Source organism: Carettochelys insculpta, chromosome 2, assembly GCF_033958435.1.
Source record: "Carettochelys insculpta isolate YL-2023 chromosome 2, ASM3395843v1, whole genome shotgun sequence".
Taxonomy (NCBI): Eukaryota; Metazoa; Chordata; order Testudines; family Carettochelyidae; genus Carettochelys; species Carettochelys insculpta.
In genome coordinates this window covers 129610748-129723858 of record NC_134138.1, presented here as the reverse complement: position 1 = coordinate 129723858, position 113111 = coordinate 129610748, and the positions used below count along the sequence as shown (strand labels likewise).

Below are 113111 nucleotides of genomic sequence, written 5' to 3'. Positions count from 1 at the left end.
TCTCAAAAGCCCACCTGCGGCGCAGCAGCTAGGAGCCCTGTATGTCTCCCGCCCCCGGCCCGGCCAGTCTGGACCCCTGCATTGCCCCGAGCAGCGGCGAGGCGATGCCCCGCGCGGGGAAGCGGCTCTCCTTGGGCTTCCAGGGGGCAATAACCCGCCTACCTGCCCCTGCCCCCGCCCCCGCTGTGAGCCAGTGGGTCTGTATCGGCGGCTCCCAGCTCCCGGGCTCCGGCTGCACGACACAGAGGGTGACACGCGAGTCCCAGGGGAGCTGGTAGCCGCCGGCCCAGGGACGCTCCCTCGCAGCGGGCCACAGCCACGGCCACTCCAGCCCAGACAAAGGCGAGACGCCCGGACACAGCCCCGGACCCGCTCCGAGAGCGGGGCTGGCCTGGCAGGAGCCGTCCGGCGGGACACTGGACACCGCGTGTGCGCTTTGACGCAACCGGGCGCGGCGCGCAGCTGGCCAAGCTGCGGGCGAGCGCACCCAGCGCCGCTGCCCCGCTTCGGGGAACCGCACTTCCACGCCGCCGGTGGCGCTGTGGGTGGCTCTGGCCGAGCCCGGGGCAGGGGGCGGGAAAGGTCAGCCCGCTCTCACAGCGCGGGCCGGGCAGGGCAGAGCCCGGCTCCACCTCCACTTCCCCGCTGGGGGACCGAGCGCCAAGCGCCGTGCAGTAACAGTTAGGGGGAGAGGCGATCTGGGGGTCCTCCCCCCCGGCTCCCACTGAGCTGCACCGCGGCCCGGCCTGGGGACCCCCTCCCAGGCGTGCTGCGGAGCCGATCTGGCATCGCTCGGGCAGTCGCTGTGTTCTACACACGCGGCGTCCGAAGCACCGCACAAAGCCGGCAGCCAACGGGGAAAACGTCACAATGGGGCCTGCCCCCGCCCCCCTTCATTGTCCCTCCCTGGCCCCGGCGCTCTGCGCCTCGCTAAGCAGCCAGGCAGGGAGAGCAGGAGCTGGAGCCGGGGACGGGCCGGGGTCACAGCGCCGCGGGGGCTGAGCCGTGCGTGTGGGACGGAGCGCGCGACGGACGCGACAGCGCCACGCGCCTATGCAAATGAGCTTGCTCCCCAGTGCAGCCGGCCCCCTGGCGCTCCTGGAGCCACAGGCATTGCCGCTGGGCAGGAGGGCGCCAAGGAGCACCGGCCAGACCCAGCGCGCCAGCCCAGCGAGGGTGCCCTGTCCCGCCTTGGTTCCCACCCAGGCTGTAACGCCCTTAACCAGCCTTGCCGCTCAATGCCCCGGATCAACGCCACCGCGCAGGTGATCAGCGCCCGGGTGACTGCAGCACAGCCCCCGCCGTCCCGTCCCCCCCCCCCACTACCCCGGGGCGCGGGGGGTGGCGGGGGACGCGCCACCTCTCGGGAGCCAGCTGCAGGGGGCGAGCTCGGCTGCCGGCCGGGAATCACACTCCCGGGAGAGCGGGATCACATGGCTGGGCTCCCTGCCCCCACCTCGAGGTAGCTCCGCGCGCCGCTCTGGCCCTTTACCTCTGTCCCTCAGCCGCTCGGCGCAGGAGGCAGCCTGGCTTCTCCACGGGTTAAAAAAGAGACGAAACAACCCAGCCAGCGAAAGCAGGAACTTATATGACTGAAGAGCCGGCGGGGGGGTGGGAGGGGGCGGAGCTTGGCAGCAGGACTGAGACCGCGCGGGGGCCACACCGGAGCCGCGCAGGCCTGGGGGTTTACCTACCCCAGTGACACGTGGGGAAAAGTCCGGGCCCAATGGCTGTAGTGTACACACACAGCGAGGTATAAATAGCCCGGGAAACCCCTGCCTGATCACCTGTTTTACGGGCCGCTTTTATTACTGTAAACGAGCCCTATCGGGCTCACACCTACAAGCAGGCGGAGGGCTGGTGGCGCAGGGCGCTCTAGTTGGGGGCCCAAAAAAAAGCCCTCGCAGGAGACGATTGCTTCCATCCGGCAGCCAAGCAGCAGCTGCAAGCCAGGGCTGGGAAGAGAAACGCACGGGGGCTGACAAGCCACGGTAATACGCTGACACCCGTGGGCATGCCCAGGACGAGCGCCCCTTCCCCAGCGCTGTCTCGCCCGCGCTGCTCCCCCTCGCCCTCTCCCCCCTCCACTTGGGATGGTTTAGAAGGGCATCCAAAGCCAAACGGGGTGGCAGGGGGACAGGCTGCCCCGCACAGAAGGCACCTGCCACTTGTGAAACCGACTGGGGTGGGGATGGAGCCTCAGCTGTTGTGCCCATAGAGGGCTCAGGCACGGCATTGCTAAGCCAAGCCCTCGGGGAAAGCCACGTGGATCTCAGAACAGCCCGGAGCTGCCTGCTGGTGGGTTCCTCTCACGTCTCCTCTCTCCCACCAGCGGCAGCGACCCGGGTTGGGAGCCGGATACGTTTTCAATGCCAACAGAACGGAGGGTCCGGGGCAGCTTCCCTACCCAGCTCGTGCAGATACCCTGCAGAGCGTCAGAGCTACAAACTGGGACTAAGTACTAACCTAGCGGACATTTGCAACGGTGCGCGAGCACATCTCTCCCGGCCAGGTTCCTTTTACACCGAGCGGGGACGGGACGCCTGGTATGCAAACCCAGCGCCGCTGTAAATGACTTGTGAATAGTTTGGGTTTTTAAAGTCCGACTCTCCTAACACGGGGAGTGGGAGGAGGAAGGAATGAGGAGGTCTGGAAGAGCAGAAGTCGTTTAGTGGGTTTCATACACCTTTCATGTAGCTGCCCCCCTCCTCCTGCAACCTGTTTATAGTATTTGTAATACATATCTACATCCTCTGTTCTTAAACATCACTTTCAAAATAGTCAGAGAGGTAGCCGTGTCAGTCTGTATCTTCACAAAACAACCCGGCAGTCCTGCAGCCCTTTAAAGACTAATAAAATAATTGATTAGGTGAGGGCTGCGCACTGACTTTTTTGGTCTTTAACTGTATAGGATACATACAGTGTTTAAACATATTAATTGCTAACCTTCAACGCCATCTTCTGAAATTTAAACGTAATTAATGTCAGTTTTTTAAAATCAGTGGTAGGTTTTGGTTTCTAATACAACTCAAAGCCATGCCTAAAATAAAATGGTAGAGTGAATCAAAGGCACTTACATTCCAAGAACTTAGGAACAATCAACAATTAAATACACTGTTCACATCTGCAGCTGTAAGAGTTGCAGACTACTAAAACATCAAAGCACGATAAGAAGTTCACTGCTTTAGCCATGGTTAATCATAGCCATCTAGATATCCTTAATATTTCCCAGAAAAAAAGGACTGATCTGGACATTGTTCTTTAGAAGCAAGGAGGATAATGATGGTATAGACAAGTAAGGCAGAAGTTTCAGTGGATATAAAAAGTGTTACATATAAGAAGTAAAGTGTCAATGGCAATTTGGAATCCTTTCTAGTTCCTCCAGTTTGAAAGAAAGAATTCTGTCTCAATGTGAAAAGAAGAAAATAGAACAAACCCTTCAGGGCAGGACTAGGTCCTTTTCCCTTTGTAGTATTTTTTTAATCTTGCTTTTCAGCTGAAGTTAAAATACATTTGCAGAAAAATCCTTACCTCTTAAGAGAAAAAAAAAACAAGCAGAACTTGGGAAAAAACTATGAAGATAATACAGCTGACAAACCATGTTTGATGGTCTTTTTATTAACTTTGCCAAAAGCATTATATGGGAGAATGGCCAGAATTTTTAGACCTAGATGCTTAAAACTAGACTCCTAAATCCATATTTAGGCAGTTAAATAGTAGTGCACTAATTTTCAGATGCCCTGAGCATCTGCAGATCACATGTGAATGTAAATACCAAGGGTTTCAGAAAATCAGGCTATTTCCATTTAGGTGCATAACCAAAAATTTAAGGGGACTCCTTTTAGGTGTCCAGGTTGCTAAATTGTGTCAAGTAATTAAATTTTAACTAATTACTGAAATATCAAATTGATGACCTATATAATGTGCTTATCGTATTAGTAATCCTAATCACCCACAACCCTTGATCATGTTTTTAAGCATACAGGAACCTTGCAGCCTATATTATCTTTTTAGCAATCTAAACATTAATAAAAGGTCCAAAACTATATTTGGTTTCAGTGGAAACTTCCTGTATGATTACTAAGGGTGATTCTATACTTACCAGAAGATCAACTGCAGGAAGATCGATTTTTTGGAGTTTGATTTTGCAGCGTGGAGTAAGGGACATTGGCATGAGCCTAAAGGGGCTTGGACTACACTCAGTAAGAAAGTTGATTATGATACGTCGAATCTAGCTATGCATATCTAACATGGACTTTCTACCCTAGTGTTGATCTAGCCCAAGTTTCCAGGCCCACTGTCAGAAAACTTGTATTGCTTTATAACCCGCACGTTAAACACACTTCTAAGGTCACTGACTAAAATCTCTATGGGCAGGTCTATACTAGACCTGAAAGTCGATCCTAGATACACAATTCCAGGTATGACAATTGTGTTGCTGTTATCGATGGATCTAAGATCCACTTCTCAGGCCATCCTCACAGGGTCTCCCATTTACCTCCATTACTCCTTGCAAGAATGAGGAGTACGACGCTCGAATGTCAAGCCCTGATGCTTCAATTTAGCACATCCCCACTAGGTGTAATAAATTGAACCCTGAAAGATCAACCTTGACTGGGTTGATTTTCCAGTAAATATATATGTACCCTGAATGTTTGCCAGGAAAAGAGGTTGTTTCTTCTAAACAGGCATTCACAAATATTTCATGCCCCCGAAGCTAATTCAGCTTTCATACATATACAGAAAGTTCATGATAAGTTCAGATGGAATTGTACCCATGTATGCATGGAAAATATTGGGCCCATAATGTATACATATAGATATGTGAAACGGGTGTATTAATAAGGGTCTAACAAGGTTGGGATGACGTTCAAAAGTCCTGGTTTCAGAGATTCTAATTTAGCCCAAAACTCCTCGGTCCTCCTATTTCCTTAGTATGTCCATGTAAGAGAGCATAAAGTCATATTTCAATTGGCTGACTTTCCCTGCAATTCTTCTGTCATACGGGTGAGGTTTGTTGCCTGGAGAAGCTGAGAGTCCTACTTCCTAAATCAAAAAGTTATAGGCAAACGGTTATCTTACTGAGGTCCTATAGCTCCACAGCTGCCAAAGGCCCCTGTATAGTGCCGTTCATTCAGGTGTTCCCCCAGCTGTCACTACCCTGAAATCCCCTTGGCAGCTAGTTGGAGAAGGGGAGTTCCACTGTGCAGAAGGGGAACCTGCCTAAATTACTGCAGACTACAGGCCATGTCCACTAACACAGTACCCCAGTTTTCACCAGTGCAAAGTCATTGGTTTCAATGGAGATGCATCAACATAAAATTGGAGTCATCACTGTGAACCATGTTTATTGTGATAGTTCCTAAGGATCAGACAAGATAAGGGCTCCATTGTGCGAGGTGCGATAACAGAGGACAGGAGCTAGCCCCTCTCCGAGGATCTTAGAATCTCTGAAGAAGTAGATATGGATTAATGGACTGGTGATTAAAGCTCTTCTACACAGGCCACCTCCCATCGGAGGTGGCATGGTAATGAGGCAATCTGAAGCAGGCTAAAGAGGCGCTAATGTGCATATTTTGTGCCTTATTAGCATAATGGCAGCCATGTGAATTTTGAAGTGCAGACTTCGCATTGCAGGTTGACAGAGTAGATGGGGGCAGCTTTGAAATAAGCACCCCACTTCGACATTCCAATCTAGTTCTGTGAGAGTAATGGAATGTTGAAGTCAGGCACTTATTTCGAAGCTGCCCCCATCTACACTGTCAATCTGAAATTTGAAGTCTGCACTTCGAAATCTGTGTGGCCCTCATTATGCTAATGAGGTGCTGAATATGCACATTAGCACCTCATTAGCCTGCTTCAAATTGCCTCCTTACCATTCCACCTCCCATAGCCTTAGGTTTTGTTTAGGCAGTAAAGGCTCAGTTCTGTACCATTTGAGTTAATACAGGTCCAGCTCTTGATTTCAGCTTGAATAGGATCAGACCCCAGCCTACTCCTCTTCCTGTGAGTAAGCGTGAATCCCTGAAGAGGTGACGTTGACCTGTTCCCTCCCTCCACCAAATCCCATAGTGCAAAACAGTGTTCCCTGTACACTAGGCGCTTGGCCAGCCGCTCAGGAGAAATTCAAATGCTGCCCAGCTGGTTAGCCAAGTATGCGCACCCAGGTTTTGTGTTTTTATTGGGAGGGGGACTTTGCATATGCCTTGGAGTGCATAAAAATTTATTCTGCACATAGATGGAAAAAATCCGCCATGGATGGCAAAGATTAGAAGGAACATTGGCGCAAGGGGATGGGAGCGGGAAGTTCAGATCTGATTTATATGAGCTTTGCCTAGTACTGAACAGTAATGCGCAATGTGAAAGAAAATTAAACTGGTAGCACCATTTTGGGCTGATAGCAATACAAATGCTACCATTTATGTCACCATTTTTGGAGTTTCAGTTTCAGCGCTCTTCAAGAATTTAGTTAGCTACGTTTCAAAACACCAACTGTTTAGTAAGAGATTTAGAGTAAATTTTCAAAAGTGCAACAGTGACTTACACACATACGGCCCACTTTCAGAAGGGACGTAAGCACATAAAGGGATAAAATCCCCTTGATTTTCAATGCTTTCAAAAATTTTATCCTTAGGGCTTATCTATATACAATTTGAGAGGAGCTGGAAGGTGAATCTGCTCTCACTAGGCTGCCTCATTCTACAGGTTTTTGTAGACCCTGCTGAAGTGCATTAAATTTGTTACTAGACTTTCATCTACCGTGCTTTGATAACAGCATGCTAGCAGTTGCTGTGAGTCAGCAGAAACAGTTAGCAAGCAGCAAGCTAATGGAGGGTAATTTCACACCTCAGCTTGCCACAAATTAAATGTTCATATAGACAAGGTCTTAGTCCTTAGTGCACACCAAGGTCTATGACAAATCACAGACTGTCACTACTTTAAAATAAATGTTATGTAATGTGTCCTTGGGTAATAATCCTTTCTCACCATTTTTGAAAGGACACATTGGAAGAAACCATATAAAGTTGTTATAGATGGCTACTTTTATCTGTAAATATAAAGCACTTCCAAAATTCATTTAAGATCTTTCCCCATTTCTAGGAGTTTCTAGCTTGACTAATTACAAATTAAAAAGAATACAATAGGTCACCACAGCATACTAATTATATTTCTAACCAAAAGTACAATCCTTAGGTCCAGTCCTGCAAACACATGAGCAATGAATAACTTGGTGTGTCATAGTCCCAGAGCTGTTGTACCTGTATTTACAGTCTGTGGCTCTTCACAGGCATCCACTCTAGACTCAGCTCTTTGGCCATCACTTATCTTGGGCAGAGACCCTCATGTCTCTCCCTGCTAATGGGTTTTTCCAGACTGCACAGTTCCCTGTTTATACAGTGATATCCCTTGCAAGTCACACTACCTAAACAGGTTAGTATTTGATCTTTGCTTTCTCTTCAAAGCCCATGAACAGCTGCAATTGCCAGCACTTACAACACAGCCCTTTCTAAGCAAGCACATTTATTCTTTATTCAAAAGCACTACACAGAAAACAAATACAAAACATGTGTACCCAAGCTAAAAGCTTACCAGACTTATGGAGTCTTAAAAGGTCAACTTCTTGCACAAGAACTGAGATCTGCCTTGGACAGAAGGTTTTGTCTGTTTGCTGAATTAAAGAGAATACTCTGGATCAGTTTAAACTCAGGCTCTTTATACAAAAGTCTTCTCCTTGACTGTTGATCTCTGGAGATTCTGCTTTCAACTATATCAGGGCCTTCCTTGGAGGTAGTATCTCTATGACAGGGGTCTGCAACCAAAATAGCGAGAAGAGCCGAGCCTTTTTTTCAAAATGAGTTACAAAATCTATATTTCAAAAGCCGCAATGCACGTGAATATGAGACAGTCCTTAGTAAATAATATCAAACCGTACTTTTTGTCACCTCTGTTTTACGAACAGTGCATGCACAATGATTTGTACCAGTTAGAGATTTTAAGTTACTTTCACCCCTGGACTGGAGAGCAAATGAGAACAAGGAAAACACGGTGCCTGGGGATAGGTTCTTAAGCAAGAAGGAGAAATGTGTGCATCAACCTTCCACACTGAGGAGGAGGAACTGGGCATCAAGGTCCTTGCAGGTGGAATTTACTGTCACGCCCGCTCTCCCGGCCAGAGACGAAGCACCAGCCCCGCTCGGCACCCCAGAAACTGAAGCTGCTGATGGTTCAAGGCAGCCCAAGTTCCCATGCTCCCAGGAGCAGAGGCACATAGATGCAGCAGCAGTTCTGCATGAGACCCAGCGACAGCAGTGTGCTCTGCCCCCTCCCTTCCCTGTGCACTGCTGATGGAGCAGGGAGCCTGCCTGAGATGAACTGTGTGTCCAGGCCTTGCTGAGGGATGCCTATTGACCACAGCAGAGGCAGGCAGGCAGGCAGAGTGGCCAATTCCCTCTCCATCCCCCTAGCGCCCATTCTGCCTTCCCCCCTCCTTTCAGCCCCCGGATCCACTGACCTGCACTGGGCGGAGGGAGGGAGGGAGCTGGCCGACATGGGAGATGTAGGTACATGGGGAGTGAGGATGTAGAACCAGGACACCCTCTAGTTCCCCCCTCCAGGGCCAGACTGCTTTCTCCCAGAGCCCAAATGGACTCACTGCTGCTACAGATGCTACCACCACCAACTCCTCTGCAGCTCCCTGCCCTGCCACCACTGAAATAAGGGAACTAAATTCAGTCATTTGAATGGCCAGATCCCTCCAGCCACTCTGCCGGCAGCTAAACCAACCAATTTTAGTTCTATCATTTCAGCGGTGGCGGGGCAGGGAGCCACAGAGGAGACAGCAGCGTCCGCATGCAAAGCTGCAAATGACTCCTTAAAGAGTTGCATGTGGCTCCAGAGCCGCAGGTTGTCAGCCCCTGCTCTATGAGAAGATTACAACGCGAATGACTTGCCTAAATCATCACCTATTGCTTTTAGGACCTCCAAAAATCTGTAGCAGCCCTCCCTTCTGGAGTAAAACATAGTCATCCATACACCATTCTTTAAAAGGAATGGTCCCCAACAACACTCCAAGGGGTTGCAATTTTGTTCCACCTCCCCCCATGAAGAAGTTACATACAATCAGAGCCCACAATATCATAGGGTCTTTCAAAGATATCACAGAAGTTGCCAGATCTGTCACTGTTGACATTGAATATCTAACTCATACTTTTGAAAATCCCACTAGATACCTAAATACAATTTCCAATGAAAGTCAATGCCAATGAAACCCCCCCTAAAGCATTTCTAAAAATCCCACTAGGCAACTATTTACATCTTTATACACCTAAACACATTTCTAAATCTGGCTCCTGATGTCTAAGGCTAATATTTTCCAAAGGCTTAAGGGTAGTTTCATTAGCTTTGACTTTCACGGAGAGGCCAATTCTCTGCGGCCTCTTTAGAAATCCCAGCCTATGAATTTGCAGGATGAAGTCCTGGAGGCTAGAGCAAGAGTCAGCCCTAAAACACATATTTACATAGTAAGATGGAATCCCACTATAACTAGGCTGGGGACTCTGGTGTTGAAAACAGTCACAAGACCTAATTGTTTTTACAATGTAGGAAGACCCCAAAAGTTGTCATCACAATTCATGAGTTTAGAGCAAGAATCTTACCAACTCAGATGCACACCAGGCCAGCATCTGGCTGTGTTTTGATGAACTAACCTTCTCAGTAAAGCACATCTGGCTCTTTAACACTCTCCATTGTGATAATTGTTTTGGATTTTTTTTTGTTTGTTTTGGCATGAGCACTGATGGTGTCTTGTTTAGGTGTAGCTTCTACAGCTGCTCTTCCTGATTTTGTGACCTGCAGTATTCACCCTTCATAAAATCCCTGTATTATATTACTAATTATGTTATCACATGAACTGTTTAGAAGCAAAATACCACAGAAGTTAATCCAGCTAAATCCCTGCATGCTTAAGTAGAAAAACCATATGCAATTTTATATTTTCTTACTGCTACTTTTGTCCAAATTGTTTAAAACATTCTATTTCCTTTTATTTTCCTTTTGCTTTGTAAACTACAAGGATCTAGACTGTTTCTCAGGTCTTCATACCCCACCTCCCAAGTTAATGTATGTTGTAAAATAGTTGTCTCATTTGTGGTAATACCTGAAAGAGTAGTTGCAACTTTTCTTTAAAAAAATTCAAGTGGATTTTCTTCTCATGGTGGTTACTCTTTGCTATTAAGGCAAAGTCATACTTTTGAAAATCCACTAGATACCTAAATACACACTAGACACCTAAACATCAGGACTGTGGAAGTGTCACTGTACTTTTCAACTAGAATGCCTCTCTCTCAGAAGCATCTCTGGAACTATGACACCAAGTTATTCGTTGGTGGAACTATGGAGCATAGTTCCATAGCTCAGAAGCAGCTCTGGAACTATGACACCAAGTTATTCGTCGCTCATGTGTTTGCAGGACTGGACCCAGGGATTGTACTAGAGAAATTGTTCAGGGATTGAAAGCTGAAAGTCACAGAGTTCAGCTGGACATTAGTTTCAGTTGGAAAGGTGCTCTTTTATAACATGGATCCCTATCCACCAGGACCTGGTCTGAGACCATAACCTTTTTCACATACAGTAGGATACCAAATGGGCATCCTCAGCTGAATGAACTATTTACAAGTATCAGAGAGGGAGCCGTGTTAGTCTGTATCTTCGAGAACAACAAGAAGTCCCGTGGCACCTTGTAGACTAACAGATATTTTGGAGCATAAGCTTTCGTGGGCAAAGACCCGCTTCGTCAGATGCATAATGAAGCAGGTCTTTGCCCACGGAAGTTTATGCTCCAAAATATCTGTTAGTCTATAAGGTGCCACAGGACTTCTTGTTGTTCTCAAACTATTTACAATACATTTTGTATTTCAATCATCAAATAGAGTGCTTTCTGCTGCTTGTGAATTGTCTCGAGAGAGATCCTATTTTCCATACGTGTAATCGTTGTTCAAAATGATTCAAAGTTTGTACTATGCAAATATTTCAGTCTATGCAGGGCTCGCAAATTGTTCACTTTGTAGGTTGCTTTGAATATTTGATATCTGAAATAGGGAATCTGGGTTGTTTTAACCAGACGTAGTTTAGGTGGTTGCTTTTGCTCCCCTAATTAAGGAGTTTACGTCTTATAATCAGATCTCTGGCATGAATACTGAGCAGTGTAAGTAAAGAGTTCACTTGCCATATTTTACAATGTTGGCTTTCATTTTGATGGTTAGTAAATAGTCATGTTGATAAATTTGTTCTTAGAACATTTGTAAAAAGAGAACACAAAAGTGGTAGCAAATTCGTTGAAAAATAGAAATGTTTACAAATGATCATAAATTGTGTGTCCAGCTCTGATAATTACATTTGGCCATCACCAGACTATATCTGATTACTGGAACCAGTCATGTAGAGATAAAAAGCTGCATATTCATAATCCTTTTCCACTAATGGTCTATAGGCAATTTCAGTGTGAGTAAATTTTCACAACTTTTCAGGTCCCATTTAGGCATCTCAGACCTTGTCTATGCAACGTATAATTTGTGTGCTCAGGAGTATGAATAATCCACGCCCCTGAGCAACACACCAGCCTAAGCACTGGTGTACACAGCATTATGACAGCAAGAGATCTCCTCTTACCCACACAGCTACCACCTGTCATGGAGGTGGAGTAATTGAGCCTGTCAGAGAGCTCTCTTCTGTCATCTTAGAGCAGTGCTTCTTAAATGTTTTGAGACCCTGGAACACCAAACAATAATATTTTTATTGAAAACACCTATGAAAATTTTCTTCAAAAAATTATCAGACAAAAAATAGATAGCAACATACACAGCAAAACCAAAATGAAGTCATTTATTCAGATATCATCACAGTGAAGAAGTGACATTGTACCTAGTTTTAACAACAGAAGATATATACCAGCACAGGTGCCAAGAGTGGCAAGCGAGTCAATTTTCATTGGGACACGAGATGAGAGTTCAGCCATGGCCCTCCTCACCCATGCAGATGGGAGCTTGCTCAAAGCCATCTCGCCTGCGGGTTAACAAAAGAGCAGCTAATGCTACCAACCACCACCTCACTGGTAAAGCTCTGCATCTTTATTTATTAATGAAGCCGCTGTAAAGTAGGACTATTATTGACTTTAAGTAGTATTACTGGCACTTGTATTGTACGCAGAGGTCAAAAGGTCAAATTTCGGCACTCCACCTCAGAAAGGCTGCTGACCCCAGATGTATGGTATCAAAAAAGTGCCAGATGCTCACAGTGCCACGCTTGTGAGGTGTTCACAGAACACCAGTGTTTTGCAAAACATAGTTTAAAGAAACACTGTCATAGAGCATCTTCACCAGAAGCATTACAACGGTGCTGCTGCATCACTGTAGCATTTCTAGTGTAGATGTAGCCTTAAAGGAACCGGTCACATTTTGAAAAGTGGCCAGCACTTACCCTGGAGCTGAGAACAATGGAAGTTGCTTGGGGCTGAGCATATTGAAAATCTTGCACTACAATTTTGCTACTAATAAAGCCAAATAAACTAAATTACTCAATTTTAGCTGTTTCTCAACTTTGACAAACTTTTTATGACAGTAAAAATTGACTACAAAAGTATTCGCGATGCACCTCTATTTTCTAGTTACTTAGTTTACACTTTCCTCAACATTTGAATGTTGCTGGTCATTCTTACATCAGTTTCCCATCTGTAAAAATTGGGATAAGTACTTTCCTGCATCATAAGCAAGTTGCACTTTAAAGACTATGGATTGCTTTGAGATCCACTGATGAAAAGCACAATATAAAAGCTAGACATTATTATAGGACTATAAAATCCTCTCCCATTTCCACATTGCCAAGACATTCCTGTTCTTAAACTGCTGTATTAAATTCCCAAACTGGACTCCAACTGGTAATCATTACCAATTCAAAAACATATAGAAAACAATGTAATTAACTTAAATTTTTGAATCCAGATTATGATATTTAGTATCCTGTAGTTTTTTGCCTGTATCTTGCTTTTATTCTTAGAGACAATAAAATTTTACCTTTGGATTGAATTTACATTAATACAATATGATTATATTGTTTTATTTATTGTTAATAAGTATTGGACCCAATTTTCTAGACCAGGGATCAGCAACCTTTCTGAGATGGAGTGCTGAAATTTGACTTTTTGATCTCCATGTACCATCCGAATGCTGAAGATACTTTTTAAAATCACTAATGATGGGTCTATACTTGCCCTCAGCTTTGCAGGGGGCATGTTAATGAGGGTGATGGGAGATTACTAATGAAGTGCTTCGGTGAATACCTTACATTTTCCTTTCACAATCAGTTTAGTTCTCTAACATTAGGCTGTGACTTCTGGCCATGTATAATTGACCTTACATGAGTAGCTCTCCAAAGTCAGTGGAACTATTTAGGTAGATGGGGTGAAAGGTGTCCATAAGGCTGTGTTCATGTCTACACATGCTCTTCAACCCACAGAGGAGCAGTAGCTATGCCACTGGGAGAGCTGTCCACACAGGTACTTATGGGGTTCAAGGGAGTGTTTTTAAGATATAATATAGACAGAGCCCAGAGTTTTCAGGATCTAGGCCTGTGTAATCTTCCAACTACTAGACTTCTGATATGAAATAACTCCACTTCCTTCTTCCTAAATACCAACACTCCTCTTCCCATGTCAAGGTACTTGACACACAGTACTTGTATGTGTCACTTATACACCCAAGCTCATCTTAAACAAATTCATTTTGTTTTTCTTAATTTAATTCTTGTGACAAAAGAAAAGCAGCATTTTTGCATATGAGGCAATTTTATATTTTCCATATACATACAAGTCACTGACATGTCCTGTGAGTGCTATTACTTTTTTCCACCCTGAGAAATATTTTACCGGTGTTTGGTCTGCTCTTCACATTTAATGCCATTATCATCATGGCATGATTTTCTTTTTCCTTTAAACATGAGAAAATTCAATACTATACTTTTTTTTATTAAACCCTTTAGATTTTACTCATATTGTACAACTATATTTCCCAATATTTCCTCCATAAAAGCATTAATGCCCTTCTGCCATCATCGAGCCTAACATCAATGTAGTAAACACAACTGGTGGCACCTAGTGTTATGAACAACATTTTTTTGTTTTGATTTTTTGACTGTCTTAAACTGGAATGAATTTGGAATGAAACATTCAGCTAAAAATTCTTGTTTTGGATCACAAGTTGTTCACCAATCAATCCTGAATTCCATGAATATATTAATTAGAATAAATATTTGCCAAATCATTTTCAGGTTACAGGTTGTTTGTGAATTCTCCGCTTTCAGAGGTATAGCAGCCATACGCCTGCAATGACCACATTCTTGCTGTCTGCACACCACGTGCTATGGAATTTCTTCTGACTATTGTAGCAGAAAGAATCCTTGTCAACTACATCTGTGATACTGAGCCAGCTGTTGTGGCTGAACTCGAGCCTACCATCAGAAAACCATGGCATCTTCATAGAAGGATGCCAAGGGATGAAGAACTTACCACTTCCCATGATAGTCTGCTCCAAAGGTCAATTGCTCTCATCTTACTCAGAGGTGAAAGTAAGCTGCTGTGTCTCAGTACAGCAGACAGGTAGGAGAGTGGCCAGCTGGAGGACGGGGCTCTGGGTGCTACCAGCCACTGTACCTGGAATGGTTCCATGCATGGCCCACCCCTCCCCTTCTACCCTATTCTCACATAGAAGCCCAAACCACCACCCTCCCCCATGGTCTCTGGCCCCAGCGCTGGACAGCTGAGGGTGACAGACAAGACTTCACCACAGTGGGCCCAAGCCAGCATCCACAGCCCCTAGATGGCATAGCCACAGTGCACCCAGGCTCCACTCCTGCTACTTCCGCAGCTCAGTCACCAGCCCCGCCAGCCCTGGCGGGTGGGCAAAATGCAGTCACCACACTTTGACCAGCCCCAGGGATTAAGTGGCAGGGCAGCTGTACACTCGGCCCTGAGCTCCCCTTGCACTCTGCAACCCCCTAACCTAAGCCCCCCGACCCCCATCCTCTGCTCCAAAGCTCCCACAGTCACAAACTCCCTTCCCTGACTCCTGCACCCTACTGCCCACCCTGAGCTCTGTTACACTCCCACTCACTGCCCTGGCTCCTGCTCCCCAACTTCCAGCCCTGGGCTGAGTCCCCCACCCTTCCCATCCCTCTACCCTGAGTTCTGCACCCTGACAGCTGAACCCCCTGCCCAGAGCCCCCAGCGCTCTACGCCTGAGCCCCCTCACAACTCCCACCCTGCCTTTACTCCTGCACCCCCTGCTCCCTGACCTGACCTGAGCCTCCTAGACCTCCCAACCTCCTGCCCTGACATCTGCACCCCCATATAGCTGAATTCCCTGTTTTGACTCCCGCACAACCCCAGCCCCACCCCTGCCTGCCCTGAGGTCTCAACACCCTTCCCCACACTTACTTTTCTTACAGGTACTGCCTTATTGCAACTTCCCCACCAACTTTCTGCCCTGGGCTACCTCACAATAGGCGGGGAGGGTGCAAAATGGTGGTACCCCTAAGAAATTTAGTCATTTTCACCCCTTCTCTTCCAGTTTAAAAGTTGCATATTACTCCCCAATATGAATTTTTCTAACTTCAGTTTCTAGCCACTGATCTCTTTATACTTTATTTGCATGTTTTGGAAATTTGCTGTCACCCAAGTCATGTGACATTGTTACCGCTTCCTGATTGGATGGCTGAAGAGAACAACAAATATTAGAAACTTTTATCAATTATTTTCAAGAAAAAAGATAATGATTTATGATCAAAGATCATGGACACTTCATGATTAACATTCTTGAACACTCAGAGGTCATGTGAATACTCAGTGGTAACTAATATGGCCCAAGAAATCAGTAAAGTAAAAGATTTTATTCACAAACATGTGTGCAAATCAGGTTTGTCTGATGAAAATATTGAGCAAGAGAAGAAAAAGGATCACCATGAACAGTTTCTTCTTTCAGCAATGGCTCTCATGACTGCAGTCATGTTCATAACAAGCATAAGCCTCCTGTTTTGTCGTCTGGGTTTCATGACATTATAAGTTTGCTCATTTCAAGATCTCATTAATTAAAAACATCCTGGGTAGGGAGAAATGTCTCCACACTGAACTTCTACCATGTGACCCAGCAGACAGATTGTAAGAGCTCTGAGAGGTGGGATCTGCCTTCTTTCATCTCAACAGGTCATTAACCCTGGACCCTAATTATACCAGTTGTATCAACACTGACAGCCACTTCTCAGCTAGTCATGTTATCTGAACAGCCAGCTTATACACTGGTCAATACTACCCACATTACCTACTCTTGTTGGATGGAATGGCAGATAACGTCGCGGGAAAATACTAGGCAACAAGTAATCCTGCAGGACTTCTTACTTCTCCCAAATGCCATCTCCTATTCTAAGTAAGTGATGAGCAACCTAGGCTACTGAGTGGGCCTCCCTCATCTCAGTGGGCCGCAAGACCATCGTCACCAAGATGGTCTCCTGGGAAAGGGTAGTTTTGCTAACTATACTTGAGTACCTAGAATTTACTGGGGCCACAGCAGGGTGAGATTTTTCGGGAGGCCTCAAATCTGCCCCTGCCCCAGCAGCACCAGGGTTCTGTGACCTCTGTTTCACACTACCTATGGGCACAACTGTAGTGATGCAGCTGAGCCACTGCCGGATCTCTTGTACAGCCGTTCTCTGCCAACAGAAGGGAGCTCTTCCATTAACAGAATGAAATCACTCCCCATGGGTGGCAGCAGAGAATATGTCAGAGAATCTCTCCCACTGACAGCACTGTGCACACAGCCACTTATGCCAGTGTAACGTATATTGCTCCTGGGGCGTGTTTTTTTCACACCCCCGAGTGACATAAGTTTTGCCAACATAAGTAGTAGTATAGACATGGCCTGAGTTTCTCCAGCACTATTTACCTATTCCCACCGTAATACCTCAGCTATATTACACACATTGCCTACGGTAAATAACTGTTGGGCCCTGATTTATTTTTTTGTTTGGTTGGTTGGTTGGTTTTGTTTTCTAATCAGCCAACTAAAATAAAGACAGTGCTACTAAAACAACAGCCACCGTGGTTGGCAAGCCATATGTGATCTTACCATCTCATTGCTCTGCCTGCCTGTCGTAATTGCATGATCCAAAACTAATGACTCCCACTTGTCAATCAGGAGACGTGTGTGCCTGTCAACAGACGAAAGCCAAGTTAAAGAATGTTTCCTTAACAGATAATCTTTGGTTCTATTTTAAGTCATCTGCTTCCCTCCTAGATATTATCATCATTTGTTGTTCATCGTGATGGTCCATATCACTGGAAATAGTTACGTTAAAGGTGCAGAAGGCTGGCTAAACCTTGGTATGTATCCATAGTTTATCTCTGTTTTACTAGGAAACAAGTAATTGCATTGGCCATGCAAGATGATTACTTTTTACACCTTTCTTCTTATATATTTTTCCATGTGTGTAAAATCATAAATGTTTCAAAAGAGTAAATATACAAATACCATCACTTATAAAATTATAGCTTAACTGTGGAATATGAAAAGACATGAGAACTGTATGCTCTCATTTCAAGACAACCCTTTTGCCCTGTCAGGGAGCTAAGCAATGATTAAGGGTGGAGATGGCTGTTGCCAATTTCTCAGAACATGGCTCCATGGTCTAGAAAAAACAGTGCACTCGTGCATTTTGCTTTTTCTTTCTGGGTTGATATGATCTGTTTCACCTTCAATTGAGGAACACACCTGAAAGCAGGCAGTTGCAAGTTTATTTACTACAACTTGCCTGAAGTGGGTTGCAGTAAAAGTGAAGTTGGTATCTTTGAGCTATGAGAGGAGAGATCAAGGCTGAAGTGTGTTTGTAGATAATGCTGAAATAAATACATAATATTGCATGACAGTGGAAGAAGCAATCGCCTTAATTTTTTTTTTTTTTTTTTTTAAGATTGCACACCATTTTTCAGTGAACAGAGGCTTTGCAGCCTGATGAATGGTAAAACTCTGACCTGGTTTATTTTATCTTTCAGAGGCTGAACGTGAAAGGTTCCAAAATCACCAGCGGCTAGTGACATCCTCCTACCTCAGCCCCAACACATGTAACAGTTGAAGATGCCCAGGCCCGTCAAGATCGTTCGTCTTACTTCCATGGAGAACATGAAGAAAATCCTCAAATGCTGCCAGCTTTTACCATTCTATTGGCATCAATTTAGCTATGACAGTTTACACCAACTGAAGATCTGGCTCCATGTCTGAGCACTGTAAACATTGCATGGATAGCTCTTAAAATGGCTTCTGCATACTGCTACTGAGTCACAGAATGCAGGTGTGATTGCTGAATTATTGAGTAGATGTAGGCCTTTTTTTGTTTTTTTGGCAAATAGTAAACTTGCCAAGAGTGAATTTGACTCAAATGCAGTGAATAATTTTGGCTTTTTTTTTCCTCTATCAAGCCTTTTCAACATTTTCAAAATCAACACTTCATTTAGGAAAAAAGTCGCTTCAAATCAACGTTGGAATATTTTCATTGAACCACCTGATTTTTCCAGTTTGTTTTGGTGAGGAGGAATGTTTTTTTGAGGGAGAGTGGCGAGGGTGGATTTTACTGTTCCACCACTGAACTAAAAACATCAATTGTTTGTTGAGCTGTAGTAGTGAGTCTCCACCACTCCTTGAAGTGATTCTAATGGGAACTGGGGATACTCAGTACCCCTGCAAGTCAGGTGACACCTCTTCCACCAGGACATTTGTGCATTTCCCCTCTAATCCTTACTGAGTGTATACTAAATGTCAAGCATTTTATCTTGGAGGGATGGGGGTGAAAAGAAGGGTAGTAGTCTGGACGAACTATTTCATGGATCAGGCTATTACAGTCTTTTTCTGAGAGTTTCACTGTCATATACTTTTGCTTAGTATCAGAGGGGTAGCCTTGTTAGCCTGTTTTTGTTCAGGGTTTTTCAGAGGCCATGCATATATTTTTAAAGAAATATGGTATATCTTGACAGTGGACTTCTGTGTTTATCTAGACCACTGGTCACAAGTACAGGTAAGCCTGGTGTTATGATGCCTTTATCCTCAAGAGTGGTTTGCTAGGCTATACCAGTTCACCCCATTCTGACCATTATACTTATTTGTTAATAGCACAGGATGTTCTTGTGTACAAAGATTTCAGAGATTATTATACACAGACTTACTGTTGGTTTCTCACAACCAGAAAATAACATCAACCATTAGATCTGTTGCCTTAGCCCAGACAGGAATGTACAATATTTTTTCAAAACCTCTAAAATCAATGTATGGGGTATTATTGTTCATTCAGCATAATATTTAACAGCTCTAAAACAGCTGAAGATCCCAAAGTACTTTGGGAACAGTAAAATACAACTTCACAACCTTTCTATATCATAATTCATTTGTAGAGTTGGGCAAATAATTGACAAATAATTCATAAAACGAATTTAGTATTTCTTTTATCTTGTAATTTGTGCATGAAAGTTCTGTAGTTTGCTTGCATTAATTATTAAAAAATTGCCAATTAAGGATATGTCTACATGGGGAAATTGACCAGAAAAGCTAATGCAAAATAAAATATTCTGGAATACTATGGTGTTTGGCTACTCTTATTCTGGAATAGTTTTAATTCATACCTTAACTTCCATATGCAGATGAGTTCTAATTCTTGGTGTAGGTCATTCACAAGCAGTTCATTGTATTTTCATTCATGAAGTGAAATATTTTGATTAGGGACACAAATAATATTCTGTATTTCTGTTCACTTATTTTTGAGTATAATCTCCTTAGATTCAGGTTTTGGGGGCAAATACAATTTCAGCTTTGAGACTTGTTTCCTGAAAACATTTTTGTAATATTCAAAATATTACAAAACTAAAAGAAGATTAACAGATTATTTTTGCAATAGTCACTATCCTAATCAGAGAAGTAGAGAAGGCTAATGACTTACCCTGCAGGTACAGGGCGAGTCTTCCAAAAGGTCTTCTCACCATGAGAATAACGCTCACAACACTGCTGTCTTCTACACACAGATGCAAAACCAGCCGCTCCATCTCCCCCCCCCCCCCAAAATAATAAATTCTTTAAAAATCACAAACAAAGCTTCCACATCACAGCGATTTTCCCACCAAAAGGGAGCAGAGCCAGAGATCCCATGAAATCCACAAGGGACTTCACTACTGCTATTGATTTTATGTGGAATGTACTAGATAATACAGTGATAGACATGAGCATAAACCCTGAAAATAGTATGAGCTTGGATTAGATCCCTGGAATTCCAGCTCTGATTCCTTTTCTCCATATTAGTAGGAAACACAATCTCCTGTTGAATATTCTGTTATTTTATGCTCAAACATTTTACGTTTGCTAACTTGTGTTATGAACATTTGCTGTTCTTCATTTAATTGGTCATCCTTCCATTGAAAACCTTCAGTCGTCCCTGGAAGGAGCAGAAACAATGCCATGTGGTTTACGTGACCAATCATGTAAGACAGATAACATGCACTGAGAAAGCTCACGTAGGTGGAAAACTGGTTAACAGAGGCAAATAATGAAAACAGCCACATACATCAAGACTGGTTCAGGAGCAATTTACTAACTGAGCAAGGGCCTACATTTTACTGCACATTTTCATAGTAAATATAGTTGTTTAATCAATTTGCCTTTTTTTTTTTTACATGGATTTTAGCTCCAATCCAGCCTTTCCATCTTGAAATCAGATAAACTGGAGAGTGTCCCCCTTCAAGGAAAAGAGCTCGCTCTCTGACAGGACATTCAAAGCTCCTAGCTTTATTAGTAAACTGCAAGCATTTTGGGTATAACTCAGTCACCGTTCCCATTTTTAAGAAAAATAGCTAAGGAAGAAAAGCTGGATTCATGTTGAACAGCCTCTTACTCCACAGCTAGTCCTAGTCATTTATCCTATCTATTTGAAGCACAAGGAACTAATCAGCATGAAAGGTGAGAAGGTTCTGATCCATAGTCAATAAAGATAAAATGAGTTTTGCAATTGTATTATTATAATTTAAAATCTTACTCCGTATGAAAAAAACTGCTGACAGCAGAGTTGGTTGAAAAAAATGGCAAATTATTTTTCAGGCAAAAATTTAAAAAAAAAAAAATCTTTGAACTATATTTATTTTATACACTGCCCCCTGTGGTCCTGCATAACTGTCCCTGCTACTGTGCCCTCCTATTTGATATGAAACATACAATCAGATTCCAGGCACATACTGTTATCCAGGCACAACCAAACACTCACTTTGCTGTAAGTTATGAGACGAGGAAGCTACACATCAAATTCAGTGATCCTTGCACTTATTGTTTAGGAGGAGTTCTTGAACAATTGGACTTACAGACCAATGCACACATGTAAAATGTACAGTAAGACTAGAAGATTTACAAGGTGTTGCTCTGGTCCTTCAGGGCAGGGAACCGTGGGAGAGGGGGTGCAGGAGTCAGGCTTGCAGGTGTGGGAAGGTTGAAGGTGGGGTGGGGCCACAGGACCAACACTGAACACATTTTAACTGCCCACGCAGACAAAGACAATCTACGCCAACTGTTAAGACACCAATCTGAGCCATGGCTTCTGAGCTTTTACACTACAAGAATCTTGTCTATGCTTGCAGCTCAACCTGATTTGGCAGTAGACGCAACAGAACCAACTCTGGTGGCATTCATTGTGGAGTGATTTCTGGAGGACATAACTGGGCCTCAAGAAGGAAAGTTGCATGTGCTTGAACAAACGGACTCATAGATGCACAAACTCTTTGAAATATATGTTAACACATGTTTGCAATGCAGGACCTGACACTTATTAAAGGAAAACAAATAAGAAACACCTTTAAAACCAAATAACTAGGGTTGACTGACTTTTTTTTTCCATTTAAACCATTTTTCCAGTGGAATCTTGGGTTTTTGCCTAAATGAATTTTTTCATGAAAATTATTGTGTTCCATAGGATTTTGATTTATCAAAAACAAACAAAACACCTGAAAATCAAAGAGGACATGCATTACTGTTGACCCAGTTACAGAAAACATTGGAAACACAAAATATTTTAAAAGTCTGATATTTAACTAACCACAAATTAAAATGCATATCAATTTGAAAACAAGGAAGACACTTGTTCTAAAGCATCATATGACAATATATTTATGAGTCCAATTAACACAGTCCCATCCTGATTGAAAAAAGTTTTTTTAGAAACACAGTAACATCAAAGCAATCTCTCTGACATCTCAGATATAAATAAACTAAAAGAAGTCATGCATGAAATGTGACTAGCGTGAGGAACACAGGGGCAGGGGGGAAAAAGCCCCAAGAAGACAGCAATCTTTCAATCCACATATTTCTAATTAATAAGATGCAGGATAAAAATAAACATTTTTCTTTTTTTAATGGTAACAGTAAACGTTTCTGCCTCAAACCATTTACCAATTTTTTACACTTGAGAGGTAGTATTGTCATTGGCACTAGGAGGGATCTTATATAGTGATTTGGGATCCTCCGGCATCTGAAGGATATTTCCCAGGAGCAAACCCAGATTAACCAATTTCTGTCCTTTTGCACAGGAATCCTGACCTCTTGTGGGGTAGGATGGTGAGCGCTGGGATGCGGGAGAGAACACAACCAGGTTTAGGTCTGGGCTTGCCACCTGGCTGGTTACCTGGCCTGGCCAGCCTTTTTCCAGCAGTGTCAGTTTCAATATGCCAGTGGGGTTTTCTTCACTTATACCACAAACCTTGTAATTTACAGGTGAAACCACCCCACACACGCACCTCATATTGCAGCCTAACAGCCCTTACCAGAAACTGCTTCCACTGTGGTGCAGGGGTTCACATAGCCACTAGGAGCATCACTGCCTGGCACTCAGGTCCTATGCCGCCTCCCAGGCCCTGAGCACGCTGCCACTCAGGGGCGGAGGCTCCCTTCTCTGCTGGGTGCGAGAAAGCAAGAGGGACCCAAGGTCCAACAGCAGGGAGGGGTAAATGGAAGGAACTAGGGAGGGGAAGAAGGAGCCCCTGAGAGTAGAGGGCTTCTTGGGCTGAGGCTCCTGACAGAGGGTGGGTGTAGATGCTCACGGGACAGGAGAACTGGGAGGTGATGATAGTGGTGCCTGGGGAGGGCAGAGCAGGATTACGCTGGTGAGTGGGGGAAGAAGGTCAAAAGTGGAGGGATGGGAGAGGCTAATTTTTCTACCCTACTTGTTTCTGAATAGGCTTGGCCCAGCAGTCTCCTCCTGGGTGATGGGGCAGGGGACAAAGGCCAAACTTCAGAGAGCGCTGATGTAATCTGGCCCAACAGATTGCAGCAACACTCAGGTTTGGCGCTATTGGCAGCTGGGCATCTTCTCTGTCTACTTTACGGAAGCAGGCGGCACAAAGGAAGCAAGCGGGGATGTTCAGAGTTCACAGGGCCCCAAATTTCTTTAATCTGGCCTTCCCCTGGGGCAGTGCAGCACTATAGCTGCCTAATTCCTCATCAGTAAGGGAAAAAACAAATCCCCAACGGTTCCCCAGTGGCATTTCCTCCCTCCACCCCACACACAAAGGGAGGAGGTGTTTAAAAGAAGAAGAAATCCATCTCCCAGCCCCCTTCAGCATGGGTGAGTTGAGGGGAAGTCAGGCTGTGCCACAGCAAGCAGTCACTGGAAAGAAACCTAGGTCAGAAGAGTGTCGGAGGGCGGGGGGGCGGAGGTTGAAATATTGGACTTATTCTCCTCCTTTCTTAGTGCTAGGAGAAAGGTGGATCAAGCCACCTCCTTCCATTGAGGCAGCCAAGGTTCCAGCCAAAATGCCGGCAAATGGACCCTGACAGTGTTATGCTCAGTAGGGATTTATTTTAGCAAACACCACTGCTGAGCTTCTGAAGACTGAGGTAGGAGTTTTAGATGGGGCGCTGGTATGGCACATGGCACACACTCGCTAGTTCTGAGCCCCATCAGTGTAATGAGAACCCGCTGTGTCTCAGGCCTCTGTTTTGCTGTCACCACTGGGCACCGTGGCTGAGTCCCATCATAGAAGTTGACAGAGAAAGGAGGTTGTGGGGAGCAAAGTGAGGCACGGCCACCACGGATAGCCTAGAACAGCCTGACCAGGGTGGGCTGGTATTTAGGCGCGTGGGCAGGTGGCACAAATTTAGGTACTTCTCCATCCCTCTCCTTCCCAGCAGGTGGTTCCTGGTCATTTCCCTGGCCTGCATGGATGGCAACAGTCCCCTCCCCCACCTCACTCCTCCCAATTGGCACCATTGGCGGGGAGGGGTAGTTGAGGAAGTGGGGTTAGGAGTTTCCTTTAAGACACCATCTTCTGCCCCTGTCCTTTTCTATATCTAGAGCTGCCAACACTGCTTTTTAAAACTAAGGGGCTGTGTTCTTAGCACCCTCACCATCATCACCTCTTGACAGCATCATTACCAATAATAATTAATAAGCAATATTCACCTGCATTCACCAGGGGTGTTTCTTGCTGCTTTTTTCAGCATAAAGCAACTCCTGATCACCCTATACCGAGAAGAAAAAAAATAAGGGAACGTCTCTCGCAAGAAGGGATACTTGGCAACCCAAAAATATATCCCTTTTTCAGCCCAAGTCCTATTCTGCTCAGATACTGTCCAGCTCCTTTAAATCCCTGTCATCCATCCCATGCACCACTCTTCATCTGCCTTTCTGGCCTCTATCTTCCTTACTGGTCTGGGCGGGTGGTGGGGAGGGAAGGGATGGAGCAGAGGAAAGCTTTGTTCTCTCTCTGCTCCCTGGCTTTGGGGAACAGCACTCCCACACAGCTCCAGGCTGCCTCCCTTGGCTGGCATGGTCAGAATTTCCCTTTCTGTTTCAAATTTCCCCGGGACAGCCAGGCACAGGTCCTCCTCCCACTTGCTTCGCTTTCACTTGGATCCAGCAGAGGGAGCAGTAAGAGATGAAGCCTGGCTGCCTCTCCAAGAGCTCAAAGAGAAGCTTTGGAGGAAGTCCTGCACCTTTGGTGAACCCCTAAGAATCCAGAGGGCAGTGGAGACGAAGAAGGGTAACAGCTCTATGAGCATCATACCAGATGCCTGAAACTTGGCAGGCCTCTAGCTGCCTCTGTGTTCCCAAGACTGAGCTCTGAGAAATTCCAGAAGGCTCTAATGGTAACCACCTGCATGCTACAACTGAGGGGAAAGAAGCCAATTACCAGCACCGATAATATGTTGCCTTGGTCCCCACTGGGTAGCACCGTGCTGATCCCAATTCCTCCTCCTTTTCCAGCAGCGGGCAAGAAAAAGGAAGGCAAAAGTCAAACTGCGGTAACTTTCCAAGAGTATGAGCTGACAAACATGGTTGTAGACTTCCTGTGCAACCATGAGCTAAGAGCTCTAAGAGCTCTCCCTGTTTCTTTGAAGAAGCCAAATCTAGTGAACTGGGCTGCCAGAGAACAGAGGATGAAGGATACTCTGTTTGATCAGATCTGTGGACTTTAATGGGAATAATTAGTGCTCAGTATCTCAGAAAGGCAGGCCTGTTACCTGGGTGCTTAACTTTAACAAGTCAGGTTTGAGGTTCTTGCCTTCACCAGTTTGTGCCTCTATTCACCCAGGTGTAAAACAGTCTTCATTCTTGGAGGATTAAACCAACTGTGCCTCATTTCAAGCCCTCACAGACATTATGGGTTCCAAAGAACAGTTACCTTTTGAAAGCTTCTTGGTTGGCCTACAGTTTAAAGAGATGAGAAGAGGAAAGGAAAAGGTTCAAGTAAAACAAAAATTATCTGAGAGCAAAAGAGACAAATCAGAAAAGAGAAAAAATAAACAAACAGTCTAAATAGGATGGCATAAAAAGAAAAAAACAACACACATTATGGGTGAGTCTACATTAGGAACTAACTTCGAAGTTAGGCACTACATCGAAGTAGCCAGCAGAGAGTCTACACACATTTTCCCTTACTTCTAAGTTAACTTCAAAAGCAGGGAGCCCAACTTCCAAGTCTTTACTCCATTCCCGGGAATGGAGTAGTGCCCTACTTCAAAGTTTAACCTTGAAGCAGGGTGTGTACATGACGCTCTACTTTGAAGTTGCTTACTTCAAAGTTGTACTTCGAAGTAAGCAACTTTGACGTTATTTTTGTAGTGTAGACACAGCCTATGGCCATGTCTACACTAGCCCCAAACTTCGAAATGGCCACGTAAATGGCCATTTCGAAGTTTACTAATGAAGCGCTGAAATACATATTCAGCGCCTCATTAGCATGCGGGTGGCCGCGGCACTTCGAAATTGACGCGGCTCGCTGCCACGTGGCTCGTCCCGCCTACTTCGAAGTCCCCTTATTCCCATGAGCAGATGGGAATAAGGGGACTTCGAAGTAGGCGGGGTCCTTTCGAAAAGGAGCCCCGTCGGGACGAGCCACGTGGCAGCGAGCCGCGTCAATTTCGAAGTGCCGCGGCCACCTACATGCTAATGAGGCGCTGAATATGTATTTCAGCGCTTCATTAGTAAACTTCGAAATGGCCATTTATGTGGCCATTTCCAAGTTTGGGGCTAGTGTAGACACAGCCTTTATGTAGTATATATACTGTCTTAGGGTATTTGTGGTCTCTTAGGGTTTGTCTGCACAGCCGCCTTATTTTGAAATAAACTTCTGGAATAGCTTATTTCAAAATAAAGCGGCTACACACAAAATGCATTTCAAAATAGCATGTAGCTATTTCAAAATACAGCATCTACACACATACAGCCCATCTTGAAATGGAGCCATTGGACGTGCTATGGCTTATTTCAAGATAGGCTCTATTCCCTGTCTAACAGCACCTATTTTGAAATAGGTGCTATTCTTCATAGAATGAGGTTTAGTAATTTTAAAAAAAGCTGCAGTGGCCTGGACCTGCTGCAGCTTGGGCACCCCTCCCCTGGCCACAGTTATGCAGTGAGCTGGCCCTACCACAGCTAGTGCATGTCTATGCTGGTCCAAACTCAGCCACAGCCAGGGTGCCCTTTCCCTCACCTGAATCCAGCCACAGCCAGAGCGGCTCTCCTCCAGCTCCAACCCAGCCTTGGCTGGAACCTGTTGAGGCCAAGGAAGGGTGCCTAACCTGCAGCTCCTCCCCAGAGAGCTGCCATGGTGGAGAGAGGAGCCTTTCACTCCCAGACCAGATGCTGCTGTAAGGAGAGAGCTGGGGTCAGTCTTCTCCCCTTGCAGTTCTCCCAGAGCACGGTCACTCCAAGCCCCTCAGCCCAGCCTCACCCTATAGCCTGCAGCCCCGACACCACCGCACACCAAGCCTCTGTCTCAGGCCTCCGCTCCTCATCCTCGACCCCATCCCAGAGCCCACGCTCCCAGCCAGAGCCCTCACACCCTTGCACTACAACCCCTGCCCCAGGCTTGAGTCCCCTCTCACACACAGACCCTTGGGCCCCTCCCCCACCACATAAATTTTGTTATTTGCACCAATATGAAGGTGATGTGTCACCAAGGGAAACACGCGGGGGCACAAAGGGGAGCCACGTCAACCTCCCCCAGGCAGGAGGAACTGGCCAGCAGCAGGACTCCACCCCCCCACAGACACACTCACTCACCAGCAGCAGCAGCAGGGAAGGTGCAGCAATGCTGTGGCCATACCGCTCCAGAGAAGTAGCGGGGGGGGGGGGGGGCAGGATCATCCCCATGCCTTCCAGTAGGCTGGGGCATGGCTGGAGCCACCTTGCTGCGCTTCTGCCCTCCCCACTGACAGTGAGTATGGGGGGGTGCACTCACAGGGGGACTAGGGGGCCTGCAGGGCCACAAGGGCAGCAAGAAGCTGCCCCCTGCCCCCCCTCCCCAACACACACACGCAAGCAGTGGGCACACAACAAAATACATCCCATAGAGAGGCAGGAAAGATTAGAGAGAACACTTGCGAGGGGTCTGCCCCAGGCTACATATTTTGGAAAAATATCAGCTCAGCCATTTCGGAAACCTCTGTGGTACACAGCCTTAATTGTGCTCCTTTGTGCCTATTAATCGCGTGCTCACATACAGTTTCTTCCACAGCACCCCTGCTTCCTTCAGGACATAGGATAAACGGTGCTCACTTCCTCACTAAGCTATTCAGTATTTTGTTTTCTCTTTGTTGTTCAGCGTGTGACCCCAGGCCTTACGTACTACATGCTATTCCAACCCAAATTTGAAGACAGGATTATTAATTTTCTCAGGAGCCTTCTATGATGCTTTTGTGCTTGAGTGCTTCACAAACATGAACAAATATATTTTCAGTCTGGCTGTGAGATAATTGTCTGTCATTATCCTCATTTTATAGATCAAGAACTGAAGTTGAGAGAGGTCAAAAATATCCACTAATTTTGGGTGCCCAGCTTGAGATGACTAAGACCAAGGGGCACACACAGGGTGCACATGAAGGGGGCCACATTACCCTCCCCTCAGAGGTGACTTTTTAAGAGTAGCTCACTTCAGATAGCACTCTATATGTCAAAAAATACAGCCCCCATTGACTTTATTTGCAGCTTTGGGTGCACAGCACTTGTGCGTTGCAAACACACACCAAGGTCTCAAGAAAAGCACCCAGAAAATGAGCAATACACAACTGGTGATGATCAATTAAATGTTGGATATAAGTGACTTGCCCAGCATCACATTGTAGGAACAGAACCTAGTTTCCCTAGGGCAACAATTAGTTATTTTCAACTTGAGGTGGCCCTGTCGCTCCCTGCTATTTCCTGCCTCATTCACAACAACCCTTCCAGTTTATGAACCAAAAAGGAGACAAAACAGTCTTCTCCACTACACAACCTTGATTCATTCCAACAGTTGGTCCTTTCTACGCACTCTGAACGATGTAGGGGACCAGTGGAAAAAATACCACTTGATCATGTAACAGGGCTGTATTAAAGTTGCACCTGGCACTGGCCAATGTCAGAAGACAGGATACTGTACTGGATGGACCATTGATCTGACCCCATATGGCCGTTCTTCTGTTCTTAACTGTTGCACAGACTACCTTAATTCTGGCACTTCCTAACTTGTGAATGTTTCACTCTGCTACCTTGTTAATCTTCTTTTAACACAGATTACACATACATGCACATACACAAAACTTCTCAAAGCAGCTGGTGCCTTGTTGTGCAATTTTAAAAAACTGTTGAACAGGCAGAATGAGGGAGGACTCTCTGTACTAATGTATAGGCAGAGAAGATTTCATCTATATAATATTTGTTATCAGGACTATTTACCCCACAGTAGCAAGTAGAAGCACGGTGCTTTGAACAGGGAAAATGTAGATTTTCCAAGGCAAAAAGAGAAGTTCAACTTTCAGTGGCAATTGGATGCCCAACTTTTGTGTGTGCCTTTGAAAAGCTTTGCAAGTCTCCCACTTAGCTATTGAAAAAGAAGTGAATTATCCACTTTGATTTATCTATAAAACTTAAGTCAACGTTTAATATTCTGTGAATTTCATCTGACAGTTGATGTTGGCCCATAACATTTTTGACAAACAACCAGCTGCAGTGACTGTTGATAGCTGATATCATCAGGATGGTCTATTTCATGAGCATATGTTCTTTTATTCTGGTGAAAAAAGAAGGGCTCTGCATGCATGGTTACTCTTGGTTAACATGAACAGGAAGGACATTTCTGAAGGGTGAGTTCTTAGCATGAGCAAATGCTTCTCTTTTGAAGCAAAATATATCTTTTTTACATTACAGATGATGCAAATTTAGCCATGCAAGAGATGCTTAAGTAAAGCACGGTAGAAAACACCAAGAATTTCCCTCGCCCACTCGGTGGTACTCATTTTATTGCATAACATTTTGGGAATCTGGAGGAGACTAAAAAATATAGCCTCTGTTCAAATAAATTCTGGCCTCCATTTTTCAGTTATGGTAAGTGTGATTATACATGTCACACAAAGGGAGGTAGGAGTATCCAATGGTTGGAACTATCCATGGGCACAGGAAACCCACCACTGGCTTCCTGTGACACAATGGGTAAGTCACATGACATCATACCTCAGTTTGCACACCTGTAACTTGAGGATGTTTATACCTACCAGTCTTTGCGAAGCACTTTGAGATCCTCAGCAGGTGTTATGTAAGTGACAGGTGTTATTACTGTATTTGGAAAATAGAAACATCTGCTGCTAAAGTTGCTATAAAGTGTGCTTCTTTTATAATAGGCACCTATTAAGTTTTAAGAGAGGTATAACCTCAATTTGCTGTTAAAGCCACGTATTCCTTTAGCACACAAGAACTATGTTTGCTGCAACAGTGTTTTGGCACGAAGATGAAGAAACTTGCTTGATATATAAAACTCTTGTACTATAATGATTGCAAATTGTTTTAATGATCCATTAGTGATAGATCTTTCACTCTGTTCTCCTTTCTGTAACACTGCTACTGAGTTTTTTGAAAGAAAGAACTAAACAGCCACGCGCAGTGGCCTGAACAAGCTTTGGTCAGTGAAACTTGAAGATAGGTCATGTTCTCATTGTGGTTGATAGGAGTTCAGCCATTCACTTCAATGAGAACAGGATCTTGATTCTTCATCTCTCTCTGAATATGTCTTCCATCAGTGTGGAACCTGGAGCTGAATACACAGTAGAGAGTTCCATGCTAAATGCAGGCAACTAGTGGTTTAAAGTATCTAGCAAAAACTGAAAAGTGATACTTAAAAGGACACAAGATATAAAGCCTCTGGTAATAATTGCTCTCTGGTAAAAACATGTCCTGTGAAGAATTGGTGGGTGAGGTAATCTCTCTAATATCCTGAGACACACACAGCTACAATGCTTAACTAAACAGCTTTCTGAGTCTGCATAATTTCCCTCACTTGGCCAATTAAAAGATCAGTCTGTCTGTCCAGTGCTTGTCCTTGAAGAAATGCTTTCTTCATTTTGTCTGCCTCTTTCCACATAGTTTCCTCTCAAGGAGTACACATTGGTCCTAAAAGCTGCCCTGGATCTCAGATCTCCAGTTGCCTTTATCTCCTATTTCTATGATTGCAAAGATACTATAGTTTGATAAAGCCACAGGAGCCTAAACAGGCCAAAAATCGGAGCCCAGTCTAGCTCACATTCAACAGTATTCTTATGCTTTCTTACCTTTAATGATCAATTGAGCTGGCCCACTGCGACCCTAGCTTAGTTCTCATGATCCTTCATGATTTTCAGCCACCACACAATCGAAGAAGCTGTTCACTGCCAAGCAACACCACAACTAAGACAAAGGCTGAGAGGTGCCTTGTCGCAGTCATCCCTTGGGAGGGAGAATGAGTGTGTGGAATTTCATTATAGGACCGAAACAGATGATGACTATGTGATCTTTCTTTTTCCATCATGTTTGGTAAATTACTTTGAAAGATGACAGCCATCATCATCTGCATATCTCAAATGAAAGACTGTCCCGACACCCATTCGAGTCATCAGAACACAGCACCTTACTGGAAATCCCTTCAAAATCTCAAACGCGCCTATATTGCATTGCAGTGTTGTATAAATGACACAGCTGAGATAAAATGTCTATATGAAATATTACCTCATGGTGTTTACTAGGGAGGTGCCTTGCTGCCAAATGAAGGGTAAGGCTCTTGTGATTTCATACCCTCTCTGGATGCTGCTAAAACAGCCTGTCAGAGAAGGCTTTTATTCTTAGGGCTCACAAATGTACACCTATAGAAGGCAGCTCACATTGTCCAAATGCGACCAATGATTTCAAGAGCCTCGACTTTTGGGTGCCGAACTTGAGACACCAAGACTGGCCTGATTTTCAGAAAGCATTCAGCACCCATCCTCTTCAAAGAGTGCTGATTTTCACTTTCTCAGACTGAGCACCCCAAAAGTGGAGGCACTCAGGATCACTGGTCACTTTGGAAAAGTCTCTTTTGGGAACGCAGAAAATGCCTGCTACTCCCACTAAAGATTTATATCCCATTCTCCTCCTCAATCTGCTGCTTCAGTTCACAAAAGGAAAACATCTAATATCAATAAACTCAGCGTGGCGCTCAGGGAACAGCATGCACCTCATATAAACTTATTCGCCAAGTGGTGAAGCCTCTTTAATGTACATATCTGAGTTTCTATTTCAATGGGAAAACAAATTATTAGATTTCTCTGGTCCCTTACCCCATAGCTCTCAAAACTCACACCCCACTGGCTTTGATATTTATTAGTGCTAGAAGTTTTTTTTTTTTTATTGTAGTCCCTTACTAAAAGATCGGAAGTACATCACCATACCTGAGTGACTGAGTGTTTTCCTTATCTACTGTTCTACTTATCTACTGGCTCATCTATTGTTCCTGGCTTTGACAAAAGCCATACAAAAAAAAAAAAGACACTTTTAAATGAATCAAGTGGATTGCTTCATTGAGTGCCGCTTTCTCCCTAAAACCTTCCCAGAGCGATTTGGAAAATTAATTAGAAAAACTAAAACCAAAAATATCTTGTCTCTCATTCCACAGTTGTTGAAGCATTTTCAAAACCCAAGTCCCCTTATTTGATAGATGATTTATGTACATATTGTACCTCTCAGTGTTCAAACACACTATCATACACAATTAAAAGAATCAATTAAAAAATCATCATAAGGGATAATTTGTGACCAGATAGAGAGTATGATTCATACTCTTGTTTCCTGATCTGCTTCTGGGACAGTAAAACTATGCTCTGTCCCTTGAAAACTGCTTGTAGCAAAGCCACAATTTTGCCCTAAGGGCCTACACAACATAAGGATTTATTAATCAGTACTAATGTATAGAATTGCATCCAAACAAATACAAGTACTGGAGCACTGATGTTATAGTCTCTGTGTAAGATTAAAAAACTGCTCACAAGAGGCATAGCCACATTCTGCAGTGGCTGATGTTTCCAAATATCCTTTGGGGAAAAAAACCAGATGTTGATCCTTAAAATTAAATACAAGCCTTCAATATAGCAGCCCAGAAGCACCACCACTAGGACAACGGTCTGGCCCAACAGGTGCTATTTTTGTCTACCTGCTCAGTTGCTTTGCCATACATTTTAACAGTTTTTATTAAATGTACTAGCTAGCCACACATTTTCCTATAACGAGCTCATCTCTAATCCTGGAGAATGTGGGCATCACTTGTTTTTAGTATTATAGTCATCTGCCGAAAATACTGGAGGGATGAAAGTTCTCTTTCATTTCCATACTGAGAGACTTCTCTTTCTATAGTCTGGAGTAGCCTTTGAAATGCTTTACAGTGCTCACACTACTATGCCCAGTGATAATTTCTGATGCTTTTATAGTCTCAGTATGCTATTTTACCTCTATTGGTTCATTGCTCTGAACAATAGTAGGGAGGCTTCTTCTTGTATGAGAATTACGGCTCATCAGATCCTGTCCATGGAAAGCATATTCAGAGGTTTCCTTTACTCAAGTCAAAATGCAGCAATGTGTAGCGCAGGTTGGCTGCCTTAATTTTGCCTCCAGGTAGGGCTAAATCTCAGCAAGCAAGCATGCTTAATGCATGGCTGCCAGAATGTGTTCCACCTTCCAATGTGCATTGATTTGCACATTCTTGGGTACCGAGGACTAATGAAATGCAAAAAAGAATACAGGAAATGTAATGACAAGTTAGCTACTACAGATGCTCAGAATATAATAAAAATTTAACTCTTCCTCAGTGAATTTCAGTAATTTCACCAAACATTTCTCAAAGGGCTTTCCAAGGAGGTTAGTGTCATTTACTTGCATTTTACAGATTAGAAACTGAATCAAAGAAGTCAAGTGACTTGCACAAAGTTTCACAACAGATCAGCAGTAGAGCCGGGCACTAAATCCAAACCTCCTGACTCTCTTTCTACTGCCTTAGATATTGCACTATGCTGCCTCCCAAATGGCCAATGGAAATAAATTGTACCAACCATTCAATGTTTCCTTTAAACTAGAATTTTAACCTTTGGTTAACCTCTACAAAAGGACAAAGGACAATTTGGGATCAAATCTCAGTCTTACTGCATGTAAGCTGTTCACATATTTTGAACTAGTCTTGAAAATTAATACACTCTTAACAGACCACTAATTACAGGATGGGGGGTTGTCATAAATGACTTTTGTAACCTAAATAATCAAAAGATAAGTTTAACAATTTATAAGAGTTGAATTATTTTCCCTCTAACATGCTCGTGTTTGGTATGAAGCATCAAATCCAGGGAAATTAAGGTCAGCTCTATTTATTGAATTTAACCAAGAAAACTATTGAAGGTGAGTGCACTGCAGATGCTTACAATGACAGCAGTCTGTCCTACATGTGGACTTGGCTGGCAGCTAATATATTAATGCAATTAGTATTTATTGCAGCCGACTCATTGTGGTTGTAGCTATGCTAGCCCTCGCCATATGAAAAGGGGATGCTAGTGAGCCACTCTGGCAGATGCTAATGAGGCACTGCCATGAATATGCAGCACGTCATTAGCATAATGGCAGCCACGTGCATTTTGGAAGTGCTGCTTTCGAAACGCATACTGCCCATGCAGCCAGGTGCCTTTCGAAAGGACCCCCCGGACTTCGAAAGCCCCTTCTTCCCAAAATCATCTTCAAAACTCGCACGGCCACCGTTATGTTTATGAGAGCCGTTGTTGGGCACAACAGTTGAAGATACGGTCCACAGACACCACAAGGCTACCCGTACATCAGGCATTACTGTACACAAGACACAAAGTCTGAAAGATGTGCCACAGCAAATTCATCCCACTGCATTAAATGTTAATGATATGGTACAGGGGCATTTACCTTGAGTTCCCCCTAGCGCCTGGGTGTGGAACCACTGTCCTTTTCTTGTTCCTGGTGCCCACTGCAAGCTGCTAGCCAACCTTGGTGTACCTTCCAGCGCTTGGCCCTCCAGTCAGGTCACACAATCCAAGGAAACCCCCTCTGGGGGAGTGAAGAGTTCAATAAATGAACAGTCCCGTTGCCCTCGCAAGTGTGTTCCATCCTGGCTCTGGACCCTTAAATTGACCCCTTTGGACTGCCAAATAAGCCACCCATTGCTCCATGTTCCAACCCAGGGACCCTACGTCCTGCTCGACTTCAGCTTGCTGCTGTTTCTTCCAAGGCTGCTCCATCCCTGTCCCCTTTTAGCTCCACACTAACCTCGTGGTTAATTGTTGACGCCTCTTTCCCTGCAAACCCAGCCCAAGCAAACGCAGCCTGAAACGAACTCTGATCATCCCTCAAGCTCCTTTGGCAAGAGAGGAGCACCCTTCCTTGCCCCTTGCTGGCCAGGTACTCACCTGCTAAAGCTCTAAAATTCCTTTCAACTGAGCCCACTGGGCTCTGACTAGCTGCACCCATGAGGCTTCTAAGCAGGGCTTTGCTGCTCCTTTCCTGTCATTTCAGTGCTTCTTGGGGCAGGGCACAGAAGCAGTATGTTGCCTCCCATGCAGCGTTCTGATATGCCCTTCATGATAAATACAAATAAGATACCTTGTACAGTATGCTGGGATTTGTATTAATTCGTCCATTTCAGGAGTCCTGAGACAAACATCACAATCTAGCACCATTTAATTTAAATGCTCTCAGCCCATGTGGTAAATCAAGAATTATATTTAATAAGCTCTGCTGAGAATATAATTTAAATGTATATATATAATTTATATATATATGACTTACAAAGTTAATTTATAACTTGTATAATTATATAAATTATAAAATTTTATATTTGCAGCAGAACTTTAAATATAATTCTTGATTTACCACAGGGGCGGAGAGCATTTAAATATATATATGTAAGGAAAAATTATTTAGAATTCACTTTTTAAAAGACAGTCATAGCAAAGATCCTGTTCCGTGTGTCTGAATAGTCAACACGACACAAACATCATTGCCTTTTAACACAATTTAGGGTCAGATTTTAAAACAGGACCTGTAGTAAATGCCTCGGCACAACACTGAGGCTAAATTGTCACACCCTGAATTATCTGTTGGCCCAAGCAGAAGATATATTGACCTACATTTTTGCACTTGAAGTCGCACAGTTGAGAGGACACTCCATTTTTTTATCCAAGTTTACACAGCACTCTTCTTCAAGTCTGGAAAACATACTCAGTGTCACAGCTAAATACAAGAGGGAAAAACCCACAATTCATTTCACATTGTATTTAGCTCTGACACTCTGAGCATGTTTTCCAGATCTGAAGAAGAGCTCTGTGTTAGCTTGAAACCTCTCTCACCCCCAGAAGGTGGTCCAATTTCTTCACCTAACTTGTCTCTCTAATAACTTGTAACTGACATAGATACAACCCCATTGCATATAACATCTTTATCCATAATTCACTGAAGATACAAACTGTAGGATACAATGTTTTGAGTAGGAAAATTGACCTGGAACAAAATAGAAACTGGACTAAGCCCATCTGAAAAAACCTACACTGGCAACCTAATTCTGCCTTAGTTTGATGAAGTTGTACTGGGTTTCCCTCAGGAGGAATTTGGCTTTTCAGTAGGAGTAAGAGCTGTGCTGTATTTTGAGGGTAACTATGCACCTGCTTATACAATGTTAGAGGACAGCTCCTAATAATTGCACCAGAAACTACACAAACGCTACCGTATGTAATCTTGCAACTTGTGAGCTATTAACTCTTTGTAAACTGCAGTTTGCATAATTAGGTACAGCAAATGCAAACCTAAACTTGCAGATGTTCAGACATGTACAGACAAGAATTTGTGCACTTGTCAAAGGATATGAGGAAAAAAATTGGACCGCTACAAATTTTAGTCATTATTTAATTTAAATGAGCTCAGCCCATGTGGTAAAGCAAGAAATGTATTTAAAGTTCTGATGAGAATATAATTTATAAATAACTAACTTTGTGACAGTCACGTCTCCAGAAGATTCTATAAAAAGTCATCATCAACGATCTGAGAATGCCCTCATGATGAAGTCTTTCTAATACTTTCTAGAAGGTCCAAGGTTTAATCTTCCCTCTAGCACACAACCATTTACAATAAGCATGAATATTTTAGTTCTCAGTATAGTGTTCCAGGAAGGTCCTCTCCATACTCCTGGCCAGGACTTTGGCACAACCACAAGAAGATGTTGCCCTCAAAGAATCACCCTCTGTTAGGCTTAGGCCCCCAGGTATGCTAGGACTGGACTTGGGGAATTTAGCAAGTAGTCATGCAGGCCTAATATAATAAAGCAGCACTGAGGCACAGTGCTTGGATTTATTAAGTAAATACATTTATTAGGACACATCTTAATCTTAAGTGATTAGAAGATGATGGGGAGATGAAAATGCTCACTGGTATCTGATTATTTTATAAAAACAAAAAGCAGTCAAATAGCACTTTAAAGACTAGCAAAATAGTTTATTAGGTGAGCTTTTGTGGGACAGACCCACTTCTTCAGACCATAGCCAGACCAGAACAGACTCAATATTTAAGACACAGAGAACCAAAAACAGTAAGCAAGGAGGACAAATCAGAAAAAGATAATCAAGGTGAGCAAATCAGAGAGTGGAGGGGTGGGGGGGAAGATCAAGAATTAGATTGAGTCAAGTATGCAGACGAGCCCCTATAGTGACCCAGAAAGTTCCCATCACGATTTAAACCATGTGTTAATGTTCCGAATTTGAATATAAGTGTCAGTTCGTCCACTTCTCTTTCTAAAATGGAGCAATAATGTCTCTTCAGTAACACACATACCTTGAGGTCATTGACAGAATGCCCCATTCCATTAAAATGTTGACTAACTCGTTTGTGGATCTGGAGTGTTTTGATGTCTGTTTTGTGCCTGTTGACCCTTCGTCCCTTAGACAATTTGTCTCTTAAATATTGAGTCTATTCTGGTCTGGATATGGTCTGAAGAAGTGGGTCTGTCCCACGAAAGCTCACCTAATAAACTATTTTGCTAGTCTTTAAAGTGCTACTTGACTGCTTTTTGTTTTGATAGTGTATAGACTAGCACGGCTTACTCTCTGTGATTATTTTATAGTCTATGTTTTTATAGAAGACAATGTGGCTTATGCTTATACTGAAAAACGATTAAAGATTCACTGTCAAGTTAGAGTCGTGCAGTGGCCAGTTTTGGGTCTGATAAATTCCAGTATTTTTCATTAGCATCAGGAACCTAGAGTGGAAGGTATGCAAATCAAATTCACAGATAAAACACACCTTAGAGGGCTGCAAATTCACTAGAATAGTACAGCATTAAAACTGGCAAAACAGACTAATTCACTGATCCTCTTCTTGTACTGGTGTGTTTCTTCATTTGAGGTCTTACTGCCTACCCTGGCGTAGAGGTGCAAAGAAAATAAAAAATAAGGCCCCAAAGCTCAGTACACTGAACTATAACACAGTGGCTGTGACTACACTAGCCCATAGGAATAAGGGGAGTTCGAAGCTGGCAGGTCCTTTCGAAAAGGATCCCCGTCTGGACGAGCCACATGGCGGTGAGCCGCGGCAATTTCGAAGTGCTGTGGCTGCCAGCATTTTAATGAGGCGCTGAATATGCATTAGTAAACTTTGAGATGGCCACTTGCATTTGCATGGCCATTTTGAAGTGTTGGGATAGCGTAGACCTGGCCAGGATGTTTAAAAAGGACACATAGGGCTTGCTTTCAAATGCATAACAGAATGAATAAGTATTATGGAATCATGGTAACAATCCACCTCACCTGAGTGTTGGGGCCCAATTCAATAAAAAAAACTTGAAACACCTGAACTTTACTTTTAACGCGTGAGCCGTCCCATCAATTTCAGCAGGCCCTGGATCCGACTCACTATCCAAAAATAGTTTAAATCTATCAAATACTTCGCATTAAATAATCCAAAGCATGAAAATTCTCTGGCACCACCACCTTTTCTATACCACAAACCCAAACTCTTACATTAGCATACTTGCATCTCTGCTAGAAGTCTTGCCAGAACAACCATGCCAGTTAAGAGCCGTGGCTCTCACACCCAGCCATCGTAACTTGGCTAACAAAGCTTGGTAGCGTAGATCTGGCCCGAGAGTCCTTTATTTTAAGCCGCAAAGCCATGTGACTGACTCAGGCAATGGTTAAACTGGTCAATAATTTTGGTTCCTAAAAGCTACTGACCAGTTACGAGGCAATAATGGAAATAGTATCTTAGTTTTTAATCACAGAGTTAAACCGAGCAGTTTTAGGAATCTTTGCTGTTTTAACATATTTCATATATTATAAATGGCACACACTTTGCCATGACTTTCCTTTAGGAGACGCCAGGCTGTATTGAACTAGGGACCTCTTTACACTAAAAGCATGTGAATCTCTGCTTCTTGAGCAAAGGATTAATCTCTTATATGGACCAGCCACTAGAGGGTGAACAAAGACCCACACTCTAGTAATGTGAATTATCAACAGTACAATGAGCTCCCAGGTGCCATGATAGTACAAGCAATAAATACCCCCCCCACAATACATGGTAAAATATAATTAGTTGTATTAATACCTAAAACAATAGCATATGAGCAAAAGAACACATTCCAAAAGGGGAAATGTCTACCAGTCTCTGCAGTCTTGCTCTAGCTGTCAGCTGACAAGGGTACGATACCACTGGGGTTCTAGCCTCTTCTGCTACTCCAATGATAACTAGTTCCTGATGAGCTACCGACATGGAGGGGCAACACGGTACTACAATAAGCAGTGCACAGGAGCTAATAAAATGTATACATTATTATTGGGACTCCTGATTTTCAGTTTCAAGTCAGTTTTCACACTGATCTTTGACTGGCTGAACTCTGCCAAGAATTCACACTACAACCTGAGCACAGCAGATACCAGCACTGCAGTATCCAAGTGTAGCAGAGTTTGTTCAAAGGAAAAAAAAACTGATATTACTCCCTTCCCTCCCCGTCCCCCGCTTTTTGTGCATGTGCACGCGCACGTGTGCACGCAGAAATTCTTGACTCACCTGCCAGGGATCACTGAACCACTGGAAGGGTAAAGGGGGTCCTTCTTAAACTGTAGTGATCTCTGTGATCAAAAGTGCAACTTCATCTGAACACCAGAAGGAATGCGCTTGTGATGGACTCTTTGCAAAAAGTAGGGATGCTAGCCAAGGGCCACGGGGGACCCAGCAGAGAATATTCATTTAGGTTTTTCAAGAAAATACACCAATAGACAGGCTATTAACATTCAGTTTATTTATAGAAAATTATAGAACTTATTAAATACAAACCACAGAGAAAAGCAACCAAAACCAAGGCTTCCTTATTGTGCCAAAAGGAAGACAGAAAACCAAGAAGCTTACTGGGTTAACAGTTTCCAGCTGGCAAAGTATTCCCTGTACTCTTTCATTGATTTAGTGCTACATGGTGACCATTACAAACACTCTTTTTTACTTTTAAAAAATAAAAATTGTCATCATATTTTTCCAATCACCCAACGAAATAATTAAAGCAGGAACTAATTCCAGGTTAAAAATCGGGGTAATAAATACCGATGAAGTTACCTGTAAAACAATGGCAAAATATTTGCTTTTGGTCACAAAAAGATATTAAAGTTTACAAAACAGTAAATTATATGTGTAAATCAGAATGATTAATAAGTTCCTAACAATTTCATGCATTTGATAGCAGAAGGCAAAATAAAGCAGAGGCTTTGAAATACAGAAAGTATATGGAAAACATGGACACGCAGTCTATATTGTTAAGTCAGTCCTTGGCATGCTGACTGTTTTCTTGTGGATAATCATATATACACAGTCAAGCAGCTCTTTAAGCTGTCACCAGAAGGCTGGTAAGAGAAGAGCTTATATTGTGTTTCTGGACAATGACTGTTTTGGTCCTCTCTTACAGGCAACGAGGAAGGTTTAGCTCTGATTGCCATCCTTTCTGTGCCTGGATAGCATGCGAATGCAGGGAATCCTACAGTCACATGCCCAGCATGGACAGGACAGCCCAGTCTTCCTCTGCTCCTGTTGCCCTCTCCCTCCTACTTAATTCTTTCTACTCCCTTAAAGATGGGGCAATGGTAACCAGGGTTTAGGAGAGTGATACACAACCAATTAAAATCCAGGAGATTAGGTTCCACTCGACCCCCAGGCAAAAGTATCGATATAGACACCTTCCTCTGGTCCATTAAAGAGAAGGAAGAGTTTGAGTGTGATGGGGAAAGTAGTAACACTCCAGCTCCCATCTACGTATCTTCTTTATTCTCAAGTCTGCTTTCCAAGTACAGCTTCACAAGTGTTTGGGCTTTATGATTATTGAGACATGTTGACTACCCAGGCATCGAATGTTGGTGGTTCAAAAGTTGACACGTTAAAAGTCAACCGGAGAATTGAAACAAAAAACAAACAAACAAAAAGCAAAGAATAAACCTGAATTTAAGTAACTAATAGATGTCTCCAACTGTTCTCACTGTAAAGTCATTTTATACTTTTCAGCATCCACAGTGGTGGCATAGAAAAAGAAAGAGGCAGAATGACCTTTCAGAACATGCAACACAGGCAGTTACCATTGGTATCTACTTAGTGTCTGTGTATTGTGTACACACACACACACACACACACACACACACACACACACACACCTACTGTGTGTACTTTTGACATCTGTGCCTTTTTGGTGCATGTGCCAAAATGCTATATCCATCATCTTGTGAATACAAGTTTGCACAAGGAGCTCTTCATTCTCAACCTTGTGTGAGTCACTGACTGTGGAGGGAAGCACAGAAGGCCATGTTGTCTTGGGTAATTACTAAACCTGTCTTCTATTGAAATTCATACACAGTTACCCATTTGCCCGCTAGCCAAGTGTTATCTAGGGTGGCTTGCAAAGATTATGTAACATGTACACATCATATTCAACAAGCTATTAGGTTGGAAACAAAATGTAAGACTTTTCGAAGTCCCATAATATTGTAGTACCTACCACAATACACTAACAATTTGTTCCAGCCGTATGTAATATACTAACATTGCATCATGAGGCCCAAAACAGAATTCGGGTGCAGACTGGAGCGGGAATAAAATTATGTAAATCCTAATATTTGCATTAATGTATTTTAATATAAAGACTTCTTACTCCATTAAAATCGATAAAATATCAAAAATATCTGGGGGCTTACTTCACCCCTACAATCCATCTCCATTCCATCCCAGAGCTCATTGTCATGTGAAGAAACTATCAGCCAGCATCAAAAGGGACAACGTTAAAGTGTCTAAGTCAGGGTATCATAGGACACCAAATAAAAATAAAAAAATTCAGCTTAACTATAGTTGGCTGAATTTCTCTCTTATTGAGGATAACTGGGATATTCAGCATACACTGCATATTTGAACCAGCTTGATTCTCCTTAAATAACCCTTGCAGACCAGGAAAATTTCCTTTCTAGTCTTTTCCTTTAAGCAACACCCCTGCATGCTCAAATCAAAGATGAAAAGTAAGGACATTGTATGCATTTCTCCTCACAATCACACTAGTTTAAATTGGCACCAACTTAATTAATTTGTTTGGAGTGACTGTTGTTAAACCAGAATATCTCCATTAAATCAATCAATTTACACCAGGATAACCAAACACAGAATTTGGCCTCTTTTTCACCCTGATTTAAAATTTAGCTTGCATGTGCTTGCTGACAAGCTTGACCACTGGCTTTAAATTGGCAGAATAGATGGAATTCACACATCCTGAATTTTCCTATTTTAGCTTAATTTTTTAAATCCAAACTTGTGACAATTACGCATAATTTAAATGAAAGTCAGAAACCTTTCAAATAAAAATAATTTATGACACACACTTTGCATTCATCAAGTGTGAAATTAAGGTTATATGATGCAATTTTTAAAGTTGCATTTATAACTTCCATGACAAGAACTGCACTTCTGAGGTAGCTAAGGTCAAACAACCAACAGAACAAGCCAAAAATACATACGTGCTCACACATTTTGGAAGCTCATTCTTTGGAGACAACATTATCATGCATATGTGAATGTGTGTTAGAGGCACATGTTACAAAAGGAGTGGAGTTTGGGGGCAGTGAGAACCAGACAAAAGAATGCCTCTCAGTAGAGAAGCTTACAGATAGAGAGAGGGTGGTGTTCCATAATACTCTAAAATTGTATCACACACTCACACAGTATATTATTTCCATCAAGTTTTCCAAAAGGATACAGAGCTTGCATGACTTCTGTAGCGAGTGGAGGGGAGAGCTGATTTTTAAACAGGGAAGAGGAAAGAAAGAAAGTGATTCCAATCTTTAGTCATTATGTCTCTGTCGTATAGTTGTTGTACGACAGGGACGGCAGTGAGGAAAAGTTATTATTCCACTGTCTCCCGCTGGTACTTGGTTGCGACACTGCCTGTTCCTTATATTTATTCAGAAGAATTTTGGCTGCTTGTTCATCTTGCAAAGAATTTTCTCCATATTCTCCCTTCAGCCACTGCCTGAACTGAAGTAGTAAAACACAGAAGATATGATGAACATTAACACAAACCAGATACAGAAACAATACTTCTTAAACCACAGTATCTTTAAAATAGCAAATATTCACATCTTTTAAAGAACACAGAAGTAGTCAAAATAATTTCCAAATCACATCACTTAAACCTCTTGCAGCCTAACCAAGACTGTCTAAAGAAAAGTGCCCCCCAAATACTCTATGGCTTTGAAACAGCAAAGCACTTAAACTACTGTGATTAGCACAGGTGTCAACACACTGAAGTCAATGCGACCACTCATGCTTAAAAAGTTCCACACCTGCATAAGTGCTTGGCCAGATTATGCCCTAAATTTAGAATAAAAAATTCCCACAGAACGTGCTTGTTCACAAGTACAAGTACACTTTGGGGGGCCAAAATGACAGATGAATGGCCACTTTTACTAATTTAAGTTCCATCTGACACAAAAGGTAAATTGCTGAACCATTCACATTCACGGTACCCTTGTCCAGACTAAAGTATTAACAGAAGTGGTCTTGGAATAAATTAAAGCAAACTGTAATGGTCATTAAGGTATAAAATATGGGGTGAACCTCCCTTATCCGGCACCCTGGGGACCGAACCAGTGCTGGACAAGAGAAGGCACCAGACCACAGGAGGTCAATATTGTCTAGAACATTACCAACAATTCCACTGCTTACTGGGCTCTTAGAAAACAACAAGAAGTCCTGTGGCACCTTATAGACTAACAGATATTTTGGAGCGTAAGCTTTCATGGGCAAAAGCGGGTCTTTGCCCACGAAAGCTTATGCTCCAAAATATCTATTAGTCTATAAGGTGCCATAGGACTTCTTGTTGTTCTCAAGGATACAGACTAACATGGCTACCTCTCTGATACATGGGCTCTTAGAAGACATTTCGGGGTAAATTACAGCTAAATAACAAGCACAGAACACTGAGGCCAGAGTGGGCGGCTATAAACAAACTTTATGGGACTATTATCAGAGGGGTAGCTGTATTAGTCTGTATCTGGAAAAACGAGAAGATCTGTGGCACCTTATAGACCAGTGGTTCTTAAACTTTACTGCAGCCTGCACCTGTATGAGTCTCCAAATATGTTCTCGCACCCCTTATCAAAAACCAAAAATGGAGATGGGGAAGGCTGTACACTTTTAAATACATATTAAATATATGTAAAATAGTTTTATGTTATTACTCACCACAAATAGTAGTACAGTAGGCATACAAAAATATGCAAGTAATACACAGAGATGTTGCGCAGTTTTGCTGTGGAAGCAAACTGTAACCGACATGCTAACAGTTGGCAGCTAACTGAATTCACACATAGGTTTGATAAAACAAAGTAGTCGTAGTTATGTACCTGTGCTTAATTTGTGTTACCGATGATTTACCTTCTAAAAAAATCTGGCATGTTTCACACCCCCAGGAGGTGCGTGCACCCCACGTAAAGGACCACTGTTCTGGACTAACAGATTTTTTTTGAGCATAAGTTTTTGTGGGCAAAGACCCGCTTCGTCAGACGAACATTTATGCTCCAAAAAAATCTCTTAGTCTATATGGTGCTACAGAATTTGTTTTCATGGAACTGTGGGAAACTTGGCCACACCCAGTATAAGCAGTCATCCAACTAACAAAAATCATGCCAGATTACAGATGTTGCTGTATGAGAGTGTTCTGGATTAGAGAGGTTCAACCTGTATTCACCCTGGAGTTCTGAAGGAACTCAGATGTGAAACTGCAGAACTGCTAACTGGGGTATGTAACCTAATACTTAAATCAGCTTCTGTACCAGATTACTGGATAGCTAGCGTAAAGCTGATTTTCAAGAAAGGCTCCGGAGCCAATCCTGGCAATTACAGGCCAGTGAACCCACGTTCAGACCCAAACAAATTTGCCTGAAATTACAGTAAAAAACAGAATTATCAGACACAAACATGTACCCAGTATGTTATGAAAGAGTCATCATGGTTTATGAAAGGGGAAAAACATGCCTCACCGATTGACAAGAAATATCTGAAGCTGTCAGCAAACATGTGGACAAGTATGAGTCAGTTAATAGTGTATTTTGACTTGCTTTAATTGAAAACTGAGGCTTTAATTAAAAACCCAGATCCTCAGCTGGTGTAAACTGTTATGGATCCATTGATATCAACATAAGTACACCAATTCACACCTGCTGAGGATCTGGTCCAAAAAGTTGTTACTCTTCAGAGAACAACAGGTTGCTACAAGTTACGCCTACAGGCGAACATTTCTTTTTGCAGCCTAGTGCCTTCCTTTTCAATGAAGAAACTGCTACATCCTTCCACTGCGACACGACCAAAATAAAAAGACGTTACTCTCTTCTCAAAGTTATTTGCCTATTCAATGACAATCAGGATTATTAGCTCAGTCCAATTAGACGTGAAATGACTGTAAGCCTTCATATAAGGGAGGAAGGAGACTCGTCTGGAAAGTCCCTTTATAGTGTATCTTAAAAAGTCAGTTGCTTGCCCATAAATATCAGTTTTGTATGATTCAGGAAATATAAAAGTTAAATATTTTCAAAAAACCAAATATTTACAGTTAAAAACTGCAGTACTGAAATGCCCCAGTAATGTGTTAGCTCTCTGTTGCATGAAATCATGGAAGAAAAATGAAGCCATTCTCGCCCTCTCGTTTCCCTACTTTCACGAGTGACTTGAAAGTACAGAGGACGTATGTGTTCAGCAATGCAAAATGGAGTTACGGTCACATAAATGATTATGTAAAACCAGTACTTCCTCAGTCAACAGATCTGCTTCAGGTGTGTGTTATTTGTTTATGTTATTGACAAAAACTATTTTTCTCAACTTTCACTAGCTCTGCAGAACCAACACAGCTCCAGAACAAGAAGCTGAATTCCATTCTGGTTCATGCATCATCCTCAGAATCGTTAGGCAAGTTAAGTGTTGCAAAGCATTTGTTATTGGTGAGGATGTTTAAGCCCAAAAAATAACCTAGCTTGATTTTCAGATCCCAAGTTTTGTTTACTAGAGTGTTGCTTTGTAAAATGATTTTTTCCTGCTTTAACATCCTAAATAGATGTGACAAAAAACAGTATATTAGTGTTATTGCTGCATTCTGGATGATCCATCTTCAACCTTCTAAAGTTACACGGTACAAAGCATTATGCCTTAGATTAGAATGAACTAAAGTGATCAACAAACTGAGCTGACACCATTGCTTACCTGGTCCACATCATGCTTCTCGAACTCCTGTAGTTGCCTCTGGAAGCCCATGTTAGGATTGGCACAGGATCTTGATGCTCTTACAACAGACAACGCATCTTCCCAGCCAAAGTCTGAGACTGTCATGATGTAAGCAACTACCAAAGTTACACTCCTGGAGACTCCAGCAAGACTGCAGCAGAAATGAGACAAAATAAATAGACAGAATATGTAAAGGTCTTAAAATCAATACACATTATCTCACATAGCATCATAAACGTACACAGAGTAAAGCACGTTACCTAAGTTAAGGAGTTTAAAGAAAAGAGCACAGGGTGGTGGCTGTTCCTCCATTACTATGAGACACCTCTAGCTTGTCTATGTATTGGACCTTGAAATGTAGAGCAGTGAAACTGTTTGCGCTATGGACATGCCAACTGAGGAGCTGTACTGAAATTCAGTTCAGATGCAAATTTATATGTGAACTGGTGGATGTGTTTATGGAAATACAGTTTTCTTATGTTTGCTTAGATTTGTCAGAGCTTCATCAGATGGAGTGGTATTTTGCTCATTGTAATCAGCTTAATTTGAAACAACGTCACCTATGTTTGCAGTAAATGTGGGGATATCTGAACGTAGGGTTTGTAATTTTGTGGGAATACAGAAAAAAACAGGTGTTATGAATGAGTTCAGCGAAGGGGTTAATCTCTTCCCGAGGTAAGTTGAGCTCAGGTGAGCCAATGGCAGTGGACTGACTTTTCTGAACTAAGAACAATGGCAGTTTAAGGGGTCTTTGTCTCCTGGGGAGGCAGAGAGAAGACAGAGAAAGAAGGATGTCTTCCAAGCAATTGAAATTAATCCCATAAATATCCTGACAGTCTCAAAATCAGCCATGGAGGTGTAAGTAGAAGGGAAAAGTATAGTTAGACATGATCAGGTTATGGTTATTTTGAATTTAGTTGGACTGGCTCTCTCTGTTTTTCTGTTGCTTTGATTAAATACTTGATTTTTTCCCCCCTTGTAATTTTTAAGCTGAATCCCAAGGAAGTATTCTCTGTGCTGTAACTGGCATGATTTATCATAGAATCACAGAACAATAGAGCTGAAAGAGACCTAAAAAAGCCATCAAGTCCAGCCCCCTGCCCTAGGAAGGGCCAAACCCATCAGATCAGCCTAGAGGCTGATTGTTTCGTGAATAAATTACTGTTGTTAAGCAAATGATCTGATACCTGTGTCCTGAGACATGTCTGTGTCTGCCTTAGGCTAGAAGACCATCTATCAAATTACAGCTCCATGTTCCCAAGTGCTCATGTAAGGGAGGGATAGGAGCTGGGGTTCATCCTACAGGGGGACATTCCCAGGTATGCCTTCCTGGGCTAAGGGGTTCTTTGTTTTACCTGGGTGGTGGCAGTCCTAACCTCCAGGGTCCACAGAATCTGTGACCTTGTTGAGTTTTTTAAGTAAAGCCTTTTTGTAGGCAAGGTGTAGCTACATTTTTGTGGGCCCTCACTTCTGCACTCAGAACACCAAAGTGGGGACAAAGCTCTGACAGCTGGGCTGTACTGTTCCAAAGAGAAGGGATAACAGTTAGCAGACAGAACCTTGCTAAGATGGGGCTCAACTCTCAGACCTCTATGAGGTAAGCAGGAAGGTTATTCTAGTCAGAAGGCTATACACCCTCCTTTGCCTGGACTGGTTTGACCCTTTCCCACACCACTATTCGAAGTACAGAGTAAAACAGATTGGCATACGTACCAGTGAACAAGACAGCCCTCACCTCTCAGCCGGCATTCATGGATAAACTTGATGCTCTCTTTGAAATGTCTTGTCCTGAAAACAGAAACAAGAGGGAAATACAAAGCACTTGGCTTTAGTGAAATCATGGAAAAGAAAATTTAAAAAAAACCACACCAGACAAAGACAGGAAAAGCCACTTAATATTGTCCCCAGAATACAAAAAGGCAACCAACAGATAGCAGTTCATTGCCTTGATTACTCCCTATTTTAAATATGAAACCTTGGTATCTTAGGTACCACTCTACAGTCACTGTTGACACAAATTTTCTGCTGATGATTGGCCAGTCTGCCTCCCTCACTCCAGCGAAGCAACTATGGGAGATAGGTTCCCATAAAGCATTGCTGCAACAGTCAATGTTTGGTGATTTCAGTGTAGAAGCAATATGTCGAATTTGTTGGGAGCATGTGGGAAGTGAGGATACTCAAAATTGAATTTAAAAACACTGGCGTTATAAAATTGATTTTAATAAATTCAAATTTATCATCTTGTAGTGTAGATGTAGTCAATGTTCATTTGTTTCTGATATTTTCTCATGCATGTCTGTCATCAGCTGAAACTTAGCATGGCCAAAACAGACTTCCTGCTTTTCTCCTAAAACCCTCCCTTCATTTCTCTTTCTCCATGACAGCAGACATCACAACCACCTGAACTCATCCAGGCTAAATCTTTCCTATTCTTCCTGCATGACGTCTTCAAGATCTAACCTTTCCTCTTTCATCACACTTCAGAAGTCTTGGTCAGCCCTTGACCGACTTCACACTTGAACTACTTCAGTATCCTCTTCTCTGGCTTTGGTCACTCCAAATGCTGTCTCCCCACCGACGCTGATCCTTCCAAAATACTGCCACATCATCATTTTTGGCTCCTTATGCCACCTATGGTAATCCACTCAAAACTCTTTGGTTCCCACTCCTCCAATGCACCACATAGAAACTTCTTGTCCTTATTTTCAAACCCCTACACAGTGTAGCCACCCCCCAAGAGACCTAAGAACTTGTACACATCCTATTATGATTTGTTTCCTGGTCCTTCTGGGCCTCTGCGGCCATCCGTTCGTTTGCCTCATCCATTCATTACATCTCATCTTTTACATTAGAAGCTCTTTAGCCTAGGTGGTCGTTTCTTATGTGCTTGCACTGCATAAGTTGGGTTGTAGCCATTAGGTGATACTGTAATAGAAACCTTTCATAACAAAAAACAAACAGTTACTCACCGGTCCAGTTAGTACTGTTCTTTGAGAAGTTATGCACTGTAGCTGCATGCATACATAACACACTACAATCAAAGACTTTTGTCAGCTCCACCAGCCAGCACGCACATTGTTGCGATCCTCATGCACCAAACCAAGAGTATAAAGGGATGCAGTGACTCCATTGTTTTGTTCTGCTGGTAAGCTAAACTCAAAGAAGCAAGGAAGATGGGAAAGTCACAGAACGTACACCTAAAGTCACAGAATGTTCACCTACACAGCACACCTCAAAGAACAGTTACTGGACAGGCAAGGAACCGTTTCCTCTTCATGGAGTGATTGTTTGCACACGTTCCACTGTAGGTGGCCCACCAGCAGTTCCCTTACAGGGATAGACATCAGACTAGTTGAAGAGAGACTGCAACATCAACTAGCTCTTAATTTGGTGGCCTCTCAGAAACACTGAGAAACAGTTTGTGGGGAAGGTATTTATAGAGGACCACATTGCTGCTTTGCAAACGTCCACTCCAGGAACGTAACTCAAAAAGGCTGACAAAATGGAATGAACACTTGTGGAACTGGCTGCTAGTCTTGACAGAGAGATGTTTGCCAGATTATAGCAAGGCTTAATACAGTCCAAAATTCAATATGAATATGCTGGGCTATAATAGGTTGTCATTTAACCCTAGCAACATAGGCAACAAAGCACTCTGGGAAGGGATCTGAGAAACTTTTTGCAGTTCAGGTAAAATCTCAAAGCCCCACTGAACATCCTACCATTTTCACTGCAGTAGCAGCAGGGATTTTACTGCCAAAAGGTTCAAAGAAAGGTCTCACCAAATGGGACAATATTAACATTCAGGTCCCATGAAGGTACTGGTTTGGACACTGGGTGGTACACATGGATGAGAGCCCTTAAAAATATAGATATCAAGGGACTGAAAACTTGTAATTTGCTGTACACCCACTAGTCGACCACGGCTATTCAACTAAGACCAGGGCATTTCAGAGGCAATACCGTTATCTGACATGACTATATCTAAGCTTTGCATTATTAGAAGATAACAAACGAGATTTCACCCAGACTGAAAACCTTTTCCATTTATCTTCATATGTGGCTCTGGTGGAACCAGTTCTCCTGTTTATGACAACAACTTAGACATCTCAGGAGCAGACAGACATTCTCCTCATTGATCTACCAGAGATCATTAACATCATAAGGTGAAGAGATTGTAGAATAGGGTGCCAGGACTTGGCTTGGTTTTGAGACAAGAAATCTGCCAGCAGAGGTAGAAGTATGGATGGATGGCTCGAGAGTTGCAGTGGGTCCATACGCTAGTACTGCCTTGGCCAGGCAACTGCTAAAAGTATTGAGGTTGGTTATCATCCTTGGAATGGGAGGGGCAGAGGAAACACTGACAGTAGATGGCCTAACATGGGTTAGGAAGGGTATTGATAATGGAGCCTGGACTGTGATCTGCCTTAGAACAAAGCCTCCTGCCGTTATTGTTCAGGTTGGTTACAAAGAAGTCTGTAATTGTATAGTCCCACTAATGGAAGTTCAGCTGCAGAACTGCCACATAACTGACCCTTTGTGATAGCCTATGAGGTTCCTGCTGAGGGAATCTACTATAAAGCGCCTTGCTCCCGAAAGGCATTTAGTGAACTATTGGTCTTTAAACGGAAGTAGAAGTTCTACCAGGAGATCGTTTCCTGGCATAGTTGAGACCATCCTGCATCTCCCTTCTTGTTCAGATAAACAACAATAACATTGTTGATAAGAACTTGAACTCCCTCATCCCTGATGGTGGCAATGAACATCTTGCAGGCCCAATGAACAACAAAGTTCCAGCATATTTATACAGGATGAAAGTTCCTTGGATGTCACAGGTGCCTGAGCTTGAAGCTGACCCAGATAGAACTTTCAATTTCTGGTGGACTCATCAGTTCCCAACATCATAGCTGGTTCTGGTGGAAGGACTGCAACCCCCGCTGCCTATATTCTGAAGTTTTAACTACCAGCCGAGAGGCTGAAACGCTTGGATAGATACAAAATTCAGCATTTCCACCAAACGTTTGCTTGGGCCATATGCTTAGTGAAGCCAGGTCTACAGACATCTGACAAAGTCCAGCATGCTGAGATCACTTATATATACAAGGCCACATAACTGCAGACATGAACTCACTGTAGTCCTGGAGTTGGACTTGAGGTTTTCTTGGACAAAGGCCATGAACTGGAAGTTCTCTGGTGGGAGTTAAGCAATGGGAAATGTGACATCAGAATCCACCCCTATGAAATTTACCAGTTGCATTGCTTGTAATGGGGATTTCTCTACATTCAGTTTTCAATCTGGAGACAGAAGAAGAGATGTCTGATGACAAGAATGCGGTTTTGATTATGAGATCCTGACGTTCCCTAACCAAGCCTATCCTGCACGTAGGGAGATATTTGGACGACCAAACAGTGCAGGTGCACTGCTGCTACCATCACCTGCTTGACAAACACTCGTAGCCCAAGAAAAGGCTGACAGGCAGCACAGGGTATAGAACAGGGATGGGCAATAAGTGGACTATGGGCCTGGTGCAGTTTACCATCAGATGTCTTTATGTACCCAGGCATTCACAGGTACAGCTCCCCACAGCTCCCACTGGTCATGATTTGCTGTCTCAGGCCAACGGGAGCAGCAGAAAGCAGGGGTCCTGTCTGCACCATTCACCACAGCTCACACTAGCTAGGAACAGTGAACCAGGGCCAACGGGAGCTGCAAGAGGCGATACCTGCAGACATTCAGGTAAATAAAGCACTTGGTAGCTGGCCAGTGCAGAACCCTAGCAAACTGCATGTGGACCATGGTCTGCTTATTGCACAACCCTGGTGTAGACAGTGTGTGGCGTTGCCCCTTGAATCCAAGATACTTCCTGTGGCTAAGATGCATTGCCATGTGAAAAGACACATTCTGCAGGTCAAAGATGGCATACCAATTTCCAACGGAGGGATAAGAGATGTCAGGTTGACAATCTTTTTGATAAAATGGTTTAGCTTTCTTAAATCCAGAGAGGCTGAAGGCCACCTCTCTTTTTAGGAATCAGAAAGTAGCAGGAATAGAAATCATCCTCTCTGTGTTGATTAGGAACTTTCTCTCTTGCCCCAATTCCAATAGAAACTGTACTTCTTGATGGAAAAGACAGCCTCATAAGATGTATCCCTCAAAAGGGACAAGGAAGCGGGGTTGGGGAAAGTGAAGGACTCGAGCTAAATAACCTATCCTCCTCTTACTGAGTTGAGCACCAATTTGTCCAAGGTAATCTCTGTCTATACGCTATCAGAAAGAGACAGCGTTTACATTTAGTATTTGTACGTAGTAGATGAAACATGGTCAATACGCAATCACATATTGAGATATCAAAATAACTGCTTTGTAGTGAACAAAATCTGGTGAAAAGTGTCTGAACGGATATGGGCGATACCTGAGAGGCTTAGATCTCTTTCTAGAATATCCTGAGATTTTTGCTGACAGTAAGATTTGTACAGTGTTTTGGAGTTTAGACAGCTTCCTCTCTGTTACTGGTGTGTAAACAATGGGATGAAGAATCTTTCAAAACGTGCATGATGTCATTCGTTTTCTGAGGAACCAGTTTAGCATATTTAAATGCTAGAGCTTCTGTTGCATTTTGTAGTTGTTTAGAAATGCCAGAGGCCTCCAACTGAAAATGTCTCAATATTTCCCCCCGAGAGGAGCCCGTCACTCTGGAATAAATATCACCACCTCCTGGGGACTTTAAAGGTTTTAAAGACCTCATTAGGAGGGTGGCCACATTTGCACAATCTACGAGGCATCTTACAATCCCACTGTTTTTGTTTCTGAAGATACAGACTAACTCTGCTACCTCTCTGATACTGTGAGGAAGGCTACCCATCCCATTGAGATGGCTGTAGCCATCAAACAGGATGCAGTATTGGACAGGTCAAGAGTTGCTTGGAGACACCCCCAAGCATGAGATGACTTTGGAGATTATGACCAAAAACAGATCCCTATACTCCTCAGGCAGTTTGTTCAAACATTTTAGAAATGTTGCTGACCAGTTCATAAAAGTAGATTTGGACATCTAAAGGTTTGATCTAAGACAAGCCTTTTTGCTATATTGGTTGAGGCTCTTAAACTCTCACCAATTTTCAGAGTAGCGTTAAGGGTTAGACTGCTTCAAATATTCTTTTGTTGCTGCAACCACTAATGAGTCTGGGAAGGGGTCAATGAAGAAATGCTTAAATTCTTGCTGAGGAACCAGTACTAATCAGTCCACTCGTTTGGCAGTAGGTGGGATAATGACCAGGATCTTTACAGACTCCACAAAGGCTTAACTAATGGGGTGGGTAGCCTTCCTCACAGTGTCAGAGAGGTAGCTGAGTTAGTCTGTATCTTCAAAAACAAAAACAGTGAAAGGATTGTAAGATGCCTCGTAGATTGTGCAGATGTGGCCTCTCTCCTAAGGAGGTCTTTAAAACCTTTAAAGTCCCCAGGAGGCGGTGATGTTTATGCGAGAGTGACGAGCTCCTCTCGGGGGAAATATTGAGGCATTCCTCTCTAGTTTCCTTTTTCTCTCTGGGTTTCAAAAATGAGGGAGGTTGTAGGGTGAGATGAAGATCTTCTCTGGTTGCTGTTGAAGCTGGTTCTCATTGAGATGGAGTGGCTGAGAAGGGACCTATATGCTGTTGCCCCAGTCCTTGACCAAGTAGAGCAATATGGTACTCACCACCGTAAGCAGCTTTATAATATTGTTCCTTGTTCTGGGTATGCCTGGAGTTTGATCTGTACAGTGACCTGAAATACCTTGACAGGGAGATGTGTCACAGTGTGGGGAGGTGGAAACACAACCCTCCCCAATGAATGGTGCAGTCCCATTAGTCATCTATAGAGGTCTTGACACCTGCAACACATGTGCTACCCCAGTGGTACCTACTGATGTCTCTAATGGTGCTGGTGGAAATGGATGAGATGGAATAGAGACGGGTGAGGCGACACCGACAATGCTCATGGAGCTGACGCAGGATGTATCAAAGTGATTGGAACTGCCAGTGCCATGGCAGAAAGCAGCGTTAGTGAGGCTAATGGAATGAAGGCAATTAAGCTTGTAGCAGATGGCACAAAAAGGGAGAGCCCACAAGAGGGAGACAGAAGATATTTTGTCAGAAATCAAGCCTGCAGCACCCATGGTACAGATAGCAGAGGTGAGCGATGTGCCTCTAACATTGGAGATGCCAAGAGCAGATGGCTCTGGGCTCAAAGCCCTCTCCAGCAGAGGTAAAGACACTGGTCTCGATGGCTCTGCTGGTGCTGGTAAATGTTGGTGCTTGAGACCAAATCTTGATTCAGCATTAGATTTTTTTCCTGAGCTTATGTGTGAGATAAAAACTTATATCTTGAGCTGGATCATCATCTGAAGGCAAAGATGGTTCTGAGCACTTCAAGAAGACAGAATGAGAGGAAAATGAGTGATGCTTCTCACCACATTTTGATTTAGTGACAGAAGCTGCTGGATGGGCACATCTCATGGATAAACTATCCATCCTCTTGAGGACAGTGTTGGGCTCAGACATGGGAGGCATGCCCTTCTTAACATGATGCACTCAGGGGGCAAAGAGGAAGGGAAATCCCTTTTTTCCCTTCATTCATGCAAGGAACAGGATATTTGTCCCTCACTTGCCCCTTCCCTAAGCAGACTAGGTAATTTTTATACTTACCACTGACAGAAATCACAGCCCTGAATGTGCCATACCTTTTAAAAGTTGAAGATTTTTGCACAGTAAATTCCAGGTTACACTAACTAATTTACTAACAACACTAACCTGTAACTATGAACAAGATTATTTGCTTTTCCAAAGACTGGCTAACAAATGCTTAAGGGCAACAGGGAGCTTCTACTCTTGCCAGGGGTAACAAGAGCGGATTGAGGGAAAGGTGGCCACTATGCCACTGTACACCCTTGGCACAACATCCCAGGACAGCCAGACAGCATGTTTTCTGATAAAAGTCTACTATCTGAGTGCATTAGGGTAACACGTACCTACAGTGTAATGTATACAAGCACAATCCCTTGAAGGTAGCCCTGCCAATACAGGGGGCAAAAGGGTTGGCTGCCCCACAGCCTGGCAATTTAAAAGGGTGCTGGGCTTCCTGCTGCTGCTCCAACAGCTGCAATGGCTGGAGCCCTGGGCAGTGCCTGCTGGATGGGGATGGTTAGCCTTAGCCCCAGCCCCATCCCTTCCACCTGAGGTCCCGCCCCTTCCAGGGGCCTGGAGCTAGCCCTCTCCCACCTTGCCCAGGACCCAGCAAAGTCTGCTGACCACCCTGCTTAAAGGGGAGCTCTGAAATAATAATAATAATAATGGCATACTGCACATAGAACAGATTCTGAAAGCAGAATCAGCTGCAGACTTATTGAAAACTACAAAGCTGAAAGCAGGATCACCCAATAGCCATGGAATATTTATCCTGTGTTCAAGATGTTTCCCTTCTCTGGAATATTAGATCAGGATGAGCAAACTTTACGTCAGGCTCCGCTTTTTACCCCCGCAAGCAGCAGTTCCCTATGCCCCAATCAAACCGACAGAAATTTTGGTTATGTTCCTATTGAAGGGAAAAAACCCTTTTAGCACATGTAAAGAAAGTGTGTAGAATGTAAAAACTTTATGAATCGGCATAGAAATGTGAATACATGTACACACAACCAGCAACGTATCTGAACATTTTTTAATGAGATGGACGAGCCTGAGGCCCAGCAGGGGATGGGGCAGCTGCCCCCCACTTTGTGCACACCTGTACCAAATAACAAAAAGAGAGAGAAGACTCAGACTAGCCCACAAAACAAGCATTAGGAATGCCAGAGAAAGGATGTTTCCCTTTCCACCAAAGAGAGCAGCTGTGGCAGCAGCAAACAGATTCCCAGACCCCGCTGGGTAGAAACAGGAACTGGACTTCAATACCAGTGAGCTGCTGCCTGGTGTCTGCACAGGGACTTGTACTGATTTCAGCTTACAGTGTTATTTTCAACTGATTTAGTTCGACTGGGGCACACACCTATGCATGTTCAAAGCAGGTTTATTTTAGCCTCCTTGAAATAGATTAACCACAGGCTGAAATCAAACCAAAATAAAAACGTAAAAAAAAAGACTAACCACGTGGGTTTGCACTAGTTTAGTGACATTGGTGTGAGCTGAGAGCTTGACAACTCATTGGCACAGTCCCCGCCAGATGACAACAGTGAGCATGCTGAGACATTACTTCTACAAAATCTGCCAGATTAATAATGGGCGGCTTGGCTTTCCACTGACTGACAGAGTGTTCATTCGCCACACTAGGCCAGAAGGGGTTAACACCACACTGTGGGTGGAGGAAGTCCCGCCCTCACAGCTGTACTACAGGGCATGCTTAATGTGCTGCGCCAGTTTAAAAGTAAACAGACTGGCTCTGTCTAGGCTGGGCGCCAGAGAGAAAGGACCTGCAGTGGACGCTCCAGCTAAGAACCAGCCACAGACCCTATTGGTGGAAGCTGGAGATGCCGAGGACTGAAATAAGCCTCCACAGCCACGAGAGCACCAGGGAGAGACCTGCACAGAGGAACCTGGAAATCCCAAGGTTTCATGGACTGCCCCACCACCAAGTCCAGTAGGAAGTGACGCTTGGAGAGTGAACAAGTGGTATCTCCCACATGGGCAAACTCTATGTGCTCCACTGGGAATCCCCACTGACCTGATGGCAGACCACTCTGCCACGGTCAGGGCCCAGTGGAGTCAAGTGGGCTTGGGGCCCTGTTTCTGGAATGCTAGACGCCCTCCTGGTGGCTCCTTTGGTACTGTCTGTTAAGTCACCGTGTCCTTTGCTGAACGCCTGCCATACTGATTTGGGATGCTGGGGCCCACTGCCCTGCGCCAACGGGCTGCTATATTGACTCCCTGAGCTGAAGGATTGTCCCAATTGACTTTGGCTGACAGGTCCCACCGTACAGGACACTGGGAGGCAATTGCCATCACCCAAGGCTTTGGACTTTGAGGTTTGTGGAGTCTGAGACCACCGACCAGAGCTAAACATGGTGTCCACATACCCACTTTCTGCCCTTTCAGAATGGGGTGCGTGCACCCTGCCACACTGACCCCATGGAAACACACTGAATTGCACATCAGTGTATGACTTGGAGAATTAGTATTTTGCTAAGCATCCAGCCTGCTTGAGAGTCAACTAGATGACTAATTCCTGGAGCAGTTCATGTTGAATCATACAAGACTCTCCAGATTTGCCCTTTGCTTTGAGGTTTGAACACTTGTTAGGGTTACTCTTCAGGGATGGAGGTTGATCATTCTATCAATGTGTCGCTTGTGTTCTCATACAGAGCTCCAATTTTCCCTTGTGCCAATTCCCTCCCTGCAGGTTCTAGATTCCCCAGTACTGGGTTCTTCCCACCCTCGAATCAGATGAGCGTACACACTCACACCCAACACCAGAGCATGTCAGAGGACCACTTAATCAGTACTCTCCCTCCCTCTGTCACTAAAGCCTTCTGATCCTGCCACATCAATTATGGTTGACCACTTACATGTCCCTCAACTCAAGTAGGCTGGTTGCTCAGCAGTGCCAACCTGGTCCTCATGTGTGCTGGGTTTAAACAGCACTTTTAAGCTGCCACCCTCATATGCTCCCAGCTTCATCACCTCCCTAGCCCCACTTTCACACCATAACCATTCTGCTAGTAACCCACTTGATAAGCAAACTCCACAAGATTCTCAGGTGCTACAGAGCTCTTTAGCTTAGATACAAGGAGTATTGTTGCAAAGTGAATGGGGAAGCCAAAACAGCACCCCTGAAAAGGGGCGGGGAGGGAGAAGCAACCAGCTTAACCATGAAAGTTATTTATTTCCAGGTAGTACCCACAGAAATAAAGTCAAATAAACCTGTTACTATATTAAATCTAATTTAAATTTGATTACAAATGTTAGGTCGAGCAAGACATAATTGAACACCTAAGGCAGGATCAGAAGGCTACACTGAGAGCGATCTCTCCACTCCAAGAAGCCTGACCTGATCGTGGTTCCCGATGGCAGCTGGAGGTCCAGAGTGTTGGAGATGGGAAGAGCTGACCCCCACCCACCACATGGCCAGTGAGGAGAAGGTGAACTCCCAAAAGAATGGATGCAGAGTTTCGATCCAGGCATTACAACACTTTATTTGACAGTGAGTCGGGGTTTTTGTAGAGAAAAAACAATGGTTCAAGAAGGAACACTAGATTTGTCAATGGGTGAACAGAGGGTTCAGAGGAGTAGACAGTAGACCCCCCCCCCCCCATCTTACACAGTTTTGACTTACACATTTCTTCCAATAACGCAAGTCAAAAGCATGTGTGGTGGGGAGCCAGAAAGCAGGTGGCACCCTGACTCCCAGCTCCCCTCCATTTTCAGGACCCAGGAAACTGACCAACACTGCTGAGCCTGGCTCTGGGCTCCCCACTGTTCAAGGGAGCAGAAAACCAGGCACAACAACAGGGCCCCTCCCCCACCAGGTCCCGACTTATGCAAAATTTGATTTACGCATGGCTGCCCAGGAACACAACCTACGCATAAGTTGGGGGTCTAGTGTACGAAAGGTGTTCTGCTTAATCTGGACAATAGAAACTGATCATTCTTGGCTACTGGTGGCGTTCCTTTGAGGGAGTTCAGAATGCAATTTGTCAGTTTCAATATTTTGGACACCTACAGAACGTGTGTTACTAAAATTGGACTGATAATTACTGAGCTGGGTGTGGGCAGGCCTGGGCTCATTAGCGCCCGAAGCAGAGATTTCCCATCAGGCAGTGCTTCCCTGCTCTCTGTATCCCACAATTCAGTGCAATCCTTGCTTTGGAATCTCTGTTCTCCATTCTGTATGCTAATAGGGATGTCTTTTTTTCCCACCTTTGATACAAATGGGGCTGGGATGTTTCCTTACTCCTATCACTCTTGTCCGAAGGAGTTTAGGTGCATCTTCCCCTGCTGTTTCATGGCTTTTTGTACTGGATTTGCTTCAAGAAGAGGTCGGGGGAGGGAGGAGGTCTTCCATGAGTACTATACCCTGGTTTCCCAAGAACAAAGCAGGTAGGTAACAAGAGGCACTCTTTCCCCCTACCCTATTAACTTGCAGGTACTCTAGACAGAACACTCCACAATGGGAGGAAAACGTTGTGCCACAAACAATACTGCCAGTTGGTCATCTGACTGAGCCTGTTGGGGCCTTCTACAGATAGACGTCCTAACCCAGGAGCTTTCCACCCATTCCCTAGTCTACATTCCCACAAATGCAGCCTGCATCTCCTCACTAATGAAAGCCAGGCAGGGGTAACCACCCAGTGTGAGAGGTGTTAGGCTCTCAGTGAGCTGCAGCAGCAGGTGGCTCATTTACATAGCTTCCAGGAGCACGAGGACTTCATCGACAGGATGCACGTGGAACATAAGGGACAGAAGATGTGAACTGACTACAGACGACAGTAGCAGGAAAGAAAGAAGGAGCACCAGTTTCTCTAAGGGAAGGAGACAGGCTGCTGGCTACACCAGGAAATAGTCAGTGCTCCAGCATTGAGTTAAGAACCAGTATGCTATATTGGCAACTCATGGCAAGGAGCAGACTGCAGTGACAAAGGGGAGTCCCCAGGGCTGGGAAGTTCACAGCCTCCACACCGAAGATGAGGAGACATAGGTCAGGGACTCCCTTCCAAGAGGAATGGATGCAACTATCAGTTTATCTGACATGATGGCCTAGGAAGCATGCCATAGTACCAGAGGCTCACACCATGTGACCACTACCTGATGCTGCCCATCCACATATGGCAAAGCTATGACTTCGAGCAGATCAGCAGTGACTACAGAACTCCAGGAGAGAGGATGAAGGAGTTGGGGACTTAGGTTGTGTTCCTGTCTATCCTCTCAGCTGAGCGTAAGGGCCCAGGCAGAGATACAAGCATTTTGGAGACAACGGCACATTGCACACATGGTGTTAGCAGGAGGGCTTCAGCTCCTTCAAGTACAGGATGACGTTCCTGGATGGTTACAGAGAAGACATTGGCAACTGGACCAAGAACAGGAAGAGTATATTTTCACTAAGACTCTCCCGTATAGCAAGGAGGGCTTTAAACTAGATTCAAAAATGACAAAACCCCACAAAAGAAAAAAAGCAACCTTAATATTGGGCTAGATGCTGGGGAGGAGGCACAATGGAAAACGATAATGCGGTCAAAGGAATATCAAGAAACTAGTAGGGAAACCTGCTCAACATATCAGATGTCTGTACACGAGCGCCAAAAGTATGGGAAACAGGAAAAGCAGTGCATCAGTTATATTGTGATTTAGTTAACATCACAGAGACTTGGTGGGATACATCTCATGACCGCTACAGATGAGTACAACTTGTTCGGGAAAGCAGGTAGGGGGAAAAAGGGAGGAAATGTTGCTTTATAATATCAAGAATGTAGATATATACAATTGTTCGGAGGTCTAAAAAGAAGTGAGAGGCAGACCCATTGAAAGTCTCTGAGTAAAGATGAAAAGTGAAAAAATGCAGGGGTGCCATCATGGTAGGGGAATTTATTATAGGCCATCAAATCAGAAAGAGGAGGTGAATGAAGCAATACTAAAATAAATAATATTCAAAACAAGACCTGGTAGTAATGGGGTACTTCAAGTAACCACATATCTGGTTGGAAGAGTACAACAGCAAAACAAAATTTCCACTACATTCTTGGAATGTCTGGGAGACAATTTTTGTTTCAAAAAGTGGAGAGAGTAACCGGCTGGGGGATGCAGGGGGAGGCCATTTTGACTTGATTCTGACCAACAGTGAGGAACTGGGTGTGAATCGGAAAGTGGGAGGACATTTGGGTGAAAGCAATGATGAAATAATAGCTCTCATCATTCTAAGAAAAGAAAGGAGAGTAGCAGAGTAAGGACAATGGAATTACACACACACACACACACACACACACACACACACACCTTCTAAGCACTTAGAGAAGTTGTAAGGCTAAGGTGCCCACAGAAAGAAATCTAAGGGGAAAAAAAGATTTTTGGAGAGATGGCAGTTTCTGAAGATGACCATATTAAAACGTACAGCTTCAGACTAGCCTGATGCAAAGAAAAAAAATAGGAAGAATATCAAGTGCCAATAGCCGCATCTACACTACAGAGATTTTTTCAAAAGATTATCTTCCAGAAGCTCTTCTTTCGAAGAGTGCATCCAAACACCAAAAAACAGCTCAAAAGAGCAATCTGTTCTTTCGATAGAGAGCATCCACAGACTCCCTGCCCTTTCAAAAGAACGGGCCAGTGACTGAAAAATCCGGCACCCTGAGGACCGCTCTATTGAATAAAGGACCCCTGGAGCATCTACGCACGATTTTCTCAAAAAGAATCTTCTGGAAAAGGTGCTCTTCCTCATTTGGAAGAGCAAGAGGGCCTCTGAAAGAAGTGCCATGTTCTTTTGAAAGGAATTCCAAAGCGTGCATTTTCTGTATGGACACGCCTCTTGTTCTTTTGGAAAAGGGCCTGATTTTCTGCAAGGACTTGTTAGCGTAGACGCGGCAAATACGACTACATCAACAGCACTTTTATGCCCTGAAACTCATTAAAGAATTCTTTGAAAAGTGGAAATAGGAACAAATTGCTAAAGCAATCTCAGAACAGTTAGCAGTGATCTTTCAGAACTCATGGAGGATGCATGAGGACAACAAGAACTGGTGAAAGGCAAACTAATACCTGTCCTTAACAGGGGGACAACAAAGAGAACCTGGGCCATTGTAAACCAGTTAGCTTAACTTCTATACTTGGAAAGATGCCGTAACAAATTATTAGAAACAAGCCACTAGAAAGCACCTAGAGGATAACAGGATTATAAAGCAATAGCCAGCATGGATTTGTCATAAACAAATCATGCCAAGCCAACCTAATTTCCTTCTTTGCCAGGATTATTGGCCTCATAGACAGAGACAAAACAGTACTCAGGATACAGCTGGACTCCAGTGAGGCTTTCTTGACTGCTGCTTCACACTGAGTGAATGTTTTCAGAGAACTATCCACAGTAACTCCCGTATCTCCCTTTTCAGTGGTAACACCTAGTTCAGACCCCGTCATTTTTTGTGTGTAGTTGGGATTGTTTTCCAATGTGCACTGCTTTACATTTATCAACAATTAATGTCATCTGCCATTTTGCTGGCCAGTAACCCAAATGCGTGAGATCTTTTTGAAGCTCTTCACAGTTTGCTGTGGACTTGACTATCTTGAGCCATTTTGTATCAGCTGCAAAACAAGACCCCAGTCGCCTGGTATTAACTGCCATTTTTAACAGATTTATCCTTCAGACTGCTATCAAGATGGCCAAGAAAACATGCAGGCACTGTGCCATAGCCCACACAGCATGTTTTTGACACTATGCAAGAATTCCAGATGTCCGGAAACTTCCTCCACCTGATCCAGGAGGTTTACGAAGGCTGCACCATCACCACCCAACTTCATGGAAGGTGAGATCTCTGACATTCCCATTTGCAGTGACATGAAGCAAGGCTATCCCTCAAACCCATTATCTTCAACTTGGCCATGGAGACACTCAGCCGAGCCTTCTCCAGTGGCCTAGGTGGTTTCACCTTGTACGAGAACAAAGTGAACATCCTGGACTATGCAGATAATCTAGTTGGAATCACAGACTATCCAGAAAGCTTCAAAAAAGTGCTCAACACTGCCAGCCAGGATGCACATCCCTGTGTATAGATGGCAGCATCGGGGACTCAGCTCAGGCAATACAGTTCCAAATCCAGGTGAATCTATGGTTTCCTCAAAGATGGGCAGATGCCACCATCTTGGCATGCCCACAGGTTACCACATCTGGCAGACACCTGAGCACACCACTGTGTAGGTCCTGTGAGATGTGCCCAGCATTGATTCTTCCCTGCTTGCATCATGGCAGACAATCAACACCCTGAATACCTTCCTGACCACCGTCATTCGTCCTGTGGGGGATCTGCCCTGGCAAAGGTAACCCTCAACAAGGCAGACAGCACCATCAGGAAACTGATGAAAAAGTGAATGTTTCTTCCCCAGAGAGCCAGCAACAATCTAGTGTACACCTCACACATAGGCAGGGCAGCACTAATGTCCCTCAAATAGTAATTTGTGCAACACAGCATTCATAACATCACAGCAGTCATCTCTGCCGTCTCACATGCCTGGATGCCATAGTGAGGAAGATCGCAGAGACTGCTGACTCCTTCCCCGCTAGATCCCTGGAAAAACGACATAGGCTGATCTGTGCAATGTAGCCGTTGTCGGTCATAGAACAGACAGACACACACAAGCTGGGAAGTTGGTCCAATACAAGATATTATCTCATTCACCTTGTGTATCTAATAGGTTGAAATGTTTTGTCCAAGTAGCTCCAAACACCAATACTTCTTCTACAGCAGTCGTTCCTAACCTTTTCAGTAACATGGTGCACTTCAGACTAACACGGCTACCCCTCTGATACTTGACAACATGCAAGGCACTGCATTTAGCCGTATGGAATGGAAATCTATCAATCTCACGAGGAAGCTTGCACAAATTCAGACAGACATCATCTTTCTCTCCAAATGCAAACGAATGGACATCATACCGAATGGACTGAAGGTGAAAAATCCTTTGCAATCTACACACTGCACAGACTACAGTGAGAGATTATGCCACACACTCTCAAAGAAACTGAGGAACCACCTGATCAGTGTCCTGTACAACAAACAGGAGAACATCAAAAAAGAGCTCTCCAATCTGGAGTCTTTCATCAATAACCAACCTTCAACACAAACTTCCACGCCGCTGAACTTTACTAAAATAAAACAAGAGATTTACACTAGACACTTCACTACTATACAGACGAAAAAGGACTGCAAACTTTCTAAACTCCTGCCTGCCATACAGAGCCACAGCAGTGGTACCACTAACTCAGCCAGCAATATCATCAATCTGTCCAGCTACACACACAGCTCAGCAGAAGAGTGTGCCCTTTCTCGGGGACTCTCTTTTTGCCCCACCACACGCACAAACATGATACAGTTCTGCGGTGATCTGGAAGCCTACTTTCGCCGTCTCAGACGCAAAGAATACTTTCAACACAACACTGACCAACACACCATTACACAGACAACCTCCCAGCAGCACAAGAACAACAACTCCATGTGGACTCCTCCCGAGGGCAGAAATAACAGTCTGGACCTATACATAGAATGCTTCCGCCGACGCGCACAGACAGAAATTGTGGAGAAACAACATCGTTTGCCTCACAACCTCAGTTGTGCGGAATGCAATGCCATCCACAGCCTCAGAAGCAACCCTGACATTATAATCAAAGAGGCAGATAAAGGAGGAGCTACTGTCATCATGGACAGGTCTGACTACCAGAAGGAGGCTTCCAGACAACTCTGCAATACCAGATTTTACAGGCTACTTTCCTCAGACCCCACCAAGGAACACACTAAAAAACTACACCGTCTGCTCAGGACACTCCCTACACAAGCACAAGAACAGATCTACACCAACACACCTCTAGAGCCCCGTCCAGGGTTATTCTACTTACTACCCAAGATCCACAAGCCTGGAAATCCTGGACGCCCCATCATCTCCGGTATTGGCACTCTCACTGAAGGACTGTCTGGTTATGTGGACTCTCTCCTCAGACCCTATGTCACCAACACCCCCAGCTATCTCCGCGACACCACTGACTTCCTGAGAAGACTGCAATACGTTGGTGACCTACCAGAAAACACTATCCTAGCAACCTTGGATGTAGAGGCTCTGTATACCAACATCCCACACAAAGATGGAATAAACGCTGTCCGGAACAGTATCCCTGATGATGCTACAGCACATCTGGCGGCTGAGCTCTGCAACTTTATACTCACACACAACTATTTCAGATTCGGTGACAATATATACCTTCAAATCAGCGGCACAGCTATGGGTACCCGCATGGCCCCTCAATATGCCAATATTTTCATGGCTGACCTGGAACAGCGCTTCCTCAACTCTCGTCCACTAACACCCCGGCTCTATTTACGCTACATTGACAACATCTTCATCATCTGGACCCATGGGAAGGAGACTCTGGAGGAATTCCACCGGGACTTCAACAACTTCCACCCCAACATCAAGCTCAGCCTGGACCAATCTACACAGGAGATCCACTTCCTTGACACTACCGTGCTCATACACAATGGACACATCAGTACCACCCTGTATCGTAAACCCACTGACCGCTACGCCTACCTTCATGCCTCCAGCTTCCATCCCAGACACACCACACGATCCATCGTTTACAGCCAAGCACTTAAATATAACCGCATTTGTTCCAACCCCTCCGACAGAGACAAACACCTACAGGATCTGCACCAAGCATTCTTGAGAGTGCAATACCCACCTGAGAAAGTGAGAAAACAAATCAACAGAGCCAGACGTGTGCCACGAAGCCTCCTACTACAGGACAAGCCCAAGAGAGAAACCAACAGAACACCACTAGCCATCACCTACAGTCCTCAGCTAAAACCTCTACAGCGCATCATCAGGGAGCTACAACCCATCCTGGACAATGATCCCACACTTTCACAGGCCTTGGGAGGCAGACCTATCATTGCTCACAGACAACCTGCCAACCTAAAACAAATCCTAACGAACAACTATACACCACACCACAGTCACTCTATCTCAGGGACCCATCCATGCAACAAACCTCGTTGCCAGCTCTGCCCACATATACACACCAGCAACATCATTACAGGACCTAACTGGATCAGCCACACCATTGTGGGCTCATTCAGCTGCACATCTACCAATGTAATTTATGCCATCATGTGCTAGCAATGCCCCTCTGCCATATACATCGGACAAACTGGACAGTCCCTACGTAAAAGAATAAATGCACACAAATCAGACATCAGAAATGGCAATATACAAAAACCCATAGGAGAGCACTTCAATCTCCCAGGACACACAGTAGCAGATTTAAAAGTACCTATCCTGCAGCAAAGAAATTTCAAGAACAGACTCCAAAGAGAAATTGCTGAGCTACAATTCATCTGCAAATTCAATACTCTCAGCTCAGGATTAAACAAAGACTGTGAATGGCTGGCTAAATACAAAAGCAGCTTCCCCTCTCGGAGTTCACACCTCCAGATCTACTGATGACAAGACAACTCAGCCTGCCTGACTGAGCTAACCTCGTTATCCCCAGCCTTGCTCTGGCCTATTTATACCTGGCCTTGCAGATTTCCAGGACCAGCATCTGAAGAAGTGAGTTAACTCACGAAAGCTCATGCTCTAAACTTTTCTGTTAGTCTATAAGGTGCCACAGGACCCTTCGTTGCTGCTACAGATCCAGACTAACACGGCTACCCCTCTGATATATGGTGCACTTCAATGAGATAAAATTCCATAGCACACTCACTTTTTTTAGGCTGACTCAATTGTTCTTAAATGTCACATTTACTTACTATGGTTATGGTCTTACTAGAGAGGTTTGCAACATAGTGCATACAAAAAATCTATACAAGGCTCAAATGCATTCGTGTTTCATATCCACCACAGAATACACTGTCTTAGACAGCAAGCACAGACACATTTTCAAAATCTGCTCAACACCATGTTAGGGATGAAATCAGGCTCCCCTTCCTGCCAGCCTATTGGAGCCAGGGTGCAGCATTTAAACCACATTCCAGATCCAACAGGCTCCCACCCTTTCTTCCTCCCCATCGTTACTGCAGGGAGTGGAGGCAGGCTCTCCACCAGCTCATTCACGGCAGGAAGCAGCATTTCAGCTGCCTCCCCACACAAACAGGGTCCTGCAGAGTCGACACATCCAGTCATTGTGGCTCTGAGAAGAGCCACCGCAGCGGGGAGAGGGGGACTGACAAACCCCATGCCAGCTGGGTCTCAGGCAGTTTTGCTGCTTGAGCCCCAGCTGATTCAGGGTTGTCAATTTTCCCCCTGTGGTGGCTCTGCAAAGAGTCACAGCAAGGGGAATTTCATCAAATTTCACAGCACACTTGGCCAGTTCTCGTGGCACACCAGTGTGCCAAGGCACACTGGTTGAAAAATACTGTTCTGCAGTGACCTAGCATAAGTTTTGCCCACTTTCTTATGGAATATGCTTTGGGCTGGGGGGAAAAAAAATATCAAAAGGTAAACGGGTGCCAGGTCTCTCACAGGAGCAGGGGAAGGATATTAAGTGTGACTAACAGTGCACTTTTGGTCCAGTTTTATTAATCATTTTCCAGCTATGACACTCAGCATGCTGAATCACTCTACAGCCAGTTTACTTGTTAGAGCATCAAATTTCGACATCTGGTCATGTTCACCCTTGACTGTCTTGTTCTAGTTTCACAAGAGTTAGAAGGGAAATCCTAATGCAGCCACAGGCATGGCATGGCATGGCATGGCCACCCTTACTTATGCACTGCTACTGGTGGGGCACTGCCTTCAGAGCTGGACACCTGTCCAACCACCACCACTTTCTGGCTGTCCATGTCTGAACGCAGTGCAGAAGTAAGGGATGGAAATAATGCTACTCCCCTTGTGATCCCCCTGCAACACCCTTTTGGGTAAGGATCCACAATTTTAGAAATACTGATCCCCCCTGTATCGTGCAAAGTAAAAGCACAAAAAACACATTTCACACAGATTTTCACAAACTGGCAAATAGCACCATTTTCACGGCCGCGAATTTGGTAGGGCCCTAATTATACTTCCTCTCTGAGGCAGGATAGCTAATGTAAACTTAAGGGAGCAAGTCCAAAACTCAGAAGTCCCAAGATCCACTCTGACCACACATCAAGCTGGTTCCCTTTGACAGGTACCAGCAGATGCAGAAAAGCAGAAGCACCGCCTCAGAAGACTACCTGAAAAGCCAGAGGCTGAGAGACACAGGCATGCATCGTATGGCATCCTAGTCATTTTCATTCACCAGCACCCACTAGGGTATAATCAATCATTCTATAGGTGATGCTATTTTTCTCCTCTGCAGCTGCTGGCCTCACTCTTTGAGAAAAGGACAGACACAAAAAAATGTCACAAATGGACAGAATCCCTCTTTCCCCAGGATCCCCTTCAAGACACATACCTTTAGCCAGTGTTCGATATTCTCATGACCTGAATAAAACAAGCTTCCTTTGACCTCCATGTTTTTACATTAAAAGCAAGTAACAATATTTCTACACATCGTGTACTGATGCTACTTAAACTCTTCCACCATATCAAGAAAGAAAAAAGTCAGTTACTCATCAAGTTTTGAGCGATCAAGGATATCAATACTAGAAGTAACAAAATTTGTTTGCAACCATCTGATACTGGAGCAAGAACTGTAGATGCTTGCAGCACAACAGACCCAATACTCATGCAAATCTCTCATCTGCTCATTAATGCTTTAAGAATCTTGGTGTGGTGCCAGAGAGCTAATTTCCTTTGAATGTTAAAGGTTGCTTTTCGATGCATTTCCTCGATATGCAATGGCTAAGGCTGGTTGATTTGTATGTGTAACATTCAGTGCAAATTCTGCCCTCTTTCTGTTCACAAACTGGTCCAGATTTCTACTAAGAGAAGAGACATTTACAAATGTTCCTCACAACTACCCAGTGGATCTCCAAATAACTGACAAAACATTAAGGATGACCCAAACATGCAAATATGGCCTCTGTAATTCCTAAAACTTCCTTCTTCTTAAAAGAAATGAGCCTCCATATGCTGAAGGCCACAAAAACAAGAAATTGTCCAAATTCCTACCCTCCCACAAAACATTACACACAATTGCTTCTATATTCATTATCTCAGTTTTGAAAATGCTATTCTGTTCTCTAACCTGGATTCCCACTTAATAGTTAATTGGTTACTATTATTTTAAGGGAGTAGTATACTCTGGGTCTGATTTTTAGAGGCACTGAGAACATGCAGCTCTTCGACGACAAGTGCATTTGAGGATGTTCTGTACCTGGAGGGAACAGGGTAAGGGTAGAAAGAACTGTCTCTCAGTATATGTTCTTATAACAAAGTTGTGTTAGAACTGGATTTTCATAACTGCAGAAAAATGTTATTGAAGAGTGCAAAAAAAGCAAGTAAAAAACATCCAGTGTCACACTGGAATCTCTCCAAAGATGTGAGAAACAAAATACTCTAAAAATATCCACTGAAAGCATCAGCCGGAATATTGCTCTGATCTGAGAGAAGAAGCAGCGCTGAACTTCCTTCCGCAGGTATCGGGCCCTTTCAACTACTTCTGTTTCTCTACATAACTAGTTAGCAGGAAGTGGCTGAAACCCCCTTACCTCTCCTCAACATAAATAGTTGCACTAGAGGAAAGAGTTGGTCGCCTTCCAAGTATTCTTACGAAATATGTTTTGATTAGTTCAAGATCATGGTTTCTCATATACAATCAAATAAAAAATGCACAATGTTAAACTCCAGGGTCAGCTCAACTCACCTTCTGGATGGGAACATGGCTAGTGGATAGTTTAAAGAAAATTTAAAAGACCTAAAAATGGGACACTGCAGTTTCACAAAGATACATTCCTGTTGGAGGAGCATAAGACAACAACAACAGTAATTGGCATAGCCCAGTACACTACCTCCAGCACTAGATGATTTGAAGGAAGTTGTATGAACCCAACAATAGGATGATGTGCCATAATCTGCTCCTCCCACCCCAACACCCGCACCCCCAACCCATGTAGGTCTTCTCCCTGTCTTTAAAACAGAGGCTATGTCTATATCAGAAATGCTACAGCGACACAGCTGCAGACCTGCAGCTGCACTGCTAGGGGGCTGTTTTTCCATTCTTGCAGTAAAGCCAACTTTCTGAGAGGTGGTTTCTAGGTCACCAGAACAATTTTTCCATCAGTTTAGCAGGGTGTACATGAGATCTTAGATCGATTTAATTGCACTGCACAAAGTGTTACATTTTTCACGGCCCTGGAGGTACGTCATTAAGATGACCTAACTTTGCAGCACAGACCATTCCTGAAGCACAAGTTTTAATACAACTTCCAAAAAAGTTTACATTAATTATGACAATTCTGGATATTCTTGATAGCAAAGCAGGCGTGCCAAGTAGGAAAGCATTTTTAAAGGGCCTATTCTTCTGTTACCTCAATAATAATGAGTTATTCTACCTAAGCAACAGATTTAAACCTACATTGGTGCAAAACTGGTGAGAGTAACTTATTTCAAACCAAAAAAGCAGTAAAGTAGCACTTTAAAGACTAACAAAATAATTTATTAGGTGAGCTTTTGTGGGACAGACCCACTTCTTCAGACCAGAGCCATACCAGAACAGACTCAATATTTAAGGCATATCACACCAAGCATTAGTACTGAATTAAAAAAAACAGAAACTTACAAATCCTGCGAGGGTGAATCGGCAGCAGGAATGCACAGATATTTCACTCCCTGTATAAAGTAGTAAACATGAATGAGAACACAACATAACAGAAGCATAATGGTCACAAATCAAGGGCAAATCCTGCTCTAGTATTTGTGCAGCTCCATTGATTATGAAAGAGATGTAGCACCGTAAATAATGCAGATTTTGTTTCAATGACTAGATTTTAAAAAAAACAATGGTTGAGGTAATATCCTTTATTGGACCAGGTCCTGTTGGTGAGAGAGAGACGTTTTCAAACTTAGACAGAGCTCTTCTTCAGCTCTGTGTAAGCTGCTATATACAGAGAGAGATGAAAAAGACTTGGAAAACAGATTACTAAGGTGGGGAGATATGACAGAGGTCTATAAAACCACAAGTGGTGGTAAGAAAGTGAATAAGGAAGTGTTATTGACCCCTTCACGTTACACAAGAACCCTGGTCAGCCAGTGATATTAACAGGCAGCAGTCTTAAAATAAACGTAAGACAGCACTTCTTCACACTATGCACAATTAACCTGCGGAACTCATTGCTGGGGGATATTGTGAAGACCGAAAGTATACCTGAGTTCAAAAAAAATTAGATAGGTTCACAGAGGCTAGATCCATCCACAGCTATTCGCCAACAGGTCAAGAATGCAACCCCATGCTTGGGAGTCTCTAAGCCTCTGAGACCAATAAGTCCTGTGGCACCTTATAGACTAACAGATATTTTGGAGCAGAAGCTTTTGTGGGCAAAGACCTGCTTCGTCAGATGCATGAGTCGTGACTCGTACATCTGATAAAGCAGGTCTTTGCCCACAAAAGCTTCTGCTCCAAAATACCTGTTAGTCTATAAGATGCCACAGGACTTCTTGTTGTTCTCCAACATACACAATAACAAAGCTACCTCTGTGATACTCTAAGCCTCTGACTGAGGGATACTGGAACTGGAGAGCAGGGGATGGATCACTTGGTAATTATCTAATCTGTTAACTTCCTTTGAAGCAGCTGGCATTGACCTCTGTCAGAAGACATACCAAGCCAGCAGATTTGCTTGACCCAATCTCACTGTTCTACTATTCTTATGTGATGTACCCATCTGCCTTCACCCCAATAACATTCTGGGACCACTATGGCCACCACAACACCGCATACAGGCTTAAAAAGTTGGTTTTACACATTTTGTCACTAAGGAACAGACATTAGTCATGTTTACTCCAAAGATCCTTATGTGAATTCTTTGAACAGCCACATCTTTATTAGAAAGGAGTAAAGCTTTTGCTACATTCATTGTCTGAAATGTGTTATTCTCGTTATGTTTCACTGGAAACTAGTCACATCTTACGCAGTTCTCACTTTGTCAAAATGACTGCTGAAAACGAAATTTGTAAAAGACTTTTTTTTAAATCATGAAGAATGCCACATTCAGTTGTTTGTCCCTTACTTATTTAGCAACACAATAAACAAAAAGGCGAGCATTACAGAAATTGGTTGCTTTTTTTAAAGCAGGGACTTGATAATTCAAACTTATCTTCCAATAAGAAGTCCTCACTTTATTAGTCAGCTGTTATCATAATGAATTATTTACTCAAGTAAGGAACTACAATATATGTTCTTAGAAAAACTCTGACCTGAAAAGTCAACTAAGCAACAGAGTGATAAAATAATAGATAAGGAACAAATAAAAAGAGCTAACCATAGAAGTTAGGACTCCATATGAATATGGTGTAGTTTTCAATATGCCTAGTAGCTCCCTCTTTTTAGGGCATCTACAGGAACTCAGATGGTGATCAGGGCTCACCATGTCTAACTGCCTCAAATCTGTACGCCTCCCCAGGCCATGATCTCCCACCTGACTCCTGGCTATTCCACAACTGAGTCAACAAACGATTCAACTATGTCAACAAACGATTCAACTGTTGCGTATTCAAGCTGAAGAACCAGACATGGTACATCACAGCAAGTCAATACATCCTTCACAGCCACTCTCTCTCTCATCTACGGACTGACAGCTGATTTCCACCAGAGGTGTCACAGAGTATACCTATTAATCTGTCAGTGGTTCACTGACTAAGTGGCATTACTAAGTGGGGATTACTGCAAGAGTAGAAGATCATCGCTTGGGAGAGGGGACTATTAAAGGGGAGTTACAGTGAGTGCTCACAGATGACAGAGAGCTGAGGGAAGAGAAAAGAGGAAGCTTGCCAGCTAAATGACATCTTTGATATGTCAAAAAATGAAAACAATCAAACATCACAGCCACTCCCATTTGAATCAGGACAAAAGCACCCCTAGCATGTATGCAAAGACAATAAGCTTTACTGAGTCAAGGTGGCTAGCACAGAGGCACTCAGCTAGCGGTAGAACAATCTGTATATAAAACAACAGGCTGTTCTGTGCCAGGGACTGATGTCTCTAATCGAGGGAATGCTACAGTAGCTATCTGGTAGCATGGCCCTGTACCACAGTGTCTTTTACCATGAATGTTTAGCTGCGAACATAAGAGGACAGTTCAAATGAGTCAGGTTTACAAAATCAGGCTTTACATTTGCTGAACCTTGGCTATTTATCATTTCTGGTTCAGATTAAATGCTCTTCCCTCCTTTCAACAAACTGAGTACCAGAAGCAAGCCCAGTACTCATTAGCTACCCTTTAACCAGGCAGAATGCAGAGAGGTAAAGGGGGAAGGGGACGGGGAGAAAAGAGAAGGGAAGAGAAGAGGAGAGAACCTACTGAAACTGGCAGTGGGCCAAGCGTTTAAGGTCCCAGTCCCGCATCCCATATTCATTTTAAGTTGTTCCTCTGGTTTCAGCAGTCATCACACATGCTAAAGGCTTCCAGGCGCCAAACTAAGAGGGGCTTTCAGAAAACGTCCACTTTAAAAGAAGAAGTACTGTCAGTGTTAGAGCACACAGTGTTCTTTTCTGTCACAGCTGGTTGACTCCCATTCTGAGTGATGCCAACAGTGACAAATTCACAGATACCACAGAACCACACGTCAGCATGAAAATAGCCTGCTGGAGACCATATCCTGCGCTGAACAGCTCTTCCACGGCCTGATCCTGGGAAGTAGAACTCCCAGGAGAGCCAATGAGAGCTGCATGCAATCACCTCTCCAAGATCAGAAGTTTAGTCAGTTTAGCAGGGCCATACACTCAACACACACATGGTTAAAGATGTCAGGGAATTCTGTCCTTTACCACTGTATGCCACTTTGGAGCATCTTGGAAGCTGGTGGTAACGAACACCTCCTTCTATACTTCCCAGAAAATTCCCCCCCCCCCCATGACAAATATAAATAATAGATAGTGATGGATGGGATCTCAAAAAATGCTTAGTGTTGACTTCTTTCTGCCCCACTGAAATCAGCAGTAAATCTCCCAATGACTTCAACAGAAGCACAGCTGGGGCAGCACTGATCAACTTTTGAAAATCCCTCCACATCATCAGATTTTGATCCTAGATGATATAAAATGCTTAGAATCAAAAGCATTCGTTTCACTTGCATGAATAAAATAGAAGCGTTATACTGGCTTGTACTGGACAGGTGTTTGTAAAAGAATCGTTTTGGCCCCTGTCCAGAGATATATATATATATATATGCCACCACTGATAACTAGACTTGCCACGCTGAATTTGCTTTGCTTCGTGCACTTTTGATATCTTTTACAAACTCAATGCACTTGTTTAAAGATTTGGTAACAGGAAGTTAATTAATTTCCCAACCCTGCTGGCTATATGATAATAAAAAAAACACCCAAGATCGTAGTGTTCTTGCACAGTTATGCCCTAGAGACATCATTGTCCTTCCTGTGCATGTACAATGCAGATAACATCTAAGAATTGTCCCAAAGGGACCTTTAACCAAAGTAGAACAGTTTGTGTCAACGTAACAAGTAAATATCATAGACTAAGATTTTCAGATGCTCATGGCTTGTTCATTCGGGTGCAAAAAATCCGATAGGTGACAGAATTTCAGTAATCAGTGGTGACTGCAATCAGCATTTTCAACAAAGACCAAGCCAAAGGAGCAAACAAAAAGTCACCGGTGTCTGTTCCCTTGCTTCGGTATATGCTTATGAAAAACAGACTGGACCTGATCATAAAAATCACCAAAGCCACTGTGCAAGATCACCAAAGTCAATGGAATGACTTCGAGCGGTCTCTATGTGCCTTAGATCAGGGACTAGCAATTTAACCAAGAAGCTGTAATGATATTAACATTTTTCTAAGAATAAATCTTATAATGGGATTTAAATTAATAACTTTAAAAAATTAATAACCTGAGCAAGCAAACTGAACATTAGCTGTATGTGTAGAATTTCCAGTATGCCTTTTAGAAGGAAGCTCACATTTGTCATCTGGGAGAACGAATGGCTTTTTCAGTGTAAAACGTGGATTTAGGTTCCAGCAGTCCAGTTCCATTCACTACACTTGTTGTCAAGTTCAAAAAATATCTGTCCTGCTCAAAAATGGAATGTTTTATTTAAGTCAGAGAAAGTTTATTACAAGAGTTGATGAAAAAGCAATTATAATAAATCTAATAAGAAGGAATGAGTCCACATTAATTACCTAATACTGCAGTTTGTATATTTATGCTGAAATACTCCTTTAAGTGATACCTTGCTCACCAATATTTTCTCTTTTCCCTCTCCATGACAAACCTTTCCTCATTAAATAAAAGCAGCTTTTGCAACCAAATAAAATTAAATACCATCTCTGAATTATGAAAAATGACATATCCATCTGTTGCTGTAAAGCAAACTGAATTCTCAGCTGAAAAACACAAACCATGCAAATTTTCTGATATCTAAAGACATATGCTGAAAAAGCAGCTGTATCACAGCACCTCTGTCATGGTCACTTCTTAATTCAGTGCTATCTGTTCTCCAAGTGACGTTTCTGGATCTTATTCCCACGCTTCCATCTTCATGCATTTTAAAGATTTTTTTTCTTAAGATTACTGATATTAGTTTTCATATGATGTCAGAAGCAATTGAGGTCACATTTATTTTTCAGTACAATTAAAGATGCACAATAGATTGCAACGCTAATATACTAAAAAGATAATTTTCTTTTCAGTTTTCTATTTCAGCAGACGGAGTAACCACCAAAACTAGAATTTTGTCTCTCTTAGGCCCTGAAACTAAAGGCTACAGTTAAACTGATACAGTGAGAGCTAACAAAACTAGAACAAGTATTCTGATTTCAAGATTGTCAAAGCTGAAACAAGCGAGAGTTAAGTAAAATTTCTAAAATTCACTGTTATTTGTGAAACAATGCTACACTTGCATCATTTCATAATATATCATAAAATAAAGCCAAACCCCATTTCATTGTATCTTCCAAGTTTTTAAAAAATGAGAAATGAAATTTATATACATATTTTATATAGACAGGTTTTACACTCAGACCTAATAAAAAGCTATCAACTGAAGAACAAATATGTTATAACTTCTAATTATTTTAGGTATTACCTATTAAGATCTGAAGATTACACATATGTATAACATCTGGAATATTCTCTGAAACCATTGTAAAATCTCTCTCATTTGGAATGTTATTAGATTGTTTAAAGCCTTATATTTGGGAATTATATTCAATACTTTCTATAACTTCCAAAAAAATACTCATTATTTTTCCTGTATCTGATGACAGTTGAATTTTTTCCTGTTCCATTTATATGTTCTAATTCAAAATGAAAAAAAGTAAGTGGATGTTACTTTCCTAGCTTAATTTTATCAACCAAACTTAAATAATCAGTATTTGAATTTTCGTACACAAGACTTTTCAGTAGCAAAATGATGCAACCATATCTAGTGCAGCTGAGACAGTAAGTCTATATGCAAGAATGGAAAATCCGAACAGCACATTGCTGACTTCATCTCAACAAAAACAATTCCAAGAATCTCCACCAAGAATAAGTTAATAGAAACATGACAAAAGGTGTCCTTTTATTTTTTCAGGTTACAAGCACTGGGTAAATCAAAGAATGATGCTGGATTAAATTAAGGGATAAACAACACTGGTGTATTCAGAAGTATAAAAATCTCAGATGAGGTGTTGGGGGTGTGGGGGGGGGGGTTGTTTAAATGTTTTTGAGTAATTGAGCAACAGTACATCCAGAGGAGAGAGTAGGGAAAAAGGTTATAGAACTTTTTTAAAAAAACAAAGACTCATAGTGGGAAGTAACAACCAAAATAGGGCACTTGAATTTAACCATCACCCTTTGAGAGTTCTCCTGAATTCGTAATTTAAGCATCTCCATTTCCAGTCTATCTGTGGTGGGAGGTGTCAAAGAGAGAAAAATACAAACCATGACTTGTCCAAACACATCACCACAATTTCTGTTCTAAAATCATTATTTTTAAAGATAAAGGTTACATTTTTGGCATTAAACTTCTCGGTATTTAAATGTATGTAAAAATGCCATCAACGACTTCCAAGAAATTTTTTTTTTTTTAAAACCAAAACCCCTCAGCTTAAATTTGTGAACCCAGATGCAAATAGCAAACCTCTAGCACCTGGCAGTTCTTTCAGGTTAGTCAAAAACCATGTGTTAATCTGACTTGTCACATCAACAGATGAGGATGGGAGTACTTATTTTTGCTTAGGGGCAGTTCAGCAAAAAAAGCTAAAGTGGGAAACAGCCAGCAGATAAGGTTTCCTCAAGGCAAACCAGCAAGAGGTTACCAAGAGTTTTGTCCAGTACAGCAACAGAACCACCTAACCGAAAACCATTCAACCGTTGTTTGTCCTTTCAGTTACTTTCTGGAGCAGTTACAAATGCTGTTAATTTTATTAATGACTCATAGAAAACGCACTTATGTTTCAGCAATAACCATTAAATCGACCACATTGTCGAGTTATTTCATGGTTGTTTCTGAGAGCACCATGAATAAGCAAAATTAACTTACAGGGTACATGAACTACTGAAGCTGGGAAGATCTTGTAATATTTATGTTTAATAATACAGCAGCTTTTTTATGTTCAAAGCCTTTGGTTACACAAGGATACTCGCAGCATTCTGAGGAAGCATTAGTGATTAAAAAAAATCATTAAAATCAGAAACAGCTATAGCTTAAACAAAGTGTCCTATTAGAACACTGGAACCCAAAAATGCAACACATTTTTAAAAGACAGGATTTTTATTTAAACCAAAGTTGCACAAGTTACTCTTAATACTGATCCTGTGTACTTGGCCACTCTGTCATGTGTGTTTATACTACAAGCTCTTCAGGCTAGGGACTGAACCTTCCTGTTTGAGCAGCACCTACCATAACTGTCCCCAAACACCAACTGGGGATGTGTGGGTGCTCTAGAAACCAGAACAGTAATGTATCTCAGCCTGCTATGGGAACACTGGTCGATAAGGATTAGATTTTTAGAAATGAAGATGAACAAGCTTTCCACATCTCTTAGGTGGAAGCAGAAAGGCTCATTGTACTCCAGGGAATGTGGTATTCAGGAGATTGCTGTATACGAGTTAACACTAACCCACATTTTTAACAACCTAAACCCAAGCAGTGGTGCCTCGTTAGTAGAAAGATTCTAGAAACACTCTTCCACAAGATGTTAGTGCAACCTAACAGAAGCTGGTGGAATAATTAGGGAAACCAAAGAATGAACTGAGGCAGGACATCACCTCAGCAGTCTCCACCAAAGATGATTAATGTTGAGTGTCCAACCTGAGACACTACAAGGAATCAGTATCAGGAGGTTGACTGCTCAACACTTCCAGGAATTCAGGACTCTTTCAGATGTCACACAGTGAACATACAAAAACCACTAGTCACTTTTGAGACATAGCTCAGAATTACCAACCTCTTGTGAAGTAAGCCAAAGTCAGACAGAACTGTATTTTAAATAAAGGGGTCTTCTGGAACAGCCAAAAGAAAAACGGTTGCTATTTTGCTCAGCACAGCCCTTTGAAACTTCACATGGGGAATCTCTTCTCACCATGAATAAACCAAGCAATGTATATGAAAATTACATTTTTGTTTAAAATGAGCACGTCTGAGCTTCCTCTTGATTGTGATCAGACTGTTAAAAAATGACATACTTTGTGACACTAGTTGACACAGGAGCCCTCTGGAAGAGGTTTAAACAGAACAGTTTCAGTCTGACTTTAATTACTGACTTACTTCACTACTGGGAGAACTAATTTTCACTGTGGTAGCATGCTAATGATTTGGAAATTGCATTTGGCTGTATGCTATCTGGCCAGCAGAACACACACTTCAGAAGTCCCCCGGACTCTGGCCTATATACAAACAGATTGTAGAGCCAGTGTGCAGAATATGCTACAAAATCTCGACTAAAAGATGCATTTCCTCTCAACAGTTCCTCAGGAAGCAATATTTACAAATACCTTCTTGCATCTCCAGAGCTGCTCTATGCTGTACAGTACACAGAATCACAGACTACTAGGACAGGAAGGAATCTTGAGAGGTCATCGAGTCCAGCCTCCTGCCCCCACGGCGGGACCAAGTACTGTCTCGACCATCCCTGATAGACATCTATCTCACCTGTTCTTAAATATCTCCAGAGATGGAAATTCCACAACCTCCCTAAACAACTTATTCCAGCATTTGACCATCCTGACAGTTAGGAACTTTTTCCTAACGTCCAACCTAAACCTCCCTTGCTGCAGTTTAATCCCATTGCTTCTTGTTCTATCCTCAGAGGCCAAAAAGAACAAGTTTTCTCCCTCCTCCTTATGACACCCTTTTAGATACCTGAAAACTGCTATCATGTCTCCCCTCAATCTTCTCTTTTCCAAACTAAACAAGCCCAATTCTTTCAGCGTTTCTTCATAGGTCATGTTTTCTAGACCTTTGATCATTCTTGCTGCTCTTTCCTGGACCCTTTCCAATTTCTCCACATCCTTCTTGAAATGCAGCGCCCAGAACTGGATACAATACTCCATCTGAGGCTTAACCAGAGCAGAGTAGAGCAGAAGAATGACTTCTCGTGTCTTGTTCAAAACGCACCTGTTAATGCATCCCAGAATCAAGTTTGCTTTTTTTGCAAGAGAATCACACTTGACTCATATTTTGCTTTTGGTCCACTATAACCCTAGAGCCCTTTCTGCCATACTCCTTCCTAGACAGTCGCTTCCCATTCTGTATGTGTGAAATTGATTGTTCCTTCCTAAGTGGAGCACTTTGCATTTTCTTTATTAAGCTTCATCCTGTTTATTTCAGACCACTCCTCCAATTTGTCCAGATCATTTTGAATTTCGACCCTATCCTCCAAAGCAGCTGCAACCCCTCCCAGCTTGGTATCATCTGCAAACTTAATAAGCGTACTTTCTATGCCAATATCTAAATCGTTGATGAAGATATTGAACAGAACCGGTCCCAAAACAGACCTCTGCAGAACCCCACTTGTTATACCTTTCCAGCAGGATTGAGAACTATTAATAACTACTCTTTGACTACAGTTATCCAGCCAGTTTTGCACTCACCTTATAGGAGCCCCATCTAAGTTGTATTTGCTTAGTTTATTGATAAAAATATCATGAGAGACTGTATCAAATGCCTTACTAAACTTTAGGTACGCCACATTTACTGCTTCTCCCTTATCCACAAGGCTCCTTATCCTATCAAAGAAAGCTATCAGATTGGTTTGACATTTTACAAATCCATGCTGGCTGTTCCCAATCAGCTTACCACCTTCCAAGTGTTTGCAGATGATTTCCTTAATTACTTGTTCCATTATCTTTCCTAGCACAGAAGTTAAACGGACTGGTCTGTACTTTCCTGCATCGTTCTTATTCCCCTTTTTATAGATAGGCACTATATTTGCCTTTTTGCAGTCTTCTGGAATCTCTGCTGTCTCCTACAATTTTCCAAAGATGATAGCTAAAAGCTCAGACACCTCCTCTATCAGCTCCTTGAGTATTCTAGGATGCATTTCATCAGGCCCTGGTGACTTGCAGACATCTAACTTTTCTAAATGATAATTTTAACTTATACTTTTTTTTATTTTATCTTGTAAACCTACCCCTTTCCCACTAGCATTCACTAGGTTAGGCACTCCTTCTTCAGACTTCTCAGGTGAAGACCAAAACAAAGAAGTCATTAAGCATCTCTGCCACTTCCAAGTTTCCTGTTACTGTTTCTCCCTCCTCACGGAGCAATGGGCCTACCCGATCCTTGGTCTTCCTCTTGCTTCTAATGTATTTATAAAAAGTCGTCTCATTTTCCTTTATGCCTGTAGCTAGTTTGAGCTCGCTCATTTTGTGCCTCTGCCCTTCTAATCTTGCCCCTGCATTCCTGTTTTGTTTGCCAATATTCATCCTTTGTAATTTGTCCTAGTTTCCATTTTTTATATGATTCCTTTTTTATTTTGAGATCATGCAAGATCTGCTGGTTAAACCAAGGCAGTCTTTTGCCATATTTTCTATCTTTCCTACACAGCGGACTAGCATGCTTTTGGGCCCTTAAAGATGTCCCTTTGAAAAACTGCTAACTCTCCTCAGTTGTTTTTCCCCTCAGTCTTACTTCCCATGGGACCTCACCTGCCAGCCCTCTGAGTTTACCAAAATCCACCTTCCTGAAATCCATTGTCTCTATTTTACTGTTTTCCCTTCTACCACTCCTTAAAATTGTGAATTCTATGATTTCATGATCACTTTCACCCACGCTGCCTTCCACTTTCAAATTCTCAACCAGTTCCTCCCTATTTGTTAAAATCAAATCTAGGACAGCTTCCCCCTGGGTAGCTTTTTCAACCTTTTGAAATAAAAAGTTGTCTCCAATGCAGTCCAAGAACTTATTGGATAGTCTGTGCGCTGCTGTGTTAGTTTCCCAATATATACCTGAATAGTTGAAATCCCCCATCACCACCAAATCCTGGGCCCTGGATAATTTTGTTTGCTTCATCCACCTCTTCCACCTGGGTAGGTACCCTGTAGTAGGCTCCTAGCAGGACATCACCCTGGTTTTTACCCCTTTTTGCCTAACTCAGAGACTCTCGTCACATCCATTTCCTATGTCCATCTCCACCTTGGTCCAAGTGTGTGGATTTTTAATATATAATGCAACACCTCCTCCCTTTTCTTCCCATCTACCCTTCCTGAGCAAGCTGTACCCTTCCATACCAACATTCCAATCATGTGTATTATCCCACCAACATCAAGTTTCTGTGATGCCAACGATGTCATAGTTATATTTCTTTATTAGTACTTCCATTTCTTCCTGCTTATTACCCATAGTTCTTGCATTTGTCTATAGGCATCTAAGATATTGATTTGATCTTGCCTCCCAGTTTTGCCCTGACCCTCCTTTTTTTCTGCCATTATAGCCCATGCTCCCTTTCTCTCAGGTCTCCATGTTCTCTACTTACCCATGGGCTTTGCTCCCTGTCCCCCTCAAACCTAGTTGAAAGCCCTATTACAGAAGCTATATGATTTAAAAGGTCTGAAGGTTTACACATAATGAGCAGCATCAGTTCAGATTTAGCCTGAACTTTGAAAAAAGAAAAAAAAAGCATGATTAATTGGTTTCCTAATGTTTCCCTATTTAGCCATCATGTGTTAGAGCAGTGATGCACTTCTGGTCCAAACCAAAGACTTGTGGGTTGGTTTCTGACTGTGGATACTCTCTAGAGATTGCAGAGCTAAAGAGAGAATGCTGATGCTTAGTTATCTTCTGCACCTGGCATTCTACCAGTTAGGGAGATGGAAATTGTCTCTTTCATCTTAACCCAGGGTTTCCCCCAAGAATTTTGGAAATCTCTTAAAAAAGTATCAAAGTGGGGTGTGGGGAGAGAGAGGCAATTTCAACACTAAAGTTAAGGTAGCGGTGGACGCTTTCAGTTACAGGGAACATCTGGTATTAGAAAACTGAAACATGGTGGAGCTATCACCTGTGTTCCCTGTAAACTAAGCACTTGGGCAGCAACCCAGGAGAGATTCAAGTGCCACTCGGTTGATAAGCAGAGAGCCCAAAGTGGGCATGATGTGTTTCTATTGGTGGTGCACATCCACACATGCCTTGGTGCACATAAAATTTATTCTGGAACACTGGCAATCACCATTTAATATTTCAGTGACAACCCCATGCTGTGTGTGTTCCAATAATGTTCTGAGGTACCAAGAACTGATATGTTAGAGAAGCGCAGGACTGTCAGGCAAAGACTGCACTGAAGCAGCTGATCTGCTCCATGCTAAGAGATGAGTGAATGCCCCTGGGTCATCTGGAACATAAGCTATTTCCATTTTTCCATCCAAAAACTATAAAGCATACAGCCCACTTTAAGCCTGATGCTGGAAATATTTGGCCATGCTAAGAAATTTAAGAAACTTCCACAAACAAAAAAAATCTAAGTGCAGGCCAACAAAGGCACATTATGATTTCAGGTCTTTAAGTGTCAACCTGACAATCCCTCTTCTAGGACAGCAGCTGTTTTAGAGAAACTGCACAGTTTGTTAGCAAATCAATTACTTGGCTGTTTCCCCAGAACCCACATGTCTTCCGTCCAGTCACTGGGAGTCAGTTATCAGCATATTCCAACACATTCTCTTTTGACTTCTCAACCCCTAGCAGTGCCTGAAAAGAACAGGTAGGTCCACAGCACCATCTGTGTTGAAAACTGATGCAAAGCAATAATTTAACTAATAAGAAATAATTTAACTTTTCTACAATGTTCTCATCCTTTTACTTCCTCATTCTGTCATACTTTACTGATTCCGGTATTCAAACAAGAAGATACTCTAATTTATTTATTCCTCCAGTTCCCTCCTTGTATTGTACCTGCCAGAGTCTGCATTCCTTTCTATTAGCTTCAATTGATGTGAATTTCAATTTTTAAGAATAACTGTAAAAAGTATGTGGGCTTTACTCTAACTCATTCCTTAACTACAAGCCTTAAAGAATTTGGCACACAATTCATTAACAACTATTATTTTAATCCTGGAGTCCAAATTAACATGCTATCAGCCTCCTGCCAATTCAGACAGACAATCTTAACGAACTAGTGCCACTGATGGTAGCAGAGCTGAAAAATAATAGTCACGGGTTAACTACTTCTGCAAACTCCAGGACCTGGAATCTTGTTTTGATGGCTCTTAAACATATTCCTTTGCAGCCCCTATCCCACCCACTTCAGTTTCTTAGTGACTGAACAGAAGATCAAATCTGGGATCAAACTTCTTTAAAAAGGATCCCTTAATTTTATTTTTTTTTTATTTTAGTCTTAAAGCTACTGTTCACTTAAATTAAGTAATGACAGCAGCACAAGAAAAGCTAACACAGCAACCAAAACAGACAACTACATTGAATTGTCTCAAGCAGGTTTTTATTCTTCTTTTCTGCAGAGCACACAAGCCAAAGCTTATTTTATGTAGCCAGTACTAAGAGGGAAGGGGAGTACACACACCGCTATTTTGGAAGTGCTGTGTACAAGATCTATCTTAGTGCAGCAAATGGGATCAGAATTTTTTTTTTTAAAAGAATAAATAACTCTGCTTCCTGCAGGTGCTCTGGTTAACTATAAAGAATGAAAAACACACACAACAGAATTTACATTATAGAAGAACTAGTGGAGGAAGATTATGATGTTTATTGGCAGACACCATAGAGTATTTCCTAAGCAGACATCAAAATCCGATGTTATGCTCTTCACAATTATATATAATACTTTCAAAATCACTAGACATAAACTGATCATCAGACCACAGAAACACCAATAATAGGACTACCTCATTGATAGGCCACTTATAAAAACATTGGTCACCAAACAGGCTAGATATATCATACAGACCAAAGATGGCACTGGTGTGCATTGCCTATCTATATGTATAGCAACTGCCCAAAATATAAAAGGAGCTGTGTGCTCTTAGAAGAACCTCAAAAGCCTCTCCATTTTGCTGGGATTTAAACATAACCCAACTATGTTAGCCTTGCCTGGATGGTTTTAGATAAACAATTGCAACAAGATATTCCTTCTTCTGCAAATATCTATGAAAACGAAATGCCAATTCTTTCAGAAACAGAATGCAAGAAAAACCACATGCGTGCAAAGCACAGAACCTACACAAGGGTCAACTTCAAATGTGACTCACTGTAAACAAAATGGTGAAGATCCAAGCCTTCCGTGACAGAAGACGGTGTTACACCTTACTTTAATGGGAACATTAAAATATCTCTAGTATCATGGTATTCTTCCTGTGAGACCTAAGCTTCTGATAAAATGAAAATGCCCTAATTACATCTATGCACTGGGAGTCCAGAACTTGATGTGATGCAACACAGACCAGTTTGCAAATGACAGAATGTTTTAAATTAATGTGAGGGGACCAGATAACCTTAGAAGACCAGGAATAGAATTCATACATTTATTGTTTCAACTCTGGTCTAGGTTAACAGCAATAACAATGTACTAGTGAGAGAACCCATTTGTTGGGTTCTATAAAAAGAGTGATAGTTTCAATCCAGTTTGCAATAGACATGACTACCTCACACATACTGAACACTCACCACAGTTGGCATCTTGATTATCAGTCTAAGACAGACAGACTAAGGTATGAAAGGACATAACGAGGTGATTTCTGGGTACCTAACTCATGTTTAGCACCTAAGAGATCATTGTGATAATTCAATATAACCTCCTTTATAATACAGCCCATAGGACTCTGATACAGCCCATAGGACTCTCCTGAATTAACTCCTGTTTGAACTAGAGCACATCTTCTAGAGAAAAAAAAAATCCAGTCTTGGTGTAAAAACCAGCAATAGAAGAAAATCCATCACAAACAAGTTGTTCCAATGGTCAGTTGTCCTGTTAAAAATGTGCATCTGACCTGAAGTATGAATTTGTCCAGCTTCAACTCCCAGACACTGGAACTTCTTACACCTTTGACAGACTGAAGAGCCATTAATCATCAAAATTCTGTTAACTATGGCAAGTCCTTATAGACTGTGATCATATAACTCTTCAAGCCTTCTGTTTTGTTAAGCTAAGCTAAAGCTTGAAGACCAGCTAAAGGTTAGTACCTAGGCCCTGTTCCACGCAGAACTGGACAACATTTACTAATACAAAAGAACTCAAAAAGCCCTCTCTCAGCATTTATATCACACTTCTCGCTGTAGGCCCTGAGCCCTCCAATGAATGAATGATGCAACACAAGAATAAAATAAAGTACAAACTTCCACATGAAGCAGTATTAAAGTAAGCTTGTACTGATGCTGCCAGTGTTGTACCTATGCTGGGACAGATTCAAAACCCATGGAAGTGAATGGAAAGACTTCAACAGCCTTTGAATGGGCTCTGATTTCTATCTTCCTTCAGCCTACAGCAACAGAATGAAACCTGTAACAGTCGGCTTTAAGCTGCATTTGCTGGCATCAAGAAGCCCTCGTAGATGGATTATCTTCAGTGGTTTCAGTGAGCATGAAGACAACTTTAATGCCTTGTTTTTTTTCCTGAAAGCCATGAAGCTTTTGGATGTTTTACTGCAAAGAGCAGAGCTCCCTCAGGTGAGGGCCAGCATGTAACCATACCTATGGATTTTGTCTGAAGATCAAATATACTGGTCACACCATTGGGTCAGGCCTGTGCATGCAATCTGCGCATACTGATGCTTGATCTAGTCCACAGCTCTGTTATCCCCAGAGCCTATTCCTCAGTGTATCTAAGGCACTGATCTTAAGGCATAGCAGACACTCTCTTCACACCATGCAATCCATCAGGTCACTGACAGATATTAACTTTTAGAGGAGAGTCCCAGCTCACTGAACCCTTGTTGCTTCTCATGCACAGAGAACACTGGGATTAACTGGAGCAGCAGATTTTGAGACATAATATCCTGGCATCTGAGCATCATCTGTGCTATCATTTTAAATGATAAACAGATCATCTGAGACCAGGCAAGATCAGTCTGTGCTCTGGAGAAATACTCAGATGATACTAACAAGCTAGCATGGTCAGAGAGACCTACTCTTTGTCCATGTAAAAAACAGGAATGATGCTAGGAGACAGAGGGTGTTGGCCAGGGTGTCCCTATATTGAGAGCACTCATTAGAAGCAGTTCATTTTATTATCATTCCTGGTATTCCCTTTTGTGTTGGCCACACCACAACCAATTCAATCTCTTTTGTTTTTTTCTTGACAAACTTTTAGGCACTTCTTTTTAAGCTACTGCCTGTATGCACTGTTTGAATACCACCACGAGGAAGGTATCCAGCATTTGGATCTCTTCAATAGCAGAACTTCATAAACTAATTCATTATAGGTTCTATTTTTAAAAAGACAGAACTAGCTTACATTGAAACAGTTTTACACACAAAGCAAAACAACTACAGTAGGCAAGAGTCGCAGACTACTCAATTCAAGTTGTTTTTCCCACTTAAATCACATTAAGCTTCATCACATTCCTGTATGGCGATTGTACCCTCTCCTAACAAGTAAAAACAATCCTTTAAAAAGCTGCTTTCAGCTTTTATGGTGCCACAAGTAGAACACAAGACTTCATTTATAAACATTTTGTCTGCAAATATCCCATTTTGAAAGTAAGCAAAAGTTTCCTGGGTCCAGTCTTGTTAAATACCTACCTATAAATAGCAAATGTGCGGATTTACAGAGTTGAACTTTAGCAGAAAAAAGCTTTTCAAAGTAAATGCCACTGAAAAGTTGTTGGTTTCTCAGTTACTCCTCCTGAAAAATTTAAGCCATTTTTATATATACCCCAGGCAATCATCTTCTACTGATGTGGCAAGCAACGGGGCACCAGAGGTTTCATATTTCCAAACAGTATGGGCAACACAAGGAACAGAGCAGGAAGCTATAAGTTAAGAAGGTATTTGTTCAAACACACAATCATTCTCCGGTCAACAATAATTTTTAAAATGACCTCATCTATATTAGCACATTAGATTATTAAAATTAGATTTTTAGAATACACCAAATGTACTGTTCACTATTTTTAATGTTTTTATTTTCCTTTTTATTCTCCATTCAACACTGAATGAAATTAAACTGGTCAAATGCATTTTCTGGTTCCCATGCACTAGCGAGATGCCTCCATTTTGCATTTTCAAATGCTACACAAGAATTATCATATCAAAACAAAAAGCTATTATCTAAATTACAAAAACAGTAACAGCTGATAGTAGGTTTTTAAAAGAGTTTTTGTGAGCCCACTTATGTGACAGTGACCCCTTCAGCGTGATTCGCTAGAATGAACACCACAATTTTTTGGGTCAATAAATAGAACTTCAAATTCATTTTCACATAATGGGATATTTCATATTACTGATCCTCAGCTAATTAGATACAGCCATCACTTTAAGCTCTTCCCACAGGTTTTCTTCTTCTTCTTCTTCTTCTTCTTCAGTGAAACAGTGGCATTATTTTACCAACTTCGGCTGGCAATTGGTAAATTCAATTACCATACTGATTTTTAGGGAGCGACTTCTGTAGCTATATAACAGGAAACTGAACTAAGGGTCTGATTTTTACTGTGATTCCATGCATTAATGTAATAATGATTTCAGCAGAATTTCCATTGACAAAGCAGTTACTGAACTGAGAACCTAATACTGTATCACTGAAGCCTAGCCACTGACTTCAGAGGACCAGGGAAAAATTCCCTAAAAATGGAATAAAGCTACTAATCTTTAAAAAGAAAAAACAATTTATATAAAGGCCTAAAATCTAAACATTATTTTTCATTGCACCAGGAGCAAGATAACCTGCAAAGTACTAACACATGGTTTGCAGTGTATCTTAATGACTACCTGACAAGTAATCATACTTAAATTGAACTAATGATGTACTGTAATTGAAAGGGTTTCTAAACCATCGTTCATCAGTAAGTACTTAGATGCAAGTGAATACTGGATTAAGACCATGAATTAGAATGTAGTTAATAATAATTTAGCAGAAAAACAAAAGAAACTTGCAATCTTCTTTCTATTTAAAGAACTGCAGACAAATTTTAACACTTGTTTTCCACATGAGAGGAAGTTGTACACTGAGAATACTGTGACTGCACCTGGATTCTGCAGTGAGGAGTTCCCCTACCTTGCCTAAAAATCACGACTCTACACAGAAGCAAGCTTCTGTTTATTTTAGAGGCCAACACTCCAAAGGAAACATGCAGCACAGACACAAAAGTATGATTACATCTTCCTTAATGAGTGCAACTATATATCCCTCCATTTAACAGCAGTCTTGAAACTCAATGTTTTTAGAATGACCATACAGAAGGTACACTTCAGCAAGTCAAGCACATACACACTCACTGAAATGGAATGCATTTAAGCTTTGTTGATCCTCAGTACTCAGCCCAAAAGCAATCTTTGAATTCTAGTTTACCTTTACCTGTCAGATTGCCAGCCTGGTCCTGAGCATTTCATAATTTGAAGGTTAATTTTTAGTTAAGAATTGTGTTATGTGATGAAACCTCCAGGAATAAGCTCAACCAAATTGGCAACCAACTTGCCCCAGGTATGAAATGTATAGGTTGTCAAAGTTACAAAAACAGAAACTTGTTCACTGGCTTGCAAGGGTAAATGGAAATTTTGGATGAGTGGCTGAATCCGCTGGAGGGGAACAGAACCAGAAGCCCTCTGATCAGTGGAAGCAATCTGAAGTGGGGGAGGGGAAGCCATAGTAGGCTCAGGCTAGAGCCACACTACTATGGAAGTTGACCCCGGAACTCCTCACAAGCACCAAGGATTAAAGAAGATTGACAGGAGAAACACTCCCATCAACCTCCCTCAATGCAACTGGATAACGAAATTGACTGCTGAGAGGCAATTGAGTAACTAAAATAGACTTAATAGTGGTCATGTTCAATGTCTAGTGTAGGCATAGCTTCTGAAGGACAGCAGTAGCAGCAGGCAGTAGCATCAGCAGCCATGTTCTACATAGCTAACATTTACAATACGTAGATAAAAGTACAAGGGGAGAAGGAAAATAATGACCCATGTACATTGGACGAGTGGTTTTTGGGGGGTGTAGCAGTACAGGTGTATTCCTTCCAGGCTACTACGCAATGGCCATTTTTTCAAGCCTGGCTAATTACATTTTAGATTTTAAAAAAGAGATTGGAAGCCTATTGCACAAATAATTTGCTGTGCAGTGTTAGGAGGGAGCAGGTTATATGAAGGAATATTTGTAATAGGTATTAAACAGCCTAGAAATCAACACAAGTTTAGTTACCTACGTTACTGGCCTAAGAATATGCACTCTCACCAACAGAAGTTGGTCCGGTTATATTAAAAAAAAAAAAAATTACCTCTCTCAAGTCGCTAATAAAACAGGATGTCAATCAATAAAAAATTGTAACTGAATCCTCTCTTGAGATCTGGATTTTCTGTTGCAACAATACCAGTGATGAAAACTGACTGACTCAGAAAACTATGACTGCCAAATGTTTCCAAGAGGGAAAAAAAAAAAAAAACAACAGAAATTTGTCTCAAAAACAGTAACAAGGATCAAATTAAGTGAAGGTTGACAACTCTAGTGAACCTGAACATGAAACAATAGCCTATGATGGATTCCCCCTTCCCCCTTACCTCAAGCATAGGCCTAGCACTGTCATGGATTGACAGAATGTGCGTAACATTATTCTTGCTCAGTTGCTCTGCATCTCGAGCATCTGTAGTGGAGGGGAAAAGAAGAGTATTTTTTTAAGTTTCTCTTTAAAAACTGTTCTTATATCTCTCATGCAAGTTGAAAATCATGAGCATCTGTGAATTTCTTCTGAAAAACAACATAGTCAAAAAGAGAGGAAGGGGAAAAAGTTAATTCCAAAGCAAATGATATACGATGTGAGAACCAACTTAAGAAAACATCCCTAAATTATTAAGTTGAGAGTTTCACATATTTTGCATCTGAGAAATGAATGTGTATGTGTGTGTGTTGCACACAAACCTCATATGTGCAGATAACAGACATACATTACAATAAATGCAATTATTGTATCGCTGTTAAACTCATACATCTTTGACCTATTCTCTGCCCACTAATACCACATTTGGATTTAGTCTTACATTTCAAACCCTATAGCATTAAGCAGCTTCAAAACTGTTGTCATTTAAGATCAATATACCACTAAAGTGTGTCTTCCACCTTCCAGAGAATCCCGACTTCCTGTCCTATCCATCACCATTACACACGCACTGGCCAAGGTACACAGTATTCAGTCACGAAAGGGTTACAGCCTAATAGCTCTCAATTCTGCAGAGCTAGAAGCAGGAGATTTCTTACACTGGACAGGAGAAATTCCCAGCTTCCCAAGGCAAGGCACCCCACTTGTTTCTAACCCTGGAAGGCCCTAAGAAATCACACTTCAGTAATGATAGTTTATGTCTAGAAACACAATGTTAGAGGGTTGTGGGGTTTTTTTTCCCTTCTTTTAAAGGTGGCTTACATTTATTATCTTCTTCTCCATTCTCAAGATTTGTACATTTGGTTATCTAAGACCATTGATTGTACCAATAACAGGATATAAGAACAAGCCCCAATTTTTTCAAATGATCTCAAATATTCCTAAATTAGTTGTGTAATATGAGACACATATATACACTGTATGTCAAAATGGGGTATTATGGTTTTATTGACTTTTTTTTTTTTTTAGACGACCTGCAAAACTCTGCGGAAAAACTGATGGGGAAAATCTTAGGATTTTTGTTTTGTTTTTAAATCCTCCCCTCGCCCACCAAAAAAAAAAAAAAAAAAAAAAAAAAAAAAATCACAATTTCATCAAAACTCACAAGATTTTGAGCTCAAACTAGCTACAAGCATAAAGAGGAACAAGAAGGCTTTTTACAAATACATTGGTAACAAGAGGAAGACTAAGGAGAGGGTAGGGCCATTGGTCAGTGAGGAGGGAGGAACAGTAACAGGGAATTTGGAAATGGCAGAGATGTTTAATGATTTCTTTGTTTCGGTCTTCACTGAGAAATCTGAAGGAATGCCCGACATAGAGAATGCTAGTGAAAAAGGGGTAGGCTTAGAAGTTGAAATAAGAAAAGAACAAATTAAAATTTACTTAGAAAAATTAGATGTCTGCAAATCACCAGGACCTGATGAAATGCATCCTAGAATCCTCAAGGAGCTGATAGAAGAGGTATCTGAGCCTTTAGCAATCATTTTTGGTAAATCGTGGGAGACGGGAGAGATTCCAGAAGACTGGAAAAGGGCAAATATATAGTACCCATTTATAAAAAGGGGAACAAGAATAACCCGGGAAACTACAGGCCAGTCAGCTTAACTTCTGTGCCAGGAAAGATAATGGAGCAGGAAATTAAAGAAATCATCTGCAAGCAATTGGAAGGTGGTAAGGTGCTAGGGAACAGCCAGCATGGATTTGTTAAAAACAGATCATGTCAAACCAATCTAATAGCTTTCTTTGATAGAATAACGAGTCTTGTGGACAAGGGAGAAGCGGTGGATGTGGTATACCTAGACTTCAGTAAGGCATTTGACACTGTCTCACATAATATACTTATCAATAAACTATGCAAATACAACTTAGATGGGGTTACTATAAGGTGGGTGAACAACTGGCTGGATAACCGTACCCAGAGAGTAGTTATTAATGGTTTTCAATCCAGCTGGAAAAGTATAACTAGTGGGGTTCCGCAGGGGTCTGTTTTGGGACTGGTTCTGTTCAATATCTTCATTAACGATTTAGATATTGACATAGAAAGTACACTTATTAAGTTTGCAGATGATACCAAGCTGGGAGGGGTTGCAACTTCTTTGGAGGATAGGGTCATAATTCAAAAGGATGTGGATAAACTGGAGAAATGGGCTGAGGTAAACAGGATGAAGTTTAATAAGGACAAATGCAAAGTGCTCCACTTGGGAAGAAACAATCAGTGTCACACATACAGAATGGGAAAGGACTGCCTAGGAATGAGTACAGCAGAAAGGGATCTGGGGGTTATAGTGGACCACAAGCTAAATATGAGTCAACAGTGTGATGCTGTTGCGAAAAAGGCAAACATGATTCTAGGATGCATTAACAGGTGTGTTGTGAACAAGACACGAGAAGTCATTCTCCCGCTCTACTCTGCGCTAGTTAGGCCTCAGCTGGAGTATTGTGTCCAGTTCTGGGCACCGCAGTTCAGGAAGGATGTGGAGAAATTGGAGAGGGTCCAGAGGAGAGCAACGAGAATGATCAAAGGTCTAGAGAACATGACCTATGAAGAAAGGCTGAAAGAATTGGGCTTGTTTAGTTTGGAAAAGAGAAGATTGAGGGGGGACATGATAGCAGTTTTCAGGTATTTAAAAGGGTGTCATAAGGCAGAGGGAGGGAACTTGTTCCTCCTTGCCTCTGAGGATAGAACAAGAGGCAATGGACCGAAATTGCAACAGGGGAGGTTCAGGTTGGACATTAGGAAAAAGTTCCTAACTGTCAGGGTGATCAAACACTGGAACGAATTGCCAAGGGAGGTGGTAGAATCTCCATCACTGGAGCTATTTAAGAAGAGGTTAGATAGATGGCTTTCAGGGATGGTCTAGAAAGTGCTTGGTCCTGCCATGAGGGCAGGGGGCTGGACTCGATGGCCTCTCGAGGTCCCTTCCAGTCCTACTCTTCTATGATTCTATTAGCCTTATCGGAAGTCAAATAACATGGGGGACTTTACAATAATTTAATCAGTTTTTGAATTCTCAAAATTTTTCATTACTTTTACCAGCTCCACTCCTGGGTGAAGTAGCCATCCCAACACAGTGTTCCATCATGTCTTCTATCAAAACAGAAAGCAGTCAAGTAGCACTTTAAAGACTAGCAAAATAGTTTAGGTGAGCTTTCTATTTTGCTAGTCTTTAAAGTGCTACTTGACTGCTTTTTGTTTTGATAGTGTATAGACTAGCACAGTTTCCTCTCTGTTACTATTCATCATGTCTTCTGTATGCATTATCCGCAAATACACACAAGTATAGCCCTTGCAACCAAAAATATAACAGAGTCCTTTCTGGAGATGTTTAAAACAACATTAAAAGTTTAGTAGTCATCGCAAAGGAGTCAATCTGTGCAAAAAAAAGAAAAAAAAAAAGGCAGACCACTGCCAGTTCAGCTAGTGGAGTACTGTTAGCTAATAGCAATACTGGTTTCTTATCCTGTGTGTACTAACCACTACAGAGGGACGTAGCACCTGTGGCCAGTGCTTCTAAGGAGATTAGAGAAGATCTAACTTGGGAGAAGTACCAAACCACAACTTTAGTCAAGTTACATCAGAAATAAGAAAACGACATGCTAAATAAAACTGATTGTAAAGCATTTTTCCAAGTAAATCTGGGGAAGAAATTTTCCCAAGGTGACATTTAATCTTAGACTCTGACTTACAGGACAATGAGCATTCAGAATTAGAGCGCATGATAAGGCCTAAAAGGTTGGTACTAGATGTTTTAAAGAATGTAGTTTGATTATTTCTACGTGAATGGAGTTAAAATCAAGAGCCCTAGAGATGGAAATCTTCCATAACCACAATGCAACCGCTCTACACTGGTCCCACACAAGACCAGGAGGGGGGACCAAAGTTCCATTTGTGTCTAATATTGAGCTCTTTGCTGAGGAAGGCTGTGATACATGTAAATTATGAGTGCTCTTTGTGATACGGACCTGTCTTAAAACCAGCCCATACAATCAGAGTATGGTTTTATAGATTTTTAAAGCAGCACAAACCACAAAGGTTTCAAACTGGCTCTCCCTCAGTACAAAAATAACAATAGCATCACCTGTATGTTCTTTATGTACGTGCAAAAAATCAATCAGCATTTCCTAATTCAAGTCATTACGCTCTACTACGAAATTTCAATACCCTTTTTAAAATCAGAAAGCAGAGCAGTGGCATTCAATCGTCTTGTCCCACAGCAGATAAAATGCTGTGTATCTGAGCACAATAGAAGTTAACAAGGCTGTACCAGATTATAAAAATACTTCATATTAAAGGTCTAACCAGCTCTAAAAAATCCAGAAAGAAGTCAAAACTATCTAGTTTTACCTGCTCTGAAGGCCCTAGATGTGTGACTACGATATAGGTGTTTATTCATTTGGATTCCGGTGTTATCATTTCATATGAATTGAGCACCAATTATCTTCAAGAATTTAAATTCTCTTCACATCAAAAATGAGCATTTCCAAAGAAAACTATGAGACCTGCTGGTGTAGACATTGTAACCTGATGGATGAGGGGTGGTGAATTTTTTGGGTTCCGAAACACCAAAAAGTCAGTTGGGGGCAACACATAAGTAAGAAAATAAAATACCCCTCGCAGTTGTAGTCCCCACCTGAGAAGCAGGAAAAATAAACAGACACTCCCCTCACATGTCAGGGAGAGGGCTAGCACTGATGGTGAGGGCTTATGTCCATACTTCTGGGGGTCCAGGGCCAGATTTTATGCAATGGCCAGGGGTGGGGCCAAAAATAAGGGGTTCAGTAAGCAGGAGGGGAATGCCAGGGAGGGAGCTGGGGATATGGATGCAAGGTTTAAGCAGGAGGTAGGTTGCAAGAGTGGCGGATCTAAACAGGAGGATAGGACCCTGGACTAGATCACAGGAGATGTGAGTTGCCTAGTGACCTAACCGTAGCCTCAAGCAAGTCACTTCATCTCTTGTGTTACCTTGTCTCCCCCTCTTCATCTTCAGCAGTCTTGTCAATTTAGTAAGCTTTCAAGACAGAAATTGTCACTTATTATGCATTCGTACAGTGCCTGGCACAGATGAGTACTGACCACAATCTGCGCTAGAGTAAGACAAATTAAAAAACTTAAGAGAATTCTAATGGCTCAGGAGAAATGGTGCTCAAGGCTCCCAAAGTCCTGGCAAGGCAAGCAGCTTTCACAGCCCAGCCAGCTTTAAAACACAAATGGTCCCCTTTAAAAGTTGACTGACTAGCAGAGTCATTAAGAACACACAATACTACCCTTGCAACTTTTTAGTACCTCCAGTGGAGCTCCATGAAAGCAATGCTGTACAGCAGTTTCTCTCAATCGGGGGTACGTATATCCTTGCGGATATGCCAAGGTCTTCCAGCAGATACATCAGCTGATCTAGATATTTGCCTAGTTTTACATTATCATCATCAATAACCGTGGGCTCAGCACCCATTACTGTCTGATGACTTTCTCACTATTTCCTTCCATCTTTCCCTGTCCAGTGCAGAGTGGCTTAGTTTCTGTGGACTAGCTCCTCACCAATCTAACACATCATCTCTCCATTCTCTTTGGGGTCTGCCTCTCCTATTCGAACTGTCCATTATGCCAAATACCAGGGTCTTGATTCTTCGTTCGTCTTTTATTCTGCAAATATGCCAAAATAGTTGTAGCTTCCATCTTATAACCTTCTGCAGCAGGTTCTATTTTGGCTGTATCTTCCTATATAATTCCTCATTGGTGACTTTTTGCATCCATCCTATTCTCAGAATCTTTCTATAACAACCCCCTCCAAATGCCAATATTCTTCTTTTTGAATCTTTCGTTATCAGGTTTTTTTAAACAATTTTACAGTTTTACAATAAGCTACATTAAAAAACATGAATAAACTCAGTACAATCTGAAAGTTAACTCTTACAATGACTTGCTTCTAGTGTGTCATATGCTTACAATGACTTGTTCATAGTGCGTCATATGCTTACACTGAAATGTAAGTACAATAGTTCTATTTCAATTCATTTTTCTGATAATAAGATGGTAGAAAGTCAGCAAGTTTTCAGTAGTAGTTTTCCATGATATTTTTGCATGTTTTTATAAGCAGTTTTTAAGTGAGGTGTAACTTGGTGGTATACAAAACAAATCTGACTCCTGGAAAGGATACAGTAATCTGGAACGGTTGAATGGCACTTGTTTCAAGACCTCAGATTATTGCAGGATCATGTTTCTCATCCAGTGGTATGCATACCTGGAGGGGTACGTGATAGAAGTCTGGGGTACTTAATATGTAAAGGAGGGAAAAAACAGTGACTGGTTGGTAAATTACTGAAGTCTTTAGATCCACAGAATAGATCATTTAGAGAGGGAAAATTCCCTTGCTTCTCCCCACTGCAAATCACTGCGATAACAGACAAGATTTAGAAGCTGTCCTCAGTAGCTATAAAGACTACATATCCTATTGCTCACAATATTTCTACATAACTGAGATGTATGTTCAGTTTCATACCTAAAATTGTTACAATAAGGGACCGGAAAGCAAGAATAGTCAGCACTAGAATTGTGATCTGATTTATTTTGTAGCACGTCACTCTAGCAGTGCATCATACAAAACCAGGCTGATGTTTCAAGGTTGCAGTGTTAGAGACACTCTTTGAAATCAGAGCTGAGAGAAACCTATAAGGTCACATCTAGTCTATCCTTTTTGTGCCAGCACAAGATTCTTCCATACTGCAGGCTGTTCAATGCTTCATCCAGCATAGCTCAAAACCTCCCACCTCATGTGGGCAGTCGGTTTGTTTCCTTGGGAAACTCCTTTCTCACTTCACCTTCCTTCCCTCTCCCCATTCAGCCTAGGTTTCTTTTGCTTCATTTTCCCCTACGTTTCTAGCTCTAGTCCTTGATATTACTATGGACAGGGTCACAGGTGCATTGCCAAAGGAGGAAGATTAGTTTTGTGGTTAAGTTTGCGCATTGGTCTTATAAATCCAGGGTTACGAGTTCAATCCTTGAGGGGGCCCATTCAGGGTTTGGGGCAAAAAGATTTAAAAAAAAATAATCTGTCAGGGAGGGTTCTTGGATCTGCTGAGATGGCAAGGGACTGGACTCGATGACCTCTTGAGGTCCCTTCCAGTTCTATGATATGTATAGGTATAAGTATGTCGACCCTGGAATGGTACTGATGGAATCTGAATTGACTCACCATTGTACTGCACAATTCCTGGGTGACTTTGAGGGGGGGAAAAAAACACTTAATATTTGTGCCCTATTTCCCCCACTGTGTAAAAGCGACAAAGAGGTGTTCCTCTGAGACCGTATTCATTAGTGATTGGGAGAATCTTCAATATTGAGGTGATGGAGCCATATAAATAGATAGGAAGACCGTACCCCTCATCAATAATCCCTTCAAGAGATGAGTAGTGGCAACAATGATTTCCCCTGAATTCAAATTACATAAAAAGAATTTTCACTAAGATTTTGTCACCTCCTCTCCCTTCAAAATACCTGATTTTCCCATCACTTCTTATTCCATAAAACCGAAACTATGACAGCGGCATCAGACTGTGAGGTGTCTCACAGCCAACTCAGATCAACGAGATTTGCTCAAACTACGCCTGCATTGCGAGGGGGTGGGGATTACCACCTTTCTTCTTGCTATCTACTTTCCCCTAGTTTGTTTGCTGTCTCCCTCCTCCGAGCACATAACCTTGTGGCCTTGCCTGCATTACGAAAAAGGCACGTGTTCAGCTACACAACTAACAGAGTAAAACCCTAGAGAAGACAACCCAGCTGCACTTTTATCACGTTACTGGCTTGAGGCAAATTCTCAGATTCCTGCTAACGTTTACGTCAACCTGCGAATGCATGTGAAACCTGCAAACTGCCTTGCCACCGCTAAGAGTTTAACACATGGTAGGAACATGTCTTTTTCTCCTATGGGATACACCCCAGAGGCACTGTTGAGAAGAACTGGCCGGACGCCTAGGCCAAAACTTTCAAATTTTGGTATGTTCGACACATGTACATACTAGGATTGCCAGTGTCTCTTTTTCACCTGGAACATAAAGTTAAAAAGGGACACGGGCAGCATCCAGCCAGCAGAACTGACTGGACACTGCAAGTCTGGTAACCTGCAGTAACCGGCCTCTACCGCCGCCAGGGAGAGGAAGAGTAGCAGCTGCTGCTGGACCTGGAGAAGTGGCTGCTGCTCTTCAGTCCCCTAGTTTAATAGAGATTAATAGTTTAATAGTGATAACCGGCTGCTCCCAGACCAGGCTCCAAAGGAGACACTGGCACCATCCCGGGGATGGGAGGGCAACCTGTCTGCCTTCCTGCCCTTCTGTGCCCCAACTGGCCCATTTCTCGATCTAGGAGCCTCCCTTTTGGCCCACTGTGCCCTGATTTCCCCTTCCCAGCTCCTCACCCTGGGGACTGACCCCTGCCGTGCCTTGCTGCATTCTGACTGGGCAGGCTCTTCATCAGCTCCTCCCAGCCTGTCTCTGCAAGTGACAGATGTGTTTGGGGGGGTGGGGGGAGGAAGGACCAAGCAAGTGACAGAGAGGGACGGAGATGGGGAAGGGCCTTGAGGAAGGGGCAGGGATTTTGGGGCAAGGGCAGGGGTGTTCAGTTGTCAAGGATTAAAAAGCTGATCTAGTTTTCTGAGGTGCTGAGGGCCCATAGCTCCCCGATGCTTGTTTGCCACCTTGCCTCACGCCCCATGGTTTCAGAGAACATGCAAGGTTCCATCAAAAATGTCCAATGAGGTCCCAAAACAAACTGAGTGTCTAAGCCAAACTTCCACCCGTCCTGTTCCAAAGCTCTCTTTCCTTAAACAAAGGGGTTCAAACTTCTAAGTAGGTCCACTGTAAAAGAGTCAGGGAAGGGGTTTGAACTAACTGGCTAATGACAGTGTTCGTGATGAAGAACATGAACCCAGCCTTCCTTCTTGAAAGAAAGAAAGAAAGAAAGAAAGAACCCCACATATGTGCCCCAGGAAAGGGAACTTTTCCTGAAAGAACTTCTAAGCAAGCTTATTCAGAGGAATTAAATGGCTCAGTGAACACAGCAGAATCATTTGGTGTGCACTGCGTCTTATTTTGAGTAAGAGGAAGAGTGAAAACTTCAGCTAGGCTCTCCACTTCATCCATAGTACCACTGGACTCTTTGGGGGAATTAAGCCTCACATTTTGGCTTTCCCCTCAGAACCAAAAACCCCCCAAATATTCCATTGGAAAAACTCAGATCTTCCCTACATGCTTGCAAGCAGAAAGGACCTTACTTTGTATTCAAGCTTGAAGTACCGTGTGGCCTTAAACTCATATTACAGTTAATTGAGCCCCAATTGTACTTAAAATCCCAGCTTGAATGCCATAGTGTAGATGAAAAACATTTCCGTGGTGCTGTATACAAAAAGGAGGTGAAAACCCTGTATCATCCCACCCCGGCGTCTAGGAAAACAAGACATTCCTTCTGATGGCAATACAGAGAGCCTCACAGCAGACACCAGCTTTCTAGTGGGAATAAGAGCATGTGGGAGATTTCAGTGTCACAGCCATTGACCGTCACTTCCAGAAGGTTTCATCCAAGGAGAATGCACTAACTGAAGAGGTCTTCTTCACACCTTCAGCCTCCCCATCCCCACCACTCTTAACAAGCTACCTGCATGGCGCTTAGAGCAAGGCTTTTCTCCTGAACAAAAGGAAACACAGAAGATAATCAGTCCAAGACTAATCTTCTTCTGCATTTGAAAGGTGAACTCTTCCTCCGTATTTTGTAAGAAAGGCAGTGGTTCTGCTTGAACTGCTCAGCTCCTGTAAAGGCACATTCTCCCAAACACTTGGCACTGTAAAACTGCAATTTGGTTTTAATTTTTACCAAAGCCCCAATTCAAGGAAACACCGAAAGTTCCAAAATCCATCTCTTTTCAGAAAGGTCCTGAAAGCACATATTTCAAATTATATGGTCTCCAGTGATTTCCTAAATCAGTACTATGCAAAGATTTCCATTCCAAAGGATTCCAAGATGCTATAAAAACACTCTTATTCTGCTTGAGGCAATTTGTGTAAATATTAGAGCAATGGCCTACAAGTCAGAACTCCTGAGTTCTATTCCCATCCCTGCCACTGACTTGCCCAGCAACCACTTAATAAACCATGCCTTAGTTTACCCACAAATTAAATGAGTCTGAATCTGTTTATCTTAGACAATCAGCGGCTCAACCTCAGAACAGCAATTTTGGACCCCTGAAAGGAAGGTTCTACATAACTACAAAGTATGATTTCTATTCTGGTGAAAAAGTCCAAGGTCAGAATATCCATTGTCCCTTCCAAACAATGGGCTTTCCAGAAGCATGGTAGCTTCTAACACTATGCTGGGGTACTGCATCAAGTCTGATTGAGAAGGCAGGGAACCACCTGCTTAAATCAGTCACACCACTTCCCATAGCATCTCAGTTTCCTCAGGTTTCCCATGCAATTGTTAACGTAGAAAAGCACTATTCAGCTTGTGAAAGGTGACAATCAAAGAATCTCAGTTCAAGGTGATATCTGTTGTATCATGTTTTTACACTCAAAAAAAAAAATCACTTGCAAAACCCAAGCTGTCACAGCATAAAGCTAAAGATTTTCAAATGTGATTAATGATTTTGAATGCTCAGTTTGAAACGACGTAAAAGGAAATGATTGTCAGAACACACCGAGCACCAATTCTCTGAATACGGGTCTCTCTCGAGCCCTACATTCCAATCACAACTCCCTTTACCTCTCAAGTACATTGCATGAGAATCAGAATTCTTGCCAAAAAACTCAGTATCCAAATTCCTCTAGAACTGTTTATAGTGGCAAGCTATTTGCATAAGTTCAACCGCATTGTGTTGCTTTGCAACATTAGTCTGTCACTGTGGCTATTACGATTATTAGACTTAAGAAATAAAATCAGAAATGAAAGACTATTAACTTTAGTAATTGATGTGTTCCTGTATCCAGGCTGGTCTTAGGAAACTAGAGACAGCGTATATGGGATAACATCTTGGGCCAACTTCTGGTAGCGAGAGAGAGAAGCTTTTGAGCTTACACAGCTTTTCTTCAGGTCTGGCAAAGATACGGTAGCACTCGTTGAGGTTTGAAAGCTTGTCTTGCATGAACAAAAGTTGAGTCAATGAAAGATATTACTTTCCCACCTTGCCTCTTTAAATAATAAAATTAATAGTAACTGTCTCTCTTCTGCTCCACAGATGTAACTACCTCAGAGATCAATTACCTACTAACATATCACTATGGCAGAGAATACTGATGAAAATACCACATGAGCAAAAGACCATTTAAAAAGAAAACTTTGTTTTCACTAACAAAAACTTTGTCAATTCCTGAAGCACAGACATTTGTACCGACTCCAGCCCTCTCTCCTCCATACGAAAAAACTCTGGCATTTCAGATGCTTCTGTTTGTAACTGGATCCCAATATGACTCACTCAGCCCACCTTCAACAACACATTTTTATCATGCTAAATTATCTGACTGATCATTTAGAGACCATTTGCAAGACATGTAGGTGAATGGTTACAGCAAGACAAGCCAAAGGGTTCTAATCTGGGCTGAAGTGCTGACTCACTCTAAAACTTTGGCCTACTCTCCTTCATCTTGCCTTGCCTCAGTCACTCAGTTGGTGAAAACAGTACCACACTGAGAAACAGATGCTGGGTCTGAGTTTCACTCTCCTGGGAGTACTATTAAAAGGTTTGTTACTGCCACGGCTAGCAGAGCGGGAGGGCCATTTTCACAGAATCCGCCACTGTATGCTAAGGGCAACTCCCCATTGCTGCTTGCAAAAATGCAGCAGCCCAACACCAAATGCGACCCATCATCCAGTTCTCTCCCACTTTGTTCCATCAAGCAACGGAGCCACGACTAGCTCTGTCCCAAGCAGTAGATACTGCCTCAACCGGAAAATGTACCATCTCTGGAATTTCTCCCCTTCTCCCTCCCTATTTCCTCCTGCTGCACCCCTTCCGAGTTGTGTTACCTTCTTTGTTCCCAGTCCCTATATCTCGTCATTGTCTGCACTCTCCCCTTTCCCTCCGCCCATCCCCCCAACAGTTGACAAAACCAAATTCCCTCCATCCCACACAGCCCAGCCCCATCCTCATGTTTTCCACCTGGCAAAGGAGTGCCCCTCAAACTCATCCTGCACAGCCAGGCTCCTTCTGAAGATACTCTACCAAGAAAAGGGGGCAAAGAAATTACAGGGGAGAAGACTGCAGGAAGCGGACCTTGCAATTCCCCCACCCCCTCATGCAATAAGCAAGGGATAGTAGGATGAGATACATGAGATAGACAATGCCAGAGTACTGTTGCAGGCTTGAGCTACCAGATATTTCCCAGGAGGGAGTGGGAAAAAGTTGGTGCTGCATCACCTAAATATGAGAAGAAAGAAAGAGACCTTGTCCAGTCATGTGAACAGACAAGGTATATGGAGGCACACGTGGTCTCCACTCAGCAACACTCCTGCTGCCCTCAATTAAGCACAGTTCCAGGAAAATTTGGCTAATCTAGATTGATGGCATTGCAATAGCACCTGGAGACCACTCGAGCTGGGGTTGCAGCTCCTCTGTGCTAGACACTGTACACACAGGTAATGAATAAACGATCTCTGGCCCAAATACTTAATGAGTAACGACAGTGAGAGAGAGCTGCTGGCTGCACAGTACTTTTTCAAGCAGGACATTTATTTTGGCCCTTACTCTGTGTGTGTGTTTCTATTTTCAAACACCTCAGCCTTTGCTTTCTTAAAAATACAGCTCTTGAAGTACTAGGCTAAAACACACACAAAAGAGGGAGTAAAGGTTAGAGTCTGTAATATGGACATTGCATACGGCTACTCAGGCATCAAACTCTGTATCTGTTTCCCAAATATACAAAATAAGGCTCCTGAACGGCTCTGGTGAACAACTACAATAGCGAGAGCAATGAACTGGAGGCAAATTAAGCCATTAATCGTGAAGAGAGCTTGCAAATATGGTCTGGCTCACAGGCCAGCCTGCGAAGTGCAAGACGGACCAGTCTGCAACAGAGGCCAGCATTTGGGAATTCTAGGTGAAGTGTGCTCCTGGGACAGTATGTGCCTTTTTAACTAGTTGTGTGGGGCAGTGTACAGATGGCAAAGACAACAGATTTTCTTTTTGAGGCTAGTAGGTCAATTTAAAAATTAAGCTAAATGGGGACAAAGAATTTTCACAGATTTTAGCAAACACCACGGGGCATGTGACCCAGCACCTTTTTAGACTGTTAAGTAATCCTAAATTGTAACCATAAAACTAATCTTACCTTTAAAGTTGCCAAGGAACAAGCCAGGCAGAATCTGTGAGAAAGAAATATAGTATCAAATATAGAGGTATTGTGGTAATGCAGTTCAACAATGTTCAATTTGCATACAGGATGGAACATATTTCTGTTGCAGACAATTGTCTAAATGGAATCTAAAGGTGCTGGCAGCGTTATATCTCTCTCCTTGCAACTTTGCCGTTCTGCAATGCTTCAGGCATGCCGTACTTTGAAACATTTCCAACATAAGTAAGGGTTGACAGTAATGTGTTTACTGTCGTACAGCATTTTCCACCCAAGGATCTCAAAAATGGGCCTTGTAAAACCCTTCTTATAATGTATTACCCTTATTGAATCAATGGGGGAAACAAACAGAGAAAAGGGTTAAGTGACATGCCTAAGGTTACAGAACAACAGAGAAGGGACTGGAAAAAAAAATTCAACAGAAGGTAAGCCAGACCACTACACTGCACTCCCTACACCACAAAAGGATACTGCTAAATACAGTGTTTCTGTGACTGTACTTGCCAGTACTGAGTATCAGCATCTCAGCAGCCCAGCTATAGGATTGGCTGAGGGGATGGAGCAGGAGCTGACTCAGTACCCGCACATTTTGGTATTTAAAAAGAAAAAAAAAAGGCACTGCCTACATGTACGAAATCACTGCAAACAGCATTTATGAACAGAGTGAGAATCAATAAAAGTCACTCAATTGCATTTTCACAACCCCTGAACTATGTGCTCCAATAAGCTTTTGCTGTTCTCAGTTACATTACTTTCTTTAACTAGGGAGTTTCAAAGTCTGCTTCAGGGCCAGCTCTGGCAGTCTGAGTACATGTGGTTAACATTGTGATGTTACCCATCCCCACCCTTTCACAAACATCCTCTGAACTGAAGCCAAAACATGAAAGAGTGTATGTGAGAAAAGGCACACACCACAACTCAAAAGTAAAACCTTTGTTCTCTCCCACTACGTGACGGACACCTGGACATCTATGATCAACATTTAATTGCTCTGAAGGAGCTAAAAACAAGGAGCTAAAATATACGATCCACTTTGCATAACATGCATGCATAGCATACCACCCAATCAATGGCATGTCAGCAGCAACTTCCTAATGCCTTAGCAACATCCTAATGTTATCACAACCACATCAACAATCCCTCTCACAATGCTATTTAAAGGAAAAACTCTACTCCTATTGCTCAGTCCAGTGATCCAGAAGTTCTAAAAGGTATGAAGCACTTTCATCAGCGATTGGCATTTGAGCCCCTTCTTCACAACAACCATCTTGTTGAAAAGTGACGTGATTTGTGACACAGCATATAGCAGTCCAGGAATACGATTGGAAACTAGTTCACAATGTGCTATAGCATACTGGTTCCAAAAGTGAAAAGAAGCTTTAAAGCTTACTCTCCCTTTGTCAGCCAGGTCAGAAAATGGAAGAGTCAGACTTTTATGCCAAATTTATTTTGCTTGAATTTCTCTCCCCTACATCTTTGAGTGACACTCCCTCTCCATGTCACATCACATCAGATCTAACCCTAGGGATCAATCCTGTCAACAGGTCTAGAAGGCCCGGGCCCGAAGAACCTTTGCAATTCCCTTACCTACATACAGAACTGAACAATATTCACTCATTTCATTTTTGTTTCTGCCACACTGGGATAAGAAGGAATGTGAAACTTAAAACAAAAGTCAGGGGCTGCAAAACCACATGAAGCAAAACTGAGTATGTTTGACAAAAGCCTACGCAAAGAGACCTGCAAGTCTAACACAGCTAATGCATTCTCACAATTTATTCCCCCTGTTGAGTTTAACTAATTAATATCCTTTGGGGGTGGGGGGAGGATGCCTTACCTGTCTACAAAGTCATTATTGCAAGAGTGCCTGTAATCTGGTCTCCTTGGTAGGGATCCCCAAAAGGACCTATCCCTGAAACTTTTCACTATCAAAGATGCTTGAGGGAGAAAAAATCCTCACAGTATTTTTTTAAAAAAAGATGTCATTGTGTCTGACTCAGCTTAAGTCTCTCCCAGTTAAACAGATGTGCGCTATTGCTTGTGCTTGGGAGTGAGGGGACGAAGTATAATAGCAGCTTCTAACAGAAGTTTGAGTTAAGGGCCAGCAACTGCTGGTATTTTATGCTCCCCAACAGATCAGAATGGCACAAAACAGCTAAGTACCTCAGTCTGGGCACAAGTTTCCAAACACAATATTCAGTACCTGTAACACTGAACTCAAATATCACAGTAACACTGTAGCACGCCGTAATATTTTAGACTGTACTGCAGCACTTATATTCCAAACGTATATTTGTACGAGACGAGCAGAGCTTAAATTCTAGTCATTACTAGTAGGGTTAGAAACCACAAAGAGCAAATGCCAAGAGTAGGTAGAGGGATAGACCAGAAGCGAGATAAAAAGGAAGATGCTTTTGAAATGTGATGGCCTCAATGGAAATATCCAGAAGTGTGTATTTGTGAGTTATGAAACCAATGACCAAGGAAATTAGGATGACTTGAGAAGAGGAGGATGCTACTACCTGGCCTCAGAAGTCTTCCTAAAATGAAACCTTACCTCAGAAAAGGTACCTCTGGGAAGAGTCACTTCTTGCTAGTGCTTGCTAACTTTCAACACTTTTTGCTATGATTGGGAACTTTCAGCTTGTCATTTCATGCTGACTTCAGCAAGTACAATTTCAGACTGCAGGGACGGGAGAATTAAACCCAAATGAAAAGAGTGATTGTGTGTGTTCATGTGTGAGAAAGTGGGAACATGAGAGGGGAAAGAGTGGCTACATCATGAACTTTTCAACCACTGCTTTGTGAATAAAACAAGAGCTCTTCATATGAGCCAAAAACACATTATGCAAATGCTAATTAATAAACATGACCATGGACAAGAGCTACAGTTTGCTACCAATCACAAAGGATATCTAAGTCAGTGATCCGTTGTTATTTGCATTAAGCAGAAAATCAAAAGAATAAACACTGTGAGGACAGACCCTGTCTGAGAGAGAGCTATTAGTATTTGTTATTGACCTCCTAGTAATTCTTCAGATATATACGTCTTTTAAGTGGATGTCTGAATGCCCGATTATTTTTTAACTAGACGCATACCCTTAAATTACATTGACCCAACTTACTGAAAAGTTGTTTTGACTAATACTTACTAGGACTCCATGGATATTCACTGCAGGTCAATGGGGTTTTTACAGAGATTATGAGAAGAAAACATGATGTGGGACAAGAACAAGAAAGTTAGCCTATTTTACTAAACCTCACTGGAAAGTCACATCTGCAAGCACTTGGAAGGTAGTAAAGTGATAGGGAACAGCCAGCATGGTTTTGTAAAAAACAAATCATGTCAAACCAACCTGATAGCTTTTTTTGACACGATAACGAGACTCGTAGATAAGGAAGAAGCAGTAGATGTGGTATACCTAGACTTTAGTAAAGCATTTGATATGGTCTCGCATAATATTCTTATCGACAAACTAGGCAAGTCCAACTTAAATCGTGCTGCAATAAGGTGGGTGCATAACTGGCTGGCTAATCGCACCCAGAGAGTAGTTGTTAATGGTGCTCAATCCAGCGGGAAAAGCATAACAAGTGGGGTTCCACAGGGGTCTGTTTTGGGACCAGTTCTGTTCAATATCTTCATTAATGATTTGGATATTGGCATAGAAAGTACGCTTATTAAGTTTGCAGATGATACCAAGCTGGGAGGGGTTGCAACTACCTTGGAGGATAGGGTCATAATTCAGAATGATCTAGATAAATTAGAGAAATGGTCTGAAGTAAACAGGATGAAGTTTAATAAAGATAAATGTAAGGTGCTGCACTTAGGAAGGAATAATCTGTTTCACACATACAGAATGGGAAAAGACTGTCTAGGAAGGAGTACAGCAGAAAGGGACCTAGGGGTTCTAGTAGATCACAAGTTAAATATGAGTCAACAGTGTGATGCTGTTGCAAAAAAAGCAAACATGATTCTGGGATGCATTAGCAGGTGTGTTGTGAACAAGACACGAGAAATCATTCTACCGCTCTACTCTGCGCTGGTTAGACCTCAGCTGGAATATTGTGTCCAGTTCTGGGCACCCCAATTGAAGAAAGATGTGGAGAAATTAGAGAAGGTCCAGGGAAGAGCAACTAGAATGATAAAAGGTCTGGAGAACATGACTTATGAAGAAAGGCTGAAAGAATTGGGCTTGTTTAGCTTGGAAAAAAGAAGATTGAGGGGGGACATGATAGCGGTTTTCAGATATCTTAAAGGGTGTCATAAGGAGGAGGGAGAAAACTTGTTCTTCTTGGCCTCTGAGGAGAGAACAAGAGGCAATGGACTTAAACTGCAGCAAGGGAAGTTTAGGTTAGACATTAGGAAAAAGTTCCTAACTGTCAGGGTGGTCACGTACTGGAATAAGTTGCCAAGGGAGGTTGTGGAATCTCCCTCACTGGAGATACTTAAGAACAGATTAGATAGATGTCTATCAGGAATGGTGTAGATAGTGGTCGGTCCTGCCGTCGGGGCAGGGGACTGGACTCGATGGCCTCTCGAGGCCCCTTCCAGTCCTAGTGTTCTATGATTCTATGATAACAACCCAGATCCTCACCTGATGAAGTATGAGATAGATCTACTGTTCTCCATGGAACTATTTACATCAGCTGTAATGATCTAAATCAATTTACATCTCTCGTAAGTTATCCTCTTTATTAAACACTACTTATCTACAAAGTTTATATAGGGCACTTATTACAAGATCATTAAGCACATGAATTATAACATACCCACGCTAATAATTCCGCGTCATTTTAACAACACCACTAAAAGAACCTTCCCTGCTGAAATACTGAGACCTACACCACCCCTTCAGAAAGGGTGAGTGAATGAAAAGACGTTGCAGCATTCACTGAAGATCAATTAACTATACCAGGAGTATAGTAAAAAGGGAATGTATCCCAGCAGAAGGAACAAAGCAGAAGGAACAGCATTAAGAATACCTGCTCAAAAATACATAAATTTAGGTTCTCTCAGTTTGAGCGTCACTCCCATCCAACCTCAGCTGCCAAACTGCAGAATGAAGAAGAGGTTGTTTTTGAGGTCCTGCATGATTCCATAACACAGAAATCAACATAAAACTTGAACTAAAATCAAGGTAAGAGACAAAGCCGGAAAATGCAGATGATTAAGAAAAACTCTCTAGCAGTCAGGTCAGTTGGATGGCTGAATAATCTTCCCATGCAAGTGGTGGGAAAGCCCATCACTGGAACCATTTCTGCTGGGAATATGAAAAACCTTACAACTGTGACAGAGGATGGGCTAAGTGGAAATAAATAAATATATATGCAGGATTATAGCCCTCAACTGAAGAGATTAAAGGCATAGAGAAGTTTAAGACACCGAAAATTAATTGCAGTTAACTGGTGAATTTGCAATCAGAGAGGACTTGATAACTTTTTTTCCTTTGCTGTGTTGCATGAGAATAGTATTTCAAACACGTGCTTTCAATTTACTTTGGAAGAATCGGGAGGATGACTAGGTAGCCTTAAGAACAACAATTTTTGTTAAGATGGGCAGTAAAAGATGTAAAACAAAAAGTGCACCAGTCTTCTGTAAGCTGTTCTGTATGCACCAAAATCCATATGAAATCAGTTACAGTTACTGTTGTGAAAAACATGTACACCACATTACTAACAAAACAAAAAACAAAGGAGGAGACACTGTCACAGCCCACATGATCAGAATGAACAGTGACAAGGCCTCAAGAACCAACAGCAGCTGTAGCAGTCTCTGGAGCCCATTGGGGCGACAACTAATCCCCACTTGGCTTGAGTACAAAGAGATTTTCCTAACTGAAATAATCCACCATCTGATGGGCTGCTCAAGTCATGTCCCTCTCCATCTCCTCTCCTGTCTGAAGTCTCCATCATATATGGCTACTTTGCAAGAAGCACTCAAATTACCAACTGCCACAAATAAAGATAGGCTTTGGTGACTCAGGGGCCACATGCAACTAACAATCAGTCTGCCTTTATCCATGTGTTATGTTGGCTCACAAGACTGAAAGAAAAAGCAATATGCTTGCTACCACATTTTAATGATGATAAAACTAAAACCTGCATCCAAAATATTCACAATTGACCCAGAATTTTGGGCAGCTCAATTTCTGGGTACCCAATGCATATAAAATGGGGTTTCTCGCATGAGCGCGCGCACACACATGCGCACGCACACACACAGCGTGAGGCCAAAGAAACACAAGAGATCCACTTCCTGGACACTACTGTGCAAATAAGTGATCGCCACATAAATACCACCCTATACTGGAACCCCATGGATCGCTATGCTTACCTACACGCCTCCAGCTTCCATCCAGGGCACACTACATGCTCCATCGTACATAACCGGGCACTAAGGTACAACCGCATTTGCTCCAATCCCTCAGACAGAGACAAACATCTATAAGACCTTCACCAAGCTTTCCTGAAACTACAATACCCACCTAAGGTAGTGAAGAAACAGATTTACAGAGCCAGATGTGTGGCCAGAAGCCACCTGCTACAAGACAGGCCCAACAAGGAAAAAAAATGGAACACCACTAGCCATCACATACAGCCCCCAGCCAAAGCCTCCCCAGTGCATCACCAGTGATCTACAACCCATCCTGGACAATGATCCTTCACTCTCACAGACCTTGGGAGGCAGGCCTGTCCTCGCCTACAGACAGCCTGCCAACCTCAAACAACTTCTCACCAGAAACTATAGACCACAACACAGTAACTCTAAACCTGGAGCCAATCCCTGAAATGAACCTCGGTGCCAACTCTCCTCTCATATCTACACCAGTGATATCATCACAGGACCTAACCACATGAACCACACCATCAGGGGCTCTTTCACCTGCACATCTACTAACAGAATATGTCATCATGTGCCAGCAATGTCCCACTGCAATTTACATTGGCCAAACTGGACAGTCTCTACATAAAAGAATTAATGGACATAAATCAGACATCAGGAACAGTAACATACAAAAACCTGTAGGAGAGCACTTCAATCTCCCTGGACACTCAGTAACAGGTTTAAAAATAGCAGTTCTACAACAAAAAACTTCAAAAATAAACTCCAAAGAGAAACTTCAGCACCACAATTTATTTGCAAATTTGATGCCATCAATGAATGATTGAACAGAGACTGGGAGTGGTTGGACCATTACAAAAGCAGCTTCTCCGCTCTTGATGGTCACATTTCCACATTAGCTACTGGTAACGGACAACATCCTCGCTGACTGAACTGACTTAATTTCTCCTCTCCATGTTCGCAACTCCATATTAACTGCTGATAATGAGCCACACCCTCCATGACTGAACAGACCTTGTCAACTCTGGCTCTCCCTCTGATTGAGACTCCCCCTTTAAACTCTCCTCTGAAACACCCACCCCTGCCCCCACCAACTCATGCATCTGATGAAGCAGGTCTTTGCCTGCGACAGCTTATGCTCCAAAATATCTGTTAGTCTATAAGGTGCCACAGGACTTTTAGAGGAAACAGCAGGAGTGTATTAAACCATCTGCCTACAGTAAAACAACCAGGTCCCTCACATCTTAGTCAGAAAATCTAATTAAATGCATTAAGCAAGAGTCAACACAAAAGAGATAGAGCAATCAAAATTCAAACCACAACAATCAAGATGAAGGTTTGTCGACTTGCCTTCTTCAAGGCATTGTGGTATAACAACATATCCCGAGACTGACTCACTGTGCAGAGGGGAGAGATTTGGGGGGATAAGGTACCGTGGAACTGCTAGATGCCTAGGAGATTGCAAAACGCCAAGAACCCCATTTATTTTTCCTGCAGCAGCTTCGCAAGATACGCACGCAGCCAACAGGTCTGGCATCTGTACACGGTTTTACAGGGGATGCCCAAAATACGCCCTGAACATGCAGGCAGCTGTAAGGACTCTCTGCCAGAGGCATTTCCGTCTTCTCGTACAAAAGCGAGAAACACACACCAAGAGAAAGGAAACGACGCAGCAACAGAGATACGCCCTGACTGCTGGTAGCCTGGGCAAGGCGGATGGGCATCAGGGGGTGCAACTGTCTAACCCTCCCCACTTCGCTCAACTAGCCCCCAGGAAGGACACGTATTTAAGAAGGCGAGGAAAGAAGACCTACTTACTTAGTACCTGCTGAAACCAAATCAGCGTGCCTGCCTGGCAGCTGCAGATGGCTAACCAGGAAACGCCCCCCAAGGGGGAATTACAGCCATCAGCTCCTTCCCTTCCCCCAAAGCCAAACTTAAAGTTAGGCAGAAAACCTCGTTCTGCTTCAGGCGGCCATCAGCTTCTGCCGCTAGGGCTCTTCCCCCATCGTTGCGAAGGTTGTTCACAACCAACCAAAGGAGGGAGGGGGACACGCAGTCGGGCGGCGGTGGATGGATCTTTACAGCACGTTTTCGACCCTTGCAACGCCCCGCCGCACATGCACACGAAGAATAACAATAAGCAGGATTACCTTGTTCATCCCATTCCCCATGGCTCTAAGCGGACTCTCAAGTTTAGCACCGCGGGAGAACTCTTGGCTGCAGACTACACTTGCTTGCCCGCTACTGCGGGCCAAGGTGCATGGGAAAGGGTTTGCCCTGGGAGGAGAGTGTGCAAAGGGGTTACTGTAAATTCTTAGTTGGCGCGTGTACGATCATCTCTGCCCCAGCCTGGCTAGGACAAGGTGCCTTGTGATCGGAGGTCGCTTTCCGCTCGGCTGCCCCCGGAGCTCACTGCACGGGAGGAGAGCAGCTGAACTAGTCACCAGGGCTTCATTGCCAGGAACCACCTCTCGCCCTCCTGTTTGCAGGGCTGGCCACCCCCACGTGTGCTCAGCACCGAAACGCCTCGGAAGCTTCCCCCGCCCCCGGCCGCTCGCGGGCTGCCCTGGGGCTTGTAGTTCCGCCGCTGCCGGCTCTCTCCGGCCAGCGCCGCTGGAGAACTACCCGTCCCACCGTACAAAGCGAGCCCGCCCCGCCTCCGCCTGCAGCACGCACGGAGCGAGTCCTGCCCACTCTCATTCCTGGAAGGGTGAGTAAGCGGCCGCGGCGGCCGCGGGTGTGTGGGGTGTGGGAGGTTGTTTAGTTTCTCAGCAGCCAGGGCTAGAATAACACA

At 42.8% G+C, this 113111-nt stretch overlaps 1 protein-coding gene across 6 annotated transcripts; it reads right to left on the bottom strand.

Annotated features, from left to right (window-relative positions):
- Window positions 1-40144: 40144 nt before the first annotated feature.
- Window positions 40145-112812, bottom strand: DUSP22 (dual specificity phosphatase 22). 6 transcript variants are annotated; one of them, XM_074987756.1, is made up of 7 exons: window positions 112468-112812; window positions 103951-103984; window positions 90548-90630; window positions 71015-71064; window positions 48367-48441; window positions 46633-46804; window positions 40145-43413 (listed from the first exon to the last, which is right to left on the bottom strand). In XM_074987756.1, exons 1-7 carry the CDS (start codon window positions 112486-112488, stop codon window positions 43228-43230), a joined length of 621 nt encoding a protein of 206 aa, XP_074843857.1. In that variant the 5' UTR covers window positions 112489-112812; the 3' UTR covers window positions 40145-43227. The 6 variants fall into 6 exon arrangements, with proteins under 6 accessions (XP_074843857.1, XP_074843859.1, XP_074843858.1 ...); XM_074987758.1 differs by lacking the exon at window positions 112468-112812 and adding an exon at window positions 112129-112319; XM_074987757.1 differs by lacking the exon at window positions 112468-112812 and adding an exon at window positions 112133-112319.
- Between the last annotated feature and the right edge of the window lie 299 nt (window positions 112813-113111).

Coding starts and splice junctions, on each gene's coding strand:
- DUSP22 (XM_074987755.1), bottom strand. CDS start 111,694: ATGTTGTTATACCACAATGCCTTGAAGAAG. Junction 71,065..90,547: donor GTGCTAGGCCTATGCTTGAG/GTAAGGGGGAAG, acceptor TACTTTATACAG/GGAGTGAAATATCTGTGCAT. Junction 43,414..46,632: donor AGAAGCATGATGTGGACCAG/GTAAGCAATGGT, acceptor TTACTACTTCAG/TTCAGGCAGTGGCTGAAGGG.